The following is a 136402-nucleotide window of genomic DNA, read 5'->3' on the forward strand; positions in this document are numbered from 1 at the left end:
GCGACATCTTTAAAAGTAGAGCAAGTCTTAAAAAGGCTATAGCATGGCCATTTCAAGCTACGTAATATAGACCCGTTTGTTGTGCGAGATGAAGTTACAAAGTTGATATGATGGAAAGAACAAGATGTCACCGAGAAAGTTCTTCTTTTTTCATGTGCCATCTTTAAGTTAATTTTCGCCAATGGTGGTTGCGTGGAAGAAAACAGATGGTATTCGATGACGCACAGCTTTATGCAAGGTCAACGAACCTATGACTGTGCAAAGGATCCACTGCCGTACATCAAAATATTATTGACGTGGGACAAAATGCTTTGCTAATTTGGGTTTAGCTTCTCCGCACGGTAGCCTACTATCAATATTACTACTTTGGGAAGACAGCAGACATCTTCTGACGTTTACTAACGATGGTTATTTCATTTTAAACATGTTTGCTTCAGTTGGTTAGGAACAGCTACTTCTGTCTTTGAAACACTTATGGGTAATACAGTATACATAATACAGTATAAGTCGCACGAGATTAAGGAATAATATTTGAAACGCAGAAACATCAAGTACACTATTTTCGGCATCTACCATTCTCGAGTACATGGAGCTGTTAAATGCTTCAACCGAGTAGGCCTACTCAAAGACGCCATTCAAACTATAAGCCTTCAATACAAGGATGTAGGAACGGGTACAAGAGACTTTTTTATATTTACAGTCTCACCCCGAATGCAACTACAGTACGAATATTGTGGATATTGAACCTCCAGTGTGGCACAATAGTATGTGTCATTGTTAATGCAATGTGGCGTATTTTGCTGCATTTGTAAATTGCATTGTGTTTGCAGTCTTCATTTTCAGTTGTGTTTGCAGATATTGAAACTTTTCAAAGTATTGCACGGATGACAAACGTGCACGAATTTAGATGTAAAACAAATTCATAATACAATAATAAAAAACCTGATTTAATTAAAAACCATGAAGATGTGAGTCAGTAGTTAGCAGTTTAATAAAGTTACTGATGCTAAGCGTGTTTCCAAGTAGACCTACTTTAAACCTGGTGCCATAGTTTAAATTCCAAAACCAAGCCAGGGATAAAAACCCACACCAAATTTATGTCTTTCGACTTTGCCTGTACTGCACGAAAGAGAACTGGTCCAGCTACTCATAATACAACCGATAACAAAACCTGGAACTATGCTGCAGTTACAAGTTTAATAATATCAATACTCCACATTCGCCAAGTAGGCCTATGCTTAAAACTATGGAGCCCTTTATACACAGGCCATGACACATGCAGCTAAACATTTGACTGGAGGCCGATCTGTTAGTAGCCAATATCGTTAGTGTAAGTTGATAGTTTGAGTATTAGTTAATAAATATAGTCTTTGTGTATGTGTTATTGTTTCCATACAAATCATGGGCTAGATTTTGGCACTTATGCTGGAAATCCAAAAAGCGTCTGGCAACACTGGTAATTAGGAAAGATTTGACATTGTTTTAACGTAAAATCATGATTTTTGCAATGATTTGAGATTCAGTGGTCACACCTTGGCCATTTAGGTCACACCTTGGCCATTTAGGTCACACCTTGGCCATTTAGGTCACACCTTGGCCATTTAGGTCACACCTTGGCCATTTAGGTCACACCTTGGCCATTTAGGTCACACCTTGGCCATTTAGGTCACACCTTGGCCATTTAGGTCACACCTTGGCCATTCTCAAAACTATCATTTCAAAGGTAGGCTATATAAAGAAAACTTAGCTTAGTGTACAAAATCGAAATTACATCGGCCTTTAGTCAGGACCGCAGTTCGCACGTTGTTAAGGCCTGTGCATATAGATTGCTATGGTTTATAACCAAGCACTCGTGGTCAGTGGAGGGTGTACCAGATGATTGTGGTAATGATTGGTCCACGAAAGCAGGATAACCTCTGGTGTGGCATAAAGATTACGATTAAGGATGAGGCATTGTTAATGTAATGAGATATATTTTATTGCATTTGTAGATTGCATTGTGTTTGCCGTCTTTATTTTCAGTGCAATGTATAATAAAAAAAAAGTTATGTCATGCTTTAATGCGCACACACTAATTGATTGGTCAGTTGGTCACATCTTTTGGATTGGTTTCAACACGCGTACAATCGTACATGCATGCCGATTGAAACCGATGAGACGCTGTGGAAGATTCAATGAGGTTTCCTGAGGAAGGGTCACGTTCGGTAAAACGCAACTCTGCGAAAAGTTCTGCGCTTTTGTGCCTGTGTTACGAAAATACAAACTGTTATACAACATCACCATCCACAAAGCAGACATAAGGAATATTGCACAAGGGTATTATAAACAGGGGCAAGATATCGGCATCGACAAAAAAAATCACGTATTTATGTCAAGCTGAAGTAAACGAGACGTGATTTTCCCGTCAGCAAATTAGACAAGTTACAATCAAGATACAATTTTCTGTTAAAATTGAAGTCAATTCTTTGCGTCGCAACCTAATTCCAAATATGAAGACGACAGTGATCCAAAGCCTGAAATAAACAGATCATAGTTGCACCATTTGTCAAATTAAGCCTAAAAAAGCTGGACAGACCGACGTCATGTTCCCAATGACGCAGTGACGAAAGATACCGAACCATCAGGCTACACTTCACTAAACATGAAAATTGTAAGAACCTCTCTTCTCGGACAGAGAAAGCCTCTTCGAAAGCTTAACCCTGGCAGTTTGGAGTCTTGAACTACAGACACAGGCACGGTCACCGAGATTAAGAGAATGAAGTTTTCGCTAGAAGTGTTCCAGCCACTAAGTGCTATCAAATGGAGAGCTGTCCTTGGTGCTATGCTCAACCGCACACCCCGATAGCGGAACCATCGTTTCTTGATATTTTCGTTTTTGTCAAAAATGAAAACATAAACTTACAGTAGATAAAAAATAAAGAACAAAAATTACGAAGATCATTCTGTCAGAATGGCTATTACTTCCAAGCAAATGACCACCATATAGATCAACACAGTCTCATAATGTACAAAGGTACGTTTTACAGGATAAACCTTGAAATCATTAGCGTAAGATTATATGGCAACACAATTATGCTTAATAACGCAAGTAACAAAGTTAAAAAAAACTACTAAGAACTACAACTCCATAGTTTTAAGAACTAGGTATCACTGAAGTATACAAACAATGGCTTTTATGAGCACTCACATGGCATTCCTTGGCCGACTGTTCGTTCTTGCACCAATAGGATGGCCCATAAGTGCACGGGTTGCCACCAACCAGACCAGGCTTCTTCGCATTCCCACACAAATCGAGATGCTGAAATGACATCGATACATTCTCAATCTATGGATCACGCGCACTGGTCGAAGTGATATCATAATGAGTGCAGTTATCATATGAAATGCGGTTTTTGCTTTATTACCACCAGCAATCAATTGCTACAGATTATATAACAAAAGTTTAAATACAAAATGAGGCTGTTCATCAGGCATTTAATTACAAAACACTTTTTTGCGTTGTATGGATCACGCGCACTGGTCGAAGAGACAATACGGAGCAAAAATATCAAATAATTTTTTTTTTTTATACTACCTTCTGTCAACTATTACTGGGATGCTACTCAAAAATTTGAATGTCACCAGGATAATTTACTTTTCAAATAGTGAATAAAGCGCTAATCGCCAAAATAGGAGAAAAAATAAACATTGATTGCTTTTCATGAACACTGAGATGTGCAAATTCGGCCAATTCTCAATCTTGTCGAATAAATACAGCTGGAGAATATTTACAGTATGAAAATCCATAAGCATAAAAGTTTGTTTAAAACTATTATGAAATCGTGATACAGTATATCATCATCATCCAAATTCGGTTTTGCCCCCACTAGTGGGGGTGAACGATTCTTTCCTTGCAACAATTGCCTTCAATCCTATTCTCCATCTCATTCTATCCATCGCATATTCTTCCTTCAGTTCGACTTTGTCTGCCTCATTCTTCACCTGTTCTTTTCATGCTCTTTTTGGACGTCCTCGTTTCCTCTTTCCATCTACCCTCGAAGTCGATGCCTTTCGAAGAAAACTTCCTTCCTCCCTCCTTAGTACATGTTCGTACCACTTTACGCCATTTGCCAAGAGTCTCCCTCATCTCTAGTATATCCATCAGCTCTTCAGTCTTTTTCTCCCTCGTGGTTTTTACCCCACACATTGCTCTCACCATCGCCCTTTCCGTTCTTCTCAAACTTGCAAGTTTACTCTCTCTTAGCACGCATGTCTCGCTGCCGTATGCTATATGCCATTCGTTATAGGTAACCTAAACAATAGTTTCCTGTCAGTCATTTATAAGATATCATTATGAGAATAACACCTGTAAAAAAGTTGTGTTTAGACTGAGCATCAATTTTCGACACACGCTTCTGCAAAGCAATAGGATCGCGCTGAAGAAATACTCACACTACAAACGTAGTCGGGATCTAAAATATGGTCGGCCAAGTCAAGAATCTCAGGAGTGAACTGCTTCACAATGTCATCGCACTGAAATAAATAAAATGATTGATTCTAGTTTCAAACACAGAGTTTATCTCAACGCAAAAATGCTCACTCAGGCTAGCTGCAGGCTCATCGGTATTTATTCAGACTGTCGACGACATCTTTGTCTTAAAAAGAATTTGTTTTTAAAACAAAACAGCCCTGAGACTGTTAAAGTTGACAGCGCTCAGAAAGTATCGCATGTCAGAGTAAGAACTTTGGCTCATGGAGATGCGAAACTACATCCGCTTTTAGCTTATCCGAAACAATACAAAGTTTACGTTTAGTCGAACTTAAAAATATTATATTTCTTAATAAGTTGTATAGAAGTAGTGAAGTTAGTTTGAATGCCATTTAAGTTTCGGTTATTGAAAGCAAGATTGTAGTGAAGCATAAAATAATTGTTCAGTTGAGGATTGGCGGTGGGATGGCGCAACGGATAAGGCGTTGGCTTTCCAATTATGCAAACATGGTTCGACTTCCAGCTTCAGTTGATTGTTAAAAACACTGCTCACCCCTACCTAGGGTGTAATAAGTTGATAAATTGGGTGGGCAACTTCCGCAGAAAAGGCAGTCGAGAGAAAGGAACTAACCACCCTACTCTCTCCTTGGTGCCGAAGGCTTAGTACAATGAGAACCTTATCTTCTCATACCCGACACTTGAATCAAGTATGGGACCACCATTACCTTTACCTTAATGTTCCCGGAAATACGGACCTTCGCGTCTGCAGACGTTAAATCAATGTAAAAATATTGAATTTTGTTGTCTGGGATAATATATCAGTTGTCAAAATTTCAACAGATATTTTTAACTTACAGCGCTTGTAAGATCACTTGGTAGTCTTGCACAAAGCCTATCCAAAGCTCGTTCAATGTCTTCACGAGTCGCGTTCGCTTCGAGCTCCTGGTCAAGGACTTCTATGGCGATCTTGCATACGTCACATAGAACGCCGGTGCTTTTCACAACCTGGTGTGGAAGAAATGAAAACATCACTGATGGAAACAACACACTATCCAGTGGTAAGTTTGATGTGCTCAGTTTCGTCAAGAACAGCTGAGTTGACGCAACTTATTGAACTTGGCATTCGAAATATACAAGTCGCGTTTTGAGTAAAAGGAAACGTCAAGTTAACACAAGTACTGACATACACAGGTTAATATCTGTTTATGAAGATAAAAGATGTTTCAAAAACATCAAGTGCCACCAACCTGACGAGGCTTCTTGTTCTCCCGACAAAATCTGAGATGCTGAAACAAAACAATCGACACATTCTTCGTTAAGGATTCACACACACTGGTCAAAGTGATGTCATAATGGGCATACAAATCAGATGAAGTGGTTTTCAGTTTTATACCAGCAGCAATCAATTGCTACTGGTAATGCCACACAATCGTGAGAGCGACACCAATCAATATCATTTTCACTTTTGAATAGAAAGAATGAAAATAAACATCCATTGTTTTTGAGCTTCATTAATATTTTGTATATTGTGGCTATAGAATTACTCCCAATGCTATTGGATGAATATTGAATATATTGCAAGAGAGTGTATGATGAAAATGACATTGAGAAGCGTTAAGTTGGCTTAGTAACATACAAAATAGTAATACATAAATTCATAGTAAAATATCTAAAAATTGTTTTCTATTGGTCACAAAATTATGAGATATCAGATCAGTACAAAACTAATAGCTGAAAAAATGGGAGTTGTTGCGGTGAGCATTAATTTCCATTGGAAGCTTCTATGAAGCAGCACAAAACAGAAAAGTGGTTACAGTGGCCAAGGAAATACTCACATTACAAACGTAGTCGGGATCGAAAATATGGTCGGCCAAGTCAAGAATCTCAGGAGTGTACTGCTTCACAATGTCATCGCACTGGAATAAAAGAAAAAATGTATATTTTATTTCCACAGTAGAATGCTCAGACTGAGCTGCCATGTCAAGTATTTGTTTAGTTTTCAAAATATCAGCAACTCTGTTGTAAAACAACACAAATCAGCTCCAAAAGATCTCGAATATCATGCGACGTTTACGAAGAACGGGGTGTCAGAGCGTATGGGGACTGGGGAATGAAGGAATGGCGTCTTAGTGTGTTTGAACATCTTTCCACATCATGCATTTGGTGGCAAGAGAACAGGTAAAGACGATAAAAATCGATATTCAGAGATCGATGATGACGCCCATTCTGTCAACACCTGCACCATGACCTGCCGTGCACGGTATGAGGCTCATCAAATATTATACTCACCCTCTCAGGGAGGGAAGGTCGTCCCAACCATCATGTTGCATTGTAATGATTGATGATCACATGAGAAGTTGATGCAGAGAAATCTTTTTACAGTCTGGCCAGTCGATCTCACTCCAGGCATACAAGTGTTTAAGTAAACAACAAAGGTGAGTGAAATTGAGATGTCCATTTGTTCAGGCAGTACAAGGCCCGATAAAAAGCTTAACATCATCCTATCAGTACGGCTACCTGGACAGGTCACCGATGAAGCACACAACACAAACTCTACGAGACATCAAAGTTTCGGTTCCATTGGCGTGTGTGCAACTCAATCTCTTGCGCAACTCAATCTCTTGATTTGTGGCACAGATGTTGAATATTGCAAGGGGAAGGTTTTTCATGGCTTGAAGCAGCAGTTCTTTTCTGAAGTCCGACGACAAGAATTGCAGCTTGGGGTAATAAAAAGCCTTCTCCTCGCAAAGCTTAAAGACATGGACAAGACAAGGCTCCCTTACGCAATCTGTGCGTGTAACATGAAGCAACAAACCGTACACCACATCACCAACTGCACAACCTACAGCCCGACAAGGAAGCCTCGTAATTTGTTTACACTGAGTTTGACCCGACAGCACAACAGTTGCTCAACACCCGCCCGATATTTAGGAGTACCCTGCCATTGTCTCAAACGACGGCGACGATGCAACGATATGAAGCATCGATCATCAACAAGTTTAAAACTTTTTTTTTTTAACTTACAGCTCTTTTAAGTTCACTTGGTAGTTTGGCACAAAGCACATCCAGTTCTCGTTCGATGTCTGCACGAGTGGCGTTTGCCTCGAGCTCTTGGTCAAGGAAGTCTATGACGATCTTGCATACGTCACATACCGTACCTGTGCTTTTTGCAATCTGATGTGGAAGAGATGAAATGTGATTATCCAGTGGTAAGTTTGATGTGTTCAGTTTCGTCAAGAACAGCTGAGTTGACGCAACTTATTGAACTTGGCATTCGAAATATACAAGTCGTGTTTTGAGAAAAAGAAAACGTCAAGTAAACAAAAGTACTGAAACACACAGGTTAATGTCTGTTTTGAACATAAAAGATGTTTCAAAACGTCAAGTGCCACCAACCTGACGAGGCTTCTTGTTCTCCCGACAAAATCTGAGATGCTGAAACAAAACAATCGACACATTCTTCGTCAAGAATTCACACACACACTGGTCGAAGTGATGTCATAATGGGCAAACAAATCAGATGAAGTGCTTTTCAGTTTTATACCAGCAACAATCAATTGCTACAGGTAATGCCACACAATCGTGAGAGCGACACCAATCAATATAATTTTCATTTTTGAATAGAAAGAGTGAAAACAAACATCCATTGTTTTTGAGCTTCATTAGTATTTTGTATATTGTGGCTATAGAATTACTCTCGATGATATTGGATGGATATTGAATATATTGCAAGAGAGTGCATGATGAAATGACATTGAGAAGCGTTAAGTTGGCTTAGTAACATACAAAATCGTAAGACAGTATATAAATTCATAGTAAAATATCTAAAAAAGTTTTCTATTGGTCACAAAATTATGAGATATCAGTCCTGTACAAAATTAATAGCTGAAAAAATGGGAGTTGTTGCGGTGAGCATCAATTTCCATTGGAAGCTTCTATGAAGCAGCACAAAACAGTAAAGCTGGTTACAGTGGCCAAGGAAATACTCACATTACAAACGTAGTCGGGATCGAAAATATGGTCGGCCAAGTCAAGAATCTCAGGAGTGAACTGCTTCACAATGTCATCGCACTGAAATAAATAAAATGATTGATTCTAGTTTCAAACACAGAGTTTATCTCAACGCAAAAATGCTCACTCAGGCTTAGCTGCAGGCTCATCGGTATTTATTCAGACTGTCGACGACATCTTTGTCTTAAAAAGAATTTGTTTTTAAAACAAAACAGCCCTGAGACTGTTAAAGTTGACAGCGCTCAGAAGGTATCGCATGTCAGAGTAAGAACTTTGGCTCATGGAGATGCGAAACTACATCCGCTTTTAGCTTATCCGAAACACTGCAAGGTTTACGTTTAGTCGAACTTAAAAATATTACATTTTGTATAAGTTGTATAGAATTAAAAGTAGTGAAGTTAGTTTGAAAGCCATTTAAATTTCGGTTATTGAAAGCAAGATTGTAGTGAAGCATAAAATAATTGTTCAGTTGAGGATTGGCGGTGGGATGGCGCAACGGATAAGGCGTTGGCTTTCCAATCATGCAAACATGGTTATACTTCCAGCTTCAGCTGATTGTTAAAAACGCTGCTCAAATCTACCTGGGGTGTAATAAGTTGATAAATTGGGTGGGCAACTTCTGCAGAAAAGGCGGTCGAGAGAAAGGAACTAGCCACCCTACTCTCCTTAGTGCCGAAGGCTTAGTACAATGAGAACCTTATCTTCTCATAACAGACACTTGAATCAAGTATGGGACCACCATTACCTTTACCTTAATGTTGCCGGAAATGCGAAGCTTCGCGTCTGCAGACGTTAAATCAATGTAAAAATATTGAATTTTGTTGTCTGGGATAATATATCAGTTGTCAAAATTTCAACAGATATTTTTAACTTACAGCGCTTGTAAGATCACTTGGTAGTCTTGCACAAAGCCTATCCAAAGCTCGTTCAATGTCTTCACGAGTCGCGTTTGCCTCGAGCTCCCGGTCAAGGAACTCTATGGCGACCTTGCATACGTCACATGGAACGCCGGTGCTTTTCACAATCTGGTGTGAGAAAAATAAAAACATCACCGAGACATAAAAATCCAAGTGTTGATGCTGCGGCAACGTCAAGCATGGTTGCCTTGACGTAACTCATTGGACTTGGCGGTCGAAATCTTCGAATCGACGCAATGCACAAGTAGCGTTCTTACAAAAGCATATGTCAAATGTATTTTCAACGAGCAAGTTTATTTAACCCTAACCTACATGTACACAAAGATGTTTCAGAGAATCAACTTAATTCTTTTACCACAAGCTGGGCATATTATCAACTTTATCTTTACAATCTACTTTGTGAAGTTATCTACTGCAGTTTAACAAATGCTTGAAGGAAATGAAAAAAATACCTTCTTCTTCTTCGGACACATGTGGAGCTCAGGGCATATGGTCAAAGGAGCTAAATCTTTGACAAGGAGATCCAAGATAGCAGGAGAGTTTATTTTGATGAAGTCGTCACACTCGTCTCTCAGTTGGCCAGTGACCAGATGACAAACTTTTTCAAGAGCGTTTTCAATTTCTTCCTGTGAATTTGCATCATAAAAATGTGACAGTACGACAAAGCATGAAACATTTCTGTGTACCGTGGTATTGAAAGGAAATTTTTACAAGGCATCTAATTCACAAACATGTTCATCATGTTTTCTAATTTACAACTTTAGCCTAACGCGTACTTCCAGTGTAAAAGCTAAATTATCACAAAAAGTTGTGATCAGTTACAATGGCAAACCTTTTTTATTATTTGTTGGGTGAAAGTCGACTTTTGTCTGTTTGCTCTAGTTTTCATACAATTTTAAAAGTCTTATTATAAAAAAAAATAAAAATAAACTCGAGTATATGCCTATATCTCGATAAGTAATTAATCAAACCTTAGCCTCGACGCCAGGAGTAGCGCAGCGCGTCACCTTAGCTACAAACGTTCAACTAACTTTCGTTTCATTTACAAATTTGCAAGTTACAGCATCTTTCGTACGATCAGCGAATCATACAATTGGTGCGACCAAACGTCATCATTTGAAATTCCTATGGTTTGACGCACTATATAACTTTTTTGTGATGGCCTGCTGGAGTATTCACAATTTTTAATGTGTTTACTGTTTATGATGTGTGAAGTGACAGTTTAGACTACGCCAGGGGCGGTACTGAGGTGAAAAGGTAAAATGAAACATTGATCCAGAGGAGTTGTGTAATATGGCTTACCTGGGTGGAATTGTCGCTTAATTTACGGTCCAACTCCCCAGCAATAGCTTCACACATCACGCACAAACCGATTCCCTTCACCCTCTGCAACAACACAATAAATGACAGAGCATGTCGATAGAAAAAAGAGTGAAATAAACGAGACAAACGTGGTCATGCACGCAGCTACCAAGTGACTGACCTGTTTAGGACATAGGCGGAGGAGGCCACACACTTCTTTCGGTGGTACAAGATTGATGAGTGACTTGAGAAATGAATCATAATTATCACTAATAAACTTGTCACAGCTTTCTTTGTATTGAGTTGGCAAAAGAGTACACACCTTTTCAAGTGCACTTATAATTTCCGCCTGTAATAATATGCGTTAAATAAAATTTGAAATGAAAGCCGACCAACGGGGACGATTCATACTGAGATGTCTTTGATTCGGATACATCTCTCTACACATGAGCTAGCAAACTTGTAAATTAGAAAATATCGTGGCTTACGAAAATAAATGGCCTGGAAAATACATCCAACACAAACCTTCAGAACTGAGGACTGAAGTCGATTACAGACACAAAGTATTCTTGGCTCTATATTTGTCTAAAATGATTCAGTAAGTTTTTTTTGTTTCACTTTATTTTTGTTTTCATGAAAAGCTTTCATGAAAAAAAAAAGCAAAGCATGTTATCAAACAAGAGATAAACACAATTCGATAGTTCAAGCCTTGAATGGAGTTTTCTAAACGTAGGCCTACATTCAAGAATTTTAAAAGGCCTCCATTTTAATCCGTTCTTAACGCTCGCAAAAATAACGTCTGAAACGATTTCATAAAAAGGAAAATTCAGGCTTGCCACAGTCACACCTAACAATTGCAAAGAAAAAAAACCTCAGTTGCGTTCTGTTCCAAAATCTTGTCAAGGTCGTCCGCCACCAATAAGCATATCGTACAAGCAAGAGAAGATTCCTGAACAACAAGAGAAAGCGTGTTGTTGGCAACGTTTCATCAAACATCTCAAATTCCACAAGACTTAATTCACTGTGACTTACTGAAAAGCAATGCTTTCAGTAAGGTTCTATAGGACTTTTTCGTATGAATGTCTTTCGGTGATAAAATGACAATTAGACTAGAAAAGAAAGATTGAGTTTTTGGTGCATGGCGAGTTAACTTTTTCTCAAAACCATTTCTTTTGGGTGCGATTGACGGCAAACTTTAGGAGATACAGCTAGATTAGTTTCTATTTCAGCAAATCTTTTGGCAAATGGTTGATTTGTTGAAGTTGAAAAAAAATCGGACTACTGTATTTTATTGTCTATTTAAGGTGGCTACAGACTTGAAATCAAACAATCCTGGTTGATACACATTAAGACCTTTCTTATTAGAAATTGAGCGCATTGTTAGCGTGCAGTTGCAACTAAACTTCCCACTTGAAAATTGAGGAAAGTCAACATGTAAAAGTTTGGTGATGCCAAGACTGACAGGCTATTCTTGAGTCGAAGTCAAATATCAACAGAGTTCTAGAGTAAAAGTTGAAACAATTTACATGGCAATATACCCGGTTGTCTGGTCAAGTTGTGAAACCACAAGCAGCCATAAAATCTAACTAATGGATTCCTGAAAAAATTACCTGCTTAGATTCTTTAGTAAAACCAACGACAGATCCTTGCTTCTGCACTTGAACAGGCTTCGACTGAGGTGCATCGGAAAGAAGAAGCTTTCTACCACTTACGTCGCCACAGAGATCCACTTTCGTGCAGATGATCGACGCTTCCTGCACACAACAGGGGGTATGATGGAACGCAGATGCTAGGTTGTGATAAATTAAGCAGGGAAAGTCAATTTAATTTTTATCTGGACAGGGTTGATAGAATGATAGAATGAGAGAATGAGAGTTTGTCCATTGACTTGTTTATTCTTACATGCCCCCCGCTCTTTAGACGCTAACGCAGCGAAATTCTATGACAATGAACAGCTTATATTCTAGCTTCTTTCTGTGGTGATTTCAAACAGTTACACTACTCTGAGTACTCAGCAAGAAAACAATTTAAACATCAAACTTCTAAACAATTGCAAAATTGCGTTTAAAATTATGGCTCAAACTTACAGTTTTTTTCACGTAGTCAAGAAGATTCAGTATCCCTTGCCTTGCTACCTCGTCACACTGCGTGAAGCAAGATGTTGATCAGAAAAAGATCGCTATAAAATACTTTCAACCAAGCACAAACGTCTTATCAAGTAACAAAGCATTCTCAATGTTTCTACTGCTTGTTAGATACACAGATTCAGTATTGAAATGCAGGACTCACATTAGAGATGCAAATGCTTTCAAATGGTGGAAAGAGAAAGGTAGACATATAGGATTTACAAACCGTAATGCATTTGGTGTTAAGCTTTTTAATGAGTTGTGCAGCACAACTTCATCTCTGGTTAGCAAACAAGGCTAAATACAAGATTTATTTGCTGTTTGAACGGTAAAAAAACTTTAAAAAAGCGACAAGGATTTTTACCTATAGTTCTAAAATGAAAATCTTGAAAATCAAATAAGGTCCCAATACCAGCCACTTGTGAAGCCACTACCGATAGACGACAAAACTGACTAAGTTGCAATAACATTACAAGACTGGTCTCCAACAGAGAGACAATGTAAGTCAACGAAGACCTTCAAATCTGGTATGGCATTCATGATACGACTGTCAAAAAAAGTAGCCAAAACGATTTCTTTTGGAAGAATCAGTGCCGAATAATATTAAGTCTAACGCCCATAAGCTTGGTCCCTTTTTTTTTCTTTATAGGGACCAGCTTTGCTTGATCCTTTTCTTAAAGGGTTACGTAGCAGTTGCTGGTTTACAACCAAATCATCGTGTAACAACTAACAATGGAAATAATAAATCCGTACATCGCCAAAAAAATAAGCCAACTAGTTTGTTGAAATTGAAACTACAGTACATTCACCTTATTTCGGAAAAATGGCAGTTGATCGCAGTAGGTGAGAGCGGCTTTGTCAAGTAGATTGTCCTGAAAGATAAGCAGATACGAATACCAGTTACTGCACAAATGGAGTCGGGCATTTTTAGACGTCCTCTCAAAAATCGCAAGAAACATATTTGATTAAAATATCGTCTTCATTAATATTCATTCAAATATTTTGATTAAAATATATTTGTTTTCGGGAGAAATGACAAAAGGACATGCTAAAGTAAAATTATTTTAAAAAAAACTTTTACCGTGTAATTCACGTCTTTGCACTCCACTCAGTTAATATACATGTTGGACAAGTTATTGAATATTAGATGCAGAAAACACGCTGCTCACTTACCAAAAACGATGTTTATCTACTCATAAAATGAAACACAATTTGAAAAAACTATAGGTAGTTGAAAAAATGTGACCAACATTGATTTGAATGTACGCGTTACTTCAAGTCATTATGGCTAAAGTAAGATGGGTAACTTACTACGAAGGTTTCATTGTGGACGAGAGTAACTTGCCAGTCTTTGGTAAATACAATACAATCTTGGCAAACGTCACCACCCACAGGAGGCTGCAAAAATACAAGCATTTTTTAAGTTGCATTTTATTGATGGAACCAAGCGATAGCGCCCTTGGAAGACGCTGTCGACATTTATGCAATCAGAGAGAAGATTTCACGCAAACTAAAAAACATTGAAACAATGCCCTTTTTATCTTGCTGGATTGCAATCTAAGAAATAGAGTGGCATCGGGTCTGTGACAAGGCTGGTCACGTCTCTGCTTGGGAGAAGCATCAATGGTTCAAAACCAAAAACCGGGTATAGGGTCGTTTTGCCGATTTTGAAAGCGGTACCGATTGTGTTAGTCTTGTGAAAAGCAGTGGAATAATTCGGAGGAAACAATGTAGTCAAATGGTTCAAAGTAAATATGTTACGAAATTAAAAAATAAAGCTTTGGTAGAGAGTTCACTTTGTAGTACCCGCACAGACAATTCCCAGACAGCAAAATCTGTCATTTTTACATTGATTCAACGTTTGCAGACGTTGAATCAATGTAAAAATGACCGACTTTGCTGTCTGGAAAATGATACCGAGTAACTTCAAACGGTTAAACATGTTAAAATTGACATATGAGTTTAAAATTGAAAAAAGTGGTCACTAAAATAACTTAGAAGTCATAATTAAATCAGATTGCAAGAACTAAGACAACCGTACCAACGTGCGAAAGAAAATGTGGCAATTCTACAGAAACTGAAACGCACGATCTTATGTTTCCAAGAATGTTGCTTATCATAAAGCCTAATTTCTTCAGATGATAAACAATCAAACATTGATGGATGCGTCAGACGAAAAAACAAAACAAATGTTTTTGTCAGTTTTAAGCGAAGCTGCTGAATTGGCCCACTTAGCAGTGATATATGCTCAGCCATCTCTTCAATTTTTTATATGAAATCGACATTTAAAAAAATATCAAGACTGCACTTACTTTGACTGGAGGCGACGTGCACATCAATAGCGTTGTACATATATCATCCACATTCTGAAAAGAGAATTCAATTTCTATCAATCTTAAAGCAACAAGAAAAATACAATGCAAGCAAAACACGCAACGTTGTGTCAATAGCTATTTAACTATTTAGCAAAGTCAGGGATTCGAAAACAAAACAAATGACGACAATGCACATTTTTAGTATCGCTTTCACATCCCAAAAACATTGTCACTCAGTGCATGCCAAAGCATCAGCAAGAAACAACCTTCTCAGATGCCTACTTGGATCGACTTGGAGAATCTAAACCCCAACACTGCGCACCAGTGCTCTTGTGTACACTGTACCACAGTGCTGCCGAATATGCTTCTCCAGTCTGGAGCCGCAGCACACATGCAGAAAATGTAGATATCACCCTTAACGACACCATACGCATAATCACTGGATGCCTGCGTCCAACCTCCACAGGCTTGTTACCAGTGATTTCAGGCATCGCCCCACCAAAACTACGCCGAGAGAACTCCACCACACGGCTCGCATTAAAGGCAGAGGTCAATAATAGCCAACTTCTCCACACTGTATGCCTTGACGCACAACAGCTCACACGTCAACGCCTGCCTTCCAGGTACCCTTTTCTCGACACATTATGGCGCTTCATGAAGATCACTTCGACCTTATGCAGTCATGGAGATTGCTGGGAAAACATTTCATGGTCCGGTCAGCTTCAAATCGCACCAGACAGTAAAGTGACCTCACCTGGCTCAGACCTGCCAAGAAAAAAATGGGTGACTTTGAATCGCCTCCGTACTGGTGTTGGTCGCTTCAAACACAACATGTTTTCTTGCGGTTTGTGTGACTCACCAGCCTGTGTTAGTGGCAAACCTCAAACAGCAAATCGTAAATCACTATTCACACTATTCAGTGTTTCGACATGCAGAGCATGTGGAATTGTGGATCTCATAGACTCTGATATGAAGATATTGCACTGGTTGTGCAGCAATTGGGAGATGTTGCCTGAACTGCTGCCTCATAAGCATAAAGCAAGAAGAAAATCTTCAACAATCACACATTGTGAGAAAATAATACTGGTTAGTGGTTTGTGATTGCTATTACAAAACAAACGTTAAAATTAAAAAATTAAAACACATATGTAGGCTACTTTAAAGATACGAGACTGACACAGAACTTATTAATTGATTATTATCGTGACAAAAAATGGACTAAAGCTATAAGCTGGTAAACGCTCTTGCAGTAGTCGTAACAAATACAGTTGTTTGTATTTGAGTGTCAATCTATTGTGAAGCTGGCAACCGGGAGGCTTAGAGCAAATATATAATTCATGGAAACAACTTTACAAGTATCCAGAAACCATTCATTTGTGCAACTTTATTGACAGAATATTGACATTTGTAAGTTTTTACAACGTAGCGATTTCAGAATCATCATCGAATTTTGCTTTTGAACGTGCAGGTTTTGCGAGGCAGTTCTATACTTGTAGGCGTAAGCATGGCAAATTGCACATTGGATCTCCGCTTCTCATGGTCACAAGGGTCAGATACCAATAAATTTTGATCAACTTCGGACGCCGAACCAACCTAGTACGGTACCTCAAAATACCCATTGTCAGGCATTGTCAAGCATTTTCGGGCATTGTCAAGGATGCCAGTTTCAAATGGACTAGTTTTTCAGATTACGGTTAGGATTATAATTGGGGGTCAAGGTTAAGATTATGGTCTGACAACCCTTTATAATGTCAGCCAATCCCTGAAAATACCAACAATGCCTGACAATTTTTAAGGGTTGCCAGATCTACAAGGTTTGCCTGCAAAACCTGGGCTACTTTTGCTTCTCAGTTGCGGAAATTTTTTAACAGTTACGGAGTGTTGTATCGTTGAATCATTTCATTACCTATTAATTCCAATTTGCTTCAATAAAATCGATACTACCTTAGTTGAAAACATCTGGCAACACTGACAATTCTGGCAGAGTGTATTAGAGGTACCCAACCTAGTACGACCTTGCCGAGTCTTCGTTCACAATTTTTAAAGGCCATCGATCGGTGCTGTCGTTTTTCTTTATTAATTATTTATTTTGTTCAACTAATAATCAAAACAAATCACTACCAATCAAAGTTTCATTGATGTGATTGGTCTGATTTGTTGGTGTTGCTATTTATCACATAACCATTGGTCAATTAATGTAAAAATGTCATAACTGAACAAAATGAACCCTTCCGCACAACACTGAACTTAAAATGTGTTTCAATGTGCGATTTTGGAAAATTTCAGATGATTTTGCTATCGCCGAAAAACTTTCATACATTGGTAAGAATACACTTTTAATCAGTACGTAGTTTATGACGTAGTCTGGTCGTGTTTATGATTTGTAAATCTATACATAGCCTCACAGCAGGTACTAAAGAGTTGATTTGCAATTCTTGTACTTACAGCGGTCTCAAATTGAGGAAGATAGTTCGTCACAGCTACTGGTACTTGTCGGCGACACTGCAAGTCAAATGAACAGCAAAACTTGAAACAATGGGTTGAAATGGGAATTTACGCCGTACACTATCAAGTCTATCATTCAAAATTGTAATGTTTTGATTGTTTAAAACTAAAACGATATGAGGTGGAAAAAATTGTAGTATTGATGTTGACTTAACACAATGTTATACAAAGTTCTCAAAATTAATCACAGTGCAGAAACAAACTCGCATATTCAAAGAGTAAAGCTAAAAACAGCGATACATTAGATCAACGGCGCCCAAAGTGCGGTCCGCGAAACACTATGTGCGGCCCCCGTCTAGGCTCTAGAATACACAATCTTGAGGCTTAGGCCCAATTTCAAGGAAAACATGAGTAAAAATTTTAATGTGGCCGCCAAGACTCGCGAAAACGAAATGCGGCATGTGGCTAAAAAAACTTTGGGCACCCCTGCATTAGATGAAACCCAAATAGTTTTCACTTTACACCAGGTGAACGTTATTTTGATTCAAAGTCTCAGTCTTCGAAATTAGCATATTTTTACTTCGGCAAAAACGTTGCCGAGGCCAAACGGCAAAATTTGTAATTGCCTCGACAATTGCTGTAAACGTTTAATACGAAAAAATTGTACCAAAACCTGTAAAACGAGAAGCGAAAAATATACTAGAGTAGCCTATCACGACCGCATTGTTGGATTTGTTGTGATGTAATAATACCAAAAGTAGCGATAAAGCGAGCAACGCGATAAGCACGCTGTTACGGTAATTCACGTTAACAACTCAGGGGGGGGGGAGTAAATTAATTTTGGGTTGACTCAACGTTCGAGTCAGTATAAATCGATTTAATTTTCCCGACGGGTTATATTGCGTAACAACAATGCCCAATAAGAAATTTACGTTTGTTTTACATTAATTCGACATCTAGCGACGTTGAATTATCATAAAATAACGTTAATTGCTCAACCAGGTACCGGTAACAAATTAATAGCTCCCTGCGAGAAGATTGCCTTGATTTACGTATAGCTACCATAATTTCGGCACAATTGGGACACTGCGAGCAACACATAGTCTGTTTGATAAAGAACTAGTCAGAATCGGTATCATCAGATGCTGTATCAGCTGGACGAGATAACGGAAAGCGAGGCGCAATAAGGAGTAGATGCTTACAATAATTTGAAGTCTACTGGCGTTAAATCAATGCATATCTTTATCAATGATATTTCTAAAAAAGGTTCATTTCTCCCAGCTGGGCACGTGTCTGAGCACCGGCGAAGTAGGAAGTAACCCAAATAAAACATCCAGCAATAGTAAGATTGAATCAACATCCTAGTCTGGTGTAGTATAACAAAATTCGTTTTTTTTTGTAATCTTGTGGTCCTTACAAGCGCTCGTGTGCTTCCGCATTTTTATTGCCGACGCTAATGCGTCATTCATGCATCTGCGTTGGCAATCACCTCGGCAATTGCCGATTGCCAACGCTACTTTCGAAGACTGAAGTCTGTTGTGAAAACTTGAGCATAACTTCCGCTTGTTTTGTTTAAATATCCGGTGAAATTTTGTCATTACATGCTAACCACTTTCTGTGCTTTAACAAATCGAACGATTTGAATATCAGGCACAAGAACAGAAAACAAAAATAGCTTTTTTGGTAAGCCTAAAACACATCCGGCACCGCCCAGCTTCGTGGTGTGCTGTACTTCAACCAGGGCCGACTCTTCATTTCATAGCTTTTTTCACAAAACCAGGTTTTGGCCGAAATAGTCGTCAAAAGAATGAACTAATACGTAGTTTTTATTGACCCACAATCACCAAAAAACCACTGATCTATGATATCATAAGCATAGTACAGTTGATGGGAACAAGAAAACAACATAAGCAGGACACAACGCACTCACAAGCCACCACAAAACATATGCTGCCTGCTGGTGTGATTTAAAGGCTTTGTAGCTGGAAATAGAAAAAGGCACGATCACTCAAATAAAGTTGTCAGAGAGGTGCATTTGCAAACCACCCAAGGAAATATTTTAAAGTTTATAAAGTAAACCTTCGAACGGACGTTTGCAGATTCCAGACAGTAATATCCGTCATTTTTACATTGATTCAATGTCTGCAGAATTTCAATCAACGCAAAATTGATAGATTTTGCTATCTGGGGTTGAGATTATCTTCAACAATGCATGTTAATAACTATTTACAAGATAACGATCAAATTAAAATATTGCTTTCTGCTTCAGTAAGCATTCTGCAGTTAGGCTTTCTGCTTCAGTAAGCAATGCACCTGCAATTTCCAGATTAACAACAAGTTTGGCGTAATTTTCTGGGCGCGTAATACAAAAAGTGTGTAAATTGAATACAAAAGATTGGATGGTTCCTCCAGGCCAGTTCAGCGAACAGACACCTTCCAAGCAATATCAATCCTTTTTGCATTCGATTAACGATAGTATGCGTTGAATCAATGTAAAAAAAAACTTTGCTAGCTGGGGGATGACATGGAACGTCACATGACAATGCGTATCACCACGTCAGCATCCTTTTTGAATTTGTGAAACAATGAAAACATTCAATAGCAGTAGCTTCGTAAGGCACTTTCACACTTAAAGCTCGCTATCTTTTATCCAGTTTTTAAATATATTTCCGCATAGATTAACTGTGTTGCAGTCACCGGGTAGTGAAAAAACATTGAAAGCTACAAAACATAAACCGCATTGTACGCAAGATCGGCAATGAAGAGGAACTGTGTGTTTTTGAATTGCACAGATCAGCCGCATGAAAGTACAGTCAACATTTTGTCAAATCGCTGACTCGTCTGCTGACACTGTCCATTAGGCCAGTGAGCCAACCAACCAAGAGATCGTGAAAAAGTTACAAGTTCAATAGAAATCGAAAAAAAAATATTGAAAGACTACTGTGAAAAGTTTCATAGTGACAAACGGTCTACAAGTTTTGTTAACTAAATTGATCACAAAACCCGACAGGAGCTTGATGGTTTACTCACCAATCCGGATAAGATTCCAAGTTGATCGCATTGCTCTTCCAACAGATCGGCAAGGTGATCCTGAAAACCAAGTTTGTCATACATTGCAACGTTAATAACGTGTAAATTTATAGAGCACATCTATTCTTAAACATGAAATGTAGTTCGCAATCTACGCAGGAAAGATGTATGTTTGTTTTGTTTTTAGGTACAGTAGTCCACGCTTATTAACCCACGTTTAACAAGTCCACCCGCTTGTTAAGCCTAATTTGGTCCAGTCCGGAATTATTCCCACTCATTCCTGTAATAGAAAATGTCTAGGCCTACCCGCTTATTTAACCCAAAGTTAAGTCCCGAGGTGGGCTTAATACGTGGGGACTACTGTGTTAATAGTAGTGATGCACCAGAGGCAAAATGTTGGCCGGACGCAGGATGTTCCGGCTAGTGATGTCAACTCCGGCCGGAGCTTCCAGCCTTTGTAAATATCCACCTTTTAGATCAATGTTTTAACCAATCGGTAGTTGGCAGTAGCGTTGACAGAGAGGTCCAGAGGGTACTTTAGAACGCGGGATGATTTTAGGGGCTCGTAACCATTTCAAGAGGCCCGGGAACTTGAAGAAACCGCCTCACATTCATTGGATTTGGTGTTTTTTAGAAGGACCGAAATTAGGGGCCTGAGTGTCTTATTCATAATAGCCCAAATAATCCTCTCAACGGCCTTGATTGTTGATATACATTATACCACTCTTATACAGTAGTGAAGTGATATCCAGGCACTCTTAAAAAAGGTGCTTTATGGCAATGTTTATGGTCTTTTAAAAGGGTTCATTGAGAAGTAAACATTTGTGTAGATTTGCAATGTGGCTTTCTTTTCTATCCACCTCATGTAGTGAAGATTTTTGATTGACTTTCAATCTTAAACATATATACATTACAATTAAGACCAATGTTACAGCCAACATGTGTAATGGAGTATTCTTGCATCACTGCAATAGTACGGTACAATACCACAACGATACATAAAGATAGACTTATTTAAGGTCATAAAAGTGACCACAACCATGAACACAGTTTGTACACACATTCTCCGGCTCTGGGCCGGAGCCACTATCACCTCTGGTCTGGCCGGGGGCCGAAGTTAAAAAAAAGTGGCTGGAACTTGGCAGGAGCCGGAGGTTGTTCCATCACTAATTAATAGTTGTGCATTTTTCGAAAACTGTTGGTGATGGACCGTTGGTAGGCCTCGAAATTCGTTTTTGTTGACCGCGGACAAACGTGTCCGGTCTGAGCAGCTATCTCGGGGGACAAATTAAGTCTCAGGGCAGACACACCAGTTTTAGCCTCGATCGTCATGCTTAATCACTTTATCTTAATAATTCTTCGCCATTTGAGAACTATAGCTATATACATACGGTTTAGAAGACTTTTTAAAATTTTAGAGAAGTCAATCTCAAAGGCTTTCATCCGACCAACGACGTGCGCTTGATGAGTTAAAGCGCCCCGTAGTTGCTTAATACGCCGCATAACTGATTAACTTCCACCGAACGAGGTCGTGTGGCTTCTTGCGTCACAATGTACCAGTCGGAAAACCTCTAGTCTACACTTACACTGACGCTACTATTTTCTGCTGTGCAAATTTTCACTAGGCTTTTTTCATTAGGTTTATTTTGCGTGTCATGTGAGCGAAAGTGAATTTTCCCTGGGCCTTTTCTTTCTTACTGTAATACCAAAACTTAATAAATTTTGCTGCATCTTGCTGTGATGGCCTACTCGTAAAATCTAATTTTGTAACCAACCTTGCCTTATCAATATTACTCGGAGATCAAAGCAAGACATTGTGACGTAAGACTTGAACTAAGTTGCGCGTGATTAGTGTAGACGTACCGGTACTCCCATCGATTCTTAGCAAAGAATTCACCTTTGTTACGCTGATTTAATGTCATCAATCGTTGAAGCAACGTAAAAATCGAAAGTTTTCTTGCTTGAATGGAAGCTAAGGGATACAGTATTCACATTTTCTAGATGGGCGGGAAATTGTATTCTCGCAACAATTGTTCGTGCTATGCAATGACGATTTGTATCGTCAGTTCCTGTGTTTCTCGGCGGACAAATATGACCGATTTAAATGGTACTTCCCACGAACATCACATGCTATGACGGCGGACATGGTCCGTCGTGTCCGCCGTGAATTTCGAGGTCTGTGTTGGTGTTGAATTTTTGTATAGTAATAACACGTCAAATTGATCGTTTGTGAAATATTGCATATGATATACAATTATACATACAGCACATCTATTCTTAAAAATGCAGATCACAATCTATAAAGGAAAGATGTACTTATATCATATGTAATATCATACAAACCTGTAGGTCAATTGGACGTGCTATCATAATAGGAAAATATGACGCCATTAGTTCCTGAAAAATGTACAACTGACTTAAAAAAAAGACAAACAGCGTGATAGAGTATGAGGATTGAGGACCCTGATGTATCGGGATGAAGACCAGGCTTCCTACAAGCAAAATTGATGATGATTATGATGATGATGTAATAGAGCATGAGATGGCGACCGCCTCAACTTAGTGCAACAAGAAAGCAATGATTTAGAAAAAAAAACTGTTCCAAATGTTTTTCTTTAAATTTAGCGGCCCTTAACAAATAATATTAGTTTTCTTACGACGAAGCTTTTGTTGTATCTGGCAAGCCCTTGCAGGTCGGTCAGAAGTGTTGTGCAAACTCGGCAGTGGTCTCCACTGGCTATCATGGATTTCTAAAAATCAAAAAGAAAATAAGTTACACTCACCACCGAGACAACTGAACTCTACTCAGAGTCCCACGAATTGGAAAGCTTAATGGATTGCGTTATATTACCGGTGCGAAAATACAAGCAATATGCAACAGTTCATACCTGTTGAATGAGCGATAGGATTTGGTTTTCTTTTAATAGTGCAGCAGCGGAACAAAAATCAATGGCTTTACATATTTCATCGGGTGTCTGAAAATTGAAAAATAAAATTTACTAAATTCGGTTTTGTATTTCAAACGTTTAGTGAGTTATTGGTATCGATTGCAGCTACGCGCATTAACACCAAGGCCGATATGTTTTCACAACAAAGGAAGTGATTTCAAAACACATGCAACAAATAAAGAGAAGTGAGATGAATATATATCAATGCTCAAGTATTGCACTAAAAGTCTGATGTGCAAAGAAAACACTGTACCGTCTTCAGACGTGAAAGCAACGTTAGGTTTTGCTACCAAAGTTGGCAACAGCGGCATTGCATCCTGTTCGAAAGTTAAGTCAATAAACGAAATGCAGAGTTTCAAATGCTAAAGGTTAGTTTCAGCTAAAATGTTCCTTACACCAGGTAAATCACGGTATATCGAAGAGTTAAAATAAGCAGCAGCCCACGCAGATTTCAACGTTTAGCCAGCACGGGCTATAAAAAATTTAGCCAGCACGGGCTATAAAAAAGGTAGGTTTAGTTGAACACACAATACTAAAAGCAGCCTTCTTCTTCTTTCGTGTGAGACAGGGCAGGTAATGGAGAGCCAGGTGAGTGTAGCTTCGTCCAGTTCTGCTATGCCATGCATTCCATCTGGCGCCTTGTAAATGGGACATTCAAGAACGACATGATCAGCAGTTTGTTCTTCCGCGCCGCACTCGCAAACCATTGAGGGAGGCAGACCTCACTTGTACATATTGGAATGGAAGCGGCTTACTCATGTTCGAATTCTATTGAGCTTAACCCAGGGCGGCCGGGGCGCGAAATTTTTTTTCCCACGAGATTTCTGTCTCATTGATTTTAGTCACTTTAAAAGTAAGATTTTCCGAAAGTGTTTGAGAGATTGGTTGATTCAGATTGCGAAATAACTATTTGCCAATAAAATTCTGCAATGATAATAAAATATAAGCTTTCCCTAACCCTACTTTTTTGAAAAGCTCTTGTGCACCGCAAAAATTAATTTAAAGAAAAAAAAAGATTGACTTCGACGGGCGTCGAACCCTCGTTCTCACGATTACTAGGCGGAGGATGATACCACTGAACCAACCGTGCCAACGAGAGAATGTTGCATTCACACGGTTTTAATACAAACTTTTACCAAAATATGTAAATGAGACAGAAATCTCGTGGGAAAAAATATTTCGCGGCCGGGGCAGGTCCATACCAGGGAGGCGCACCACCCGATGAGGTATAAAACTATGAAGATTGGAATCAGTGGCACACCATGCTGTGATCCTAGTGTCTTCCATAATGTGTTGCACTAGTGCTGTGATCGCTGAATAATTCAAGGGCAGCTGGCACAAAGGGGTGTCTTGAGTTTAATCGCCGGGAGGATTGCTGAGGTGGAACGCTGAGTTTTGCATAGAGCAAGTGGTTAGGATCTTCTGCCCGGCGAGCCAGGTGTATAATGGCTCCTTTCGGTGAAGCTCAGTAGGTAGGATGCCTACAAGGATTGATAGATACTTTGTTGGAGTAGGGAGCAGGCATCCATTCACAGTACGCAATGCGTCGTTGAATGGCCGGTCGATGAGGCGGGTGTGGGCACTGCGGTACCAGGCAGAGGCGCAGCATTCAGCAGTGAAGTGGACCAAAGCCAGGGTTACACTGCGCAAGGTGTCAGCACCTGCACCCCCAGGTTGTGCCTGCCAAACGTCTCAGCAAGGCGACGCGACCATCAACATTATCTTGCTGTTTAAAATAAATAGTTGGTTGGGGGAGGGGGGTCGCAAGATATTTAAAATCAACATAAGAGGTCGTCATCCAAAAAAGGTTGGGAACCACTGGCGTAGTGACTGTAGGTGGTGACGGTATGTGAGTGACCTGTCGATCATGGGCAATTTCGGTTGAAGACAGAAGAATCCAACGGATACAATTTGAAGAAGAAGCAGCAACAATATTAATTCATATGCATCCGCTTTTAACATTTCGCCATTACAAGCAGTAAATGTTTTCGTTAAAAACACGTCACGTGGTATTTCCAGTGCGTTGAAACACGATTCCGTGACTTGCGATCGGGGAAAAGAAAATTGATCGATAACTTGTTAGTTCTAGAATTCGTTGTAAAAAGTCAAAACTTACGTTTTGCATAATTCTGTTCAGAGCGATCTTCATCGCCATGGCAACATACCTTGAACACTGAAAAAAAGATAATTTGAAGCAATGCTTGGTCACTAAGAGATGGTGATGCAATTTGAGCTGTCCGCAGAAGTAAACACAAATTATTATATACAACGCGTATACAAATGCTTATAAATGAACACGTATAAATTTGGACAAGGTGCACGCCAGTCCTATGACCATATTAGGCAAGCGTGCTTCGACTGTTTCAGCATCAAACTGTTGCTTGATGGGTTGATAAGCCACACGAACAAAAGTGACCTCCGTGAATGCCCAAAAGCAACTCAAGGCGTTACGAAAGTGATCTCAGTCCGTTTGCAGCCGCATTGCACGGAAATTGATTTTCTGCACTATCACGTGACCACAAAAAAAGAGATACTGTCAGCTAGCGGTTATGCAACCTGGATCAAAAACGTCTCATAATTTTAAAAGAACAACTGCAGTAAAAGTTATACAACATTGTTACCTGCTTTCTCAAAAATTGAGGTTTTTGAAGACAATAAAATTCAGAGACCTCTTTCACAAATTCTTTCTGGAAATAATTACAAACAAAATATGAGAGAATGAATCGGTAGCTGCAGCAAGAAATGGAGAAAAGCAAATTGGCTGAGCAAGCATGACTTATATTTGCATCACATTTATGAACATAAGATTAAGATGCGTGTTGGTGTCACAAGTTACTTGCCCATAAGAATGTTGCAAAAAACACTTCATACTTTTAACGTTTGCAAAATAGATTTAATAAACAAAAATACAGAGATTCTTCTACAACAATTGTATTTCAAATATAACTGATTTGACGAATATTTATAGGGGTCTTAAAGTAATAAAAATAATTCATTTTACACCAATTGGGTGCAAAACAGCGTCAATAAAAAAGTATGTTGCGGCACTGCACAGGAAATCGTGCCAAGTTATCTGAGGGAGTCTTTAAGTAAAGTACGGTATACTGTACACAAAAATACTTATGTGACCATTCAAGCTACATTCCTTGCAATTTCAAGCCACAAATGCATGACCAACTGTTATATAACATAAGAAAATTAACGGTCAAATAAACATGGCAAAGAGCAAACAGGTACCATGTACTAGTACGGCCGGTGGGTAAGACTAAAATTTGCAAGAACAGTATGTGCAAATTTTAAGCTTTGGGAAGTGTTAGTTTGATGAAACATAAACTAACAATACAATTAACGCCCTTCTTGATTTGTATGTCAGCAGATATTGTGACATCGGTGACTACGATTGACCACATTCACTTTTTGCGCTTAGAAATCACATGTGTTCAAAACAATGCTAAAAAGGTTGAACAATGGTATATACCTCTTTTAATAATGTAAATGTGCAGCTGAAAAGTACAAACAAGGAGCTGATTCTGTATTGAAAATGAAGAAAGCTGACAATGACAAAATTTGGCTGGGGCGCAAGGAACTATCCTGGACAACAAATCCGTCATTTTTACGTTGAATCATCGTAAAAATGACGGATTTGGATGTCTGGGTAGCTTCTAGCTCAGCGTTTCTCAACTTGGGGGTAAGGGGGTCGCAAAGGTCCTGTCATGGGGGTCGCAAAGAATTCCGGAAAAATAAAAAATCTTTGCAGCAATCACTTTGTATACAGTAATGTCGTAGCAAGGGACTAATTGGTTGCACTGTTACAAAAGAGAACGCGTAACACGGTGTAAGCCAATTTATCATCGTTTGTTCAATGAGAACGAATGAACTAAGTCAGCCTGTTTAACAATCTCAAAACGTTAGCGGTCGAAAAACCTTGGTCGGCGAAGTGAAGAAAATTGTGGTAAAAGTGAAGAACAAAATTGTTAAAAAACATTTGTCTAAATCAGATTTTAATTATTGTGCAGTTGCGTTTAGTGAATCAGTAAACGTATTTCAGTGTTTATAAATATTTCAGTTCTATAGCCTACTTACCATGGAGAAAAAACGAAAATATTTTGAAGAGTATTTAATGTTTGGCATTACTTTCATAGTCAGCAATGGCATTGAGAAGTCACAGTGTGTTCTGAAGTCACAGTGTGTTCTGTGCAATGTAGTTCTCAGTGCTGAATTTATGAAGCGATCACAGTTAAAACGGCATTTAGAAACACACAAAGCATTCCAATCACATCAGCAAGGATTTAGAATTTTTTCAACGCCAAACATTAAAAGTTGCGACATTCAGCAGTTCTTTGAAATTAAATGTTATTGCAATGTATTTTTGTGCTAATTTTTATGGCCTATCTGTAGAAAAGAGAGCAGGAAGGGGGTTGCAGGCTGTATTAAACACCTAAAAGGGGTCGTGAACCACAAAAGGTTGAGAAACACTGTTCAAGCTGGTCGTTGTGCTATGTGCTCAGCAATGTTCGTTTAGAAATCTCACGTGTTCAAAAAAGCCATAAACGTTTAAAATGGCAGGATACGCCTTTTAAGAATATAAATGGCAAGCTGGAAACTGCAAACAAATCAGTGAATTCCGTATTCAAGAATGCTGACAGCAAAACAACCGTGGTTCCTTCACATTCATATATGACTAGGTCATAATCAAGCTATAGTCTTTGTGCGATTTGCTTACCACAATTTTGTTGTTCTTCATAATCAGCGTTTTCCAGTCTTCAAAGAAGTTCTTGCAATCAGAGCACATGTCGTTTTTTTCCGTCTGGACACGAAACAAAAAATGAAAACACAGGCAGTTGGGTAACGTTTAAGTATAGCAACCAGTAGCGCATAATCGAGAAGTAACAAGAATGAAACGTTAAAACACGAAAAATACCACAAAGATAAATAATACATATCAACTCAAGACAGCAAATCAGTCGTTTTTTGCTGTCTAGGAATGATAACATGATTAGAATCTTATGATTGTAAAACATTAACATAGAATACCGGTAGACGGTGCAAAATGATTGCAGATCACTCAATGGCTGAAAATGTCAAGAATAAGATGTAGTTTCACACCATATAACCCAAACCGTTACCTTGCGACTCTTGAAGTGGCACATGTTGATTCGACGACACATCTTCACCATATCCTGCAAATACGAAACAAATATCTAACAATTCCTAAGAGTGGTAACTTGTTTAAAGAAGTGTATCAAAGAAGGACCTGCAATAGGCTACATCCCACATTAGTTATGGTCGCTCCAGAAGAGTAAATAGAGAAATTACAAGCAAGGACAAAACTTCAAATAAGTCGTCCTTTAATGGTAGGACAGATGAGTATTCGAAAAATAAAGATCATTGATAAGCAGTTTGATCATCAGAAGTGGGCATTGAAACATCCGTTGCAAACAGTTTTTTACTGCATCTAATCTTATTAGAGGAAACTAATTAAGGTTTTGTGTAGGCGGTGAACTGAACACAACCCACAAACAAACATAGTCATACTTAACTCAGCGAGTATTAACAAGCTAAGATATTTAAACACAAAAGAAATCAACGCTAGATCGGAAAACAACAAACGCCTGCTTGTGCCCGCCCCAGCAGAAACAGGATTGTGCAAGCTGGCATGGCGAAACAGGCGGTGGCTCTTTCTGGTTGAGAATAAAAGAATTGACAATAACGAGAAATATTAAGTTTGTTAATTATTTCACGATAGCCTATCAAGCCGCTTAATAGAATATATCATGAATTTAAGTTACTTCCTGATACTGCTCAGACTTACCAGACAATTGTATGGTAAAGAAGTTAACAGCCGCCAACAAACGGTAATAAAAACCTGTTTGCAGTTTGCATGAACAAACATTTCAATAATACCCAAAAACATTAGAACTTATGTATATCTTGCGTGAAGGGAATTAATCCAGTCGTCCAATTTACTTAAATACAAGACTATATAACAAAATCGTCTCAAAACTTGGTACGTATTCAACGTGCAATGCAACCACATGCAACGAGTGATTTTCTGTAAGTGTGTCATGTTAGTTCAGTTGAGTCACACTTTGTAAAATAAAGTCTTGCTGAGTGGTGCCACTTTCCAGTTGGACGTTGAATAAATGTAAAAATGACGAATTTTGCTACATTTGTTAACCGAACTAGAGCAATCTTGCTTCGGCAAAGCAAATGTGCCAAACATCACAAGACCCGGTATCAAAGTCCTAATTTGTGGCAGAAATGGAGTCTTGCAAAACAGTTTTGCATAAGTCGCCGATTTTGAAAGCAACCAAAGTTTGCCTGGTTCCACTGACAAGCTTCTACACATTCATCTTCAACAGCAAACCAACCGTTTATTCATATCAATCAATGTAAAAATCGGTTGATTTGCTGTCTGGCACGCAACGTTTAAGGATTTATGGTAGTCCGCAAGAAAATTGAGATGACGACATAACTGAAGAAAGTAGAGTTTGCGTTATCACTGCAACAAGATCCACCAATAGCTCAATGATATCTATCCTTACAATATATGAATATATCGCACATTACATTTCACTTTAGTAAGCTAATAACAAAACTTATCCCCTCAATCATACGGTAATTTCATATTTTGCGTGACAAACTGCAACACCATCATCCCTCCACATATGGGGTCTGCTACTATTCGGTGAGTCCGATTCGGTGAGTTCCTAACCTCTAACCCTAAAACGGCAATGATAATTAGGTTACGGTATCCAATAATTTATAAAAAAAAAAAAATGAAAAAATCACCGAATAGGGATCGGACTCACCGAAACGGGCCATTCCGCCACATATGGCAGGCATACATTATATGCCTTGTTAAAATGTCTATCACTACAAACTCTTTAACTCCATCTAACCAAATAACAAATTGATATAGGCTAGCTTCCTAACTAATTCTTTTGACAAACCTTGCTTTATGCGATCATAAAGTTTCGCATTTCAGTAAACGCTACAAAAGCTACTTAAAAATCAACCCAAAGAGCAAAATCCGTGACGGATTTTACTGTGTGAGAAGTAGTGAACTACTGGTGATCTAATCTAAGCTTTGAAGATGCTTCAAGATTCATGAGACAAGCTTGGTCAAAATAAGAATTGAAAGCAACAAAAAAACTGTTTGCAACAAGAATCGTAACTATATCAAACAGCTTTTTGTATACTTCAACGCTATAAGCTAAAGTAGTCTGACTTACATCATTGCCACTCACGCCATGAACCAAAGAAGCGATGGCTTCCTCCATGTGATCTTGACACTGAATCAAAAACCATATTTAAGTGAAACACGCAGCGCAAATGCAATGTCGCAGTATTGTATTTTTACGAATGTTGCAAATTTAACAAAATAATGCAGCAGATTTATTTGCATCATCACGAAAAAGAATAGTAGAATTCACTTACCACTAGATTAACACGAGGTCCAAGTGCATTGCATTCCATTCTTGCCAATTCCTTCCATTCATTCTACAAACATGAAATTATATAACAAAGCAAAATGTTCTAAGCCAGAAACAACTCCACAAAGCTGTTCACAAGCAAGAATTGCATAACAAAAACTTTAAAAAAAAATCGTTTCAACTTCAAGCTGAATATGGTTGACATCAAAAATGAATTGATGAAATGTTACGTACAATTAGACTTTTGTCACTTTTCAAAACTTTCCGAACATCTCCAAGGAAAGCTTGACAGTCACCGCAACCTTCATCCTGGTGAGAACAAAAACAATCTTCAATCAGTTTTTATATGTTACTTTAGTGGAAGCTACTCTTGATTTTACAACGGGAAGATGGGCAGTTCATTTAAAAACCCTTCTTTTATATTTTTGCTGATTATTTACAATACTCGCTTCCAAAACAAGTAAGTCAAGTAAAATTTGACAACTCTAAAACTCTTCTCACATCATTTTTCTCTCACAGCACATTCCCATTAACCACTGGTTTACCGGCACACTTATCTGCTGCAAAGATCCGGCAGGAAATTACAAAAACAAGTTTTGTAACAAAGTATGCATGATTGCAAGGTGCACATATTATGCCAAAGAATAAAACAGCTAATGTACGTGAGTGATAAAGAACTGTCATATCTTTGCAAGCCTTTAAGCAGCCGGCGGCCATCGCGGCCATGGCCGCTAAGTAGTGCTTGAATGACAGCCTGTGCTACCTCCTCCGTCGGCCAAGTTTGGCCGCCGGTTTCTTTTAGCCAATTATTTAATTTCGCAATAGAATGATCGTGGATTAAATGTCGAAAATATGTAGTATCAAAGAGTGACGCAGAAATAGGTCAGCGCATCATAGTCACTAACTGTTGTATTGAATATATCCGTCTGCGATCACCAGCGCTGTAAGTCTTGTTTGCAATTCCCGATGTTTCTTTTAACGAAGTGTTAATCCGAATTGCTAATTTACATCGGCTGGCAATATTGTCGTTTTTATATCGATTCAATGTTGTCGGACATTGAATAATCGTTGTTAAAAAGGAGAACTAGGTTAGTTGACATCCGTGGGTAAAACACGTGTCTTCATAGTTGAGAACGCTGTGGGTTAGTGACTTCACACCCTCAATGGTGACATCATAACGGAATAAATGATCAAGTTTTATGAAAGGCGGTATGCAGTTGAAACAATTTACTGAGCTGCCTGCGAGCAGTTAAAACAATTTAGGGTCGTTAAATGGTCCCGCAATACCGGATTACAATCCCGATAAAGCACTTAATGCGTGGTACAACGATTCTATTGCAGGACGTCGCCCAGACTTGAACAACGCTAAGTGATCATTTTAACATTGTTGCGAGTTTAATGCCATTTACTTGTGCTATCGTTATTGTATTTTGGCCTCCAAGCACGCAGATTTGGCCGCCGAGAAGGAGATTTCGGTAGGCCACGATGGCTGCAGGAAAAAAAACACGAGTTTTAAGACCTGCTTTGTGTTGGCAGTATCATCAATGAAATGGAAATAGGAAATTGATTTTTATCCAAAGCATCCAGAAAGTGGATACACAAATTTTACCAGTTCCGTACCATTGTCCAATGCCCAGACATGCGCATTGCGCGGTTGCGCACTGAGATAATGATAACAGTAGGTTGTTTAGTAACACTTTACCTTTATTTGAGCAGGCAAATTCTTTATCAGCATGTCGATATAGCGACTCCTAGTAGATGCTGAGCACAAACCCAACGCACCACAAATCAGTTCACCATTCTCAATCTGCAGTTAAGTCAACTGTGATAACCAAAAAGAGTTGCAACATGCAAAACAATATTAGCCATGACGGTAAAACTTACAAAGAGGGTAAGTGTTGCTGTAACTATTGACGCTGTAAGAGTATAGGGGCTTAAGAAAACTGAACATTGAAATATAAAGATTTTATAACCTCAGCCACATTTCATGAAATGTGTAAAAAAAGAAATAAATATAACAACACTTTTAAAAGTTAACTATGAAGTATATTTTATTTGGTGCATGGTGGCCTGTGAGAGTGGTGGTCAATGCGAAGTTAATCAAGAATGTTTTTACAATATACCAGAAAACGACAACTTACCAAAACAACAATCTCATCATAAAGCATGCTGAAATCCTTAGTAACAGCTTTAGTGCACTGCAAATAAATGTTTGCAATTTATACTGTAACTGATAAAGTTGATAAAGAATTAAATCAGTTTAAAACCCACAATAAAGTACTAATATAAAGGGAAAACATACTTATCGTGGAGGCATATTTTAAAACATTTTAAATGATAAACTCAATGGCATCTATTTCAGTATATATTGCAGCTTCGGCTAGGCTTCTCTTGTGAATCCACGTACGGTACTTATATTATAATAGTATTCCCAATCCAATGCTTTATAATACAAATGTAGACAACAAAAGACCGGTTAAGCTAGTGACGTCCAACATGCAGCACGTGTGGCAAATGTGGCATGCAACGTATTTGAAAATACCACTCGAGCTCATGCAAATATTCATATGTTTGGAACAGAGACAATTTTCATGAACATCATACAAAAACTATCGTATGCTCTATTTTGCATCGACAATGGATATGCAGGTTATATAAAAGACGATCAGGATTACACAATACACATGTATGCTAACTTTATCTGCTGATGTACACAACACATAACAAGTGATCTTGTAAATAGTGTCTGACATTTTAACAAATATATATATATATATATTTCAAAACATAAACAGCCTTCTTACTGCAACACGAAGTTCCTTTATCGGTACATCAGAGCAAAGCTTCAAGAAAGCTCTTTCAACCTTCTGCTTAGTCTGATTTCTGCCGATGTACCCTGCTATGACCTTGACAGCATCCTTACATAAATCGCAAACTGCATTGTTCTGCAAATATGGAATAAAACGCAAAAGCATTAACAATCCCTAACAAACCCTGCAATTAATATTAATATATAGACAATACACATACAGGACTACAAGAAGTAAAAAATTAAGTCAAACTTTACAACCAAATAGAACTAATCAATAATATTCCTAAACTTAAAGAAATAACAAAACTTAAATCCGACTGCATGAAGGTAAACCCCTCACAAACCTGCATAGGACTTGCCCAAACCGTTTTCTTGCATTCACTTATTTTTCCACATTCTAACGCAGTATTGAAGTTCTTGCACCAGTACGATGAACCATCACCACATCGATCCACAAGATCTCCATGAACTAAACCAAACAAGTAACATTCAAGAAGCTGATATTCTTACTAACCCAGAGCAAAAAGTTGTTATCCTGACAAACATAAATCTTTTTCTCGGCTGCCGAGAATTGGCGAGAAACACATGTTTTTGGTAAAGTCTTGATGGCTAGTGTGGAGGCTACACCTGTATGGTTAGCGAACACAATGCTCACTGTTCTATAGTGAGTAGTCAGGTAGTGCTGATGCCAGGAAGATCGCTCCTTTTCAACAAACATAAATCTGGTGTTACAAAACACTGTATTTTGTTTCACCACGAGCAATTTTTTTTCATGTTTGATACACAAAAAACTGTCAGATACAGAAAACAGTTGAATACACTTGAAATATCTGTCAGTCAAAAGTAAAGTACCGTATCCATTTATTATTTAATTCTACAAACCATTGCAACGGAATATAAATGTCAGATAGTCAATGTTCACACCTAGCAAAACGTGACCAATTCACATAGATTGTACAATTGTACATCAAATGATTCCATGTCAAATGTGGAATCAATATGAAAAGAAGTTGGCTAGCGGAGTTATTCACGAAACTTTGAACTTTGCACCTTTGACATTAACTGAACAGGAGTGTCACCAGAGCATCTATGTTGATATAACTAAGAATGACTTTACATAGGGCACCATCACATTGGCATCACGACGTTTCACTCTTATTAAACGCAAACGTACAATAGAGGTGGCTTTGAGGTGAGAAAACGAAGCTGAGGACACGAATATTTATTTTTTGTGAAAAAGAACCAACTTTCAGTGCAGGTAAGATCAAGTGTCATCTGAGAAAAGTTAATTATTCATGAATTTGCATTAGAAAAGCTTGCATTGCTCTGAAGGTAATGGATTTCATTTCCATAACCACTGTTATAAAAACATACATACAACTGAGAAACTCAGGTCACAATAGACCAGGGATGGGCAAACTTGTTCAATAAGAGTCACTTGACGAAAATTATAAACACCCGCGAGCTACAAAATGTGTAGCCTAGTGTCAGGAAAATAGGTAAACAATCACTGTTCAGCTAGAAGAGCCACAAAAAACATGTTGGCAAACCATCAGGGTTGTCGGTATTTTACCCGACCCAAAAAAAAACGGGTGGGTTTTTTCAAAAAAACCCACTTAAAAAAACCCAAAAAAAACCATAAAAAAACCCAGAGCATCATATTTCTCCAGTTTTTACTAGAAAATTAAAAAAATGAACAAAAACACTACAAGGCACTTAAAACAAACTTTAAATTAGGACTTAAGGATGTGATTGTGAAGTAACTTTCCAAGAATAAACTGAAAACGCAGTGGATATTGTACAGTACACAAAAATCAAGTAATACCCCTTTGTGTATACTGCACTAAAACTCATTTATGCAAAAAGGCCTTATAGTTAAACTGGTGAAAGTACTACTCTACAGTAGTCTGTATATATGATGTGAAATACAATTTAGGAGGCTATTTACCAATTACAGATTCTGCAAAGCAGGACATTAAGGCGCGAACAAAACGGCGCGAGACAAAACGGCGCAGAGACAAAATGACGCAGAGGCAAAACGGCGCAGACATAACGGCGCCAAAGTCAACACAACAAGTTCAATTTATAGAACGATAATACTCTGCAACCATAACGAAAGTTTATGTGTGAATAAGGATTTTTGGAGCTGGTATACAAGTCCCCCCCCACCACCCTTGGCAACTCATGACAAAGAGGAATTGACCAAAACATGTTAACAAAATGAGGAAAAGGTTCTAAGCTTGTTACGTTGACTTTGGCGCCGTTTTGTCTGCGCCGTTTTGTTCGCGCCTTAATGTCGTGGACCGCAGATTCTGGATTCTAACGCTTGGCTGTTTCAGAGCATTTTCCTAAATGGCCATTGGCCACGCAATCGCTCAATTGCTCATCCATTACTATATATAATATATTTATAAATGATAAAAAATATTTAAACATGATGGCATAAATGCTCCTTGCCTTCAAATCTAAAGCAAATGATGCAATAATGTCATTTCTACCACGGTAGCATCAACTTGGTATAGAAATCAGTGGATATGCAACATCCAACTTGATCTTGAAATTAATGGATGATGCAACATTCAAGCAACAACAGCCTTAGTGCATTATTTTATTGAGTTATGCAAGCATTGTACTGTGAGTGAAAGGCACTTCATTCGTAAAAAGTAGTTTTGAGGTGAAATAAGCATGAATCTACCTTTTTTTACATCTTTTTTAAAAAAAACCAATAAAACCCGGGCGGGTTGGGCTTTTTTAAAAAAACCCGGGTTTTTCTCAACCCTGGTTGCAATAGACCTTGACAAATTGCAAGTAATTTGAAATTGCCAAACATTTGCTCACCTGAAAGCGATATAACTGACAAAACAAGGGCTTGAAAGAACAGGTTCATGATTTACTTACAAAAACTGTGATGCTAGTTAGTCTCGCAGTCTAGGTAGTGTATTCTGAAAAAGATAATCCATTCATTATTGCTGCAAAACAACTAGCCTAATAAAAATCAAATAAAAAGGGCAATTGTACATCTCACAAAGAACTAACACAGAATAATCTGAAGTATGATACTTTTCGTTTTCGTAAAAAGATTACAAAACTGGCAGAAACCTATAAAAAAAATAAAAACTTTCCAATTTGACTTAAATTTTTCATGCCATCTTTTTCTAGTTAAGTAGAAAAAAACATAACTTAAATTTTTGAAAAATATATAAATAGAAATGCTTTCTTCCTCTCAAAATCAATACTAATAAGTTTATGAGTTTCGAATGTGTACTTCTTTTACACGTCTTACAAAAAAAGAAGTATGTACAAAACAAAATCCCATGGTGTGATGGAAAAATTAATTTTCTGGATCATTCCACATGGACAACAAACCTGACAAGAGTCATGTTTGTTTTCTTGTAAATATTGTGTTGGACCATTTCTTTTTTGTGATATTATTCCAATTAATATAACATAACTCTGCTCTGTGTCTATTGGCACAACATATGGCACCGCTACAACACAATTACAAAAGTTTAGGAAACCAAACGGACGTCGGACAGTCATTAAACGGTACACGACAACTGGGCGAGACAAAGTGGGCGATACCCACTTGGGCGAGACCAGGTGGGCGAGGAGACAAGTGGGCGAGGAGACAAGTGGGCGACGAGTCAAGTGGGCGACGAGCCAAGTGGGCGACGGATCAAGTGAGCGACGAGCCCAGTGGGCGACGGAAGCGAAAGTTTAGCAGTTCGGAAAAAATATGACTTTTAATTTTTACTTTAAAATACAATGATTGATTTGTGGAAGGGAGGCAATGAGAGTTCTCACGCTGAGTTTCACGAAGCATTGGAAGCAACATTTTCATTATTTTTTTGCAGCCTAGTAATACTAATAGCGCTTGCTGTTTGATGTTAATTTGCATTGTGACATCATCTTGACACATTATTTTGCAATTTGCGGCGTCAGGGTTTATCGTGAAGCTTAAGAGAAACCTCTCAGAAAAGAGACAAACGAATGGCCAAAGAGTACTTGAAGTCAGTTATGAACGTTCCCTAACCGTTATCGCTTGTCAGTACAAAATATGACTTTTAATTATTACTTTAAAATACAATGGTTGATTTGTGGAAGGGAGGCAATGAGAGTTCTCGCGCTGAGTTTCACGAAGCATTGGAAGCAACATTTTCATTATTTTTTGTAGTCTAGCTATAGTCTAGTAATAGCGCTTGCTGTTTGATGTTAATTTGCATTGTGACATCATCTTGACACATTATTTTGCAATTTGCGGCGTCACCGTGAAGCTTAAGAGAAACCCCTCAGAAAAGAGACAAACGAAAGGTCAAAGAGTGGTAGTAAGAGTAATTGTAATCAAAGAGTTAGAAAGGAAAACACCGCAGAGAGTTGTTGCAGCAAAATTTGATGTGGCACAGGCGCAAATTTCACGGATATGGAAGGCATGGGAAAAGCTCTTGAACAACCATCGTAACAACAACATCGACAAAACTCACCTTAAGCAAGTAGAAGTTGTGTTTTATTTCCAGCAAACACAACTTCTTCTGTCCATCTTTCAGACCAAGGTATCATCAAGAATTTCAAACATCATTATCGATGGAGTATGTTGCAAAAACTTCCGGTCACCATCGATGCTAATAAAAACGCTGCAGCCACCAACATAGCATGCGCAATCTGTTTTTTTTTTTGCTGAGACTTTTCGGTCATTTGTCCGAAATGACTTGTAAAAAGTCGGTCATTTTTTATTTATTTCGCTCATTTTTTCTGATGAAAATATTTCCTTTCAAGTAGCTGACCTGATACAAACCAAAATTTGCACTTCCTAACTCGCTACAACATTAAGTTTCGCTGAGAAACGTTGTCGTGTTTTACCTGAGAAAAGTTGGAACAGACAAACGTTTCTTCAACGTTCATCAGCGAAACTCAACCTTGCAACACTTGGCAGAATTGACTATATATTTTTTTGCACATTTTGACCAAATTGGCTATATTTTTTTTGGACATTTTTCTAAAAAATCGGTCAATGACCGAAAAAAAAACAAACAACGTATTAGTGTTCTAGACGCTATAAATCGTATGCGCGGAAAATACAATGTCTCATAGAGACTTGCCATTAACTTGCATTTACAATGTTGTATGTGAAAGTAGCAATAAAACTTTAATGGACAGGATCCACCACAGACTATGTGGGACTTCTCAAGAGGCATAAGTCATAATTTTAACTTGGGCACTTAAAATCAACTGATATTTTTAATCCGAATGCTCTAGTCTAGACGCTGCGTAGCCGCATCAGCAGTTTACAGAACACATTGTGACTGACAGTCATTACTAGGGCCATTTTGTTTTTGACCTAAAAATTGAAAAATTTGACTTTAGTTTTAGATATTCTGTCAAAATTTTTATTTTAATGGATTATTTTTAGAGCATCAAATTTATGCTAATCTGATCTCTGTAGTTAATTATTCGTATGTAAGTTTTTACATGTATTTTAAACAATAACACACTCGAACAACTAACAAAAGCTTCTGTTTTGCTTGAAAATCACTACAAACATTCAAATGTCTAATGCATGTACCTACCAAACCAGCTACTTAGTAGTTAAGATCTCACCACTGGCTGACCTAGTGACCTACCGCAAGTGTTTATAATATTCAGAGACTGGATTGTGTGTTGCAAAATAATGTGTCAAGATGATGTCACAATGCAAATTAACATCAGACAGCAAGCGCTATTACTAGACTATAGCTAGACTACAAAAAATAATGAAAATGTTGCTTCCAATGCTTCGTGAAACTCAGCGTGAGAACTCTCACTGCCTCCCTTCCACAAATCAACCATTGTATTTTAAAGTAAAAATTAAAAGTCATATTTTATACTGACAAGCTTTGATAACGGTTAGGGAACGTTCATAACTGACTTCAACCACTCTTTGGCCATTCGTTTGTCTCTTTTCTGAGAGGTTTCTCTTAAGCTTCACGATAAACCCTGACGCCGCAAATTGCAAAATAATGTGACAAGATGATGTCACAATGCAAAGCGCTATTACACAAAAAATAATGAAAATGTTGCTTCCAATGCTTCGTGAAACTCAGCGTGAGAAGTCATATTTTTTCCGAACTGCTAAACTTTCGCTTCCGTCGCCCACTTGGTCCGTCGCCCACCTGGTCCGTCGCCCACCTGGTCCGTCGCCCACCTGGTCCGTCGCCCACCTGGTCCGTCGCCCACCTGGTCCGTCGCCCACACGGTCCGTCGCCCACCCGGTCTGTCGCCTACCCGGTCCGTCGCCCACCCGGTCCGTCGCCCACCCGGTCCGTCGCCCACCTGGTCCGTCGCCCACTTGGCTCGTCGCCCACTTGACTCGTCGCCCACCTGGTCACGCCCGAGTGGGTATCGCCCACTTTGTCTCGCCCAGTTGTCGTGTACCGGTCATTAAAGTGGGTGGCTAGCTGCTAATTTGGGCATGTCATTATGTGTCTTGCTTAACACACCCACATGTTTTTTGATAGAACCCACACAACCAGTGAAAAATGGATAGCGGTTATGCTTCACTTAGTACCGTTCTATTTATCATAAGGCAAAAGCTATATCTAACATATATTGTGAATATAGCCTCTGGGGCTTGTTCACTTGAGCATGACGTTTGACCTCAATATGCACTCAGGCATGCTGGAGGCCTTATACATCAGGTTTGTATCATTTTGCAAAATGTCAAGTCGCACATGCAAATGCATGAATGCGGCAGCAATAAATCAAACTCCAAAACTAAAACTCTCAATTTATACATTGATGAAACTATTTTTTTAAACAATATTTTTACTTTTTATGAATGTGTCAACAGTAAAAATGTAGTACGTCGAAACAAAGATCACATGCAAGTTTATTTAGCAAACGTGGTCCCATCCCCATATGGCGAACGAAAACTTATCCAAAAAAATTTTTAAATTTCAGCAAATTAAAAAACTCTAACTTTATTACTATACATATTCACAATATATGGTAACGTAAGAATAGCCACTGTGTTATTTTATAGGCAATAGTATTAGCACAAGTAATCAAAAAAACAAAAATCATTCAATGTTGGGAGCTGGTATACAAGTCCCCCCCCCCCTTGGTAACTCATGACAAAGACAGGACTCAACCAAACATATAGGGTGAAACTACTTTACCTATGCTTTACTGTTCACACACCACTTCAATCGACATGTTTTGGTCAATTCCTCTTTGTCATGAGTTACCAAGGGGGGAGACTTGTATACTAGCTCCCAATGTTGTATATATAAAGAAAAGTTTCTGAATGTAGCACATTAGCATAATTCTAAATTGTCTCATGGATACATAGTAGTTGATCAATGAAATGATCGCAGTGCCTATCGTTACCACATGATAGCCACAGTCTGCAAGGTTATGGTCTCTTAGCCAATAGAATAGAGCATAAAAAACTTTTCAACAATGAAATAAGCTGGCTTTAATAACCATAGTCAGGCCTCGAAACAATTTTTCCGGCGGCCAAACATGTTCGATTGAAGCAAGCTGTTCGGCGGCCAATCACAAGCACATGGCGGCCATCTGAACTTCTTCATGCATTAATAATGATTTATCGCATCAATAAAGTGTATTGTGATGTCACTTGCATCCTGCTTATCGTCAGACATCAGCTGCTTGGTCAATCAATAATGTTAACAATTCAAGCATAGACAGTGTGTATTGTGATTCATCGGGTGCTTTGACTGCTATCTAATCTTTTGTGATTATAAGTGGCGAAGTACGGTACTTTATTAACAAGGCGGCTTGCGTAAAATTTTCTCAGAACTTCATGGCGGGCAAATGCGGCCGACGGAAGGGCGAGACTCGGTGGACAAAATGCCGGTTTTTGTGGTTAATTGCGGCGATGGCCGCCTTCAGTTTCAAGGCCTGATGGTACTCATTGTTTTCTATGTCAATTTATATGGCTCATCTATTCAATCTATAGTGTCTGCACTCTGCAGGCTAGATTCAACAGGAGCATGGTTTAACAATCAACACAGTGTAAAAATGCTTTTTTGGCAAGTACATTAAAATAGCAGTTTATTTAATGATTTTTTGCTGATTCCACCTGCGTTTGCACCATGTTTTAATGCTACTACATTTTTTTTCCTTTCATTGGTAGGCCTACCAAGTTAATATGTTACTGAACAGCATTGCATTTCATAGAAAGATATGCTTAAGCGCATAAAGTTATGCCCAAGAAATGTAAAGTTACAATAGCTTAAAGGGCTATGGTTACTATGTACGGTATGTATTTTGTAACTTTGTATTTTTATTCCACAAAAACAATCAATTATTATAGCCTAAATTAAAATGTAAAGCCACTGCTGATTACACTCGTTAGCATAACCAGGCCAACAAAACTAACCGCTTACGTGTCAGAGGCTTTTAACCTCATTCTCACTATTGCTAAAATATTTTTGATGCTGGAATGAGTTGGTCGTCAAACAAAATCCTTTCTTTTCATGTTTACCATCCAACTGGATTTCAAAACAATTGATCTTGTGACTAAAAAAAGTTTGTCGAGAAGCTTGTTTTGTTGTTTTTATCAATGATGCCAGGTTATTTTTTAAAAATAAGCAAATGAATCTAAAATGCAAGCCTAAAACCAATGTCGTTGGCGTTGCAACGGCGTTAACCAACTTGGTGGCGTTGCTAATCCGGCAAGTCAACATAAAAACAAGCCCAATAATTTGCAACCAATACTAATCAATATCAAGCACGCAGTTTGACCTTCTACCTTTTTCTCGACCTTTGCTATGTTGACGTGTATTGTTTTTGATATGATGGTCAGAAATAAAATAAAAAAAAACTGAATTGAACTGAACTGGTTTGACAGTTCAAAATTTAACTTTTTCAAAACAACTTTTTCAGTCTATATATTAAGATAGTCGACAAATATTAACTTATTTAAACAGCTTGAATCAATAGGCCACAAACGCAACAGTCAAAACAAACGACTTTATTCGAATAGCAAATGACAGAGAAGTTTGCAAGCACATAATTATCATCCTCATATCAAGATATTTTAGGAATGACACTTATTTAAACCATTCTACGCAATAATTATCTTCTATCAAGTCTTTTAAATTTGGTTGATGCACCACAGATCGACACATTCTTGAGCAACGGAGATGTGTATTTATAATGTTGAAAGGTCCCACTTGCTGCACTGAGTGGTAGGCCTAAGCAGGGGAAGTCATCTTGGGGAAGAAAAGATGCAATGTTAAATACAATAAAAACTCTTAATTTCAGTGTCAAAAATTAGAGAAAACGTTAAGAAAACGAAAAAGTTAAAGAAACATTAAAATGGCAAAAAAAACAAGTCCAAAAACAAGCAACCAGCAAACTAAAAAAATAACCAACCTCTAAAAGTCTAAAAGCAAACCCAAAATAGCGGTGAACAAAATTTCTCAATTTTATTGAGTTTGAAATTTGTAGCAAACTTCATCTTCAATTCTTTTCTTCATATAGCCTACTGTAATTGCATTGCAGCCTATCGTTTTTTCAAAGTTGACGATCTAAATGTGCATTGTTGTCAACAAATTGTTGATATGGCCAAGAAATTGTTTGCAGTTAAACAAAAAAGGCAACCAAATACACGAAAGTTTCGGTTTGTGGCAGAAGTGGACGGAGTCAAGTTTTCGGGTCTCCTGCTCTACTCCGATGTCTTTGACTTCGAACTCCACTCTTGTTTCAAATATTTTGGGGACATTGACTCCAAACTCCAACCATAAACCCCCCGTAACCCAGGCTACATGTTCAGATGTAAGATTTCGCTTTCTGCATGATAGCTTTGCACCTGCCAGCTTAGATTTTTATTGAACTATTTAATTATAGCCTACAGTGAAATTCGTCGGGTATATTCTTTACATTTATTTACATCTAGGCCCTACCCCGATAAATATTTTGTTCACTTGCATTCATGCGTTCAAGTGTTTACTACATGCTTTGGTCGTTTGTTTGATATCGCTTTTTTGTAACTTCGCTCTGATAGTGGTCCTGACGTGTAGAGCAGAGGGCACAACTTCAGTGCAAGCTGTCGACGAAGAAAACTTTTTTAGGGTTGAAACCAGGGATACCAGATGGTTTAGATATCATATCCCTGACTGAAGCTCTTTGATTTCCTTCTCATTCTTGTGTTACTCCATCAATACTTATTACGCTCCCTTGGCTTAGCTTAAAATATTCACATTTTCTGCTGTCTCACACTTCGTCCTTCCATTGGTCCAATTGATCCTGTTGTTCACACTCGCCCTTTGACGGGAGAGACATCGCCACGAGAGAAAATAAAAATTAGGCTAGAACGTAGGCTATAGCCTACAATTTGGATGACTGTTAAAATGTGATAATTCGTAAGCTCTTATTAATTCGTTTTTCCATAAAGTTTTAATTCATTTTTTTTATAGTCCTACAATAATATACGAACACGTTGTGATAAATAAAAATTATAATTCGAGTAATAATTGTGTGGAAATAGTTTAATGAAGTCAGATAATCAAATTAAGTTACCGGTAGCTAGAATATCCGACAGGCAGGCCGAATTTTATTAGACAGCCAATTAACATTTAAAATCTCAAGAAAACCATCTTTAGCCTACACATAAAATATATATTTACCGTACCACAATTCTATGAAATCGCAGCTTTATTGGTTGCTGCAACATGGATTGGTTCGCTCAGTCTTATTATCTGGATCCTCATAGGATACGGCCCTTAATGTTGATTTCGTGTAAGAGCATTGTAGGCTATCATGGATTGGTTCGCTCAGTCTCATTATCTGGATCCTCATAGGATACGGCCCTGTTGATTTCGTGTAAGAGCATTGCAGGCTATTCAACAATAAACGTTTCACACTGCGTCATCAAATGGATGCTTCATGTTAACTTGAGTATTTTTTTTTCAATGCCTCCTGGTGCGCTGTCTTGTTTGTGTGTAAGCTATGTTTCGTCTTGTGTTGCAGCTTTTGCGCAACAAAATAAACTTTGACTTAAATACCATGATCACTGATCAGTTTCATTTTAAATGAAATGACCTACAATTTACTTTCATAATTGATTCTAAAACGTATTTCAAAGAGCAAAAAGATAATGTGACGACAACTGTGTTAAAAAAAAATAGGCAGCAGCCAGCAAGCAGTTCGCTACTTGAGACTTTGAACCACTGATTGACAGTGGAAGTTTCCGATTGTTAAAGTGTTGTTGTCTGTGGTCTATTCTATCCACTAGTGCCACTGAATGGTGAGTTGTCCTTAAATGCGTCAGTCAAGCGCAAACCTGGCCAAACCAGAGTCCACGGGGCGTAGTTTGGTACGGTAACGCCTGGCCTATAGGCTCTCGCAGGGATGGAGGAACCACGTGGGCTTGGGCCCACCTAGTTTATTTTCTGGGTGGGCCTGGCCTACCCACTTTTGAAAGCCAAATATTTTTGAAAAGGTAGCGAAAGATTTGACCAAGATCACCTGCAGTTTTTTGTGATATAGAGAAAGTAATTTTAGCTGCAGCAAGGGTAGAGGATGTAGCAACTTTGTCTCTAAAAGAAGGCACTTAAACCAGGCTAGATGGGTATATTGATGTTAATTCTCTCGAAAACGAACTCAAGCTGTTAAAATAGATAAAAAATTTACATAAATCTATCAAAACTGATACAGTTTTACTTGAAAGTCCCTATGTTGCTACTGCAAAAAGGTCTTTTTCGTGCCACAGACTGGTGAAAAATTACTTAAAAAGCAGATTAACCCAAGAGCACTTGAACCCATAGGATGAACAGTTGAACACATTCACAAAAACTTGATCGATCAGGTTGAACTCACCTAAATTTGCCAAGAATTTATTGCTTTCAATGATCGTATTATTAACTTTTTTAGGAAAAAAATTCAAGTGTAATACAGTAGCAGTCACCTATATAGTGACAGTCGAAGGAACCTTGTTGCTGTTTGATACCAGTAGGCCTATTATACTGTATTTGTATGTTGGTGGTGCCGCTGTTGTGTATGCGCATAATACTGCAGGCTGTTACTCCCGGATAACTTTGCTAACTGTTAAATATGTGTATGACATTGTTGATGTCAGTATTATATTTGCATATTGGTGCTGTGCTGTTACATATGCGCACAGCCTACCGTATAATGCTGCAGATTATTTATCTATCGTTCAAAAAAGCAAACTCTCTACCAAAGCTTTATCACTATAAAGCAATTTAACAATTATGCAAATGTTTCGGCCAAATTGGTCCCAAGAATGGAAGTTTTTCGCTTGTTTATACGAAAGGCAATCATGAAAACTCAATGTATAAATGATATAAAGTATTTGGAATGCAGCAATGCTAAAGGGGGTCTGGGGGGCGAAGCCCCCCAGGCGTTGGATGGACTTTGACGGCTGCGCCTCTGGGCCCACCTACTTTTAAAATGGTTCCTCCATCCCTAGGCTATCGACAAATTTTCTTTATCCTTTTGAGCTGTCTATATAAATTAGATGAATTCTACTCCCCCAGTTCTACTTATTACAAACAGTGTAACAACGAAAACAAACCATGGGCCTTTATGCGAGCTCAAATATATTTACAAATTGACAATAACACAATTTTAACAAAATAGTAACGTTTCAGTCAATATCGAGATTAGAGATATATGTGTTATTAGACACAACCTCTTGATAAAAGAGGTCGACAGTAAACACATGACACGTCTAGTTTCAGTGCAATGTGATAAGAATGTTACAATTTAATGCACCATACCGACAGGTTCCATGATTCTTCTAGTGACAGTAAGCAGTTTGAAAAAACAATTACTTTTGTTATATGATTTTATTGTTTTGAAAAAAGCTTTCTTCTCCATCCGTTGTTTGTACAATAGCTTAGGCTAATTTCAAATTTATGTTTTCCCATTCTGCGATTTAAGACATTAGTTGACATGCCGCGTAAAAGGTCGGTAGAGCATTTAAACTTGCAACACTATGCATTTCTGATACACAATTGTGTTTCAAAGTTTTCATCATAAAATTCCTGTAGGTTACATGCATTTACTTTGATACACAATTTGATACACAATTGTGTTTCAAAGTTTTCATCATAAAATTCCTGTAGGTTACATGCATTTACTTTGATACACAATTTGATACACAATTGTGTTTCAAAGTTTTCATCATAAAATTCCTGTAGGTTACATGCATTTACTTTGATACACAATTTGATACACAATTGTGTTTCAAAGTTTTCATCATAGAGCGCTGGAACTATTATCCTTGACCCTGTAGGTTATCTTGAACAGTCAAAGAGCAAAGAGACCGGAACAAAACTTCGCAAATTCTTGGTTGATTTTCAAGATCACAATCTAGTTCATTCCTGCAAATAACAAAGCCAGAATGCATGAATGATCACAGCTTTTTTGCACTAGCAAGCGTTTTACAAGCCTGTAGATTGTAGAACAATAACATTTGTCACTGCACCTAGATAATGCTTGAGAGTAGACAATGAGATTGGCTTACTACTTACTCACCCTACTTAAGCTAATTAAAGTCTTGAAATTATAAAAAATAAAATAAAAAATAAAAAAACACACACACATTAGCCCATTAAAGTACAGTGACCTATACTAAAGTGTCCGAAAACTCTAATTAGAAAACGTCTACAGATGAAGCTTAAAATGATATCATTGCTTGAAAATGAAAAATGGCATGAGTGATTACAACTGCTGTGTGAATATCTCCCAGGTATTACGAATGCCCAATCGATCAAAAATCTTCGAAGCATAAAAGCACACTTTGAATGCAACTTGCGAACTGCTTCACTTGACAGCAAAAAATTATGAATCATTACATTTTTAGAGTCGTGTTTAAGAAAGAACCTGTCAATGAATATTAGGGCTCTTTTATTCGCTATTTGGTTCCTTGCAAGTAGTATGAAGAAGAAGATACAAACAGCAAGAAAAACGCAACGACATACCTGTAATACATCAGTGCTTGCTTTTCCTTTTACTATGTGATTTTGAATACTTATCAGCTTTACTGGATTTGTCATACTTATCATTTTTCCTGGACTTCGTTTGACTAGATGAGGAGCCCTCGTCACTGGAAGTAGAAGATGAAGGACTGCTATCTTCTGAAGAGCTTCTCTTTCGTCTTTGCTTCTTCTTCTTCTTTTTTGAACGAGATGAAGAGCTTTTTTTCTTGTACGAGTCACTTACATCAGAATCCGAACTGTCTCTCCGTCGCTTTTTGTACGATTTCGACTCCGAATCGTGCCTTGAATAACGTGAAACTTTAGCAACCTTTCTGTTGTCGTCAGAATCATAGTCAGAGTGACGTTTATAAGATCTCTCCCGACTGTCTCGTCGATGTGAACTGGATTTCTTTCTGTCCGGAGAGTGGTAACTTTTCGATTGCTTTCGTTCGTGCTTACGTGACGATCTTGGACTCCGAGAAGTCGATCGTTTTCGCTTGTGATGGGACGATGATGACTTGTGGCTGTGAGAGCTTTTAACATCTCGACTCGAGTGTTTTCTTTCCCGAGACCTTGAGCGAGACTTGTCACGTGATTTCTTTAATAACGTCGATTTTTTATCACGTTTTGGTGAAGGGGTTTCACGAGATTTATGTTTTGTTGAAGAACTATTCGAATGTCGAGGCAAAGTGTCATCCATTGAAGAAGAGTCACTCTCCATTTTCTGGGTTTTCTTTTTCGATTTGGTCTTGGAAGAACTGTGATCCGGACTTTTGTTATCGTTTAGCGGCTCATTCTTATTGACTTCCACAGGGTCGGGTAAATGTGGTTTGATGTCTTCGTCGCTCTGGGCGGTTGATTGAATCTGTACTCTCTCTTTTGTATTCGACCCGAGGGCAGAAGAGCTTCTTTTCGAAGGAGATTGTGGAAGATTGCTTCCGTGGTTCTGCGCAGCCGTTTCCCGAGCTTCCATTTCACTCGCTGCAAAACATGGAAAAGAATTGCCTTTACCTGCGCCTGGTGATGTGATGCTTTTTATATTCAAACTGCCACCTATAGCTTTGGTTCAAGAGAAAATATAAAGCAAAATGTACCTTCGAGATTTATATTTCTGACCGTTTGTTTTTTATTAAAAGCTTCTACTTTCCTTTCAATTTCATCTTCATCAACGCTGGATGATGAGTTTCCATCCACTTCCTTGTTGTCATCAAGATCGACAGAACCCTCATCAGAGCTATATCCTTCAACCACGCCTGGGAACATAAAATAGCAAAAGTAAATGAAATGCACCATAAGTACTTCTCCTGATTGGTAACTTAATAATAAACAGACTCCTGCAATTGTTCAACATGCGATTATGTGTTACGAAATCACTGGTGGGTCATTTTTCATAGCATTTTTCTCAGATTAGCGACTTTCTGTAACTTTACAGTAAAGCACTGTTACAAGTTTAATCCTGTCTCTGTTGCTGAACGAAACCTGAACTTATTTCCGGTCACAGATGACATAGCGCAAAAAGAAGTAATGCGCATTATTGTTGCGCTGATGCGCACTTGCGACCTAGCCGACAAAAGCAAAAAAAAAAAACGTAAATTTTCAACAAAAAACGCGGCCAAAACTTACCCAGTTGTCCGATGGAAGATAGAGCTGACGATTGCGCTAACTGTTTAGCCGGGGCTTTTTAAAAGAAATGAAATAAGTTTAAAGCAAAGGTGATAAACACAATATTACGCAAAAAGGTCAAACATTATAAAACTAGTCGTTCACAATAGCATCCACAAATTTTGATGGTTTTATGGAATCTTCTTGACGGAAGAGTGTCGCTTATCGAGCATAACCTGTCACATCAGTAAATACACCTGAAAAAAGCAGAGCTTGAAACAAATGGTAACATTTAAAGAAAAATTCGTCAAAAGAAAATCTTATTTTCTTGAACAACAGCACACACAACAATCTGTTCTCAGTAAGAAATCTCACCTTTGGTCGCTTTCTTGTAGATACTTTGCGCAATCTCCTTTATCTCCAAGTTGGTGACGTCAAGCAAAATTTCAGTAAGCATTTTCCGCATTTTGACAATCTGATGATTTGAAACAGTGAATTCAGAATAATTTTAATACTTACATGTATTGTGCAGATAATACTTTAGCAAACTGATCTTTGCTGGTTTGATCACGTTTTACTCATTATTACTTGATCCCATGCATATTACAAAGTGACCCTTGAGACGAAAGGAAGACTGAAGCCAAACGAATAAACATATGAAACTCAACATGAACGTACGGTGGGAATACGAAGTAAGTAAGATTGGTAAACTATTGTATCTCTGCCACGGTAGCTCTAAGGTTGTTACCATCAACGCATTCTTTTCTTCTTCTGTCACCTCTGGCTCCGCAGCATCAGGTTCTTCTTGGGGAAGCTCCGCATCAGACTCTGGTTCACTTCCGGAATCCTGCATAGATAATTAGATATAGATCACAGATCTCAAAAGTTCAACTTACATCGAAAAACATGGAAAACAGAAATGATAAAGTGGAAAAAATGATAGTTAGAAATACTTTTTTAAAACATCATACTGTATGTTAACAATTCAACAGATCATTTTATACCACAAAGTCTTAAAAACGCCATCAATGTCTTACAAATTTGCTTTTTGTCAAAGATTCGCTTCCACTAGATTTCCTTCTTTGTACTGGAGGCTTAGACGGAACGTTTATTTCCTCTTTTTCGGTTTTCTTTTGCTTTTCCTGCTCCATTCGTTCCAAGCCTTCGCGAATCCATGCTGGCAGCACTTTGCGTTTGGCCTGATCTGTTGTTTTTTTTCCATCAAATAGGTGATGAAAAAGTTAAAGCTACATACAACCTGGAGCTCTTGTTGTGAAAAGGTGAAATTGAAGTACAGTTTGCAAAGCCAATACGTTCATAGAAGAAATGTCACAATCTTTTTTTCTGTTTGAATCCAAACTTACCCATTCCTTGCGCCATGTTATCGTTCATCATACCATGACCTTGTGCAAACTGGTTCATTGCACCGTTGCCAAACCATGACGGCATGTTCCCACCTTCCCATTGGTTGACTGGAGGAGGTGTTCCTCTAGGTCCTCCCCAACCTCCTCCAAGTTGATGAGGATGAGGAGGCGGCTTCCACTCGTTGTTCCAAGGTCCATCTGGTCTCGGATGCGCACTGGCATCCTAGCAAGAAAAAAAGTATTTTGTTGAGTAATTGAGTTGTTCCTGTTGCATATTCATGCACCATCAATCATTCATAGCACGAAAAGTTCCATAAATTCAGTTATGTTTGAAGAGAAAAAGATATGACACTCTGACAGGTCACTAAGCATGTAATCTGAAAATGTACATATATAGGTGAAACTACCGTGTGGACCAATAATACAATTCATCACTGCACTTTATGTCTTGACCCTGCTTATTGAAGAAATGGTTATATAATTTAATATGTATTGCTTCCTTGATGAGGTCACTCATGCTGATTGATAAATCATCAGCTTTGCATCTGGACAATTGGCCAGTCTTTTCAATGTCTTGTAGTAGCTTATCTCACAATCATCGAAGATATCACGAGCTTACGACTCATTTGCAACCAAACTTTGTAACAAAGTACTTTCTTGAGGCTTGTACTTGATGAGTTACAAGACGCAAAAACATAACAATAGGCTTTCTCGTTGAGATGCTCCGCAAACAAAACAAACAGAACTAATAAGTACATTAATTATCAGTTAAGATATCGATGAATCTGGATATTTGGCTAAGGTTGACAAATTGAATGCCCGCATGTAATTACCCGGATGCGTATAACTCTAAACCAATTTAAATATAAACAGCATACCATCGGCGGAGGAACCGGATAATTTTGAGGTGGTGCATCAAAACTGATGGACTTCTCGTCGTTCTGGCTCGTTAATCTGTAAATAATTGCGCTATTTGACAATGAACGAAGCAGAGAAACAAACGTGACATTGCTGAGAAGTGTTATCTTGATTTTTGTTTAACGAACCCAGACTTTTTCCGATGGTGAAGAATTGGATTTATGTGAACAAAAAGTTAATAAAATGCATTCATGTAGACCAAACTCTGAAAATTAGCGATTAGCCTACATTAAAAATGAAGCGCAATCACACTTTCAGAGTGTAAAGCTGGGTTAAAACTAAAACACCATCTCTGTAATCTGCTGAGTTGCTTTAATGCAAGAAAAAAAACATACACTACGGTACCTTGCTGGAGAGTTCTGGAATTGATTAGAGTGTTCATTGGGAAAAGGTTGTTCGTTTGTTTTCACTGCAGAGTCATCTGTGTTCTTGGAAGCCTCCAAAGGAGCGTCTTGATCACAAACCAGTAACATTAGTTAGTTGAACAAATCAAATTGCACTTTTTTTTGAAATCACTAAGTCAAGAACAACAAACCAGTTTATAAGTAAACTTCACCGCCACTAAAAATTTACCAATATTAAAAAGACCATCACAGGCACTGAATTTATTGTTGAAACCTAAAAATTACTAGTTTAAAAGTAAACTTCAACGCCACTAAAAATGTACAAAAATTAAAAAGACCATCGCAGGCACTGGATTTTTTGTTGAAACCTAAAAATTACTAGTTGCCGCTAAAAATTATATACCAGTTTAAGAGTAAATTTTACCGCCACTAAAATGTACTTATGGGTCATTCCGTGTCAAAACAACAAAATTTCAAAAAAGTTCCCACCCGACCCTCTCAGATTTTGCTCAAACTTTATCGGAATGTTGGTAGACATAATTAAGCAACATATGTAAAATTTTAGCTCTTCATCACTTTTTGTTTAAAATTTATACCCCCCCAAACTTTTGCACCCCCGCGAATTAGTCATTTTCATCTCATTTTATAGCGTTTTTGAAGGATCATATCTTCAGATTGAAATGAGCTACAGTGCTGAAACTGGAAAGTTTGGTAGACATTTTCCCACTGATTTCAGACATGTATTTGATAGAAATGTAGTGTGTTGCAAATTTGAGTTACATTTCTTTGAAAATAGCCCTTTCTACACATGCGAACATATTTTTTGCAAACTTTGGAGTCCTGTATCTCCCGCAACAAGTATGACAGTGCAACAAAACTACTGTTGGTTTTCACTCATATATGTAAGATTACTCTGATAAAATTTGAGGCTTCTAACTGCAGTGACTTTGCAGTAATAAATTCGAACAAAGCAGACATTTTGCAAAAATGGTAAAATTGCGCCATCTTGTGAGGACCATTTCATAATGTGGGCAACATTTCAGAAATTTGAAAATTTCACAAGAATATGTCTTTTCCCCAAGCTTCAACATATCAAACTTTCAAGAATGTGTCTTAACTATAAAGTTGTTTTTTGAGGTCATGAAAGTCCATCATTTTGAAGAATTTGCTTGCAAATTTTTCCTAGCAACGACCATAGCAACGGCACTCTGCTTGCTGTAAACCCCCACTATTGTTACATTTTTGTAAGTTATATTGAAAGTTTAACAACTTGCACCTGCTAATTCTCATCAAAATGAACAACATGCATGTACTGATTGTTTTCCTATACCCCAAACATAACCTGGAGGCCTGCACACTACGTTATGCGGGATCAAAACTGGCATTCCAGTTTGTGTTGTATGAGGTACGGTAATGTAAACATTAAACTCAAGCATTGCAACATCACAGTAATAAAAAACAACTGTATATACATATGCAAAAAGTAATCCCTTGAATACTAGTTATGCATTAAACTCAGACCTGACTCAGACCCTTCATTATATTGTCAGCCTAATAAAATACGGATTGGCTATTCTTACTACATTATTTTAACCTTCATGCGTCAACCCATTCTTATTCTTGCATAGTCTCTGAATTGCAGCTCAGGCAATAGCCTACAGGAAACACCACATTCCCATAAGGTAACTTAAAGTCAGTTTGTTCTGTATAACATAGAACAATAAATAAAAGTCTAGCGGTTTTTGTGATCAATCATGGCGTTTTTCAATCTTCTAGCTGGTAAAAAATTATTAAGATCTAAATAATGAAATGATTCGGCTTTGATCTTAGTTGCTCAGCTGGTAGTATTGACCACTTTGATCTTGAACTACAGGGTCATCCACGATGCATAATATTTCTTGAAACGGTATCCAGCATTCATTTCTTGCATGTTGGGGCCATGTTAACGTGTTGTTTTGGTTAAGATGCATAAATTTAATTAAGATACAAAAAAATACATTTATGTCAGTGCAAGTGAAACCGCAAGCAATTCCCAGCACTTTGATCTAGAAGAGCATTATTCTAAATGTAGAACCATCCCTGGAACTCGTTCACATAATATGTGTTTATTACTGTTTCTGAGTCTGTCATGGAAATGAAGAGACTTTCTTCTGACACTGCTGATATCAAAGTTTTACTTTGAGAAGTTGAAAATGCAGCAGCATGCTCTTCTGGCATAAGATCAACTAGAAATAATATCCAATTCCAACCTGGACAGTATGTAGCAATGTACATATGATCAAGGGTGGTACGTAGGAATTATTACTGAGCGATGTGAATAACAACATGATGTATACATTAAATTTATGCATCTTAACCAAAACAACACGTTAACACGGAATGGCCCGTTTCGGCTAGTCCGATTCGGCTAGTCTGATTGGGCTAGTTCCCTATTCGGCTAAAGTCTGTTTTGGCCAGTCCGATTCGGCAATTTTTTGAAATGCAAAAAAACTGTTTTGCTGACTGGCGCGGCGCCCCAACAATTGCACCACCGATTTGCTCCAACAGCGTTTCATGATTAACAATAGAGGTTAATGAGATAAAGTCTCAGCGAAAACGTGTCAACAAAAAAACAACGAAAAAAAGACAGTTGCCAAATAGCGTTTGACATAAAAGATGAAGTTAAAACCTTAGTGGCAGTTTAGAATAAACCTGGGTTTCGACGTTACATGACCTGGAATTCCTTCGGTTATTTCCTTCGTTAGACTCTCAGTTGATGTTACTTTATCATGGCAGAGGAATCGATTAGTACGCAACGCAAAGGTAAGGTTTTTCTACATGATCGCTACATGTTTCAACTAGCTCAATTAGTGCAGACAGGCTTAAGAAATACTGGCGTTGTTCTCGACGTAATGAGAAATGCAAGGCTTGCAACCTCGCATCCACACTTGTGCGGTAACAAATCAGGTAATACTGTGTGTTATGATGACTATATTTTGATCATTTGAGAAAATTTTGTGCCAAGGAATGTCAAGTACTTGAATTGTAATAATCGCAACCATTGTTTACCTGCATTGACGCTGGACCTGGGAGTGCACCACGGACTGGCCTAACCTAGTAACTACAACTGCTTTGATAGTGACGTTGTGCTATTACTTATTACTAGGGCCATTTTTTTTACCTAAAAAATTGAAAAATATGACTTTATTCTTTGAAATATATATATGACAATATATGACTTTGTTTTAGATCATCAAATTTATGCTAATCTCCGTAATTAGTAACTCGTATGTAAGTTTTTACATACATGTATTAATGTATTTTGAACAATAGTAGCCGAATCGGACTAGCCGAAAAAGACTGTAGCCGAATAGGGAACTAGCCGAATAGTAGCAGACCCACGTTAACATGGCCCCAACATGCAAGAAATGAATGCTGGATACCGTTTCAAGAAATATTATGCATTGTGGATGCCCCTGTAGTTCAAGATCAAAGCAGTCGATGCTACAAGCTGAGCAACTAAGATCAAAGCCGAATCATTTCATTATTTAGATCTTAATAATTTTTTACCAGCTAGAAGATTGAAAAACGCCATGATTGATGACAGAAACCGCTAGACTTTTATTTATTGTTCCATGTTATACAGAACAAACTGACTTTAAGTGACCCTATGGGAATGTGGTGTTTCCTGTAGGCTATTGCCTGAGCTGCAATTCAGAGACTATGCAAGAGTAAGAATGGGTTGACGCATGAAGGTTAAAATAATGTAGTAAGAATAGCCAATCCGTATTTTATTAGGCTGACAATATAATGAAGGGTCTGAGTCAGGTCTGAGTTTAATGCATAACTAGTATTCAAGGGATTACTTTTTGCATATGTATATACAGTTGTTTTTTATTACTGTGATGTTGCAATGCTTGAGTTTAATGTTTACATTACCGTACCTCATACAACACAAACTGGAATGCCAGTTTAGATCCCGCATAACATAGTGTGCAGGCCTCCAGGTTATGTTTGGGGTATAGGAAAACAATCAGCACATGCATGTTGTTCATTTTGATGAGAATTAGCAGGTGCAAGTTGTTAAACTTTCAATATAACTTACAAAAATGTAACAATAGTGGGGGTTTACAGCAAGCAGAGTGCCGTTGCTATGGTCGTTGCTAGGAAATATTTGCAAGCAAATTCTTCAAAATGATGGACTTTCATGACCTCAAAAAACAACTTTATAGTTGAGACACATTCTTGAAAGTTTGATATGTTGAAGCTTGGGGAAAAGACATATTCTGGTGAAATTTTCAAATTTCTGAAATGTTGCCCACATTATGAAATGGTCTTCACAAGATGGCGCAATTTTACCATTTTCGCAAAATGTCTGGTTTGTTCGAATTCATTACTGCAAAGTCACTGCAGTTAGAAGCCTCAAATTTTATCAGAGTAATCTTACATATATGAGTGAAAACCAACAGTAGTTTTGTTGCACTGTCATACTTGTTGCGGGAGATACAGGACTCCAAAGTTTGCAAAAAATACGTTCGCATGTGTAGAAAGGGCTATTTTCAAAGAAATGTAACTCAAATTTGCAACACACTACATTTCTATCAAATATTATACATGTCTGAAATCAGTGGGGAAATGTCTACCAAACTTCCCAGTTTCAGCACTGTAGCTCGTTTCAATCTGAAGATATGATCCTTCAAAAACGCTATAAAATGAGATGAAAACGACTAATTTGCGAGGGTGCAAAAGTTTGGGGGGGTATAAATTTTAAACGAAAAATGATGAAGAGCTAAAATTTTACATATGTTGCTTAATTATGTCTACCAGCATTCCGATAAAATTTGAGAAAAATCTGAGAGGGTCGGGTGGGAGGCCCTTGGTGTTTTGACACGGAATGACCTTATATTAAAAAGAGCATTACAGGCAATAAATTTTTTGTTAGAACCTTTCCAACCTGTGTCCTCTTTGTTTTCATCTGGAGGTAGTGGGGGAAGAGGAGGAAGTGGCTTGCTGTCTTCACCAGGAGGAGCAATAGGAGGTGCTTGTTCTGTTTCTTCTCCACCGGGCCATTGAGGAGGATGAGCAAAACCACCTTGATGTAATTATAAAAAAATCAACTGACTCATCATCAATCATCATGACTGCTACTGTCTGCAGTTATGAAACGCTCTTGTTTTATGCCAATTGAACACTTTGCTGGGAACACCTTGCTGTTGCGTTGCACATAGTTCACTGTTTCTAGCGAGATAGCAATATTATACTGTACACATAAAATAACACAAAAGTAGTCCAAAATATATACAAAGACTATATTTATGAAATACTAGACTAACAACTTCCAGTCTTACACTAGTGATTCTGACTGTTATCAAGTTTAGCAAACCAGCGTCCAGTTAAATTAACACCTTGCATTTTGACTTTGCTCAATGCTCATGTAATTATTTCGTCATGATATCATACCAAGTGAAATATCATATTACGTGAACAGTTGAGTTAACTAAAATTCATGAGGCACTCCAAATAAAGCAGCACAACCCCAGGCTCAACAAACAATTATTCGCTGGAGGGGCATCTTTTTTGTTGAATTTGTATTAGCTTACGTTTATTTTATGTTATGTTGTCCGCTCACTATCTCGTCTCATGACCACACTCCCGCATAATTATGACAGATTGCTACCACCTTTTGTGTTTGTTCGTCAGTTGTTGCTTGTACGCAGGTCAGTGCAGTTTTATTGAATTTCAGTCATTTATTATTAACATTTCACGAATAACTGTTTTGTTTAGATGAATTAAGATATTTTCCTGAAGAGGGCAGAAAGTTTTGCCGAAAACGTTCAAAATTATGTATCTATTTCATTTCTGTATTAATTTTGAATTATGCAATTCAATGTTATTAAGTTGTTATCGATTGTCTGTCTACAGTTGAGTTAACAAACTTAAAAGCCAGCTTACATTGGAAAGACCTATGATGTCTTCAGAAAAAAAGGGAATAGACAAAACTATTAATTGTTTTATAGACATGCCTTATGACTGGAATTTACCAGCATAATATTGCGCAAGTAAAGTCAGCACATATGAGAAAACACAGGCGGGTTTACATTGCATGATGTCTCGTTTACACTACAAATTACAACTTTAAATCACATACGGTAGTCTTGTGTGTAAACTTCATCAATTCATTAATTCTTAAAGTTCATTAATTTTTGTTATGTTTTCAGTCACAAGATACTACCAAGTGCTTTCTAGGCCAGTTTCAAAGTTTATTTTGAAAGTAGTTTGCTTGGTGAAAAGTTGTTAATAGCTCATAATTCTTTAATCACAACAAACAAACAAAAATGTTGTGGCCAAAAAGCATTCATCAACTTTCAAAAAATCTTACTGCTTGAAAGCTACAAACCAACCTCCAGTTGGTGGCAAATTACTCCAGTTACTATGATTCCACTGTTGTTGATTAGGCCAGCTTTGCTGTTGCTGCCATGGCACCGATTGGTTTGCAAAAGGAGCATTTGGTGGATGCGGCCCATTGTTTGGAATAGGGGGATTGTTCTACAAGATAAAACATGAAGATACATGGTCATTGCTGATGGTAAATACATAAGCACGATGTCTAGAGTTTATCTAAAACTTTTATTTCGAATTTGAATCATTTTGATACGGTACTTTAAGTCTTCACAGTTGTCAACCCAATTTGGCTACAAGTAAACGAATAATTTGATTATGGTAAGTTTAAATCTATTCAACCTTAACCATCTTTGTTCAGATTGCTGAGCACTGAAGAGCCCACGCATCATTGTCATATTAACTACCAAATGGTTAATTTAAGGGGCTTTAGTTAGGCAATAGGCATAAATACTAAAAGTTGTGAAAAGCAAAAACTAGAAAATAAGTTTATAGAAATGGGAAATATTTATTACTTCATACTTATAATATATACTTTCCGTATACCACTTAAATATCTAACATATCACAAAGGTCATAAAAGATTTTGTAAAATCAAAAGACAAAATGGTGATATTACAATTGTTACAAATACCGATAGAAAGCTATAAAAACAGACATTTCCAATGCGTGAACTTATTTTGAATGATTGGACGCTGATGTAATTGTAATGTTGTTTTCAAATCTAGGGTAATTATACTTTGAATCTAAAATCTAGATTTTAATTATACTTTATTTTATATCTCTTAAAAGAATAGAACTATGAGATGAATGCTAAAGTCTCGTTACTGGACATGGACACTAAATCTCAAATTGCAGTGAAACTCCTGGTTTCACTTTAAAAAATGACAAATATTTTTGTATTGCAGTACCAGCATTGCTAGATGCTTTTCAGATTTTCCACTAAAGTACCAAAATGTAGATTTGATATTTGCATGGCAACAGTAGCATGAAAGCAGCTCAAAATCACACAAAGACTACCGGTATATTTGTCAACTACCAGTTAAAAATTGATTATGACATTGGTTGAACTTTGATGAATGATAAAGTATGCATTGTACGAATCGAATTTTGAAATAAGTATGGCAATGTGTTACAAATTTTGCAACAACCAATATGCTTGAACAAATAAGGAAAATAAACTACCGTACCTGTTGCTGTACATTGTTTTGATTAGTATCCTTGTTTTGCATCCATGCTTGAGCTAAGGCAGCCCAATCAACTTCTGAAAATAAAATGGTACATTAATATGAATTATGCTTGAACAACAAAAAATACTGGTATAGTAATTTATTATGAACTTAAACCAAATGCAAGTTGGGTTAGGCTAGTGTGTAATATCAGTAACAATTTCAGTTCAGTATAAAAAAGTAAGCAGTGGCTATGGTTGACTGAATAATTGAATATGAAGCATATTTAATTCTTTTGCTAAATTTGTTTGTTTGTCGTATCCAGGCTTACGCCCGGTGACTGAAGATTTAGATTAAGTGGACAGGAAGGCAAGGAAGCCAATCTTCGTGACCACCTTCAGGCTAAATCATTAACAACAAAAAAGTTGACTTAATATCATCGCAACTTGCCACTTTCTGTGTCTACTTCTATGTTGTTATAATTTTGTTGTTATGTCTGCTATGTTATGTAGTATGTATAATTACGTACGGTACAATATATACAATTTTGTCAGGTTGACTTGTGTGCATTAACCACCACACAGTGATTGTAACCTAATTCAAAGTTTCTTTTTTTTTTTTCTTGTTACCGTATTTGTTTTCAGTATAATTTTTATTGGTAACATTTTTCTGTAAAATACTGACGAGAAGGAAGCTAACTTGGTGATCTCATAAGGTCTTTTGCTTCCTTCCTCTCTCATTTCATTATGCAACGTTCACATTTCACAAGTGTATTAACGTGACCAGTATATTTAAAAAAAATAAACCAGTGATTGATTGCATCCATAATTTCTGCATGGGAGGTTCCATACGGCGTATTCAACACAGCTTATAAGCAGTTTAAAAAACTTTTCAAATTTAAAGCAGCTCAATCACTGTTTTTTTTTTTTTTTTGGAGTCTTTGCTTTGCATTTTTAATTCCACAGTATTCATATTGAGCAGTTGAGCACCTACTAAAATCATTATTATTTTATTATACGTTTTCTGAATCAAGATTTTTTAATACACCACTTACGTGAATTTTGTTGTGTAGGATTCTGCCATTGTTGAAAGTTTCCTTGTGGCCACATTGTGATAGAGACGATTTGGTTAGTGAATAAACTAGGCAACCTAAGCTAGTTGTAATCTCTTAGCTAGAAAAAGGAAGCCTAAATGACTTTGAAAAACATTGTAGTCAAACAGTTATCTTGAGAATGCAGAAATCTAAACATTTATAGTTGTCTAGTTGTAGCTTTGCTTTAATTTGTTGTGGACTGTTGAACCTAATCCTAACCTGAGGCATGCAGTTCAGTTTATTTTTTTATTTCTGACGATCACATTCTGAGAGCAGTATACTACATATGTCAAAAATACACAATTTTGCATTTCTCTTTTATTGTGGCAGCGGTGGGATTCTAAAAGTGCCTGATGTTTTGTCCCTGATATCTTTTGGTCAACCCAGGTACTTCGGAAATTATCCCAGAAAAAAATAGCACAAAGCCGAAGTCGCTATTTTACCGGTACTATTTTTTTAAAAGAAGAATTGTATATAAATAACTTGTTGAGAGCAAAAATGTAATGCGTTGTTCGGCAAACATGGTCACATCCTCTTATGACGAACGGAAAATTACCGTACCCAGAGAAAATCTCAAATTCCAGCAAATTAAAAAAACTCTAACTTTATTACTCACATTTGAAAAGACATAAAAAATAGGGCTGTAGGCAACTCAAATTAAAAATTGACTAAAAAATGCACTTCGGGTCAAAATTTAGTTAAAAAAATAATAACAAAAATAATAAAAGAGAACGCTTCCGGGTAGTATCGAACTCATTCCCTCTGGAATAGCAACCGGAGAAATATCATACGCGCCACGGATCGAGTTGAATAAAGTTGTCGAATTTAGAACTTATATAGGCGCTTCTCGTCTTTTGCTTTGAAAAAGAAAAAAAGTGCCTATATAGTGACGTCATGAGGATGCAACCTAGTTCGTACCATGAACAGTTCATACCTTGAAAAGATCGAAAAAAAATTAAAAAAGCCAAAGTCGCTGATCGCAGTTTCCGCAATCATTTTAAAATTTTCCCCCTGAAAAGATCGTGAGAAAAATTAGCTCAAAGCCGAAGTCTGCTGATCACAGTTTCCGCAAACATTTTTTCGCAGTTCCCGCTAACCCTAACCATAGAGTAATCTATGCTCTAACCCTAACCTTCGCTGATCGCAGTTTCCGCAAACATTTTTCCGCTGTTTCTGCTAACCCTTACCCTAATTCTAACCATAGAGTAATCTATGCTCTAACTCTAACCATGCTCTAACCCTCGCTGATTGCAGTTTCCGCGAACATTTTTCCGCAGTTTCCGCTAACCCTTACCAGGGATATCTAGAACAACGGGATTGCTGACTTTGCAAATTTCGATAAAGCAATGGACACTAGAAGGGTCATCGCTGTTAACGCCCGAAAATGAAAAAGGCGAAAGCGCATGTCAATTACGCTGTTGAGAAGTCGCCTTTTCTAGATATCCCTGCTGTGAAGCTAAAATAAGGTCTTGAAAGTGGGCACTCCTAGGCATCTTCCCTAGCAACGCCCATAACAACAACTAATGGCTGGCCTTGTCCATAACTTACTAATGGCTATAACATAACTATTTAACATAACTATATATACTATATATATATATATACTATATACTATACTATATATATAACATAACATAACTATATAACATAAGAATATAAAAGCTATAAACATAACCATAACAACTAATGGCTGGCCTTGTCCATCATCATCATTTTAAAGCAAACTTTTGCTGTTAGTCATCCAAGACTATTGAGTATTGAACACAGCTTTAGTTTTCATATTTAATTGATTACTCAGCAGTGGCCGAGTGGTTAGCGCGTTGGGCTCGCAGTCGAGAGCCTGCATGTTCGACTCCAGCCACCCGCATTTTCTGTTGTTTCTCTGGGCAAGAAACTTTACGATAATTGCCTCTACCTAGTGATCGATTTCGAGTAATGGGTAGTACCAAATTTAAGTCATAAGTAGAGTAGACAACCGGAAACAGACATTGCCGTCGGGTGCAGCGTGGGTCAAGTGTATGTCGGAAGGCGTACGCGTACACCGATGCATAGCGCTCAAGTCCGCTTTTCCGCATTGCAGGATAAAGATAATAAAACAAAACAAACAATTATTGCATCACTTTTGGGCAAGTTTTAGTCATCAAAAATAGGAAATAAAAAAAAACATGAAAAGAAGTAAGAAAATTCAATTTCGTGGTATTGCTAAACAAAGAAAGTTGGATAAGGTTGGTTGTAAGTCTAATGGTGGTAGACTTGATGAACTGTTACTGTAACACAAGTGTAACCTTTTCCTGTAACACCAGAAATCCATCCAACAACAGAAGATCAAAGCCCTTTCTGCCAACCTTCTACTTCAGCAAAAAAAAATTAGGAAAACAAGACAGTGGCAAAATCTCTGCGTATTCAGAAATCTGCCAAATACTCGACAAGTTTTGACTTGACAAATCAAGAAAGAGAAGCTTTGACACATCCAAGGCCAGGAGAAAAACATTAAAAGCACTTAAGAAAAAATTACAAACCCAAGCAGAGGCAAAAAAAGGGTCTACTTATGACAAAGGAGGCTTTAAGGTGTTGAAAATGTTTATTGTTGTTTTTCGTAAAATGTGATTTTTGACCAAGTACCAAATTTAAATCCCAAATATCTCTTTCATTTATTTGCCAATCGCTTTCAAATTTTTAACACTATCAGACAGAGTAAACATGCAAAGCCTCTGGTCAAAGAATTTTGGAAATTTTGTCCATGATGCTGTCACCCATTTGTTTCATGTCCGAGGATCAAAAATTTTTGAAAAAATGCAACAATTCGAATAACTTTTTATTTTCTCAAAATATCTTCATTTCTTTCCATAGAGCTTCAGTCGTGATACTTATAAACATTCTGTTAAAGTTTGATGCAAATCCAGTAAGTGGTATTAAAAATATTTGTGTTTAAAATTTGTGTATTTTTCACCACTTGGTGGCGGTTTGGGGAAAAACGGCCACAATTTCAATTTTTTTTTGTTTTTTTTAAATTATTTCATCTTCAAGCATCATTTTAAAAACAAGAAATGGGTTGTATGTTGAGAAATCCACATTTTAGTTTGTGCAGTAATAATGCAGTAACCCTCCTATTGTCCACTTCAAAACAGAGTCAGCAATCCTGTTGTTCTAGATATCCCTGACCCTTACCCTAACCATAGAGTAATCTACGCTCTTACCCTAACCCTCACTGATCGCAGTTTCCATTAAACACAGTTTCCGCTTACCCATGGATCACGGAATTAGAAATTAATAAAAATTAAAAATAAGAATTAAAAATCTAATTAAAAGAATTAAAAATCTAATTCAATGATCCATGGCTTACCCTAACTCTAACCATAAAGTAATCTATGCTCTAACCCTCGCTGATCGCAGTTTCCGCAAACATTTTTCTGCCGCTTCCGCTAACCCTCGAGTTTGTTTCAAATTGTTTGGGGGAAACTCCGATCAGCGACTTCGGCGTTGTGTTATTAAACTGCGATCAGCGACTTCGGCTTTTTTTAATTTTTTCTCTCGATCTTTTCAGGGTACGAACTGACTGTACGAATGGTTCAAGGTACGAACTAGGTTGCACCCATGTCATGACCGGTTAAATAGTGTTTCAGATTCAAAGACCAGCACCGGTTAAATAGCCACTGCCTTTTTTATAATAATAATAATAGTGTTGCAACCACAGTGGTGCTTTTTCACCTTCATGATAACTTACGTAGCAATATTAAAAAAAACAAAAAAAACAAATAGACTACCAACAAGGAAGTCATAAACAGGAGAAAAACACCAAGAAAAATGAGTCAATACTATCTAGAGCATACATATCATATAAATATTATTCAGGAATAATATATTGTATGTATATTATTCCTGAAGAGGACATCTTGTGATGTCGAAAACGTTCGATATTTAATTGTTGCATAGTTTTGTGTTTTTTTGTAAATATAGTAATCTTTAAATATGTTAAACTTGATAATGTTGCTCGGCTTCGTATGCCTATGGTTCAACACGACAAACTCTCTACCGAAGCTATATCTTATAAAGGCAAAGCATAACACTAAAAATCAAACAAAAACACCTAGGGTTGGAGACACCATATAAGATAAAATTTATAAAGTTCTGTCAGTAGAGATAGGTATACAATACATCATACATAGTGGGCTACATAATATATACAGTATATATACTGTACAAGTTACAAGATGTAGTGAATATCAACGTTAGTGGAGGCGACCAGTACTTGCAAAATAATTATGACTACCCAAGTGGGTCAAATTTAACTTCTCTATTTCTCCAGTGGTGATCCAGTCTTGCTTTGAAGCTGTTTAAACTAGGTGCTGTGACAATTTTCTCGGGTAATTTATTCCATTAATTAACGATCCGATTCGGAAAAAAATTTCTTCGCTTTGTTGTTTTGAAGGTACAAGTTTATCATACAAGACAAGTTTGCATTCAGTAAATTTCTCCACTGACTTTCACTTTTTCCCACTTTAATTTATAGCTTAGACACTAATAACAGCTTAAAAAATTATGGTTCTAAACCAAAATCGTAACTATAATTTCCGATATTCGATACAAGTGCAATTTCGCTTTCGCCAGTCAGTCTTTGACTCCTTAGATTTTCCGGGATGAAAATGAATACGGCTTTTCTGCAACAGCTGGCAAAGTTGCCAAGTGAAAATTGGAAAAAATACTAGACCGGTAAAAAAAAATTTATTCTGATTTGGCAAAATGGTCAGTGGTAAAATCAGTTCTCATGCCAAAAAAAAAATAACGTCATTTTTTCCGTAGTAAACTGAAACTTTACCAACATTTTCCAAGGCTCGTCGGACTCTGCCAATTATTCAATTCTGCCAACTCAAAGATTCATTGCCAAACAACTTAGAATTCTGCCAAATTTCTCGAATTTGTGAAATTTATTAAATGGCAACGCTGCGCTTCCGTTTATTCGCACAAGCCACAAATACTGTACAAAAGGCAAGGATGCTGCATTGGGGACTTTTATAAGTTCACTGAGTTGTGACGTGCTCACGAGTCACGTAGGTCCACGATTTATAAAAAAAATGGACATTTTAACGTTCCCGAGGAAATGCAAATAGATAACCAAAAAGCACCGTCTCGCGCCAAATAAAATTCTGAAAGTAGCCCAAAAAAGCGCAAGTCGCAAACCAACATTTTTTGACGCCACGCCCAACTAAAAGTAGCCCAATTACAGATAAATCGCCCAATCTGGCAACGCTGCGTCCAGTGAAGCACTTGCTGTATTATGTGATTGTGAAGTGATAGCCAGGGGCGCCGGAACGATTTTTGGCTGGGTGGTAGGATTATGAAAAAAGGCACTTTTTTGCTAAAAAGCCTTTTTTTAAGTTTCAAGATAAGAAATAGCGATAATACTGGGCAGTGGGCAGTTCGTTAATCGTTTTCCCCTTATTAGCCATATAAATCGAAATGTGAGACAGATGAAAATAAATGAATAAAATAGCTTGCACAAGAAGAAACGAAAGATAAATTTCACGTCATAGCGTCACAATCTGCTCCAAAGTATAAAATGTGTCCACGGGATAATTTGTATAGCTTAGGCCAGTAGCCTACTTCTTAAACAGGTGCATGGTTCACCCCATGGTGAATAAAATTTTGTAGGAGTGAACCAACCAAAAGGGGTGAATAAGGGTGAACTGTCAGAAATGGATGATAGCTTGCGAGCAGGGCGGATATTTCGGGTGTTCCCGAGTTAGCGGATATTTCCAAAAACAAAATCAATTCTAAGTCTTTCATTTTTTAATTAAAACTAATTTTTTTTTATAAATATCAAATAAAAATATTTTGTTATATATAGACGAGATAGTTTTATCATATCATGAGACAAGGGTGACTGAAATCTGGAGATAGATGCTGGGAGTCAACAAAAGTAAAAAAGTTTAAAAAGCACTGGCTTAGGCTACTGTAGGTAACTAGGTATTAACTTATAAGCTTATAGACAAATATCAAACCAATCCGAATCACATTTTACGCGCGTCGGTTGCTCGAATGAACTCATTTGCAACAGCTTCTAAGTGCCAAGTCAATGGTGTCCATCACCCATAGGCGTAGCCAGGGGGGGGCGAAAGGGGCCATGGCCCCCCCCAAATTTTCAAAGTTTGGATTCCGAAGTTGAGCCCTTTGTTGAAAATATAATAAAGTTTGTAGAAATTTATAACGTTTTCCAAGACATATGGCTATTAACACCCCAAGGACTTGTTTTAGACACACAGAAAGACACCAATAAAGTTTGCAAATCGTAAATTGCGCAAAATTTACTCGATTTACGTTTCTTTTAACTAATTTGTGAAAGCAATTTCAGAATGGCTTACTCTGTTGGGTTTTTGTGTAGCTGAGTTTTTGGTGTTCTCTAATTTTAGCCGCAGATTTTGCCCGTTCGTGTGTAAGAGCTACCTTTAATAAGTTAATAGCTGTTTTTCTGCTAATAAATTTCATACAGATATTACCCTAAAAGTGTTTCCAGAAAGCGCTATAATCCATTATTTAAGTGTAATTTTGCAAAATTTTTCCGGGGGAGCATGCCCCCGAACCCCCCTAAAATACGTGTGCCTTCGGCACGCTCTAACCCCCACCAGTTTTATATCTTCCCCTTGCTCAAGCCACCAGGATAGACCACTGCACATCAAATGGCGATGTCTTAAATCAAACACTTTGTCGTTCTCTTCAATTCATCAAATATTTGGCCCCCCCCCAAATTTTTTTCCTGGCTACGCCACTGCCATCACCTGTTTGTTAATAATCGCACACATTCGGTTTTAAACTGTTGTCTGTCACTGCGGTACGAAGCAACGTTTTTACTCGCCTCATGGCGCTAAAACTGCGTTCAGCATTCACCTTTCCTAATTTGCCGCTATATCATAACGGCTTACTGTACCGTAGCCTACTTACAGTTTTTCTTCTAAAAATTCTTAACTTCCAGGTTCTCACACTCTTTGCTATGCCAAAACGTTTATAGGCCACCATTCCTTAACTTTCCTACAATTTTCTATCACTCAGGTATTTTTTCTAACTAAAACCAAGAGGAACATTTTCTTTTCTCATAAGTCTGCCATCAACAATATCCGGCCATTCGGCCCTACCTTTGGTCCTGTGCAATGCAAAACGGCCGTTAGTAGTGCCCCTAATCATTGGCGTTTGATTTTCACAGCTGGTGGTAACATCAAACACAGTTGTGACAAAACCGTCTTTGAAGAAGCATAGGAGTGGTAGAATTTCAATAAATTCAGGGATATTTGTGACCTACACAATAGCTCATTATCGAGTAATCATACAAGAAGTACATACCTGTATACAAAGAACAATGGCACGGAAGGGCATCATGCTGTTATAATGATGTAACCTAGCTGTGATACAGAATTTATTGTGTGTGAATTTTATTTTGAGGCAAAATGAAAGATTATAATTAGGCTAAAAGCGAATAGCAGAAATTGTTACATTGCAAAATGTGCAGTAGCTTACATGACCTTACAAGGGTACAATTGTCCCCCCCCCATCCAGAGAAAAATTGAAGGCAGGGGGGCATTCGCCCCCCCGTTTCCGGCGCCAGCTACATGATGTTCACTACTCTTTCGATGATCCTAAAATGAACAGAGTTCTATTAACTGGTAAAGTAAGCCCAAACAATCCAGCAGCAATTTGGAGCAAGCGATCTTAAATTACTGCTTTCCAATTCTGGGGAATTTTCTGAAATCTTAGATGCGGCGCTGATCTTCACAGTGCTATTAAGTCTTTAAAATGTTTTGTCCGCGTAAACACCCTGCTGTTTCTTATGAATTTCAGCAATAAGGAATTCCACTACCCTAGCTTACGTAGCCTACTATTCTTCGCTTCATAAATTACTAAAGCTATCGCAACGACGCTGCTTCTTTCGAATCACGTGTTTTGCGAAAAAACAAACTTTTTACGCAATAACAATAACTATGATCAAACACTTCAAGAGAAATTAGACTTGAGTGGAAAGTGGCGTCATTACTCAACAGCACACTACGCTTTACACGGGCTAAATGAGAAATTGGCTTGATCCATACAACATTCACAAAGGTAAATGACACAACAACTGCGTGTAAATCTGGGCTTGATGATGCTTAAAGGCAGACTAAGCAGATGCTTGAATAAAAGTAGTGCGACTGTAGATTGAAAAAACAATCAATGAAACACATCCTCACTAACTATTCGTCCTGTGACAACGACTTGAGATACATTACCAAGTACCAACAATGTTCTCACATGTGGCTCCAACAAGTTATAAATGACGGCTAGGCAATGAGCAAACGGTATCAGTGAAGAGTTGTTAACATTAATTGAAAAAACGAACATGATTTACTGAAAGCGATTTTGTAAGCAGTGCTTTGCTCAACATGAACTTGCAATGAAAATGATATGAAAACGCCATTGCCAGCATATAGAATGCTTTTACCTAATTTTACAGGGCATTTTTATGCGAGGTGCCGGAATATTACTTTGCAATGACCTAGTTCCAACACAATTGCATTTTAGAACAAAAATCAGTTGGTAAAAACCTTTGAGCTTACTTATATTAGACAAAGGGGGTCAGTGACATCACTTACTGCGTGCAAAAAAGAACACAACACAAAATGTGAATTACACCAACCTAGAAAAAAATCAGGCAGCGAACAAATGCATCGGCCAAGCCTTGACTGCATCTTCTACTTGCCCATTGAAACCAGAACGTTCATTCACCGTTCACACTTTGCTAATGGGTTTATAAAAGAATATAAAATAAAAAAAAGCTTCACGTTCAGTAGTGATCTTGGACGTTCCTTCAATGACTTGGTTATAGCGCAATTTTTCTTCAAACCTACTCAATACACCAGCGTTTGACTGCTAAAGCTTATGAAAGCCAATTATCGGTTGCATTCTGACACATGGTTAGTGGTGACCCTCAACAAATGAAATTGTATCAAATGTGAACTTGCCACAGGTAAAATACTTGTTCTATTGCTGGTCACAAGAATGATACATATTGCCTCGCTTTAGTCAGTAAGAATATATTAAGCTCCAATCTTGAAAGGAATATCTGCAGAAAGTGCGCGAGTCCACAGCGTAGACCGGTAACAATCGATGCTATGTGCCAAGTCTTTGTTCACATCTCGCATATTTCTTCAATGCTTGCAAAAATTGTTGGTAAGAAATGCTACGATGGCTGGACAAAGATCTGTAAAAATGGATATATATAATTTTTAAATCTCATGATTGTGCACGCAAACTGTGCATCAACGATCCTTACCACACAGTACACACTGCTTGCAACAAAAAAATTGTCATTTCAAAGAAGCTTAGGGTTATCAATTCACGGAAAACATTGGGTTCATTTCTAAAAACTTTGCACATAACACTTGTTATTTACAGCACATATTGATAGATTTGCATACGCCATTATTCAGTGAAAAAAATGACATGAGGTAATAATGGCGCAAGTTATAAAGGCGACGGTAATACATTGCAAAATGGTTTTATTTAAAAACGTAGGTTTGAAAGAGCTCAGGAAACCCCAAACACATCAATTTTTCAATATAATTACAAAGAATTAAATGTTCTTTTGAATAGTATTTGTTATTGGAATAATTTGGAGCATAAGTACTTTTTCTTATTTGCTTATTTCTGGGACCACGTCTTTTAGGTGCAGACAGTTAGGTGCCTGCCAAATAGGTGCGCGCACTGTGGCATCAGGATATTGGTGCAGAGTGGTGCACTGTGGCCCCCTAGTCATTTAGATGCTATTCGGTGTGTCAAATTACACTCATAATCACTTATGAAGAATACTTAATTAGGCCTATGCGACAGTTTTTCGAGCTGTGTTACAAAGTGAATTTCATTTTGAATCATATCAGTGTGCATTGTCTGACTATGCAGTATGCAAGTACAGTCAAGAATCAACTTAGCAAGCTCAAACCTACAAAATATCGTCAATGCCAACTGAGTATGGTAGGTTAATCTTATATAATATTACTTGCTGGTAATAATTAGCAAATGGACGTTTTGCACAGTTGTTTAATGTACAATTTTAAGTTGAAATGCTCTGTTTTCCAGTATAAACAGCTACAATCTTGACATGACACAAACGTATATAACTTATGATGAAATGCAACCCTGGTGGATTACTGTAAGCTTTGTCTAAACATAATAGAGGTTATGAATGCAAAAGCATGGAAATGTTTATGAAGAATAACTGTATTAACTATCGTATATTAAAAAGTCATTGGTTTGTTTATGAAACTAACTCACATCATTTCTGTCAAGCGCATGTTCCAAGGCTGAAAACCAGATGAAGTCAAGTAGGGCCCAAAGCAAATAGCCAGATCTGGATCCTCAACACTTCCAATGCATTCTATAAGAATAGTAAAATCAACTACTTGATATGAAACTGTCACCTGAATCACAGTATTTTATTGTCATCACTTTGGTGTTAGTTCTTTGCGTGATTTGACTATTTTAAGTCCTTAACTACTTTGAGTGAAGTGTATTTTATTGAACAAACAGGGGGTGTTAATAGCACAGTATATATACGTATAGTCGTATACTGTACCAGTACTGCACAATTTTAAGTATGCCATAATATACTGAAAAAACATATGGAGAAAATTAGGCTTGAGACTAAGCAAGTAAGAATAAACAATGAGCTGATATACTACACAGTGACAACCACAAAACCAAGAGAGAGAAATTACATCAGATGCAATCAACTCACCTTTATACTTTTTATCAAATACACTTGCATTGAAATTGTCCTTTGAATCTTTGTCGTGTGATAAAGACATTGATACTGATTTGATACAATTAATAAATTGCTTCCGACCATTCATAACAGATGTAAGAATAACATCACATGTTCCATAAGATTCACCTGAAAATCATGCATAAGAATATTATTATGTGCTGCTTATGCATACGCGCCGACTTCCGGGGGGGGTAGCGCTCCCCATCAATTTATGGTTGAGGAGTTTTATCGCTCAATTTATTGTATGGTTGAGGCGCCCCCCGTCAATTTATGGAATTTACTATTCGGCGAGTCTAATTCGGCTAGTCCGATTCGGCGAGAGCCCTTTTCGGCGAGTTCCTTATTCGGCAATTTTTTGAATTTTTTTTTAAATTATCAGGTACCGTAGCCTAATTATCATTGCCGTTTTGGAGTTGGGATTGGGGGTTAGGATCTTATTTTAATGTTTAGCGTCGTTAAAGCGATGTAAAAGTGGCAATGATAATTAGGCTACGGTACCCAATAATTTTAGAAAAAAATTCAAAAAATCGCCGAAAAGGACTCTCGCCGAATAGGGCACTCGCCGAATCGGACTAGCCGAATTGGACTCGCCGAATAGTAGCAGACCCATTACAAGTGGTGTTTCAGAGATAAAATACTTCGCGAAAGAGATTTAGATCATTTAAACGGATTTAAAGAATGCCGAAAGCGAAAAACAGCCTACGTTGCTCTTGCCCGCAAAACAGCAGCTGATCGCATGGCTTTCTCTGGAACATGAATTACTACTGAGATGCGCACGGCACGCGGGCTCACCGTCGCACACTGCTTAGCGAAAAAGCGAATGCGAGGTTGAATGTTTATTCTTATTTCACGAGTTATCCAAACGTCCGTTAGATTTTTTGTGATTTCAAACATTAAATCGATTTTAGCAAACTTCATCGAGTTGAAACTACAACACAACAAACAATTACGTGAATACAGCTTAAAGAAAAAATGCGTTTTTCTAAACTGTCATCCGTGTTTTGCTTCAATAAGCAGTGTATTGATTGATGTATATAATGTAAAAATATATACATCTCATCATTTATCAATATACATTGATCATTTATATACACTCCTGCACTACCGTATATACTCGAGTATAGGTCGATCTCGTGTAGAAGTCGAACCCCTACATTTGAGCTGAAAATCGGTGACATTTCCTTCCGTGGATAAGTCGAATAGCTGAATCCCCACACTACTATTCGATGGTTCATCTAGGTATTGGCATTGACATAGGGTATGGAAATTTCAAAGTAGAGCGTAGAGTAACTTACGCTGCTGGAATAGTCACGTAACTATTCACGGCAATAAATATTAAGTAAACCAGCTAAATTAGACGCGTTATTTTTAACGAGGTCTTCCCGTTGTGAGATCAATATGATTCAATAGAACGCATTGTTTCGTTGGCAATGTGTGAGAATTAAATCGAAAACCGATAAAAAGAAAGGTGTTCAATGGTCTTGGTCGCAGATATTGCCAGCATTAACGACGTCTCTTACCGCTATTATCACCTAGCTAACCTGACATCATTGTTTTATGCGACCGCTAAGGTTTGACATCGACTTCAACGATCATCAAATGTTACGTAAGAACGATTATATCCTACACGCAAAAATGAAAAGATTGATCTCTTAAAACAGCTCTTCCTGTTTTGTCTCGTGAGGTTTGCATATTGCTCAACAAGTGCATAAAGTTTAGAATTGACAAGAAATCATTAAATTTGAAAATTACGTTTGAATTACAGCAAATAAACGTATTCAAAACTTTTACTGCGGCCGACACCATTTCACAATCCGTAATCTACGTCAGCAGTGATTTTGCGGCAGCAAAAATGCATTCATTTTGAAAATTGCCGAGGTGGAGACAACAGCTTGTCCGTATAACCTGTCTTTTTGAGGTGAAAATCACTTGCGAACATCTCGACCTATACTCGAGTATACACGGTATTCGATAAAAGACTATAAAGACTTTCGATAAAAAACAGAAGAGAAAACACTTCGCCGTTGGCGTTGTTAACGCTTTGAAGGCAAGTAATTAGCAAAACGAGGTTAATAAAACTGATAGCGGGGGTCCACTCTGCTTGAGATCATGATTTTTTTGCGTTTTATTTCGATAATGTCACTGTATTGATCGTTGTAATTCACCCGCACGAAAAGGAAATGAATCAGCTTGTTTTCTAACTGTTCCAATTATGAGCTAACAACATCAAAATTTTTACGACTAAGCGTACCACATGCATAAAACTAATCATTTCAAGCAGCGGTTCTAATAAATTCGGTTTGCGACCTAGGTGTCAATATAAACAAGACAGTAAGCTTAATCAAAGGCTATTTTAATTGAGTAAAATGTTTTTTGAAAAGTCGGCGCTTATGTGCTACTAAGCTACAACACTATTCTCACCTTGGTTTTTTTTTTCGGTTATTTATCGGTCATTGACCGATTTTTTAGCAAAATGTCTGAAAAAAATATAGTCAATTCGGTTACAATGTCCAAAAAAATATTCGTAGACTTTTTGTTTACGCTAACGATTGCGGCCACATTTTTTGGATAGTTTGCGCTTGAGGCTACGCCGTAAAGTTTTCACGGTTTTTTAGCGCATAGCGTCAACGCATACTTTTTAATGTATTTTTTTCGCTACAACACACCAATACCTTCCAGCGCTACAGTTGAAAGAATGTTTGCAATGGGCAAAGACATATTGGAACCAAAACACAGCAAAATGTCCGATGAACACTTTCAGATGCTTGTGTTTCTTCATGGAAATTCAAATAAAACCTGTTTGTTTCGAGTGGTTTATACCGTGTGAATGTTTGGCACCTAGCAAACAAAATTAGTTTACGCTAGTGTATACGCTAACGCTGACGCCGCCAACTTTTTTTACAAGTTATGTTGACGCAAACGGCGTATGGTTTTTTGAACGTTTGCGCTGACGGCGTCAATATTTTTTGTATGCGCGTACATCACTGCAGATAACACACGACAACGTTTCTCAGCGAAACGTAATGTTGTGGCTAGTCAGGAAGTGCAAATTTTGGTTTCTAATAACTACTTGAAAGGAAACATTTTCATCAGAAAAAATGACCGAAATAAATAAAAAATGACCGAATTTTTTTAAGTCATTTTGGACACATGACCGAAAAGTCTCCGCGAAAAAAAACAAGTTTTCACCAAACTCTGTAAATTTATGAAAACTCAGTCAATAACAGGTAAAACAAGCATTGAAAAATAGGTAACACTAATTGTAAAATACTGTACACAAAAATTTTACCGGAATAGTTTTGAGTATGGATTTGAGCAGCTGGACAACAAAGTTGATCTCCGCAAATCATTTTAAGTTTGTCTTCATATTCCTTCTTTAACCTGGAAACATTTTTCTCCAAATATCCTGAAACATATTGTTGTTTATAACAACAGTTGTGGCAAGTTCAGTTTCCCAAGTTGGTACTGGGGGATGTGACCATGTGGAGAACTGGAGTTAGAAATAAATGAACAAAAAAACTGACAAAAAAGATAAAATGAATGGAAGAAATGAGTAATTTGAATTTTGGAATGCAAATGCCAAACTATAAAATCTACAAGCTCCTTTTTAACTTCCATGAAAATGTATTACCTTTTGGGTACGATATGTACACAAAAAAGTTAAGATTAATGTATATATATACAAAATAAAAAGGGATGCAGACCAGTGCATTAAGAATTATCTTATATTCTTTGCAGTATTTCAATACGTGTTGTTTAACTTTTGGCACAAACTTAGTCTTAGGCAAACTATTGCAAGACTTTAAATTCAACACAACGCAGTGAAACTAAGGCAAAAAAACTTTATTTATAATGCAACTCATGTTTTCGTAATATCAATCTCAATCTGAGATCAATTACAAACAGTTATGATGATATCTAATAAATAGGCTGAAAATTGTCTATTGTAACTTGTGGGCTGTTTTATCAATAAATTAAGGTTTTCAATAGGCCTAAAAGGCCCTAAACAGTACCTACACAAATTACAATAAAAAATTAAGGAGTTGGGTTAAATCAAATAAAATACTTTAATGTGTTTCAACACTTGCTTAAAACATATCTGTGCAAAAATCAGCACTTTATGGTGTCATTCAACAAAAGCATAAACAACTTTTTAATAATCAAACAGCTAAACCAAACATGTCCTCAAAAACAGTGCATGTTTGTAAAAAATTGCTGCCTTGACAACAGCCTTACCATACTTCATGAAAAATGCATTGGTGACTTTGAAACTACTGCTTATTTTCTATTTCAACCGCAAAATAAAAGACAATACTTAGTAGTAACATTTCTCACCTGCTTTGTCCGAGATTGTAATGCATGGTATACCTATTAAACTGGACCAGACAATTATGCTTGCAACATCACTGAGAAAAATTGTATCTTCACTAATTAAGAGAGCTAAATGCTGAGGTCGTTTTTTCAACAACTTTGCATCAGTTGAAATTTGTGCTTGTACACTTTGTAAGTGTAACTTGGGCCTGATAGATAAAACAAATTGCAAGGATGCAGCAAAATGTTGTACTAAAGTTTGTGTAACATGTACTGCATACAGTAAAAATAGCTCAATTTTTTGGTAAAGAAACGTTGCAATGACATTGTATTTTGCTAAATCAATCTTTAATACATGATTTGGTTCCATTGTATCTTCAAAGCAGCAAGATCCGTATTGTTCGGCTTAATTACAAATTCAGAACTGTTGATTCCAAACTGCCATAAACAGTTTCAATTCCAGTCACTCTTTTGAAGTGTATTTCTCAGCTACTATGCCTACCTATCAAAACATTTCACTTCAGTGCTTCATCCCATACAATTTTGCAGTTGCCTTGTTGGAAGTTTTCGCCATGCATTTCCGGGTTACGTCCTTTAAAAATTCTCTGGGAAATCCGGTAGGTGGAGAAATAATTAAGTGACGTGAATTTGTGCGTTTCCAGTACACTACGGTACTTAATTGTTTTTTTTTTCCAGAAAAAGAAACAAAACAAAAATACTGTGAAGAAAGGGGCGTTCTTCCCGGCTATCAGCACAAGGCTGAGCACTCACTAGTACAGCGAGCAGTTGCGACAAAAATACTTATTCCCGAAAAAAAAGTCAGAATCGTGGATTCAAGAGTTTTTTTTCTGATGTAAGCTTGAGATTGGTTTGGTGGCCGTGCTTAACTATATTTATTGATGCATATACCGCAATATTAAAGCCTTTCATGCACGTTTTAAACCATTAAGGTTTTGCCACCTTTTCCTTTTGTTACTGTATTTCTTTTTCACAACATTATTTCTTTTGCATTCTGACAAAGAAAAATAAATTGAATAGAGATACACATGGAGGATGTGACCGAACTGCCTATTTTCCTGTCTGTTGTGGTATCTAGATTGCTAATTGCTATGGTGCTATTTTATTCGTATTGTGTATAATTGTACTATACTATTCTCACAACAGACGAAATAAAAGGTTTCTCTCTAATGATCTAATTAATAAACACGCTCCCTTATTGGAGTGACCTAAAATTTCCTCTAGCCAGTTTTAAACCGTTTGAATATACTGTATATGAAAACCATCTTTGCGCAGCAGGAATAATTTTTTCGGATTTTTTTTCTACAGTCTTTTTCTCAGATAGTTTCAATACTTGGTTTCAGTGAACCGGTTGAATAAGCCACAGCAAACCTATTATCCTACTTGCTGTTAAAAGGTTGTTCTGTCCGTCCTTTAAGAATCACAACAACTAAAGCTGAGGAGCCTACGTTAGCACAGCTTTCATCATTGGATAAGTGAAATAGTTTCAGAAAATGATACTTTAATAACATGTGGAGAATTTAATGCGTCACCTAGGTCTCTTTTACAAATGTCGTAGGCCTATGCATTATAGCCGATAGGCCACTGAGCTTTTAAATTTTCCCAGCATTCCTGGTGTCGTGCAGTGTTTTGCTTGGTTTTAGATTTATGCTATTGAAAATTTGATATTTGAATATGTCCGAGAAATTTAAGTTCTTTTGTTCATTAGTCTTCTCACACAGCTACAATAGACCACAGTAACACTTTAAGACGAACCTTGAGAGGAATTGAAAGTTTGCAATTTATTGGAATATTGACTGCGATTGTGAAATATAGACCTTTCAAGGTTGGTTAAAAGCAGGGCTTTGGAGCCGGAGCCGTGCATTTTCAACGGAGCTGGAGCTCTACGTGAAATTCAAGTGGAGCTGGAGCCAGTTGTTTGAAAAATAGCTCCGGCTCTGATGTATTTTATAAGATGCCACTACTATTGGCTGAATTCACATAATTTAACAGCAACCCTTCACAAAATTAAGAAGTTATGTGCGTTATCAGACGTCGAATTAACGAATATGTTTTGAAACGCAGTTCCGCATGACATTTTGATGAAAGTAAGTTGCCTTAAATTTCATAAAGTTGTGCCATTTTTTAGCAACAGTTGACTGCAGGCAGTGATGGGCATTATCGGCGATAAATTTTTATCGCTTATCGCTCAATTATTTTTTTTAGTTATCGTTTATCGTTATCGCCAAAGGCAATATTTCATTATCGCCGATAATTAATCGCCGATAAATTTTATTTCGGATCAACACACAAGTGGAAAGGCCATGAAAAGTAATACTTTGACTAGCCACCTAGTTAATTAAAGGTGCACTGCAACGAAAATATATAGCTTTTGTATTCATAGATCTTTATGAGAAAAAGCGATTTGTAACAATAAATTTTTTTTTAAGTTTGTCATTAGCTCAAAAATCTAATAAAAGGGATATTGATTTAAAGGCATCTGATTGGTCAAAATCTTTGATGACGTATTTGGTTGTGCAAAACAATTCAGAACCACTAGGTTAAACCATAGAAGTAAGATATCTATGGTTAAGGTATAAACAATTGGGCTACATATTACACAGAGAACAATTTTATACTTGAGTTTTACGCGTTGAGATGGTTTTTTGTATGGCTCCCGGTTGTAGTAACGGAAGAAACGTGAAAGGGGTACACTTTCATCGTTTACCTCTGAATAATCAAGACCAGCTTAAGAAATGGATCTCTGCGATGAAACTCAAAAACCCAATTCAATTTTCAATTCAATTTATTTTTCTTTGTCAGAACGCAAAAAGAAATGATATTGTAAAAAAGAAATACAGTAACAAAACCAACAAAAGGAAAAGGTGGCAAAACCTTAATGGTTTAAGACGTGCATAAAAAGATCTAATATTGCGGTATTTGCATCGATAAGTATAGTTAAGCACGGCCACCAAACCTGATACTGTAAAACAAGTAACAAGCACTGCCGTGTGTGCAGCGACCATTTTCTGGCCAGCGTGACCTACGGGCAGAGCTACAGGGCACCACACCTAAACATTTGCTCATCCCTGAAGCTGTCCCCTCTGTCTTTGATTTTTCGAGGTATGTGAAAGCCACTGTTACTGCAGTGCCCACAAAACTTGATCGACCTGGGTTCAAATCTCTGAGTAAGAGTGGGCGTTCGGATCGAATAACAAAGAGGGAAATGAACAAAGCTTTAAAACAGGTCAGTAAAACATTGGCAGGGTAGGTACCGTAACTATAAACACATACCATAGTTTTGTTTCATATAAATCATTTACTTCAAGCCAATTATTTTTTTTGCAGCTTCATCAGGCAGTGGATCAACAATTGATTTTTATTAATAATACAATACTAAGCAAAACTAACTTTTCTCTTGCTAATTGTGAAGTTTGCACTAATTTGATGCTACTTGGTTGTGTTTTCCAGCTCACCGAATTTGTTCACACTGGTGACCTTGAAGTGTTCCACAATGTACTCCTGAAGTATGTACCTAAGAGGCTGGCATTCAGTTATGAGGGAATGGTTGCACGCACAAAACTAGCTGCAAAAGATAACAATTGCAATGTTGGTCGACACCAAGCAGAGACCAAGGGTGGGATGAAGTGCTGGAAGCTGCAATGGTCCAAGGGAAGGCAAGCATTTGTGGTCAAAAAGGTTAACAAATCAAAGGACTTTACATTCCGAGAAGAGCTTATGGGTGTAACTATGCATCGTCTTGAAAACAGTAAGTCTATTGTAATGTTGACAAATTTGAAACTTTTGGGCACATTGCCCAGCACTTGTAGAGTGCACAAAATGCTCCCCAAACACCATTGTGGAAATGTACACAGCAAGTACGCATTTAACTGCCAGCATTTATTGTATTATAATTTAGCATTTCTGCAGTATAAAGTGATGTATTTATTTTATGCTTTCAGATGTGCCTGAAGAAGTGGATGCTATTGTAGTGCCAGAAAACGCAAAGATGTCTATTGCCAAGGGGGACAAGCCATCTAAGTTGGATGCTATCCAACGACACATATCACGCTTTAGGAATAGTAGGGTGGATATATCTTCATCAGATGCAACATATCCAACGACATATGTCATGCGTTAAAAGTAGTAGGGTGGATACATGTTCATCGGATGCAACATAGGACTTTCACAATGCTAAAGACTGAGGTAATAACGTGTAGTAACTCTAATGATCGATGAAGTGTATACTGCACAAAGAATAGAGTATTCAAATGGTTTATTTATTGGCCTTACTGAAGATGGCATACCTGCAAAGACAGTCTTAGCATTCATAGTCCAGTCTGCACATGGCAGTTATAAGGATGTTGTTTGTCTCGTTCCTATTAACAGACTGGATACAGGAATTTTACTCCAGTGGGTTAAATGGGTTATGCTGTCTTTACACTTTATAATTAGGCTGTGGCTATGTTTACACTATAGTGTAATTAGAAAGTGCTCTGCTTGCAAAGAATAAAATCCAAGGCTGTGCACCAGAGGAATATGCCCAGTTGTTTCATTCAGCTGTTCGTGGAGGTTTGTCTGCTCCTACAGATGCTCGACTGCACTACATTATTTTCTATATGTTTGTGTAGAGATCCTACCCCAATCAAGGAACTTCAAACATCCTCCGAAACCAGGCAACAATGAGCGACGTGGCAGTCGCGACACCCCCCTTTCAAGGGTTAATATGCTTGCCCATGGCAGCAGGGGACCTGGAGCCACCGGAAACACATAGGCCTAACAATGTCGGCGTTGCAGCAGTATTCATTATCTTTGTTTAATTTTCCAAAAAAATGATGACGGTCTTATAATATTGGCGATTCCATGTACCGTAGCCTTATGATTTTAAATGTTATAAGTGAAATGTTTATACTAAAGTTACATTTTATCAGTGTTTGCACTATTTTCCTCACCATATACTCAATTGGAAGTGGCTATTTTTCCACGCTTAATGCCATGGTTACAATCAGGCATTACCAGAGTTGGGATTAAAGTTAGGAAGGGTAAAGATAAGGGTTTAGAGTTAGGAATAAGATTAGCGTTTTGATCTTTGCCCAGGACTAAAAAAAGTTTGTTAACCATGTATCATAATGTTTCATAGTGAATTCATCACGAATGGAAGGACATTTCAATCTTTCAACTATTATTTCCTTGTCAAACAAGACTGGTGTAAATTTCTTTCAACAGTTCAGTTTATTTTTATTTTGTTGGAGAAGACGAAAGAAAAAAAACAAACATATACAAAAACACAAATAATTCGCAAAACAAGGATGGCAGCGAAAGACCAAAAGGTCACCAAAGTCAGCTGCCACCCAAACATTTAAACAATAGACCCAAAATTAAGAACATTAACACATACAGGCTACAATACCAGCACTTTACATAATACATTAACAGCGGAATAACACAGGGCAACAAAAATAAAAATTGTGCCGAGAAATAAACAGATGATATGTTTTAGGAGTGATCATTGTACAAATTTTTTCATAAACTTTTATATTTAAATTTAAAAACATTATAAGACTTTTCTTGAATTTCTTATGGTATTTGATTCCATAGTTTCACTGCATTAAAACATAGCATCTTCTTACCAGAGTTTGACGTTGCAAAAGGCAAATATAAATCAATCCTTTGGTTCTGACGGGTTTTATGATGGTGAATTTTGTTTACAAAAATAAAGCAGCCAGCAAAGGCCCGGGGCAGCATTTTGTGCACATATTTGTACATAAATTTTGCAGTCACTAATTTAATAATATCGTTAATTCTGAGCACATTAAATTGGTGATAAAGAACAGTTGTATTTGTGGACCTCGGCAAAAATAAGCAGGATCGGATGAACTTGTTTTGTAACACTTGTAGTGGAGCAAGCAATGTAGAGTTTGCTCTTCCCCAATTTATAATCGAGTATTGGATCTTGGATTGAAACAAAGCATAATATATTATAAAGTTTGTAATATTGTTAAAGGGGCAATGTATCTCAGCTTAAATGCTATGCCGCAGACCTTTGCAAGCTGTTTTCTAAGATTAATAATATGACTATCCCATGTTAATCGCTCATCCAAAGTTACACCTAGATAGTTTATACTTTTCTTCCTTTTGATGGATCAGCCACTGATGGACAGACTAAAATTTTCTGCTGCATTCTTTTTGTTGCAGAGGATCATATACCGGTAAGTAGTTTTAATATAATTTAATGAAAGTTTATTGGATTTCATCCACACATCAGTTTTTGCTATTTCTCTATTGACATTTTTTTGGAGAGATGACAGGCATTTATTTGACTGACAGTTTGAATATAAATACTGTCCCAAGCAAAACTCTAGAGAGGTGAAAACTGTATTTACAAAATAATTTTTATTAATAATACTTGCAACATAATTTTATTAATAAAACAGCAAGATAATTTTAATTAAAAATCATCAGGCAAGTGGTCATCAATGGCTTCTTTGTATCCTTCGTACTGGCCATCTTCTTCAGGAAATCTGTTGCGGATTGCAAGGACTGCACAGGCAGGAATTACTTTACGCCTCTTTCGACCCAATTTTCCATATATCCAGAAGGTGAAGCTGCGATAAGCAACATATCTGTACGACCTGTAAAAGAAAATGTGATTGACCGAGAAGTGTAAAATCATCATTTTTTTCATTGCAACATTATCAGTAAATCACGATGTAGAAAAGCCCTAGGCTAGAACTTTACAACATAGAGTACCTAAGAATGGAAAGTTGGAAACCTTGGGATTTGTGACCCAGGCAAGGGTGCATGTACAATGGTACCGGTAAGCTAACTCTGGTCTCCGGATTTTTTACACTACCATAGGCTATGTGTAACACACATTATATAAGAACAAAGTTCACCATGTAGGTTCTGAAACTGCAAAGTTTGGATAATATTTTACAACTATCTAAACTGACCTGTTTGAGATTGGATCTCGGAGATCTTCGCCGACCACATCCTTTAGTGCAGCCATAATTGCTTCTAACACTTCTGTATCCAGGCACATCTTTTCAAAGCTGTCGACCTGGTTTATGCATTGGCGGGCTATGTCTGTTTTGGCAACCACGGCGTCAATCTCCTGGCAACATTTATTTTCCATCATTGTTGGCATGATGGCACAATTTCCACACCTACACCATTTCAAATTCTCCATCCGACTGCAGTCGGAGCTGGCACTGTCGGAGCTCGAATCCGAATCACAGTCATCTCTGTCAAGGCGCTGTCTTTTTGGTTCAAACAAAAATCCTTTTCTGATTTCAGACATCTTTAAAAATTACGACTTGTGCAACGCTTCCAGTGTTAATATATGAAGCTGCCAACTGAGTGCACAACCAAATACGTCATAAGGCACATAGCGCCACCCAGTGGCTGATTTTCTTTTCGTTATATTTGCCAAACAAAAAAGTATATCAAAAAAATTTTTCGAAAAAGATAATGCTTAAACACCAGAGAATCACCAAAAAAATTTTCATTTTTCATTTCAGGTCCCCTTTAAACTAAAATTAAAACCTCTTCTTCTTCAGTGTCTGAAGTGTGTGTGCACAGGTCGTTGTCAGGGGAGGGGGCACGCCTCCCTGCAGCGACGGCCCTGACAAGACAATAATTTTTAGAGTTGCAAATTGCAATGCAATGAAATGCACGCAACAAGTCTCTTGTTGTTTTGCTGCAATCGGCAATCGCAAGTGAATTTTACAATTTAAATGAAACAGCACAGGCGGTACAGATTCTTTTGAAGCGAAGCGAAAGAAATTGGCAAGTGGTTTGTGAAAGTGTCGCAATACGAGGCCGCTTTTACATCGGAAACATGGTCTTTCGCGCCACCTCACGACCAACTATTTTATTCTTGTGTTTTCTTTTTTTGTTGGAAGTGTTAGTTTTTAGTAGCCTAATTGTCGTAAAAAAATAAAATCTCTCTCGTCAAAACATGAAACTGTTTTAAGCGCATTAAATCTTTAGATGAGTAGATTAACTAAAATTGCAAGAACTTGCCTTGAGACGTGTGGCTACGTCACAAACTCCACAAACTCAATTTAAAAGACAAAATTCACACACAATAACAACACAAGATCGGTTATAGACTGTAAGATCGATTTTTTCCTAGCTTGGCGATATAACTTTAATCCAAAAATAATAACCAAATGCGTAAGTGCCATTTAACATAAAAAGTTAACCCATTTGTGCCGAAAGTAAAAGTACTTAAAAAAATTTTTCGGAAAATTTAAATATTGCATAATTATGACCTAAAAAACATATCACAATGATTTTTTTCCTAATTGTGTTTGCACTTTTTGAGAAAAAAGCCGTCCTATATCTAAGACGCTAGGCAAATCCGTTATCAAATTTCACAAGTTTTTTGTGCGTAATGCTTAAGCATTACGGTATTACGGTACGTTTTACTCGCTCAAAGTGATAAATGGGAAATGTCTTGTTCATGTCTTGTCATCAAGCATTTTATTAAAATGAAAGTTCAAAAAATATGAACATGAAAATTAGCAAAGTAACACATCACTGAAACAAGTCATTGCGGAATATGATATTGCTTGAAGCATTTGATATGCAGACCGACATCACATTTTTTGCATCTTGTAGTAGTTTTTGCATGACAATAGGCGCATCGAGTTGCGTGGTAAAATTATGTTAAATACAGTATAACCTTTCTCATTTACCTATGCGACATAGCCTACCTCAATAAAATATTTTTATTCTCACTAATACAGTGCCTATATTGTAATTCTTATCTCAACAACTCAGCATTCTACCATTGCCTTAATGATGGTGTTCACAAAGAAAACAAAAAAAAATTATCTGAAAATTACCGGTACGATAATTATGTTATTGTTCTTAAACAAACACGACAATTTGATGGATTTCACAGTAGGCTCTGCACATTTTTACTACCAATAACGCTTAAGATTACTGATAAATTTTCAAGCATTTTGCGTTTTTTGGAATTTTTTCAATTATTGCTGACTTTGCTGTAAACAGAAAGCGATATAGCCTACAGAGTTTGGAATTTTTTATGGTATTTTCATTTGATTTAATTATTTTTCCTACTGCACGTAAGCGGCAGTGTAACTCAATTGATAAAAGCATCCAACTGGTATCTGAAGGTATAATTATAAGCACGGCGGTCACCTCAGTGGTTTGATTCTGGATCAAGAGGTTGAAGATTCGATACCTACTGCCGCTGTTGCGATTCTATTCATGCATAACTTACAAAAAGTTTTGTCCCTTTACAGTATATTATGTTCGATTTTTCGTCATGTTGATGAAAACAGTTCGTGCTGCATGGGATGGGGCAGCGCTAATCAAGAAAAAAAAAATTATCGTTATCGGACATTATCGGCGATAATTTATCGTTTATCGTTATCGCTTAACTTTTTTTGATTTATCGTTTATCGTTATCGCTTAACTGAAAAAATGAGTTATCGCGCCCAACACTGACTGCAGGCAATTTTAAGCTTTAGAAATTAAATTGATATGTCATTATTTTAATGAAAGCACTTTTCGGAGCCTGGAGCAGTGGTATCAATAAGCTCAGAAGCTGGAGCTAATTTATGATAAAAGAGAGCTCCGGAGCTGGAGCAACTTAACATTTATGCCTGCTCCAAAACCCTGGTTAAAAGCATCTTCAGCTGGACCTTTTCTTTGAATCTTATCTCTTGCATCGGCTGTTATGAAGGAGTCAAAATAGTTACATCGCTTGCTCAATATTGCACTATCTCTCCGCGAAGTGGGGGTGCAAGACACTTTGAAGATAACCACGTATTTTGTTTTCTTGTCGATAGGTTAAAGTGGGTTCCAAAATTTTGAGTTTATGTTTGCAGTTCTGTTAAGTAGCTATAGTGCTTGTTTATCCGTTTTTTTGCGGTTTATTTCCATCAGTCAAGCAATAATAACCTGTTCCGCAATTACTTTCAGCAAACCATAGCAGATATATTAATGTGGTTAAAAAAAGATACTGAAATTCTTTTTCAAAACATACATTGTAGAATCATCAATCGTAGCCTACTGACAGATAAGGTGAGTTAAACACTGCAACATGATTTGAAACAAAAGTATGAAATAATATTCTTTTCTAATGATACCAATTAAAAAATTTGCAACGACAGTGTAGGCCTACTATGCGAGCAGGATACCGAGAGGCAGTTCTATAGCTTTGTCAAAGATATTAGTGTATGAAAGGCAAATAATGCGAGACAGAATTACAAATAATTAATCTAAACTTTCATAACAGAGAAAAAAAAAACTTTCACTATTTTTCAACTATTAGTGTAGGCACATTTGTCATGAAAAAAGGTTTCGTGTTTTTTTTTTGTTAAAAGCAAAAACTTTCTTGATTTTGTCAGATGATACAATAAAGATGAAAAAAATTAGGGTGGCATTTTTTCTGTGCACTCTAATGACCAGAAATCCCCTATCAAAATGGCCAAAATGAAATTTTGGCCCCATTCATTAACAGTAAAAAATTTATAAAAGTACTTTATGACGTAAAAACTTTGTAACAAAGTTACTTTGTGACGCACATACAGCAAGCTTATTGAATCATTTTAATCAGCTGTTTTTTATAATTTGTGACGTCATAGATGAATGACAGTAGGCTACCAGAGAGAACCCAAGCTTGTATAACGGTTTTTACAGGTTTACTCAGGCTGCTGGATAAAAATAACAAAGAAGTGATGCTGGAGTAAAGGGCGAAACAGCCTGTTAAAATTTTTCAATAAATTGAAGAACTCATAGTAGCTGCTTTTTATGTAGAAATAGTTTCTGGCGATGATCTGCGAAGCAAACAGTCTGCGAGTAGCCAGAGTGTCTAATGATAAAATGTGATGCACAAATAAACCACTATTGCCCATGATCATTTAAATTATGCACGCCTTTTAACACTTTACATTTCTACAATGCAGCAAGCAGAAAAGGAGCACCCAGAGATCTTGGCAGAGTTCATGAAAGGGAATTTCTGCGTAATCAAAGGTGTTGCTGGATTCACATCAATACGTGCAGACCACGGAATTGAACAAGAAAATCGTGAACTCAAGGTTATTGGAGGCATAGTTGGAATTGCACAGAATCAAAAGTCACTGGACAAATACTTTCTCATCGCACCCAAACTCTCAAATTTGCAGCATGACTTTGAGAAAAAGTACTACTCTGGTAGCAAGGCAAAGAGAACGCAACACCATGAGCTCACAGGAGGAAAACTCTCTCGAATAACGCAAAATGCTATCAAACTCAGCGTAGTATTTCACGAGCATAGAAACCCATTTGAATCCTCTGACAAAGATGAAATTTACAATTTGCTCACCAAAGCAGTTATGAACGAAACTGCTACCAACGACATCCTTCGGCGTGATGAGATTGGGCAACATATTTTCGAAAATTTCGTCATTGAACGTCTTGTAGAAGGAAAACTTTCCGTGTGGGACAAAATGACCAGAAAGAAACTGTCTATATTCGAAAGTGCCAATGCAATTGCAAAAATCAGCATGGGAGACAAGGTAATCAAAATTAAAGAAGAGCGAGGACTGTTGCAGCGTCTCATTGTAATATCAAGAAGTCGACCGGAGATGGACCTCAAGGAATGAATCGGAACGTATGAGTTTGGTGTGGTGCCCCGATCCCTGTTTGCTTCAGATGGAACCCTCCTGCTGGCATATGATAAGGCATCAATACTCAGTCATCTTGAGAAGCTGCTGGATACCGGTAGTAACAGACAACGGGTACAAGTTGACAAGAATGAGGTAACTGTTACTCAGCGGTCTGATAACCATTAATTCCAAGTACCTTTAAAGATGACAGACACAGCAGTTGAATATACCACTGTGGACCTACCAGATGAACTCACAACTCACCAAGTGATCATCATTGATGGGAGGGCTACGGTAAACGCAGTTACCAAAACGGAACAAATGAAAACATGCCAAGACTTTGCCGAAGCCTTTCTTCAGATAATTTGTAACATGGGTACATAGCATGGCGAGATCAGGTTGGTGTTTGACCGGTACATCGAAACATCACTCAAGCAACAGATGCGGACAAAGAGGACCAAGAGAAAGTCAATATATTACCACGTGAAAGACAACACTTTAATCCAGAATATTTCCCTGAAGGACTTTCTCTCAGATATCCGCACCAAAGGAGAACTGACCGAGTAATTAGCTGAAAAGGTTGTACATTACAGCAAGAGCTCCAGCAACAGACTGAAAAAACTACTGGTGACATCGGAAACACAAACCAAGGGCAATGTTAATATTCCAGACTCGCTCCTGACTCACAGCCAAGAAGAGGCAAACACTTTGATTGTTCTGCGCGCTCTAACTGTTCCCAATGAAACAGAACTGGCTGTCAGTTCCCCAGACTCGGACATCTTGTTGTTGCTCATCTACATGTATCCACACTTACCCGGGTCTGAAACTTTCCTTACGGGAAAGGGCAGATTAAAGAGGGACATTTGTGTGCGAAACATATACAACAACTTGGGACCAAAGTGTGCTTCTGCACTTCTAGGTTTTCATGCTCTGACTGGTTCCGATATGACTGGGAGATTTGCTGGCAGAACCAAAGACTTGGATGCGAAGGAAACGTAGATGCGAAGGAAGGTGCAGCTGCCACAAGAACAATATTCCATGTAGCCTACAGAAGTCTGTGGCTGTGGTCTCAGCTGTAAAAACAAAACTATCCAACCAGTGATAAATGAAGACTGAAAATTTGAAGATGAATTGCTTTCTTTGACATTCAATAAATATTATAAATTCCGTAGATGTCGGTTGTTAACGATAACTGCCATTTAATCAGAAGGCCTAAGACTTCTTACATCTTTCGCGTGTAATACGACTTAAAGGATCGAACATTAATTCAAGTTTCATTGTATTTATATCAGTTCATTGGCTTTCTAGTTGCGTATTCTTTGTGAAAATGCATGCATTTAAGTTAATACAGTCCTTTGTGTAAAATTACAAAATTACGTAGGTAGCTTAGCATACGTTTCGGGTGGGCGGGGGTTATTTTGAATAACATTTTAAAATTTGACACATGTATATCATATATGAAACATAAATTCGATAATCCCATTAGATTTCCTGGCTCAGAAAACATATATTCAGATATTTTATTTGTAAAATTGTAGCCTATATACTTGCGAAAACATTGTATAATTATTGTTGTGCCCCATTTTGGACGCCATCTTGGATTTCGTGGCCCAAAAATGTTCAGAAAAAATGCCACCCTAATTTTTTTTAAGCTTATCATGTTTTCTTTCAAAAACAAGTGAGTTTTTGCTTTTAACAAAAAAAAAACACGAAATTACAAATATGCCTACACTATATAGCCTACCCGGAGATGTCATCATCATCATCATTGTCAGCCATTTTTATTCCACTGCAGGATGAAGGCCTTCCCCATATCTTTATAATTTTGTCTGTCTTTGCATGTTTGTGTCCAGTGTTTGTCGAATTGGTAGAGTTCGTCTCGCCATCTTCTTTTCTGTTTCCCTCGTTTGCGTTTATTGTCAAGCGGTATCCAGTCAGTAGCTCTTCTTGTCCATCTGTTGTCGGTTGTTCGCATGATATGTCCTGCCCAATTCCACTTTAAACTTTTTATTGTTTCAATCATGTCTTTGATTTGTGTTTGTTGTCGTATCCATTTGGCTGGTTTCCTGTCTTTCCACGTAATGCCTAAGAGTACTTTTTCATGTGATCTTTGTGCAGTGCGTAGTTTGAGTGTGAGTGCTTTCGTTAAGTTCCATGTTTCTGCTCCGTATGTCATTGTTGGGAGAATGCATTGATTATATACTTTTCTTTTCATTGAGATCGGAAAGAAAAGAAAAGTATAAATGGAGATGTAAATGTTATTAAATTCGTATCTCTGTGAATCTACCGAATTATTATTGCAGTGCTGTTAGTATAAAGACCAAATTGTTGTTGTTTTGCATGCCGCTATAAGTCCAAGTAGTTTTCATTTAGCCAATCTATGAGGATGTTGTTACATTGGTGGGCTGCGAGGTATCCTGCTTGAAGCTTGGTTACTAGGCACTCCAATGTGAGATGGTCTGTGGACTGATTTGGGGTGTTGCATTTTGGGCAGTTAGAATGAGTTGTTATCGGTAAAGGTTGTCATTTGTTTTATTCTTGTGCGGTTCGCAGTGGACCATAATTTTCTGGTAGCCGAGTCAAACCCTGAGAAAGCGTTTTGTTGGGTTCGTGATTAAGTCTGTACCAGGAGGGATTTTGTTCTTCCTCAAGTTCTGCCACTCCGTTGTAATATTAATTGGGGATGGGTCGGTTTTGTAGAAGGGGTATCTTGATTTAAGTCGCGAGGTTTTCGGTGTTTGGTTTATTTGTTTCAACCACTGGAAGATTTTCTGCTGAGGCGAGAATTTGTTGGTGCATGTTCGAAATTGCTGTCAGTCTTCGGATGTGTGGTGGAGGAATATTGCTCACTGTTGGTAACCATTGTGTGGGGGTACATTTCAAAGTTCCAGGGATCCGACACATTGTAATTCGCAATTGTGCATGAATTTTGCTTGCATGGGCTGACTGTGTCCAGGCAGGTGCGCAATACTCTACAACAGAGTAGCATAAACCCATGTTGATTGGCACCCCATTTGGTTCTTGGTAGTTGTTGGATGAGTTTGTTTATTGTTCGGAGCTTTCCAACTACGACGTTCGTGAGGTGTTTTTCTGTAAGTCAGTGTCCGGTCCAGTGTAACACCAAGGTACTTTGGATTGGGTTCAAGTGGGAGTGATTTATCATCGACTTTTATGTTTAGTGAGAGATTGCTTTTGACACACAAAAACCAGCAAATTTGGCTAAGTAGACGACTGGACACTTCTTCATCAATCGACAAACATCACTGATATTGAAAAAATAGTCCAGGAAGATATCACTGTCCTCAACGGATATTTCAAAAATTGGTACCTTAAGTTGAACACCTCAAAAACAGTCACTACCTTATTTCACCTTAACAACCACAAAGATCATGTGATATGCACAATTCAACAAAAAAAGCACAATTCAAAATACAGTAATAATTTGGAATCAAGCTATAGTACCAATAAACTTTTTTGTACCCTAACGCGGTCTTGAAATAACAAGCATCACATAGAAACATAGATAGGAGCATACGGTACTTAACTAATATCTAATCATGCTGTATGGATTTCAATACAACTAAACATTTTTGGAAAAGTTGGCGTGGCAAGCGAAACATACTCGAAAACGTTTGGTTTACAAAAACAAAAATTGCTTACGATAGCCATTAAGCACCACTGTTGAAAGCATCACTGTGGTGATTTACAAGAAAGGTGTAGTTATGGTATGTCAAGCGTGCCACACAAGTGTATCAGGTGTGCCAAGACGCAATCAACAGATTAAGAAACTCAACCAAAACAAGAAAAACTAATAGCAGGTGAAATAGTCCGGTGGGCTGCAATGCAAAATAACTGCCTGCACCAAATCATTACGATAATTCAAATAAAAAAAGTTTGTAACAAAATAGATGATTGTAAGCATATATTTTGATATGTGTGTAATAAAAACTATATCAAATGCGAACCGTTATACAAAAAAATCGGATTATTACTTCACTTGTGTGTAGAACAGCAGTTTTATACTGCAAAGTGTCTATTCCACTGCAGAAAAATATCATACAAAAACGAGTTTCACAATGAAAAGTGCACTTCATTCCACTTTCTAAAGCTATGCAACAAACAAGACTTTTAAGAGTTAATATTGCCGACATCAGGTCCTGTAGGTAAACAGAAGAGGAAAAACAATGATTGTTAGGCTGCAATATGGAAAAAAGCACATTCGTAAAAAGAGAATGATTACTATAATCAGCGCTAGAATAATAGAATAAAGAGAATAATCACCACTCAGCGCTACAGACTAGCAGTGAGTGGTGTTCAACAAAACAATGAAAAAGGATATTAATACAAATACAATAGCTTACCGCAGTTAAAATACTATAAACAAGTTTGTATTATTTTATAGAAAATCATCACAGATACAGTAAACTGGTGAAGAGAGATAGGCAGCAACGTATACGAAAAGCACCACTAAGAGCAGACAAGCCCAGTTGTCAACAAGGCGACCTATGATGATAATTCTTTGGTTCTTGACAACGCCAACCTGTAATCAAATCCAGAGATTAATATGGTGACGTTGAAAGCCCAGATGCCATTGGTTAACACGGCAATAGCTTGTTTGTGTAAAATTTGAAATATTCTTAAAAACGACATGTTGACGATTGAAATGAAACAAACTCGAAAAAACTTACTCAGCGAAATCGAATTCGATTTTCTCCTTTTCTTCAGGGGTCTTAAAAACACAAAAAACAGTAAGTTGAAAAAAATATTGATTAGTTTTTTGCGTTGTGTGGATGCACAAACTAAAGCCAATGACTTGGTGAAGTGAACACAAAGCCAACCTTTGAGAAGCAGTAAACACAGTGGATAAACACGCTAAGCGGGATACCAAGCAGATGGTTTTCAAAAGGTTAGCGAAACTTGCTTTTAAAAAGTCAAACTTTTGCTAGCCAGGTGAAATGCTTCGCTTCTGAGAGACCACTCGCCTGTGAAAAAGGGAGTGTTCTTCCTGGCCATCAGCACAAGGCTGAGCAGTGAGCACTCACTAGTACAGTGAGCAGTGAGCACTCACTAGTACAGTGAGCAGTTGCGATTCGCTAACCATAACGGTGTAGCTTCCACGCTAGTCATTTAAAGTTTAGACAAGAGGCTGGGCTCGTCATACCCTTGAGGGTGGTCGAACACTCTTGTGGCATGAATTAGTGGTGCGATACAGACGAGCCCAGCCTCATGGGCGAAACACGGTGTCTATCGCTGTCAATTGTTGCTACAATCGGCTGCCGAGAAACAGACCACTCGCCTGTTGAAGCTATTTCACTTTCTATCAATGACAGTAGCGTGTGATAACATAGTTATATAAGTGGCCATAATTGTTTCCGAAAGTGTTACTGGAACGCAAGAAATGCACATGTTTTCAGACCTCACCCATGTAGCTGCCAGGTGAATTTACCAGTTTAAACAAGCATAAAAATAACTCAAAAATATTAATACAAATATATGCCAGAGATGTGCCAATTGCTAGTACAAAGAAGCCTGGACGTCCCAGGAAGACATGGAGTGATACCGTAAAAGATGACAGGAAGCGGTGGCAGATGACCAACACTAGCTCCCTAGATCGTGATGAATGGAGACTGAAGATGTGCCTTGCAAGACCCCGTCCTACCCTGATTCAAGGAAATGAGACGTAAAACAGGAAGAAGATATGACAACACGCAAAGCAGTTTTTAGTTGTAACAGTTCTCAACAGTCGATTTTTTTCACTATTTCATGACTCCTGTGACAGCGTTTTCACTAAAACAATACAAAAACTAAAAAGTCTACTCGCAAGTTAAGCATTCAATGTACCGGAAACGCATCGACTCAACAAAATAAACATCACCTGCAATGGTTCGGACAAATTCCCTGAAATGCCCACTAAGCTGGCAGAAGCTGACGGGGTTCTGGAGCGTGACGACGATTTTCCTGAAGCAGATTCAAGTAGGCTTGAAACATTAGTGAATTGTTTTTTGTAAATATGACGTGCAGTGCTAAGAGCCTCTACACAGCACGTTGATCAACAGTAACTCATGTTTAGTGGAGATTTCTTGAAGCAAATAACAATTACCGAGTATGACAAGCATTATTAAAGCTTCGACAGTTTCACTCACTTTAATCTACCATCTAATTTCTATACTTACTGCCATGGGCTCTATCCAAGGGGGGTTGAGGGGGTGATCATCCTCCACTCATTGGAGTGGTTGGAATAACTAAGACGATTTGAAAGTTGTTGTTGAAATGACTATGACGATTTTAGCCAACTGTCCAAAAATCACCCCCCCCCCCGAATTCTAACAGTGGATAGAGCCCCTGCTTACTGCCATTTTAATGTAAAGAAATGGTTGAATCAAATTTGACTTGCCATACTGGCTAGTTTGAAACCACTCCGGTGTCGTGGTGAAAATTAAAACATGCCTTTTCATGCAATAGTTCACGCTTTACAAGCCCAGATCAGGCCAGTTTAACCCAGACAGCCAAATCCGTCATTTTTGCTGTCTGGGAACCATGGACTTATAAAGAGCGACAATGGTCTTTCCTGCTCGTCATAACGCATCGTAAATTTTGAAAAACTGTCTAACATTAATGACCTTATGTCACGTTCATTTCTCTTTCCGGTTGTTTAAAGAAAAAAAAAACTCATGTCAGGTCAATTCACAGTTGCAAATCCATTATATTTTTGAAAAAATAATTATTTTCAAAAACTTTCTACTTGAACACACTGAGTTGAAGACAATTTTATGGGATCAAAAATTTATTGCTCGGCTCACTCATGATTGAGTTAATTGGAGAAAGTACAACATGTTTTGTACCACAAGATACATTGCCGAATAGTTTTTTATTCAATAACGTTGCTTCTTGACTCCAGGTATGCTTTTTATCAACAGCACTATACAATACATAGATTGCCAGCAAGAATAAAAGCGCAATGCTTCCAATTTTAGAATGCATTGCATACTGCATACCGGTAGGGATGTAACCTCATTGGAACAGTCATAAAAACATGATTTATAATATGTTCTGAACGTTTGAGATAACATTGATAGATCAGAACGACAATCTAATGATACGCCAAAAACAAAACTGCACCTTTGAAGCTCGGCGGTGGCATAATGGACACAACAACATCGCTGGAAGCAGACTTTTTAGCTCTTGGTACTGCTTGCTTGGCTGGGTAACTGCTCGACGGAGTAGAAGGATTTCCTACAGTATGAAAAACACACAATAAAGTCGTAATTCATCCCAGGCAGCAAAATTCGTCAGTTTTATTCGTCAATGTTAAAATGAAGGATTTTGTTGTCTGGGCAAGCACTTTACATTTTTGTTTCGGCAAAAAAAAAATTACAATAACTGATATATTTAATGCCAAACGAATCCATTTTGCAAAATACTTAAGCCTACCTGAATCAAAAACGAAATCTTCGTTGTTTTCAGTTTCATCAGTAAAAATCTGTTTTACGTCAGTGACAGTCTCTTTCGTTTCGACAAAAGGAAGAGAGGAATTTGACAATCTGGTATAGTTAAGAAACAGCAGGTTAGAAAAGGCATTGTTTGACATTGCTGTCCAAAAAACGCGACGACAAATAATAAAAATTCCAAGAAAGGTACGTTGCATCATCACCTAATGAGAGAAATGGAGAAAGCATGGAGAAATGCCATCAGACATTAGTAGACATTCGTTGGCGTCCAACCTTCGCAATATGGGGAACAAGAGGCGTTAAATCGTATAAACAGATAGAATGTTAGAACCGCCAGTCTTCCAAAAATGATGGCAAATTGTGTAGGCTTGTTGCAAAAACAATCTCAAACAACTGAAAATTGACCACAAAATGCAAGACATTGTCAGCTGCTTCGCCGTTTTACAAGCAAAAATAATGAACTGTTTAACACAAAAAACGATCCCAAAATAGCACAATGATAGTTGACCTTTGATTCGTCATATAAACAGTTCAAAACCGTCACTTGCCTTTTGTATCTCGAGTCAGTTATGCTTCGGTAGATACTAGAAATTTTTCTGTAACGTTAAAACAACATTATTTGTACACAACAGCACTTTGAAAACTTACAGTCAATTATTTAGATATACAGCAAAAGGATCGTGTTGAAACGGTTGTAATAAGAAAAATATATCTACAGGTCTGAGAATGATGTCATCTCATGCAACACACTGCAGTGAAATGAAAGTTAGGTTTCACAATAGCTTGGGGGATCATCTATATAATTAAAGACAACAAAAGATGCTTTGAAACGACAAGGTAACAAGTGGCCTGCAAAACAATTCAACTTGATATACAGTATATATATCAATATAAATTGGTTCTATCATGTATGGCAGCAAACATGTCAAGCGCTAACCAGTTCCACGACAAACCGGTAAATACCGCTGTAATGTTCCATTGAAAAATGTTCAAACAGCTTAACTACAACGTGTTTTGCCAGTTTTCAGTTGCAACGCTCTCCCTGAAAAGGTTGTGCTTTAATTATTACAGTGCATACATACTATTTTAAGTGCAACATATATGTTAAATTACTTGTTTTCAGCGCTAAAGCCAGATGAAGCGTTTTCCACCGCTGGTAGATCTAGACTTGTCTCTTCAACATTTGTATCGCCTTTCGTGAATTCATAAGCAATTTTGAAAGCATGAGCAACTGTTAGAGTTAAGCTTTGTGCCTAAACAAGCATATCAATAAATGGATTATATATAATTGCGATCATTCGACAATAAAATTGAACAGATTGAATAATAACACTCACCACAACATGGCATTCGGTGGTTTGCCAGATAATTTCACATACTACAGAAAATTTGCAACGCCTTCATTAGCAACACCAACAAAAAGTAAAAACAACAACTTTTTATTTAGATAATAACCTTTATAGATAAAAGCGCTGATGTTTTGTTTTTTAATGGAAACTGGGTTTTTAAAACCAGCTTAAAAAGATAACAATTAACAATGCTGTAAAGTGGAATTCTTTGTGGCAGAATTAGTTATGCAATATTAATGAACTTAGCCCAATGTTTGAATTACCAGTGTATATTGTTGTCAACTTTTGTGTATGTCAAACGTGCCTGTCAAGTGTCAAGCACATTCATAAGACTGAATTACCACAGTAGCTCTATGAAAAAAATACTACCGGTACTTGCAAGAATTTCAGTAACACACCGAAGTTAAAACATTAGCAAAGCAAGCTATCACTGGGCTAAAATAGAAGTTTTTTTAAAGTGCTTAGCAACTGCTGGGGTAATAGAAAACTAGTTGAAACTTCCTCAGTCGACTAACCTCTTTTCTACTTCCACACATGAAAGCATGACATTCAAAGGCTTCAGTTTCTGGGTTTTGTGCAACATATCCAAATACTTTTCCAATAGATTTATCAGCAGTACAGAAAGATATTCTGATGTAACATAAGTAAAATAACACGACTAATCGACTATTGAAAGAAAATGTCCACCTCGTTGCCTCAGTGGTTACACGGCTACACGCCTGACTCAAGATCAAGCAGTGCTAGTTCAGCTCTCGGAGTGTGCGCTTGAGCAACACATATTAGGACTGCTTTCCATATAGTGATACCAAGTGGATGGAATAATTCTCTGGCAACAACACTTCAACAACTATTGGAAAAATGCATTCTGTCAATCTCGGTGACTGGGCCTGTGTCAGTGGTGCAAAGCCTCTACAAATATGCAAAGTTGCCAGGACAAAGCTTTTCCAGTACAAGGATTAACTCTTTCGCGACCACGGACGTATACACACGTCTTGAGATTTTAACCATGATGACCAAGGACGTATCCATACGTCCAAGGTTAAAAGGTGTTTCAACCAAAAAAAATGTAAATGATGGCAGATCCATCCATAGTTTTCACCTGTACTTATTCATTCTGCTGTATCTCCTAAAGCATTGCGTGCAGAAACGAAGTAAAATTTTTCTCATGTGCAGAATTGTTTTGGCATTCGATTAAACTACATATATTTTCATATTAGTGTATCATGCTTGGGTAGTAAAGATTATAATGAAGTATACTTTTCTGCAAATTTTTAATTTTTTTAGAAATTAGAAACAATACCGTTTGGAAAGTTGCTAGTTGTACACTGAATGTTTTAAATTTTATTGCAAAACTTTACATCTTCGAGTAACTGAAGATGTATGCTTTCATTTGATGTCAAGGTTGTGCGTCTACGTCGATCACATGAGATATTATTACGGCGTAAATACAACAGGTTTTTGTGAAAAATGTCTGGTTATTTAGATTAAAACGTCGTGACCTCGGTGGTTGCGAAAGAGTTAAACATTAAATGACAGCAAACATTGAGCTGACTAGTTTAGCAACGCAGCCAGTTTGTCTCAAACTTGGACTCACACACTTTGCAATCAACCTACAAGTAACTTTTGTCTGCATTTATTCCACCACAAACTGGGCCTCGTCACATTTGACATCAACACCCATGTTGGAGACAAAATTAATGCTTGGACACGAGCTAGAGCCGACGACATACAACAGGACATGTCATTTTATAGAAGATAGAAACAACTTACCGATTTATGTCAACATCATTGACAATTTCTTGGCTAGATATATCTTTTACGACAATCCCCTTAGAAGAAACAGTCAGCTGAACAAGAGGCGGAACTTTACTGGAAGCTTTGTGCTAAAAGCAAGTAAAACCTTGGTCAGAAAAGCAAAGGCTATGCATAAAAGTCTAAAAGTAGACAATAAAAGTTATGTGACTTTCACACCTTGGCCTTTCTTCAGCTTCTAACTTACTTTCACAGTGCAGAGGGAAGTATAAAAAACAGTGGAATATGTGGCATCGAAGCGGTTTTCTTAATTTAAAAAATCAAAGCATTTGCAGATAAGATTAGAATCCTGAATCCTCAAGAGGACATCTTGTGATGTCGAAAACGTTCGATACTTAATTTGTTGCGTAGTTTTGTGTTTTTATATGTAATAAACTTGAAGATGTTAAACTTGATCACGCTACTCGGCTTCGTATGCCTAAGATTAGAATCCCTGAAGTAATAGCAAATTTTAATTACAGCTGTAAAAATTCGTTTCACTGCTGTCGCAGCCATATCTTCTCCTTTAGGTGATTCAACCAATGTCATCCCAATGTACTTTGAGGTAAAGTTCATTCCTTCAATAACGACAGGTTTAGCCTCAATCCAGTTTTCAGATAGCTCTAGAATGATGCAAAAGAAGTGAATACTAGTCAACAAATTCAACAGTAATTTGTATTGCAAAATTAAGTAAATTGGTAAATGTATTTAACCAAAGCTAAAACCTTATCAGAACTGACGATGCACTAGCAAGTGCGAAATATATTTTCTGTTACATCTACTGACAACTGATCCCTGTTGCCTTAGCAATTAATGTTTTAGCTTTCTAGATATGGACCAGGGATCGTTTCGGAACAAGACTAGGTCAGAAAGCGAGGCAGACTCCGACTCAGCAGCAGCCTAGAGCAGTTAGTTATGTATTTAACCAGGTAGATTTACTTATTATCCTCACATATTTGTAGCATACCAGTACTGAAACTGAGTCCACGTCTTTTAGGTGCAGACAGTTAGGTACCTGCTAAATAGGTGCGCGCACTGTGGCGTTAATTGCCTGACTATGTATTTATGCAAGTACAGCCAAAAACCCACTTAGATTTAAATACAAAATCCAAATGAGTATCCTAGCTGATGCAAAGTATCATAAGTTTATAACATATCATCAATGCAAACTGAGTATGTTAATTATGGTACCCGGACATTTTGCCGAAAGTACATTTGCCAAAAGACATTTTGCTAAATGAACATTTTGCCGAAACTCATTTTTGTGTTATATGTATCGATATTCTCCACAATGTGTTTTAGTCTATCGTTCACGACCTTAGTCCTTTCGGCAATTTGTCCATCGGCAAAATGTCTTTCGGCAAAATGTCCTTTCGGCGAAATGTCCGTGCACGGTTAATTATTAGGCTAATCTTATACAATATAACTTGTTGGTTATAATTACTGTAATAAATGAGCATTTTTTAAAAAATTGTTTTCATATTTTTTTCGAAAAGCTATTCAAATGGCCCCATTAAAAAATCCTTTGTACGCCACTGTCTGCCGTACTACCATCAAGCACATAATGAAATAGACTTTACTGGGAATAGCACCTAAATGACCAGGTGCTACAGTGCGCCACTGCCATATCTAAATATCTTGAACCCACAATATGCACACTTATTTGGCAGGCACCTAACTGTTTTCACCTAAAAGATGTGCTCCGCTGAAACTTTTCAAAAGTTTTGCATCATTTGAAAATTTGAGCATTTTGAATTTATAAAAAGTACACTATCAAAAAACAAATTTGGCTATCTTGCAATGTTATTATACAATATCTACTCTAAGCATCTTTCTGACCAAGTGATAATGGAAAAGCTGAGATCCAGGCTTGGCATCTATCAGATGTGAGATGTTACGAGATGAACATTGAACAAGGCTGCACTGTATAAACATGCACGTGCACGAAAGAAGTCACATGACCAAGGAAAATTTATTTCTTCAAAGATCATAAGAATAACCCTTAAGGATGCACCAAGAAGCGTTGTCCTAACTTAAGAATGTTCTAACCAACCTTCAAAATATGAGAAATTGAAAACGTTAAATCAGATATATACATTCAATAGCTTACTTGTTAAACTTAATAATATTCAAAGGCAACACCATGTTTCATGGCACTAGAGAATCATTGATTTGGCGGAGCTGGTATACAAGTCCTCCCCCTCCCCCCCTGGTAACTCATAACAAAGACAGGACTCGACCAAACACAGGCCTCGAAATTCACGGCGGACACCGCGGACATGTCCGCCGTCACAGCATGTGATGTCCGCGGGAAGTACCCTCTAAATCGGTCATATTTGTCCGCCGAGAAATAACACAGGAACTAGCGATACAGATCGTCATTGCATAGCACGAACAATTGTTGCGAGAATATAATTTCCCGCGCATCTAGAAAATGTAAATACTGCATCCCTTCGCTTCCATTCAAGCAGGAAAACCTTCGATTTTTACGTTGCTTTAACAATTGATGACATTGAAACAGTGTAACAAAGGTGAATTCTTCGCCAAGAATCGATGGGAGTACCGATACTTTTACACTAATCACGCACAACGTAGTTCAAGTCTTACTTGACAGTGTCTGGCATTGATCTCCGAGTAATATCATAAGCCAAGATTGGTTATAAAATTTGTTAAGTTTTGGTATTACAGTTGAAAAAGAAAAGGCCCAGGGAAAACACGCAAAAATACAACACGAAAAATAAATCTAAAGAAAAAAGCCTAGCGAAACTTTGCACAGCAGAAAATAGTAGCGTTAGTGTAAAAGTTTTCCGACTCGTGCCCAGAGCATTGTGACGCAAGAAGCCACACGACCTCGTTCGGTGGAAGTTAATCAGTTATGCGGCGTATAGCAGCTACACGGCGCTTTGACTCTTCAAGCGCACGTCGTTGGTCTGATAAAAGCCTTTCCAGAGTGACTTCGCTGAAATTTTAAAAAGCCTTCTAATAGTTCTCAAATGGTGAAGAATTATCAAGATACAGTGATTAAGCATGACGATCGACGCTAAAACTGGTCTGTCCGCCGTGAGACTTGATTTGTCCGCCGAGATAGCTGCTCAGACCGGACACGTTTGTCCGCCGTCAACAAAAACGAATTTCGAGGCCTGCAAACATATAGGGTGAAACTACTTTACCTTTGCTTTACTGTTCACACACTTCAATCCACATGTTTTGGTCAATTCCTCTTTGTCATGAGTTACCAAGGGGGGGGGGGGACTTGTATACCAGCTCCGATTTGGCTAGTGGTTAACCGTATCTGTCACTGCTTCCTTTTGGCGGCAAGAGTTACTGGCCGAGACCATCAGGTCTATGTCTCTCTTATTGCTAATTACTCCGTCGGCTTATATCAAATAACACCGGGAAAAAGTATGCCGTTGGTCAAAAGCCTTATCTATCACTTCAATCAAATTAATTCGCAAAATATATTCGCGATTGACTGATTGTGTATTTTAGGTAGAAAAGGTGATAAAGACTCGGTTTTAGACCTATTTTCGCCATTTCTTGGTCAAATTTTTCAGTTGACATTTCATTTTGAAAGTCTTCTTGCATTGAACACAGAATTTCATCAATTTTGTTTTTCCGTTTCTGTGCAAACAGTATTACATGCACTTTTTGCACTACAAAGCAATTTGCGCAAATAACGAATTACCTTCCTAATTATTGTCTGCCAGCAAAAAATGACTCACATCGTGTCAGAGACTGACTCCCTACCCAGACAACAAAATCGACATTGAATCAATGTAAAAATGACGAATTTTGCTGTCTGGAATTTTAGCGCCGCCGACAAACACAAAATGAAACCGCACTCTAATAGTAAACTGTCAATCAAGCTATTGAATATCAGCAAATTTCTTGCATTTTATAACTGGCTGTGACAAAAGGTTTATTGTGAACTTCACAATTATCCGATACCAACATAATCGGGATTAAAATTTGGGGCAAGAAAAAAAAGTAAAAGTCAAGTAATCTCAGGTTTCTAGCGTCACTGCTTCCATGTGAAATTGCTGAATTAGCAGAGGGCGAGACCATAAGGTCTACGCCAGTAACAGATACGGTTAATAAAGTGTTACATCGGCACTTAACAGAACACACAGTACATCTACTTCAATAGAAAACTAGATGGAGAAAGATGTGTTGAACAAAATCATATGCCACTTTTACCACACAACTGCTTGTTCTAGTTTACTCGGTCGAATTTTGTTTTAGTGTGGTTATTTACAAAAGTGCCTAACACAGAGGGGTTACAGCCAAAAAAAGCCTTGCAATCAACGCCCAACACCAGCCTTAGTCCAAAAACAAATCACTCACTTTTATGCTTTGTTCTTGTTGGAATAATCTTTAGAGAAGACGGCATTTTTTCTTCACAATCTAACGTACAAATAAATTTGAAAGTGATTAAAACCAACAAATAATCACACTAAAAAAAGAAAAAAAACGGAAATATGAACACCAATACAGAAAAAACTGTACTCAACTGACACAAATCAACTTATTGGTGTGGCTACTGTAGCCTGCACGCTAGTATCCTATACGTGGTTTACCAGTACAACATAAAGAAGTTACAGCTGTCTGAAACAAAACTAGCAGTTAGTAGGTTAGTTAGCTGAGAAGTGGTGTTGTGCTACCATAGATATCTTACATATAGATATGCAACTCAGTGGTGCGTAACAATGTTTGAAAGCTAACAGCGTAGCTATGGCTGTATGCATTGGCTTCAAACTTGGCACAGCAAAACAACTTTATTTTTAATATATTTTTTTGGTTTTTGTTTAAATAAAACTTTCTTCGTTTTCAAGTTGACGTATGGATTGCTTGTGATGACGTCACATTCTCGTTCCGCATGGACTGCTTTATGGAGATTCTGGCGATTGAAAACAAATCACAGTCACAGAGGGTACCTCTAAATACCCGTTGTCAGGCATTGTCGGCTTTTTGGGGGGTTGTGGAGCATTTTCAGGGGTTGTCGAACATATTCAGGGGTTTCAGGTATTGTAGCGTAGGGGCTAACTACTTTCAGGCATTGTTGGGAATTTCTAGGCATTGTGTAGGATTTCCAGGCATTGTCGATCATTATCAGTGGTTGACAGGCTTGTGAGGCATTGTCGAACATTTTCAGGCATTATCGAACATATTCAGGGGTTGTCGAACATATTCAGGGGTTGTCAGGCATTGTAGAGTAGGTAGCTACTTTCAGGCATTGTTGGGAATTTCCAGGCATTGTCCAGGATTTCCAGGCATTGTCGATCAATATCAGTGTTTGACAGGTTTGGTAGTCATTATGGAACATTTTCAGGCATTGTCGAACATTTTCAGGGATTGTCGAGCATTTTCAGGGGTTGTCAGGCAATGTAGAGTAGCTACTTTCAGGCATTGTTGGGAATTTCTAGGCATTATCTAGGATTTCCTGGCATTGTCGATCAATATCAGTGTTTGACAGGTTTGGTAGTCATTATGGAACATTTTCAGGGATTGTCGAACATTTTCAGGGATTGTCGAGCATTTTCCGGGGTTGTCAGGCATTGTAGAGTAGCTACTTTCAGACATTTGTTGGGAATTTCCAGGCATTGTCTAGGATTTCCAGGCATTGTCGATCAATATCAGTGTTTGACAGGTTTGGTAGTCATTAATAATGACTCATTATGGAACATTTTCAGGGATTGTCGAGCATTTTCAGGGGTTGTCAGGCATTGTTGAGTAGCTACTTTCAGGCATTGTTGGGACTTTCCAGGCATTGTCTAGGATTTCCAGGCATTGTCGATCAATATCAGTGTTTGACAGGTTTGGTAGTCATTATGGAACATTTTCAGGGATTGTCGAGCATTTTCAGGGGTTGTCAGGCATTGTAGAGTAGCTACTTTCAGGCATTGTTGGGAATTTTCAGGCATTGTCTAGGATTTCCAAGCATTGTTGATCATTATTAGTGGTTGACGGGTTTGTCAGGCATTATCGAACATTTTCAGGGGTTGTCTAGCATCGACAATGCCTGGAAATCCTAGACAATGCCTTGAAATTACCGACAACCCCTAAAAATGCTCGACAACCCCTGAAAATGTTCGACAATCTCTGAAAATGTTCGACAATGCCTGAAAATGTTCCATAATGACTACCAAACTTGTCAAACACTGATATTGATCGACAATGCCTTGAAATTCCCAACAATGCCTGAAAGTAGCTACTCTACAATGCCTGACAACCCCTGAAAATCCTCGACAACCCCTGAAAATGTTTGGCAATGCCTGAAAATGTTCTATAATGCCTAACAAACCCGTCAACCACTGATAATGATCGACAATGCCTGGAAATCCTAGACAATGCCTGAAAGTAGCTACTCTACAATGCCTGACAACCACTGAAAATGTTTGAAAATTTCCGACAATGCCTAACAACAAGTCTGTCAACCATTGATAAGTAGGTAAAGACCTTTTTTGGAGCTGTAGTTCCAGGACAAGCTGAAGTTTTATTCAATTAATCTACTGAGTGTTACCAAAATGAAAGTTACTGCTGGCTAGGATTCCGAAAGCTGTGCCATAGCATTTGTTAGCCTAGTTATGGTGTGTACCAAACATTAAAATTGTCTTGGTTTGGCGGTTGGATCCGTGATGCTAATGAAGCTGTCTCAGCAGGGGGGAGGATGCCCCCTGCCCTCAAATTTTCTTTTGATGGGGGGCAATGGTGCCCTTTTAAGGTCATGTAAGCTACTGCAAATTTTGCAATATAGGCTAACAACTTCTGCTATTCGCTTTTAGCCAAATTATAGGGCCTATAGCGTACAGTAGGCCCACACAAATTATCCCGTGGACACATTTTATACTTTGCAGCAGATTGTGATGCTATGAATGTGAAATTTACCTTTCGTTTCTTCTTCAAGCTATTGCAATTATTCATCTGTCTCCCATTTCGACTTTCATGGCTAATAGCGGGAAAACGAACGAGTTGCCCAGCATTATCGCTATATCTCATCCTAAAACTCTCGTCCTAAAATTGTGCCGGCGCTCCTCTATCTCAGGTTTGTAAACTGCCTACAACAAGCTTTAATGAGTCACTGGAAATAAGCTTAAATGATAGTTCCAACGATCATGAAACAGAAGTTGCATAACCTACGTGAAGAAAGATTATTGTCTTGATTTTTCATAGTAGGCTATTCTGTGAAAACTTGAAATATACGCCAAACAAAATATTCCAAAGGAGCTCAAAAGCCACCACTCGCCAAGCCCAAACCGTACAATAATAGCCTACCATAGATACGCTAGCCAAGCTGGCAACCTTGATTGTTGATTGTGTCCATAAAGTCAGTCGAGCGTGACGATAATTCCACGATTGCTGAGTTGCATATCTATATGGTGCTACTCTTCTACGAATCGTCCTGTTCTGTGTGATCAAAGAGAAAATGACGTCATATGTCACTAATGAGAATCCACTATTATTAAGGAGTCGATGTAGGGTGAAAATCGTAACAACACCTGCACCAAAATGTCTCCCATTTGTTCGTTTCTTGTTCAGTTTCAACAAGTTGGTTGGCTGGTTTTGAATCTTTATCCTTGGGCTGCCTTGATAGGTTATTTTTAGTAGTTTTGCATACTTGTAGGAAATTTTGATGCAGGGCCGGTTATCGAGATTGACAGAGTGAAGTTTTGATTGATTGAATCTTTATCCTCAGACTGGGAAAGCTTCTTGAAGAGCTTAATCATGGCAGTTTCGCATACTTCATACTTGCAGAGTGTTGTATTTCCAGACGTTTAATATAAAATAAGCAATAATAACAGTAGTAGCCAACCAAGTGAGAAAACCATTTAGGCCTATCTCTTGTAGGCCTACCTACTTACTAATAATAATAATGTTATGGTTTTATTTATTGTCGCTCTACAACAGCTAAGGTCTTTTAGCGACAGGGCTCATGTTTAATTTTATATCAGGTTTTGCGATATTATCACATTATTACCCGATTTATTCTCACTGCGTTACGCAAGAAAGAACACAATCGGTACCGTTTTTAAAGTCTTCGGTTTGACCCGACCTGGAATCGATCTCAGATCTACCAGCACCAGAGCCGAAGACGAAACCACCAGGCCACTGAACTGGTGTAGTCTACCTACTTACTAATAATAATAATGTTATGGTTTTATTTATTGTCGCTCTACAACAGCTAAGGTCTTTTAGCGACAGGGTTCATTTTTAATTTATATCAGGTTTACGATGTTATCACATCATCACTCGACTCATTCTCACTGCGCTATGCAGGATAGAACCATAAATACCTTACATATGTAAGATATCTATATCATTATGTAAGATATCTATGATAGAACACAATCGGTACCGTTTTTAAAGTCTTCGGTTTGACCCGACCTGGAATCGATCTCAGATCTACCAGCACCAGAGCCGAAGACGAAACCACTCGGCCACTGAGCTGGTTTACCTACTTAGGCTACTAATAATAATAATGTTATGGTTTTATTTATTGTCGCTCTACAACAGCTAAGGTCTTTTAGCGACAGGGCTCATTTTTAATTTATATCTGGTTTACGATGTTATCACATTATCACCCGACTCATTCTCACTGCGCTATGCAGGATAGAACACAATCGGTACCGTTTTTAAAGTCTTCGGTTTGACCCGACCTGGAATCGATCTCAGATCTACCAGCACCAGAGCCGAAGGCGAAACCACTCGGCCACTGAGCTGGTACTTAGGCTACTAATAATAATGTCATGGTTTTATTTATTGTCGCTCTACAACAGCTAAGGTCTTTTAGCGACAGGGCTCATTTTTAATTTGTATCAGGTTTACGATGTTATCACATTATTACCCGACTCATTCTCACTGCGCTATGCAGGATAGAACACAATCGGTACCGTTTTTAAAGTCTTCGGTTTGACCCGACCTGGAATCGATCTCAGATCTACCAGCACCAGAGCCGAAAGCGAAACCACTCGGCCACTGAGCTGGTTTACTTAGGCTACTAATAATAATAATAATGTTATGGTTTTATTTATTGTCGCTCTACAACAGCTAAGGTCTTTTAGCGACAGGGCTCATTTTTAATTTGTATCAGGTTTTCAGTATATAAAAGCAACGCAGTATATAGTAAGAAAGAAACGCAAAACAATCAACTAAGGAACGTGGTACAGAACGCTTAATTAATTACACGGGTTGTGCGGTGGTAATCAATTCCAGCTTCTGTACCAGAAAACGCTGAATGTTATTATGTAGTATAGTTCAGGCCCTCAGGGGCAAAAATGAGCATCTTTAGGCTAAACGTGTTACACGTTGTTTTTTTTGCATTTTATTGTAGTTGATGAATCTAACTTCAATTTTAGTGGGTGCCGCAACTTTTTGGGTCACGTAATCACCCCCAAATCGGGGATTCCCCCAAGTCAATTTTGAGCTCTTTTCACGGCATTTTTATGCAATTAGATACGTTATTTTTTACATTTGGACTGACTGCCACTACAAAATACACGAGATAAAAATCGCACAAAATTATGTTATTAATGACGTCATTGTGACGTCATGTATTAATTTTTTGCTTGTTTTTTTTCTTATTGTAGTCACTTGTTTGTTGTTGGTGTTACTTTTTTGGTTACAATAAGTTACCAATGGTTTTTCAACTGATTTGATTAGTATTGAGTGTCAGTACTAACATATTCAAAATCTTAAGGAATCCAACTTCCGGAAAGTGGTTATTTTCAAGATAGCTTCCAAGATGGCCGCTAAACCATTGAACAAAACAGTAAATTGACCATAACTCGGTCATCATATGACCAAAACATGTAGTTTTGGTGTCTATATCTATATTTTTATACCCTGTGAAGTCAATGAGACTATTCTCAGAATTGTTGAATTATCTGATAGCCTATAAATTCAATATGGCCATCCAAGATGGCCGCCAAACCATTAAAATAACAGTAAATTGACCATAACTCAAGCATCCTATAACCAAAACATGTAGTTTTGGTGTCTATATCTAGGTTTTTATACCCTGTGAAGTCAATGAAACCATTCTCAGAATTGTTAAGTCATCTGATAGCCTATAAATTCAATATGGCAATCCAAGATGGCCGCTAAACCATTAAAATAACATAGTAAATTGACCATAACTAGGTCATCATATGACCAAAACATGTAGTTTTGGTGTCTATATCTAGGTTTTTATACCCTGTGAAGTCAATGAGACTATTTTCAGAATTGTTGAATTATCTGATAGCCTATAAATTCAATATGGCAATCCAAGATGGCCGCTAAACCATTAAAATAACATAGTAAATTGACCATAACTAGGTCATCATATGACCAAAACATGTAGTTTTGGTGTCTATATCTAGGTTTTTATACCCTGTGAAGTCAATGAGACTATTTTCAGAATTGTTGAATTATCTGATAGCCTATAAATTTAATATGGCAAACCAAGATGGCCGCCAAACCATTAAAATAACAGTAAATTGGCCATAACTAGGTTATCATATGACCAAAACGTGTAGTTTTGGTGTCTATATCTAGGTTTTTATACCTTGTGAAGTCAATGAGACCATTCTCAGAATTGTTAAATTATCTGATAGCCTATAAATTCAATATGGCAATCCAAGATGGCTGCCAAAACAATTAAAAATGTACAATAACAATGTATTGTTTATTAATAAACCCGGTAAATTTCTATATATATTTGGGTTAACTGAGCAGGCATAAAGAGCTCATACGATGTGGTCATGTAGACTCTTGACATAATCAGCGTAAAGAAAGCAAATGGATCAAGTATTACTAATGCTCATCGCTGTCACTCTCGATGTCATCGCCTGTAATTATGTGATTGCTGTATGGACACATGAACCAGTTTGGCATGGTCCACATCCAGCATGGTATGGTAGCACATATCTCCGGCAACTACAGTGAGGTGAACACGATTCGCAATTGCAGTGATCATTTTCAGTAGGTTGTCCGGGGCAGCTTTCATGTCCGTCATGATTGGAACCATCTGATTATTGTCTACTTTCCATCCCCAGTCTAGAGCATCCATACGATCGTCAGTAGCCTACCCATCCTGACCATAATCTGGTAGTAAACTCTGAGGCAGTGGAATTTGGTAAAGGATGATGTAGGTGGCAAACGTTCAGGGTGAACAAAGGATTTGGCTGTTTTAATTTTCTTGACCAATGTATTGTATCGCTGTGTTTCTAGGTTACTACTGCCATCGTTGCCAAACATAACGGTCATAGCTTTGTTTCCAAGATCCTTAATGATGTGGTCTGTCTGATTTGGGAGAATAAAGCAATTTGCACATTCTTTGATTATTGGTTGACTTTTCACTAGTTTCTTGAAAGCGTCTTCTTCCCGATACCAAATATCCTTGACGTTGAATCACAACCGGTGAATGAAGAGGAGCTGTAAGCATAATTATGTCTGGTCCGATGATTGCTTTAAGTTTGTTGATGTCTTGTATCTTGGTTGCGTAAGCCTTTTCGGAGCGGAAGTAGAGGTCTTTAATGTCTGGGTCAGTGTCAGCATAGCGTAGTATCAATATTAAAAGGTCCGTGTCTTCACCAATTAAAGTCGTACTATGTCGATGAGGGCTGTCCATCTGCAGTCTTGACGATGTCAACATCTGCATCACCTGGAGGGTTCATCACATTGCAGCTTCTATTCCTCAGTTGAGCAGAAATTAATTCTTCCTTGTTGGAAGCTCGAGGCAAGAACTGCTCCTTCTTTCCAATGAACTGGGTGTCTACAGTAAAGTGAACAACCGGGTGGACGTTCATGCCGCGTCTTTGATGAGTATTGTCTTTGATAGACGGACCACCATATCCATCAAAGACCACCGTTGCTAAGCGATAATGACGAATGGTAAAATCTGCATACGACAGTGCAATAGACCCATAACTGTCTCCAGTTTCCATGGCACTCGATGCAACAAGAACCCTCCATCAAGGACGTAGTGATCGGTTTTCGAGGCAGATTCTTTCACTACTTCATAATCGGCTGACATCACACTGCTGGCATGTTCTGTGATGGCAATAGCTATTTGAGGCTTATCTTCTGCAAGAAACAGGGTCTGGATGTTACGTGGCTGTCACAAGTAATACTCGTCTTCCTCTCAACTGGTCTGAGTTTTTGGGAAATGACAGCAACAAAACTGCGTTATATCAACTGGTTCAACAAGCTGTGATAACTTCAGTCGATCCAAACTTGTTTACGATTGTTGTAACATCGTTAGATACAGCTCTTAACAATCAAACATTGGACATGTCTGAGGTTTCCCCATGTGATCACGAAGAGGCAGACACCCGTATGTTTCTCCATGTAAAACATGGAAAATCCGATGCCATAGTCAAAACAGTAGATACTGATGTGGTAATTATTGCAATTTCGTGTTTTGACAAGTTAGAAATCTGTAAACTATGGGTTGAATTTGGAGTTGGAGAAAAAATTCGCTTCATTCCAATCCATGATATTGTTTCATCTTTACCTCAATCTCCGATGATTTGCGCTTCTTTACCTTTGTTTTATGCTATCACAATCTGTGATACTGTTTCGTCTTTGGAAAAAAAGGCTTGGGATTGTTGGATGCTTAATCTTACCGAAATGTGTGGCTTATTTAACTCTCTGAATTTCTCAAGCTCAACTAGTTCTATAAATGACATACAAAAGTATGTCATAGCTCTTTATGGCAATGGTCCTACTATCACGGATGTAGACGAATGCCGTTATATGATGTTTACCAATGGTTGCACTATTGAAAAGCTGCCACCAACGTTAGCTGCTCTGATGCAACATACACGCAGAGCGATACATCAAACTGAAATACGGAAATCAAGCCTCGTAAATGTTCAGCAACTACCTTCTCCTTTAGCTTGGGGTTGGAAACATAATGATGCAAATCAGCTTGTTCCGTTTTGTCAGTCTACTTGTGGCTCTCGATGTTCCTGTAAAAAAAAATCCATAAAATGCACAAGTCTTTGTTCATGCGAGTACGAAACATGCAATTCGACCACAAAATATCCAATCCTCTCTGATGTTTCATCTTCAATCCACATTGACGTTTCATCTCCAATCCACACTGATCATTGAAAAGAAGAAGAAGCAAACTTCTTTTCAACATCTACACCCACGACCTGCCAACCACGGTCTCCGCAAAATACGCTTATGCGGACGATCTGGCAATTCTCCACTCCACAAAGTCGTGGGAAAATCTAGAAGACACCTTGAGCCAGGACATGCAAACCATCTCAGCTTATCTCCAGAACTGGCGACTGAAACTCAGCGAAACCAAAACTGTGGCGGCAGCTTTCCACCTACACAATCGGGAAGCTGATCGTGAGCTACATGTCCACAACAACGGAAAACCTCTGTCCTTCTGCCCCGAGCCAAGGTACCTTGGGGTGACACTAGACAGATCGCTCACATACCGCCACCATTTGGTGTCACTGCGCAAGAAACTGACATCCCGCGCTGCATTACTGAAGCGCCTGGCAGGCTCTAGCTGGGGGGCGAGGGCTGACACTTTGCGAATAGCAGCCTTAGCCCTTGCCTACTCTTCAGCAGAGTACTGTGCACCTGTCTGGTGCCGCAGTGCTCACTGCCACAACATCGACACTGCCATAAACAGCGCCCTGCGCACAGTGACCGGATGCCTGCGTCCCACACCATTGGACAATCTCCCCATTCTCGCTGGCATCCAACCTGCTGAGCTTCGTCGCGAAGAAGCCACTCTGTCCCTCGGTCGACGGGCACTGGAGCCTAATCATCTTCTCCACCACAAGATCTCTGCCTTCCCAAACGGGCACCCCCGCCGACTGAAATCAAGACACCCATTCGTGGCAGCCGCTCGGCTTCTGATCAACGAAGCTGATGAACAAGACATCTCTGCGGCTACTTGGGCGGACCATAAATGGAATTCTGAATGGAGGTCAAGCACCACCAGACTCCATTCATTCATCCCCGACGCCGACACACGCCCAATCGGCCTGACACTACAGAGACAGGCGTGGGTGCGCCTCAACCGTCTCCGTACGGGCGTCGGCCTTTTCCGCTCAACCATGCACCAATGGGGAATGGCTTCTTCCTCCTCCTGTGAATGTGGTGCCGAGGAACAGACCGCAGACCACATCATCAATGACTGTACCATCTTCAAGCCACCTAACGGAGTGGAAGGTCTGCGCGTCATGGATGATGAAACTAAAGACTGGCTGCTCTCTAGCAGCCTTCCAGTGTAGTCCGGGAACATCGTGAATCTGGGGTGGTAAAAGGATAGACCCTCGGCCCCAGAAGCTCAGACGACGACGACGACGACGACGACGACTGATCATTCAAGAAATGCTTTTGACTTTCTAAACTCTATCTTGTAACTTGAAAAAACTTGTCGTACACGAATTTTTTTAACATCAAATTACGTATGGTAGCAATTTAACATCGAAAACCGCTAGTTTTTTCATCTTGAATTAACAGTGTTAAGACTCTGACATTGCATCATCTGGGGTCGTGTATTAATTTGATTTGTAGATCATAATTAGGCCTACATATTATTTTAAATTTTAAAGTGGCATGACCAAAAGGGAAATTCACCCCTGGTAGCTGCTTTTTCTGGTTATTCCCTTGATGACGTCGTTATTGCGTCATACTGTACTGGAATTATTGTTATTGCTTGCAATTGTAAAATTTTAAGCATTTGCAAAACTTATAATGAGAATATTTGATCGCTTTTTTCGGAATAAACTTACCTTTGGTTCCTGAATTTGAAGTTGTCTAGTTTTAATAATGTAATGATGACGTCATAAAAGATGCAATCATGACGAAACTACTTTTAGGAATTGTGAAATGGTTTTAGTAACCGGTACTCCAACTAAAACCAACAGCAAACGACCAAAATAGGTTAAAAAAGCAAAAAAATATATGTGATGACGTCACAATGACGTCATCAATCAAATTGTTTTGTGTTTATTTTGTCTCACTTATTTGTATGTGCTTTTTAAGTTAAACTATACAAAAATCCAAAATGTAATTGCACAAAAATGACGTAAAAAGAGCTGAAACGTGATTTAATGGAAAATCTCCGATATAGGGGTGATCACGTGACCCAAAAAGTTGCGGCACCCACTAAAATCAAAGTTGGGTTGATCAACTGCAAAAATATGCAAAAAAACAACGTGTAACACGTTTAGCCTAAAGATTCCCCTAAGGGCCTGAACTAGTAAGGCAGGTCACAAGTTACATAAAAACGACGTAAATAAAATGACTACTATAACACAGAGGCTTTGAATCACTGACGCAGACCCGGTCACCGTGATTGACAGAGTGAAGTTTCCGATTGTTGAAGTCTTGTTGCCGAAGATATTCCATCCATTAGATGCCGCTGAATGGAGAGCAGTCCTTAACGTGCGTTGCTCAAGCGCACACCCCGAGAATCGAACCAGCGCCGCTTGATCTTGAAGTTTCTTCGTTCCAGAAGTCACGCGCTAACCAACTGAGCCATCGGGGTGAGTTTCCGATTGTTGAAGTGTTGTTGCCGGGGAATTATTCCATTCATTTATTATTAATAGGCTATTATTGTTATTTTATTAGATGTTATTTACCATTAGGTGCCGCTGAATGGAGAGCAGTCTTTAGAATGAGTTTGTTTGTTTGTTTGTTTTTCATATCTTTATCCTGCATTGCGAGAAAACGGACTTGAGCGCTATGCATCGGTGTACGCCTTCCGACGTACACCTGACCCACGCTGCAGCCGACGGCAATGTCTGTTTCCGGTTGTCTACTCCAGGGCTTCCCAAACTGGGGGTCGCGTAACGAACTTCAGGGGTCGCAGAAAGTACACCAATTTGCACAAGGTACTGCATATTAACACTTCTGTGCGAGATGCGGTGACAGTTATTAATTAACTTTATCAAGAGTCGCGCACTCAATAGGCTGCTCGTATATTTGAAAATTTATGACGTGAAATGCAATCGGAGTTAAAAACTTTTTCACTGCATCGTGAAGTGAGGTGGCTTTCAAAAGTCAAAGCTTCAAAATGGCTAGCCAATTAACGTTGAAAACCTAAATCGTAATTTTTCCAACAGAATAAAATTCAGCCTTGGTCCACCATTTTCGCAATGACATCTAGCTTTTGGAATTATGCCAAATGTCAGATTTTCTTGAAAAATTGAACAAACTAAATTTGTCTTTCCCAGGAGGAATCATCAATATTTTGCATTGAAATCTAAAATTGATGCGTTCATCAAAAAATTGAACATCTGGAAACAAAAATTTCAAAATGATTTATCTGAAATGTTCTCACTTCGCCTACCGTTCCAATCTATGCAACATTGAAACCGTCTTGAGACCTGCATTAACAAAACACTGAGCCACAGCTGGACTTGCTTTGGAGCAGAAAGCAGTCACACCCATCACACTGGATAAATGTGTTTGCTTTTTTGTTTTGTTTCCAGTAGGCCGCCCATAGGCTTCGTTGTTATTGTCAGAAATAAATAAAAACAAACTGAACTGAGAACGGTAAATTATCTTTGGTTTTCGTTAGATTTAAGCTTTTCAATAAATATCACAAATGTATATTTCGCACTGTTCGTCGTTTTAATCGTAAGGGGCCGCGAAACATTTTAGGAAATTAAAAGGGGTCGCTAGCAAAAAAGTTTGGGAAGCCCTGGTCTACTCTACTTATGACTTAAATTTGGTAGTAGTACCAATTACTCGAAATCGATCACTGGGAAGAGGCAACTATCGTAAAGTTTCTTGCCCGGAGAAACAACAGCAAGTGCGGGTGGCTGGAGTCGAACATGCAGGCTCTCGACTGCGAGCCCAACGAGCTAACCCGCTTGATCTTGAAGCTTCTTTCACGCGCTAACTAACTGAGCTATCGAGGCGGACTGGACAGATTTGTAACTGTAACAGATTTGTTGTGGTTGGAAAGCACAAGCATGGATCTAGCCAACAAGTTTATTCGAAGTCTCAAATTATCACTAGCTCCACGTGGTGGTTACCTAGGCATACCACATTTTTATCGCCTAAAAAGAGGGCACGTTTCGCCAGCGAGTAAAATACAACTAGAATGTTACGTATGAAGAATTTTTTGCATCCTTTTGGATAATTATAGACGTAGGCTATGCAGCAAAAGTTACAACAACAAAAAACAGACAAGTTTGTTTGTTTCTCGAAAGCCGATTTGTTAGATTTGTGTGACAAAATGAAAATGTGATGTGACAAATCAGACAGTGTCTGCAGGTAGCCATCATAGCCATGCCTTAACTTTTTTCAGAAAAAAAGGATCAGCTCAAAATCATAAAACTACTTGCACGAAATATAATTGAAGTTGTATAGGCTACAGCTGTTAATGAGATGCTAAGGACAGATTCAACTAAAAGGCTGTTTCTTTCCTTGTACCATTGTGGCTACATCATAGATTAAAGTCATTCTACATTAATTTTGCACTCACATAAGTTGTACTTATAAGTAGCCTATCCATGCCACGATTTATTTTGAAGTAGGCTGTCTGTATGTCATGCATATTGCATAGTGCACTTTGGATTATTTTTTCGATTTGCTTCACTTGACAAATTAGCCAAACTATTAAGTTGGTAATCAGCAACGTTTACAAGCGCTGAATCAATACAAAATAGATCTGGGTAAAATAATAGTTTATTGTAAAAGTGTGAGAACCTTAAAATGTAAATATGTCAAACTCTTCTGCAAGTTTTTGCGTTTTCTAATGTTTCATTTCTTTGTGATTTACTCCATTTTTTAATTTTCTTATTTTTTAATTTGTCCAATTTTTCATTTTCATAAATTGGTTGATCAGATCTCCTCAAATGAAGAAATTTCCTCAAAAGTGGATTTGCAGTTCCACTCGTATTCATCGCTGACCATTATTTGACTTTTAAGACAATCGCAAAGCAATGTAGTAACCTATGTTTCAATGAACGTCTAAGATGGTTTAGAACAGCAGATCAAATAGTACGCAGCCGTGGCCGAGTGGTTAGCGCGTTGGGCTCGTAGTCGAGAGCCTGCATGTTCGACTCCAGCCACCCGCACTTGCTGTTGTTTCTCAAAAAACTTTACGATAATTGCCTCTACCTAGTGATCGATTTCGAGTAATGGGTAGTACCAAATTTAAGTCATAAGTACAGTAAACAATCGGAAACAGACATTGCCGTCGGCTGCAGCGTGGGTCAGGTGTATGTCGGAAGGCGTACACCGATGAATAGCGCTCAAGTCCGCTTTCCCGCAATGCAGGATAAAGATAAACAAACAAACAAAGTACGTCAATGATTTTTTGAAAATCTATAAGTCAAAATGCTGTATTGGTACAAAAATGGTTGAAAATCGCGAAAAAATCACATAACAATGAAATCCTGTTGAAAATATGAGCAAGAAAATTGAAAATGTAAAAAAAGAGGACATTTGAGCATTTTTGGGTGTCCTCGGAGGACAATTTATTTTTCTTCAAAAAAGAGGACAAATCCTCTTAAAAGAGTATATGGTAGCCCTATGGTTACCTAAACTTGACCAAACTCAAACCATTATCAGAAATTTATTTGAAAAGATAAAAAATTAAACTAAAGCAAATGCAAAGAACAAATCATTAATGTGTAGGCTATTCAATAACCGTATTAACTTTCATGCCTATATCCAAAGGTGGGTAATAGCTCGCTACTTTTGCAGCACCGCTATTTTTGGTGGCAGTAGCGCAACTACATTTTTGTTGGAGTAGCGTCAGCTGCAGTAGGCCTACGGCAGGGCCTCTGAGAGAAACACTAGGGGTACGAAGAGTCATTCCGGGCCCCCTCACTCCGGGCCCCCTTTGCCTTGGGCCAAAAATGTGATGTTTGCTGAAGCGTATTGCACACCACACAACATTTTACTGCAGAATTGGACATCTGTGCGCAATAATAGTAGCCTATCAGGCTGCAATAAAACTAAGTTAATATTTTGTGTTGTGAATATCATGTGATCTGTCCCTCGCCAATTTGTGTATCCTGCATGCATTGAATTCGTGTATCAGTTGTTGATGGTGCTGTTGAGAGGTGTCACTTGTAGCCTACATCTATGTAAAATTTTTAAATTCATTTTTTCATTTCTCTTAGATGTGACTTATAATTATTTCTGAAGAGGACACTATGTGGTGTCCAAAACGTTGGATTTAGTAGTTTTTTCATGTTTTTTTTTGTGTGTTTAGTCTTTAATGTGTGTTTAATGTTAAGCCATTGCCAAGCTCTCTACCAAGGCTCAAACATAAAATCTTGTTAAAACATAATCAAGTTAATCATCTGACCAATCCTAACCTTTCTTCATTAAATTTTGCATTGACCAGTGACCACATGCCCAGCACTAGCGGAGGTGAACGAGAGAAGTCACTTTTTTGACTCCGGCTCCGGTCCTGCTCCGAAAGTATTCTCCGACTCCTGCTCTAACTCCGAAATTCATTCTGAAGTGAAATAAGCGTGAAACTACCTTTGTCAAATCGGTTTAACAAAAAAAGAAGCACCCGGGCTTTTTGCCCGTTTTTTCTCAAACCTGCTTTTGCTACACCATGCCCCTCCACCCCCCTTCCCGGACAGGAGAATAACTAACTTTTATGATTTAATTTAGGGTGCTTTTAACAGAACATTTTTGGACGTAAAGCATTAAATTACTACTTTGGGCCCCTAATTTGCTCGCAAAGCACTCGATTACCTTTCTGGGCCCTTTTGCTAGATTACGCCCCCCCCCCCCCCCCCCCCCAGGACTAAAGAATAACAACTTTTATGCTTGCAATCAGTCGTTTAGAATGGTTTTATCCAAAGATTTTTGCCCATAAAATATAAAACCACAATTTCGGGCCCCTCAACAAACACAGGCCTGGGCCCTCAAGGGTACGCCGTACCCTCCGTACTCCCCTCTCATAGGCCTTGGCTTACGGTACCGTACCGGCGCTAATTTTTTTTCAATGTAACAGCAGTGGAGAAAAGCTACATTTTATTTGTCGCACTCCCGATACTTTTCAATTTAAAAAGTAAAAAAATGACTTGTTTTTGGAGATTTTTTATGAAAACAATGCTTGAAAAAATCAAAGCAGAAATGATTCGACTATTGCGGGTACGGTAGCATCAAGCCACGTTGATGCTGACAAGTGACAAGAGTGACATCAACACCAGTCACGACTTTGAGGATGAATTTTTTGGTGTGTTGACTGTTGGTACCATCGCATGAAACGTCTGTACAGAAAGAAAATCAATTGTGGAGACCTTTTTTTCAGACAGAAGAAAGTCCTTGAGTCCGCCCCGATAGCTCAATTGTTTAGTACATGATTTCGTGAACGAAGAAGCTTCAAGATCAAGCGGCTGTGGTTCGATTCTCGAGGTATGCGCTTAAACAACGTAGGCTATTCTAAGGACTGCTCTCCATTCAGAGGCACCTAATGAATGAAATAATTCCCCGGCAACAACACTTTAACAATCGGAAACCACACTCTGTCAATTTCGATTATCGGCCCTGGATCAAAAGCCTCTACAAGTAAGCCTATGCAAAACTACCAAGAATAACCTATCAAGACTCTGTCAGTCCGAGGATAAAGATTCAAAAACCAAACCAAAATTTCTATGCCGATTTATAACGTCTTTAAATCCTTGCAGTTTTGCATAGCCTACTTGTAGAGGCTTTAAACCACTGACGCAGGCCTGGTCACCCAGATTGACATAGTGAAGTTTTTGATTGTTGAAGTGTTGGCTAAGACTTTTTCTATCCATTAGGTGCCATTATTCCATCCATTTTTCAAAATTTAAACTTTAATTTTTCAAAATTTAAACCCACACCTGCTTTAAACTTTACTTTTTGGAGAACAGGTCTAGTTTTAGTGGCAGCTGACTTAAATGTTTGGGTGGCACCTGACTTTGGTGACCTTTTGGTCTTTCGCTGCCATTCTTGTTGTGCGAATTATTTGTGTTTTTGCTTTTTGTGTCTTTCTTTTTCTCCAACAAAACAAAAAAAATAAACTGAACTGAACTTTTAAACTATTCATTTATCTTATAATTTTGCTTTGTTAAAACTCTGGTTCTTTCTTAACTATTTTCTAGATCCACCACTGCAGTACGGGCGTCGGGCTTTTCCACTCAATCATGCACCAATGGGGAATGGCCTCTTCCTCCTCCTGTGAATGTGGTGCCGAGGAACAGACCGCAGAGCTCATCATCAATGACTGTACCATCTTCAAGCCACATAACGAAGTGAAAGATCTGCGATGAAACCAAAGATTGGCTGCTCTCTAGTAGCCTTCCAGTGTAGTCCGGGAACATCGTAAATCTGGGGTGGTAAAAGGATAAACCCTCGGCCCCAGAGGCTCACACGATTACGACGACCACTGCATTGCCGGCATAGCCTATATTAACTATTTCTTTTTAGAATATTTTAAAGTTGTGTAGCCTACTCTTTGCTAAAATAATAAATCTAAATTTTTTCCATACATTGAATGAGTTTGCTGCCCTAACTTAGCACTTTCTTGTGTTATGTTTATGCGCCATCATTAAACATAGGGACCCACTAATATATTTCCGAAGGAAGCCCAAGGACGTGTTTACAATAACATATACACAATTATATGTTAATTAAAATAACATATAATTGTGTATCTCCTAACTTTCATGCCAAGCCTATCTCTCATTCAACATAGCTTACAAGCAACCGTTGTTCAAACACAGCTACTTAACGAAGCTTTCGTCCAATGCATTTCAATATGGCGAAACAATCATTCTCTCAGATTCGCCCTGCGTGATCTCGATAAATAATACTTTCACTAAATTGTCTCCCATTGTCTCACAGGTTGTAACGGCAGGGAATGGGATGGAATGGAATAAAAGGTACATTTTGGAATGGAGGATGGATAATGTCAGAAGATGTGAATGATGCAAAGAGCAAATTCCGTCAATTTTGCATTGATTCAACGTCTGCAGACGTTCAATGCAGTTTGGAATCATGCTATCTCAATTCCATCGTTACGTTTGCACCGCGGCACCGCCATGTCAAGACATACAAAAGTTGTAAAATAAAGTGAGTTAAAGTTTCCGCTTGATTACGTTTAAAAACGGAAATATGTCAATTATAGGCTGTGTCCTTAGCCATAAAATAAACTGATTACAATAAATAATAATAATAATAATAATAATCGTGCTTTTATTTGCGCCCATTGCGATATCATACAGTACACTGCGATCACAGATGCGATACAACAGACGACAGGAAGCAGCGAAGTGACATATAGTCTTCGAGTCAGCTGCTCCCTTTATATTGGCTTGCCATTAAGTGTCTTTGCTGAAACACAGCCGCGTGCTCTAGAACGGTGTCGAACCCACGCCCTTTCGAGCGTCGCGCAAACGTTCTCACCACTTGGCTACGCAGCCGACGTTTCTGCCATGCACTATACGTAAAAAAATATTACCCACAATCTGTTATATATCTATCAAGGCACTTGGTCACGTAGGCCTACCTACCTCCAAAATCGGAAATACACATAAATTGTCTACACTTTTGCATAATTTTCTCGCTCTTTTCTCTCACTCAATCCCATGTTCTCTACCGAAAGGGTGGCTCTGGACTCAGCACGGAATTTAAAGAATTGCAGTGCCGGTAGAGTTTTACCGGCCTTTCAAAAACCATGATACTGATGCTCCAAAGCAAACAGCTTGCTCACCAACGACCTAACAAATAAACTAACCTATTTCAGGTATGAAGTGAAATTTGCCTTGCATACGTTATATAGGCCTACGAAAGTTAGGGGCAGCACCTCAGATGGATCGTCGAAATTTTACCTCAGTTGGTTGGTTTTGAACCTTTATCCTCGGATTGACAAAGCCTTGATAAATTATTTATGGTAGTTTCGCATACTTTTAGACAGGGTATGGGATGGAATGGAAGACGTTTTTTCCATCTTCCATCCTGAGATTTTTTTCCATTCCATCTTAAAAATCTTCCATTTCATCTCAGAAATCTCTTCCATCTCCATCTTCACATTTTGTGATCTCCGCGTTGAATATGCCACAAATAAACCTAAAAACCATAGCTTTCTGATTGGTCAATTCTGCCTAACGACAGTAGATTTAACAAATTCGCAAAGGACAACAGTCCCGTTGGTTTAATACGAACTGAAAATCGAATTATTTCAACAAGCAACGTAATATTTTGCATGTCTTGATAAAGCGTTAGAAAGTTAATGATGGAATTGGGATGGAATGATGAAAGATTGTCTTCTATCCCATCATCAAGATCTTCTATTCCTTTCCATCCTTGACATTTTCCATCTTCCATCCCAAAATCTGTTTTCCATTCCATCTTTCATTCTATTCCATCCCATTCCCTGCTTCTAGAGGCTTTTGACGCAGGGCCGGTTACTGAGATTGACAAATTGAAGTTTCCGATTGGTGAAGCGTTGTTGCCGAGGAACCATTCCATCAATTCGGTGCCACTGAATGGAGAGCAGCCCTAAACGGGCGTTGCTCAAGTGCACACCTCGAGAGTAAAACCAGCGCCGCTTGATCTTGAAGCTTCTTCGTTCACGAAGTGACAGGCTATTTTCATTTTAAAACCGGTCCGTGAAAGAAAAAGGTTAAGGACCGCTGCCGTAGGCTATAGCCTACTCATTAGGATCAGTAATGTACGCGCATACAAAAAATATTGACGCCGTCAGCGTAAACGCAAACGTTCGAAAAACCATACGCTGTATGTGTCAACGTAACTTGTAAAAAAAGTTGGCTGCGTCAGCGTTAGCGCATACACTAGCGTAAACTCATTTTGTTTGCTAGGTGCCAAACATTCACTCGGTATAAACCACTCGAAACAAACAAGTTTTATTTTGAATCTCCACGAAGAAACACAAGCATTTGAAAGTGTTCATCTGACATTTTGCAGCGTTTTGGTTTCAATATGTCTTTGCCCATTGAAAACATTCTTTCAACATATTTAAAATTTGGAAAGTTTGATAAAAAAAAAATGCAAACAACAAGCTAAGACATCAAAAAGTAGGTTATACGTTGACGCTATGCGCTAAAAAATCGCGAAAACTTTTTGGCGTAGCCTCAAGCAACAACTATCCAAAAAAATGTGGCAGCAATCGTTAGTGTAAACAAAAAGTCTACGCCGCAAGTCTACGGCGTAGAATCTCTGATTAGGATAGATTTGCATTGAAAACAAATAATAGCTATGATCAATGCTGCCACAGCAAATTTGGAAAAAGCACAAGATATAAGAAAAAAAAGCACAAGATTTGGATACAAAAGCACAAGATTGCAAAATTGAACCTTTGCGACCCATTTTGTGCCAATTTGAAAAATAACATGACTCTGAAATCAACAATTTAGAGAAGATACATGCTTACTAATGTTCTCTTTCTATTCGTGGTCTTTAATTTAGTTCAGTTGTTTTTATTTCTACGGTCCATCATTTCAAAAAATTTAATATTACATATCTCACAAAAGGCTACATATCAATCAGTTTTGTCTTCTTGTATCTAACTTTTAAAATCAGGATAATCCAACCATTGACAATTAAAAGGCTGTTTATACCACTTTTTCGTTTTGGGACTTGGTGAATGATTGTCATTATTTGATGCTGATGTACTCTTTTCGCTGCTCTTGTTATCTAGTATCGGGCAACACAACCTCTGAGTTTGACGACAAGCACATACTGTACTCTCTTCAGATCAAGTTTTTAGCTAATCTTGTCTGGCCTGATAACTCAATGAGTAAAATTGGTCAATATGCCTAATTGCCTAAGTACCATGTGGAACCGAAAACCTAGTTACCAAAACCTTTTAGTTCCAGTCCTTAATTCTCTACCAAACTCAAACCATGGTAGCAACGATTAATTTGACTTTGATTAAAAAGCACAAGATTTAGCCAAAAATCGATCGGAAAGCACAAGAACACAAGATCAAAAGTAAAAACACAAGATCTTGTGCTAAAACACAAGCCGTGGCACCACTGGCTATGATATAGCAGTTTTGACGTCGCATATAATGTTTTAAGCAGACGACGTAGTTGGCTTACTTAACCCAATAAGGAAAATTGCCTATGGTCCAATAAGGAAACACGCGTATTGAGTGTATAGGCTATAACCCAGACATCTACTTTGTCTGGTCCAGATGTTTACCAGATCGGGTAAGGATTTGACCAGATCTTTGCCAAATCTGAACCAGATAAAGTGGCAGTCTGGAAACTAGCCTTCGTTCAGTGACGTAAGCAAGATTTTTGTTTGTTTACTCCAATTTGTTTTTGTTTTCTTGCTATCACAACGAAAAACTATAGCTTATATGCCAAACACAGGGACTAGTTTAGGTGTCCCTGGTCAAACATGCCACATGTCTAGAAAAAAGTAGAAGCAACAAAACGCGAACGTTACAACGTGTTTAGAACGAAACAGGGTAGGCCTAATCAATTTAAAATTTGGATCTGTCGCAACACCTTAGTAGACTGCAACAAAGGAGATTCAAAGAAAAGCCATTACACAAGTGCCTGCTGTTCACATTTTTTAGTTGTGCGTTGTAGCTTAAAAGTGCTCAAGCATCCTTCAGTTTACTGCTGGTCTGAAAGCAATTGGCTATACTTACCAAGTGTTTTGATTGGAGACTCTTTCTAAAGAATTGAGTGAGTTTTTACAGCGTTGACAATTCCATTGAAGTTCGCGTCATGTACATCTGAATTGAAAGTTTTTGTATGTTATGGTCACACAGAGGAACTCATTGATCCATATTGATGTAAAACATGCAATAAATAATTTTTTTGTTGATGCTACTTAGAACAAATGAAGGACAAAATTGTAAATGGCAAGTTGTGGTCAGAATCATAGCAGAAATAATCCAAGTCAAACAGACAAACGGTGTTAGTCGGTTCTGTTATTCACAGACGTTTTTTTAAGATAGCCTTATTTATGCTAACTGTGAGTACCGGTAGGTGAAGTTTTTGTTATTTCAATTTCAAGATGGAAGTTCATTTTAGTTTATTTTATTATTTTTTAACCATCATAATCAAAACACAAAATGTGTCAGCTCAGCACATGACAGAAAGTGCAGACGAAAACCAATTTGAACCTGCTATGGCACCAAAAAGAATTTAAGTACCGTAATTTCAAAAATCTTTCGGTCTTTTGTGAGCTCAGCATCTATAAGTGTTTTGACCATAATCAAAGAGATTCGCAAGTTTCATGCTGTTTGTATCTCTAAACCAAACAAAGTAGCAATATTTTCAACTATGCACGCTTTTGCATGGTTTCAACAAGCACATGCAACGTTTTGTATCGCAAAGTTTGATATAGTCTACCGGAGGCTATGCTTTTGAGAACTTTTAGTTTGCATCTTTTACGAGTTCATCTCAAAGTTCTCCTGCTGCCGATAGCACTGTGGTTACACGCACGACTCAAGATCAAGCTGCGCTGGTTCGGCTCTTAGGATGTGCCTTTGAGCAACACATTCAGGACAGCTCTCCATTCAGCGGCACCTAGTGGCTAGTGAATGGAATAATTCCCCGTCAACAACACTTCAATAGCTATCGGAAACTCTATTCTGTCAATCTCGGTGACCGGGCCGCGAAATTTTTTTTCCTACGAGATTTTTGTCTCATTTATTTTAGTCACTTTAAAAGTAAGATTTTCCGAAAGTGTTTGAGAGATTGGTTGATTCAGATTGCGAAATAACTATTTGCCAATAAAATTCTGCAATGATAATAAAATATAAGCTTTCCCTAACCCTACTTTTTTGAAAAGCTCTTGTGCACCGCAAAAATTAATTTAAAGAAAAAAAAAAGTTTGACTTCGACGGGCGTCGAACTCACGATTACTAGGCGGAGGATGATACCACTGAACCAACCGTGCCAACGAGAAACTGTTGCATTCCACACGGTTTTAATACAAACTTTTACCAAAATATGTAAATGAGACAAAAATCTCGTAGGAAAAAATATTTCGCGACCGGGCCTACCTCAGGAGTTCAAAGCCTCTACAAGTAAGCAAAACTGCCAGAATAGGCTAAGCCCTTATGGAAGCTTTTCCCAGTCTGAGGACATTGATCAAATCAATCAAGTTATAACAGTTCTATCTTTTAAAGGAAAAAAAAAAATCAGCAACTATTAGAGTCTTATTTGCAAGATCTCAGAAGAATTGGACCTCATGAAAAACCTTCTGGCCAAACTGATATTAAACCTTAGTCGAGTTTGACTACAAGCTATTAACCATGAGCCAGAGAATGTTATCTTCTTTTGTTGCTAGTTTATGTCACATAGAACAACCTGGTAAGCTACATGCGAAAATAAACACACTGCCTTCCAAACAAATTGGTCGGCTATTTTGAAAGATGGGTAATTCTCTTGGTCTACCACTCAACAATTTCTTTATTTTGCAGACGATTTAAGAAATTGAAAACTGTCGCGATATAGATGGCTATACGGCAATGAGAAACTACCGAAAACATCAAACTGAACTAAGCTCTAAAATCCTACGATGTCAGTAATAACGACGTAAAAGAGATGGAACATGAAGTACAACAATTGTCAAAAGAGTTTGACAGGTCGAAATCGAAACTGCAACAAAGCACAGATAAAAATTCATTGTTTGAATTTTTTCTTGCTCAAGCTAAAGAACGAGATACCAAGGCACGCTTAGAAAAGCTAGCTGCATCTAAGTTTGGTAAACGAAGGAGTAGAAGTTCTTCTATGAACAGATCGCGAAACAACGTGCTTGCTGAACAAAGTAGCACTTTAACCAAATCAATTGATCTGCCGTCATCATATTCAACTAATATTTCAACCAGTGGTCTGAGAAGATCTAGATCAAATGTAGACGTAAAAAAGATTATCAGCAAAGTTGAACTTCGTGATCTACAAGCGCGAGCGGAAGCCAAGCTACAACGAGTCCAACGAAGAGATTCAACAAGTTCCCAACCAAGCCAACAAACATTGAAAAGCAGAAAAGAGTTGGAGCCTGATTCAACAACGTTGAGTAGGCATACAAAATTAAACAATTCATTTTCAAGCTTACCTGATCAACCTCTAGTTTTTGATACCAGGCAGACGAGTCCGTCGAAATCTACAAGTAGCTCTCATCACCGGAAGTTTTCTTCATTTCTCAACAACAGCAGAGTAACTCGACCTGCAGGAATGTATTACTTGGTAAAGTGCCTTCCTGAGGACAACAAACGTGAAATTAATCAAAGTTCTCTGCGTCGGACACATTCCGCTCGTAGTTCCACTTGGACGGGATGTGAGATTCGATATTTAGAACATTCACTCTTGAACACCAATCCAGAAATGTTTGAAGCTTCTAAGCAAAATAAAGGCTTGCATATTCAAGGTATCAAAGTAGCTTTTTTGTGTATCCAGGCTTACACCTGATGGTTGACGATTTATATTAAGTGAACGAAAAGGCAAGCCAACCAATTTTTAAGTCCACCTTTAGGAATGCTTTTAAGTGTCTTTCCAAAGACACGGTCGCATGCTCTTAAACGGTGTCGAACTCGCGCCCTTTCGATTTCCGTTCTAGTAATTGATTTGAGTGGTTTACTGATTCTTATACTTTAATTTTCATGTTTGCAAATCTAAGTTTGCTTTAAATCTTGCCTTACTGTTCTGCAAGTTATTTGAGTTTGTACGTTTTGTATAATTATAATCCACGTTAGACTTAAAGTCTCTTCTATATTTGATTAGATGAGAATAACAACTATAACGTTGATTATCTGAATACTTGTGAAGCACCGCGGTCTATAAAAACAACAGAACATTTGCAGGTGACTAAGCCTATTTGTACCATTATTTACCTTTTATATATTCAACAATTCACAAAGATTCTTGAACATAACAACGATGTAGCATTGCAGCATCTGGTTGTTTTGTTGCTAGTTGTTTGAATGTTAGTTCGAGTTCACAGCCATTTATGTTGTCTGCAATTAGCCTACAATACTTTCAGAATCTTCTAATATTGTGTTCATATTACAGAGAAATAAATCAACCTCCCAAACTTCGTTAGATACGAATTCCACAGCACAGGATATTTCAAATAGGAATGAAGAAAAAAGCATCGATGTCTCGTTTGATGTGAAGTATGTGGAACTTAGGCTATACCAGTATCCGTGGTCGTTGAGGAGCTAACTTTTGGGCACGGTAGCAATACCAAAAAACACACTTATAGGAAGCACCTGAGGTAGTTTCCTTTTAAATCAAAAGTTGTCTCTAAATAAAATAGATTGGATGCAGAATGCACATGCATCACAGACACAGGCCCTCGTCCAAACGTCTCTTGGACTCCCGATCAACGGTGCTGCCAGTAGCCTTATTGTTAGTTAAGTAAACAACTTACAAAGCAACTTATTGTGCATTGAATGAAAAAAAGCCTTATCTAAAATCGTAGACTAAACTCCATTTTGTTTATCATCATCATCATGTGCCATCTCCGATCCGAAAATTGGCCCTCAACCGTTCCACAAGCTGCAATCTTCTGCTCTCCTCTTTGTTTCTCCAATAGTCGACGAGTCAAACCACCGCTGTAGCCTTTAGCATGCATTATCATCTCCTCATCTTCTGCATCTGATTCCCTATAACGGTATCTCCAACAACCAATTGATTCAACCGGCCCGCCGATTCTCTCAAAATACATTTTTCGAACTGCACCTTTCTTTTTTGTTAAAATGATTTGTCTATCTGCCTTACACCCCAATTCTATTTCTAATTTATTTGTTTGTTACGTGTTTTGTTGTATTTTCAATATTCATCTATAGCTCTGGAGTTAAAAAGGTTTTATATTTTTGTGGCAGAAGTCCAACTTTGACTTCAATTTAACATAATAGGTTTTGTATATCATGATAGTATAGTCTCAGCTTCGTTTACACACGTAGTCTTCCTGTAAAAAATCCTTTATACGGTATTTCCAAAATGCAAGTTTTACTTGATCGATTTTTCTTTTTACTTAATTTATGCAGCTTCTAGCTTGCGTGATGAGAGACGCAATGTATCCATTTGTAAGTATATAGACCTGTTCCAATCGTTCTCATTTTAATTTGATTCTAATTTTTTTAGTTTCATATTTTTTTTCTATCAAAGTTGTCTTTGTTTTCTTTAAAATAAGTTTTACTCCGTAATTTTTTCTGATGTTATTGGATTGAATACATCATGAATTTTTAATTTTGTATAGGCCTAATTGCATCATTAAATGAAATCTAACTACAGGTACTTTTATAGGTCTTGTGATGAACCTTTAACAGAGCGGTCCAATAATTTTAACTTTGATCTTCTGCCGCTTCCTCCGCCTGAATTTTTTCAAAATGAAGATGAAGAGCTTGAAACAATACAAAACCACCTCAACGATGTCGAAACTTCTTCGAATGAATGCAAAGACAACGACCGCATGCGATGGCAAAACGAACAGAAAATAAAAAAGGTTTAGCACTTTAGATTATTCTTCATATGTGTTTGTTGATCTGCTGCACACTGTATGAATGCATTACTGCCGTGTTAAACCTCATCCAAATATGAATCCACTTCTACGATTTAGTGATGACTTGTTGATCATTGAAAAATTAAATTTTTTATCATACTGAACTGTAAGTCTTCCTTGTAGGTCAACTCAAATGTACATTAAAATCCCATTGATTTGTTTTAGGAAAGAGCTGAAGCAAGAGCAAAGCAAGAAGTCAAACGACGCGAACAAAGGCAAAGGTTTGATAACTTCAAAACTCTTAGCCTACTTACCGTTGCTCTTACTTTACTTAACGTCTTACTTACTTTACTTCAAAACGCCTACTGGTACTGTAAATAAAAACCTATTCATTTCGAACTTTTTAGCCAAAAAATGCAACGAGAAGACAAAAGAAGAAAAGAGATTGAAACACAAAGTGGCCATAACTGCAGAAGTGAACAAATCACAGCGCAAACTGAAAAGGAAGATCAAGAAAAGAAGTGGAATGATAATTACAATGATTTGGTAAAATTTATTTTATTAATTAGCCTAACTGCATAGCCTAGTTATTTCTATACCAACCTTTTGTTTTATGTTAACCTAAAAAGATAAAAAGAATTTACCCCGAATCAGTCACGCTGTCGGCTGCATAGCTTGGTGGTGAGAGCCCTGGAACGGCAATCGAAAGGACGCCGGTTCGACACCGCTCAAGAGCATGCGGCTGTGTTTTTGGCAGGACACTTAAAGGCATGCCTAAAGGTGGACACGAAGATTGGCTTCCTCGCCTTCCCGTCCACTTAATCTAAATTTTCAACCACCCGGTGCAAACCTGGATACGACAAACAAACAAAAGTCAAGGTAGGGTAGCATTTGAAAACAAATAAAAATATTTTAACCAAACCTCCATTAGACTTCTAATCAAACTAAAATAAAAAGTTTTCAACACTTACGCTTTAGCAGTCGTGCTATACAGACTAAAAAGCGTAAATTGGACCAACAATAAAAAAAAACTTACCACTTCCCAAGATCACATTATGAGAAGCATGACCAACAAAAGGCTTCTTGACTACATAAAAATAGAAGACCTATTGACTGTATCGAAGCTACATACAATTGTAAACAGCAAAAATAAAATGAAAAAATTCTAAAACTGTTCGGCCATACTAAAAGATCAAAATACGGAGTCAACACATTCTGCATGGAAGGTAAAGTTAATAGAAAGAGAAAAAGAGGCAGACCACCAAGACGATGGCATGACTACTAGTGCTAGACACGGTATGACATGGCATGACAACATCCAGGCATTGACCGAACTCAATTTGACGACACTGGGCGAGCTGGCTAAAAACCGTGACTCATGAAAACAGATAACCCATGTTTATTGTTCATGCGCAATTTTCTTTAAGCAAAGATGAAGATTGAGTATATATAAAAAGATAAAGTTCTGTCAATGCGAAATTAAAAAAGCTCTGTTGTAGCCTACGTACAATGTTGTAGCCTACTTTTGCAGTTTTCATCTCACTCCAAAATTCTGTGCAGTTGATAAATTGACTTAGTTTTGTTTTATCATAGCTACGTGAGGAAGAAGAGCAACGTCGAAAATTGGAAGAATTGCGGAAAATAAGAAGAGAAGAAGAAAACCAACTCGAAGAATTATTGGTTCGATTTCAATTACTGTTTTTTTGCAGCTTCTTCTTCATCGTGTGTTATATGAGGGCCGTTGACAAGATTTCTCGGGCCCAGTACCAATTTATTTTCTGGCCCCCTTAATCGACAATGTTATGAATATAAAGGTTGTGTACATGCTTTTATTGATGCCGTTTAAGCATGGTCATTTAACAAATCTTGCGCAATCTTAAAATTTCTTGAACCGCAAAACTTACTATCTCTACCTAGCGGTTTCTTTTTTGAACTTTTATTTGTCACATGGCGTTAGAGTATTACTTCTCGATTCCATTGATGTTTAGCAAAGTTAGTGCAGACAGTCAGAGAGTTTTCAATTTGATTTGGGAAAGGTGTTTGGGCCTAACTCAAACATTTGCTCATTGTTGCAATCTGAAAAGCGGTTTGGTCTAATTTTGAGGGCAGAAATAGGGACAGCAATCTTCTTACTTGTGCCATTTCAGTTTTTGAGTTTGAACAAATATTAGCCTGTTTATTTTGAAATTTGTGTTTCGGGAAATATTCGTGGTTAAGGAGATCACTATAACTATACTTGACTAAGTTCTTATTTTACTGTTTGGTGGCTGAGGTGGCTATTTTACCACCAGAAAGCTGAAGTGGGCCCGGTACCCATAATGGGCCCCGGTACTTTACCATCTGACGGCTGAAATGGCTGTTTTAATTTCTGATGGCAATTCCTTTACATCTGATTATATTAAGATCTTGATAATGTTTGAAGTCGCGGGGATTATTTAAAATCCCGGCCCCTAAAATATTCCGGGCCCGGGTCCAAAAGTACTACCTAGACCCCCTTGTCAAGGCCACTGCATCTCTGGTCATACGGCCGTAGCCCAGAGCATCACGCGAGCTTTTTGCAGCTTACAGGAATGCCTTTTACCAAGCTTCCGCTTATTCTTAAATTTCGTAACCATACGGCCAAGCTGGTACATAAACTTTCCTGCTTCTTTAAATCTTTCCAATTTTTTTCATTTTTTTGTATTTTTTCTATCAAGGAATATCCTAACATTTTGTTTGAAATTTTGGTAAACCTTGACTTAAATGAAAATTAGTCGTGCCACAACAACATTCTAATGTTTATTAGCTATCTCTTATTATCGCACCGTAGCTCAAAGAATAATTAAAGTAACGTAGTGGACACATGGACGGTTATCTGTTGTTTTCTTTTAGGCAAAGCGTGAAGCGGAAGAAAACAAACAAAAACTCAACGTATTTCACAGAAAAAAAAAGAAAAAGATCTCGGTAGTTAGTAAAAATTTTAAACGCTGTTTTAATTTGATGCAAACTAAGAAATGGTGGATGATAGGTCTATACTGATTGAGTTGAAGATAAAAAGTTATTATAAATTTAGCTAGCTTGTAACTGAAAAAAAAAAAAGAACTGTTGCTTATTCATTGAACTGATACAATTTTCAACGTCTACGGCTAACAGAAACTTTTATAAAAAAATGTAAAACCGTATATAGCCTAACCTGTTTGCTCTATTTGCTGATGCCGTGCTGAGGTGTAGGCCTATACAGGGGTCACCAACTGGCGGCCCGCGGGCCGCATGCAGCCCGCCACGCTGTTATGTGCGGCCCGCGGAAGGTATCATCGTACAAGTATAACCAAAAATACTTTTCTTGAGGAGTTAAAGAGCATGAAGGCAAAAAATACTTTCTGGGACGCATATTTTCGCTTTGTAAACGATTCCACCGACCGACCAATCAGATTGTAGTTCTAGGTGGGGGTCGCTTAAAGTTATTCCAATGCGATGTCCAGTCACACTGTCAGCATAGGGTTGCTTATTTTGAGTTTGTAAATGTCATGTAAACACTAGTGTGCGTTTCACCGTTATTGTGTTAGCAAAATAGGTTGGCGTGCCAACTCATATTATAATAAATTAACAAAATATTACATATAAATTTAAAGACTTTTCTAGTTTGTATTACCAAAATACTTAGCTTAGTACTGCAAAATGTTGTTTATAATTCTTGCCATGCTGATAAGCACCGCAAGTGACAATTGTCTAATAAATAATCAAAGAAAGACGGTTTTATAGACTCTCACAAAAGGGATGGAAAACCAACTCATTGCTTTTTTTAGAGGGAACACTGTTCATGAGTTACGATAGAATCGTGTTTTCGGTGATTTCCACAAGCGTTTGTTTCATGGTGCCTGTGGTTTCTTTTTCCCTGTTATTGGAGCCTATTTTTCGCTGATATGTTTGCAGGTCACTAGTGTTGCCTGTATTGCGATGTGTCAAACATTTCCTTGTTCGCTGAAACTGTTAATTGCAAGATATCTTTTGTGAAGCGAAGTGACAACACCACTCTTGCTTGGCGATGAATATTCTGATGAAACTGCTCGCCTCGCTATAAGTGCGCAAAACAAGTGGCCTCGTTTATTAGGCATTGTTACAGAAGTCAAAAGTATTGTTAAAGGAGCTTAGCCTGGCAGCAGCGTTGTTCGACTAATGTTGTTGCTGCAGTATTCTAACATAAGTATTAACAACATGTAACGCTGGATACTGGGTACGAAATGTGCTCTTTTCTAGCATAAGAGTCAACCTACCTACAATTTTATTAGTGCGGCCCGCCACAGCTTTCCTTAGTGCCAAAATGGCCCGCTTGCAAAAAAAGGTTGGTGACCCCTGGCCTATAGTCCTGCAGTAGGTACCTATGTTTATTGAGTAGCCTATGCTATTTTTATATGGGCGACAGAATAGCGCTATCTCGTAAGTCTGATTCCAATGGATAGCAATTTTTAGTTCATGTAAAAAGTCTAAAACATTCTGAAATATGAAATGCAACCATCTGTTGGGCAAAAGTTTTGTACTAAGATAGTCACTGGATAAAAGTGATTTACCGGCAGTGTTGTACGCGTCATTGAAATAATTTGACGGCGTCAGCGTCAGCGCGAATTGCCTAAAATCTTTACGGCGTAAAGGACAACGTAAGCTCTTAAAGAAATTGACGGCGTCAGCGCCAGCGCTAATTTCTAGCGCTATTTTTCGCCAGCGTCTCATAAAACGGAAATATTTCAACCAAGTTCAGGCTAACAATAGCTATAAATAAAGAGCAGGTATTATGTTTTGAGACTGTATTCTAATTAGCTGCTCAGCCTATTAGTTATTTCCTTGCAGAAAAACAAGCATTTCAAAACGTTTGTCTGACAATCTGCTGCGTTTGGGACTCATATTCAGGGGCGCCGGAGCGATTTTTGACTGGATGGGCAGGAGAATGAAAAAAGGGCACTTTTGTTGCTAAAAGGCCAATTTTTTTGTAAGTTTTAAGATAAGATATAGCGATAATGCTCATCTATCAGCTCATTATCGAGTAATGATACAAGTGTCCGCTATACAAAGAACAATGGCACGAAAGGGCATCATGCTATTTTATAATGATGTAACATAACTTACTGTGATGAAGAATTTTGTGTCGTAAATATTATTTTGAGGCAAAAATAGAACATTATAATTAGGCTAAAAGCGAATAGCATAAATTTTTATATTGCAAAGTGTGCCATAGCTTACATGACATTAAAAGGGCACCATTGCCCCCTCTTCCCTCCCCATCCACAGAAATTTGAGGGCAGGGGGCATCCGCTCCCCTTGCTCCCCCTCCGCTTCCGGCGCCCTGCGCATATTGTCCTTTCCAAGTGAAAACATGCGTTCCACAGCAGCGCTGGTTGGTATTGGTGTGTTGTAATTCAAAAACAAGTTGAAAACGTTTAGTCGGAAAGGTATCACTGTTCCAATCGTGCTGTGATAGTTTAGCATGTATAAATCTTTCAACGAGGTCCACTACACCAACATCGCTCTTTTCAGGGGCATAGAGCTCTTGAAATAAAGTATATTCAACGTCCGCGATGCCATTCATGGATTTTTCGCTTTCTGTCTCTGATCCCTCGTTCTCAATACATGGGTGATCACCATTTGGCGAACTTCTTCCGCATGTATTCCAGGGAGCCATTCCAACCAACGCAAAAGCCGGTAATTCGGATGAGTCGCGCTGGCCAGAATACATTGTGAAACTCTTATTGTGAAACGAGATTTTCCATGAAAACAAAAAATGACGCTTAGCGCTTGACGCTTAAAATCGGCAAAATAGTTGACGGCGCTATCACTTCCGTCAACTGAAAAATAAATTGACGGCGCTAGCCTTAGCGTCAACAAAAAGTTGACGCCGTCAACGTACAACACTGTTTACCGGTAGGCCTATTGTTTTTGTAATGTTTTACAGGAACAAGTAAAAGAACAGTCTTGTAAGAAAGGTTTAGAAAGACTTCACTCAGAAAAGGAAATGTAAGTTTGAAAATGTTGAAAATTTTATTCAGCATGTTTCTTGAAGTTGAATTATTGCCGGACACAAATTTGACAGGCTACATGGAAAAACAATAATGGTATTGTAATTGTTCATCAGTCGTGATAGCTCAGAAACTTTTAAAATGTTTTAAACATTTCATCAACATTAAACATACTCCTTCTTCTTTGTCTGAGCTCCTGAGGTTACTGGAGTTAAGACTGGCTACTGAAGAGCAGCCAGCCCTTGGTTTCATCCTTCAAAACACGCAGATTTTTCTCTTCAATTGGTGCATGGAAGATTATGCAATCGACACATGCCAAAGACACAGCTGCGGTGTCTTTTTTAATGTTTGAACTAAAGCAACTTTGAATGCATGCAGTCTAGGCCTAAAAAATTCTAACCAGCTTCAGATTTTGGATAAATTTTGTAGTAAATCTATTTATGTCCACAGAAATCTTTCTTTGAAAAAGCACATCAGAGATCCTTCGAGAATGTCCTTCAAAGATCGGCAACTGTTATTTCAAGGAGGAGCCAACAGTCCAATTGCCAGGATTAAGTCTAGAAAGTTGTTGGAAATAGAAAAAAGTTTACAAAATAAACTTTAATTTGCCTTCTGTTTTAGTGCAAATTTGGGAAATAGTAGCCTTTGCGTATTTCTGTTTGCGTTATGATTGCGTTGACGTTTCGCAGATAAGCTAAAACGTAGGCTACAGCTGTCGCATCCCTTGTGTTATCACTAACTAAGGTAAACATTTAAACACATTAGCCCATAGCACGACTTAGACCAGGGCCGGATTTAGCTAATGGGGGCCCGGGGCACTTTTAGATCGGGGGGCCCCCGTGCAAACATTTTTTTCGCGCCTACGGCGCGAAAAACCATCTTCACGTCTACAGTAGCATTAATCCAGCACTGCACAGCATTTTGCAGAAACGTCAAAGGCTGAAAGCAAAAAACTAACACAAAATCACATTTTTTCCACGTAGAGGGGCCTTTCAGAAGTCAAGGGGCCCGGGGCACCTGCACCCTCTGCCCTCTCCTAAATCCGGGCCTGACTTAGACTTTCTAATACAGGAGAGAAAGAAGGAGAGGATTTTATTTTGTCTGTTGTTGTTTGAATGATACAAGTAGGCCTAAATTCAGAATGAAATCATTTATCAACATATCAGCAAAAAAGCTACATTTCAATACAGACAGGAAACAGCAAAAAATATAATAATCATTAAAGTTCCTTAAGTTGATTTTAAATTTGGGGTACCGGTAGCAGATTTGGCGGGAACAATTCGGAAAAGTTTCAATCTAAAAATAAAACCTATACTTCAAAAAAATCAAAACTACTGTGTTTTTTAATGATGACTGCTGCGCATCCACGTCAATATTGGAACCGGCAAATGCAATCCACAACACTTTTCATTAGGTTGTTATTTGTTACTACATATGTACTGATTTTCTTTGTCTTTTGTTTTTATGTTTTGCTGTTTGTTTTTATGATCCGTGCCACATGATCTACTATTCAGGTACGTTTTAAACCTTTCAAAGTTTTACCACCTTTTCTCGTTCCTTCAATCAATGGTTTATTTGTCAGGAACAAAAACATAGTAGGCTACATGTTTGAAATATGCAAGTAATAGGCATATATACATTACACAATGCAAAAGTTACACATGTTCCCATAATCACAGAGAGACAACGAAACGACCATACGATCTACTAAAAAACAAGAATTTTATAAAGTTTTTATCGAAAACAGCAAAACAAGAGCAAACAAGAAAAAATTACGAAGTAGGCTGAACATAGCCTACAACAAACTTATAACAAAATGTGTTTTATTGATGGCCGGTTTGCAAAATAATGCTTGCCTCAAACCGATCCGTAGTGCAAAAAAGTTGCCGACCCCTGAGCTATAGCTTACAGCTCATGTAGCCTATAATCGTCAAATAAAAAAATGTTATTTTTAATTTTAACTTGATATCTTGTCTTTTTACAATTCTTGTGTAGGCCTAATTTTAAATGATTGAAAACCATAGAAAAAGTGCAGGATATCAGCAGTTTTGCTTACTGTTGGCCTAATGCATTTTTATGAGAATTGCATTAA

The 136402-nt window shown here is 37.9% G+C and overlaps 7 protein-coding genes across 13 annotated transcripts; 2 read left to right on the top strand and 5 right to left on the bottom strand.

Moving 5' to 3' along the window:
• Nucleotides 1-503: 503 nt before the first annotated feature.
• LOC145777187 (uncharacterized) lies at nucleotides 504-36754 on the bottom strand. 2 transcript variants are annotated; one of them, XM_082588507.1, is made up of 35 exons: nucleotides 36649-36754; nucleotides 34155-34279; nucleotides 33803-33943; nucleotides 33140-33196; nucleotides 32701-32805; nucleotides 31233-31307; nucleotides 31003-31065; nucleotides 30798-30857; nucleotides 28689-28742; nucleotides 28286-28369; nucleotides 26184-26249; nucleotides 25679-25735; nucleotides 23503-23589; nucleotides 23272-23364; nucleotides 20615-20674; nucleotides 17585-17641; nucleotides 15137-15190; nucleotides 14136-14222; nucleotides 13634-13696; nucleotides 12786-12842; nucleotides 12309-12452; nucleotides 11570-11647; nucleotides 10880-11047; nucleotides 10699-10782; nucleotides 9849-10022; nucleotides 9355-9504; nucleotides 8459-8539; nucleotides 7865-7903; nucleotides 7493-7642; nucleotides 6304-6384; nucleotides 5716-5754; nucleotides 5324-5473; nucleotides 4432-4512; nucleotides 3188-3298; nucleotides 504-2513 (listed from the first exon to the last, which is right to left on the bottom strand). In XM_082588507.1, the coding sequence occupies exons 1-35, from the start codon at nucleotides 36695-36697 to the stop codon at nucleotides 2478-2480; spliced, it is 3060 nt and encodes a 1019-aa protein (XP_082444633.1). In that variant the 5' UTR covers nucleotides 36698-36754; the 3' UTR covers nucleotides 504-2477. The 2 variants fall into 2 exon arrangements, with proteins under 2 accessions (XP_082444633.1, XP_082444634.1); XM_082588508.1 differs by lacking the exons at nucleotides 4432-4512; nucleotides 5324-5473; nucleotides 5716-5754.
• Nucleotides 36755-46355: 9601 nt separating this feature from the next.
• Nucleotides 46356-60721, bottom strand: LOC145777525 (uncharacterized). 2 transcript variants are annotated; one of them, XM_082588926.1, is made up of 14 exons: nucleotides 60586-60721; nucleotides 59553-59626; nucleotides 58365-58509; nucleotides 56918-57055; nucleotides 51986-52091; nucleotides 51601-51676; nucleotides 50723-50945; nucleotides 50396-50562; nucleotides 50107-50205; nucleotides 49734-49833; nucleotides 49380-49433; nucleotides 48851-49009; nucleotides 47760-48737; nucleotides 46356-47159 (listed from the first exon to the last, which is right to left on the bottom strand). In XM_082588926.1, the coding sequence occupies exons 1-13, from the start codon at nucleotides 60638-60640 to the stop codon at nucleotides 47770-47772; spliced, it is 2364 nt and encodes a 787-aa protein (XP_082445052.1). In that variant the 5' UTR covers nucleotides 60641-60721; the 3' UTR covers nucleotides 46356-47159; nucleotides 47760-47769. The 2 variants fall into 2 exon arrangements, with proteins under 2 accessions (XP_082445052.1, XP_082445053.1); XM_082588927.1 differs by lacking the exon at nucleotides 49380-49433.
• Nucleotides 60722-68551: 7830 nt separating this feature from the next.
• Nucleotides 68552-76244, bottom strand: LOC145777365 (dehydrodolichyl diphosphate synthase complex subunit nus1-like). The gene is made up of 5 exons (XM_082588732.1): nucleotides 75746-76244; nucleotides 74700-74816; nucleotides 71381-71536; nucleotides 70918-71020; nucleotides 68552-69847 (listed from the first exon to the last, which is right to left on the bottom strand). Exons 1-5 carry the CDS (start codon nucleotides 76089-76091, stop codon nucleotides 69757-69759), a joined length of 813 nt encoding a protein of 270 aa, XP_082444858.1. The 5' UTR covers nucleotides 76092-76244; the 3' UTR covers nucleotides 68552-69756.
• A 2700-nt stretch (nucleotides 76245-78944) lies between these two features.
• On the top strand, nucleotides 78945-79859 carry LOC145776721 (uncharacterized). Its single transcript, XM_082587949.1, has 3 exons — nucleotides 78945-78965; nucleotides 79190-79487; nucleotides 79681-79859. The coding sequence occupies exons 1-3, from the start codon at nucleotides 78945-78947 to the stop codon at nucleotides 79857-79859; spliced, it is 498 nt and encodes a 165-aa protein (XP_082444075.1).
• A 2307-nt stretch (nucleotides 79860-82166) lies between these two features.
• On the bottom strand, nucleotides 82167-83018 carry LOC145776722 (uncharacterized). The gene is made up of 2 exons (XM_082587951.1): nucleotides 82672-83018; nucleotides 82167-82350 (listed from the first exon to the last, which is right to left on the bottom strand). The coding sequence occupies exons 1-2, from the start codon at nucleotides 83016-83018 to the stop codon at nucleotides 82167-82169; spliced, it is 531 nt and encodes a 176-aa protein (XP_082444077.1).
• Nucleotides 83019-90824: 7806 nt separating this feature from the next.
• LOC145776723 (PTB domain-containing engulfment adapter protein 1-like) lies at nucleotides 90825-102320 on the bottom strand. The gene is made up of 10 exons (XM_082587952.1): nucleotides 102275-102320; nucleotides 98411-98553; nucleotides 97910-98022; nucleotides 96655-96769; nucleotides 95904-96043; nucleotides 94774-94883; nucleotides 94462-94575; nucleotides 93218-93300; nucleotides 92031-92071; nucleotides 90825-91882 (listed from the first exon to the last, which is right to left on the bottom strand). The coding sequence occupies exons 1-10, from the start codon at nucleotides 102318-102320 to the stop codon at nucleotides 91846-91848; spliced, it is 942 nt and encodes a 313-aa protein (XP_082444078.1). The 3' UTR covers nucleotides 90825-91845.
• Nucleotides 102321-119018: 16698 nt separating this feature from the next.
• On the top strand, nucleotides 119019-135800 carry LOC145777260 (uncharacterized). 5 transcript variants are annotated; one of them, XM_082588600.1, is made up of 12 exons: nucleotides 119019-119145; nucleotides 119738-119965; nucleotides 125301-126247; nucleotides 126601-126680; nucleotides 126889-126992; nucleotides 128128-128326; nucleotides 128549-128604; nucleotides 128731-128869; nucleotides 129917-130003; nucleotides 131195-131269; nucleotides 134247-134308; nucleotides 134761-135800. In XM_082588600.1, the coding sequence occupies exons 3-12, from the start codon at nucleotides 125425-125427 to the stop codon at nucleotides 134912-134914; spliced, it is 1779 nt and encodes a 592-aa protein (XP_082444726.1). In that variant the 5' UTR covers nucleotides 119019-119145; nucleotides 119738-119965; nucleotides 125301-125424; the 3' UTR covers nucleotides 134915-135800. The 5 variants fall into 5 exon arrangements, 4 of the variants coding, with proteins under 4 accessions (XP_082444726.1, XP_082444725.1, XP_082444728.1 ...); XM_082588599.1 differs by having other exon boundaries at nucleotides 119108-119965; XM_082588602.1 differs by having other exon boundaries at nucleotides 119110-119965; nucleotides 131195-131266.
• The last annotated feature ends 602 nt before the right edge of the window (nucleotides 135801-136402 follow it).

This window comes from Aplidium turbinatum, chromosome 9 (assembly GCF_918807975.1).
Source record: "Aplidium turbinatum chromosome 9, kaAplTurb1.1, whole genome shotgun sequence".
In the NCBI taxonomy this organism is placed as follows: Eukaryota; Metazoa; Chordata; class Ascidiacea; order Aplousobranchia; family Polyclinidae; genus Aplidium; species Aplidium turbinatum.

Excerpts from the sequence above, each read along its gene's own strand:
- LOC145777365 (XM_082588732.1), bottom strand. The coding sequence starts at position 76,091 with ATGGAACCAAATCATGTATTAAAGATTGATTTAGCAAAATACAATGTC. Across the intron at positions 74,817-75,745 it reads TACAATCTCGGACAAAGCAG|GATATTTGGAGAAAAATGTT; the intron begins GTGAGAAATGTT and ends AATATGTTTCAG. Across the intron at positions 71,021-71,380 it reads ATTTGATAAAAAGTATAAAG|AATGCATTGGAAGTGTTGAG; the intron begins GTGAGTTGATTG and ends CTATTCTTATAG.
- LOC145776721 (XM_082587949.1), top strand. The coding sequence starts at position 78,945 with ATGAACAAAGCTTTAAAACAG. Across the intron at positions 78,966-79,189 it reads TGAACAAAGCTTTAAAACAG|CTCACCGAATTTGTTCACAC; the intron begins GTCAGTAAAACA and ends TGTGTTTTCCAG. Across the intron at positions 79,488-79,680 it reads TATGCATCGTCTTGAAAACA|ATGTGCCTGAAGAAGTGGAT; the intron begins GTAAGTCTATTG and ends TTATGCTTTCAG.
- LOC145777187 (XM_082588507.1), bottom strand. The coding sequence starts at position 36,697 with ATGAACCTGTTCTTTCAAGCCCTTGTTTTGTCAGTTATATCGCTTTCA. Across the intron at positions 32,806-33,139 it reads ATGATGAGATTGTTGTTTTG|ATTGAGAATGGTGAACTGAT; the intron begins GTAAGTTGTCGT and ends ACTTAACTGCAG. Across the intron at positions 6,385-7,492 it reads CAAGTGAACTTAAAAGAGCT|TGCGATGACATTGTGAAGCA; the intron begins GTAAGTTAAAAA and ends CTTTTATTCCAG.
- LOC145777260 (XM_082588600.1), top strand. The coding sequence starts at position 125,425 with ATGGAACATGAAGTACAACAATTGTCAAAAGAGTTTGACAGGTCGAAA. Across the intron at positions 126,248-126,600 it reads TAAAGGCTTGCATATTCAAG|ATGAGAATAACAACTATAAC; the intron begins GTATCAAAGTAG and ends ATATTTGATTAG. Across the intron at positions 126,993-128,127 it reads GATGTCTCGTTTGATGTGAA|GTCTTGTGATGAACCTTTAA; the intron begins GTATGTGGAACT and ends GTACTTTTATAG.
- LOC145776722 (XM_082587951.1), bottom strand. The coding sequence starts at position 83,018 with ATGTCTGAAATCAGAAAAGGATTTTTGTTTGAACCAAAAAGACAGCGC. Across the intron at positions 82,351-82,671 it reads CGAGATCCAATCTCAAACAG|GTCGTACAGATATGTTGCTT; the intron begins GTCAGTTTAGAT and ends TTTCTTTTACAG.
- LOC145776723 (XM_082587952.1), bottom strand. The coding sequence starts at position 102,320 with ATGCCGTCTTCTCTAAAGATTATTCCAACAAGAACAAAGCATAAAA. Across the intron at positions 96,044-96,654 it reads TGTGTGGAAGTAGAAAAGAG|GCACAAAGCTTAACTCTAAC; the intron begins GTTAGTCGACTG and ends ATGCTTGTTTAG. Across the intron at positions 93,301-94,461 it reads GCCACCGCCGAGCTTCAAAG|GAAAATCGTCGTCACGCTCC; the intron begins GTGCAGTTTTGT and ends AATCTGCTTCAG.
- LOC145777525 (XM_082588926.1), bottom strand. The coding sequence starts at position 60,640 with ATGTGGCCACAAGGAAACTTTCAACAATGGCAGAATCCTACACAACAA. Across the intron at positions 50,206-50,395 it reads CTTTGACAAAAAGCAAATTT|GATTCCGGAAGTGAACCAGA; the intron begins GTAAGACATTGA and ends TTATCTATGCAG. Across the intron at positions 49,010-49,379 it reads ATCTTCCATCGGACAACTGG|GCGTGGTTGAAGGATATAGC; the intron begins GTAAGTTTTGGC and ends TTATGTTCCCAG.